The 144179-nt window shown below is 43.3% G+C and overlaps 1 protein-coding gene and 2 long non-coding RNA genes across 5 annotated transcripts in view; 1 reads left to right on the top strand and 2 right to left on the bottom strand.

Moving 5' to 3' along the window:
* The first annotated feature begins 55408 nt into the window (after positions 1-55408).
* On the top strand, positions 55409-95214 carry LOC136562137 (uncharacterized). 2 transcript variants are annotated; one of them, XR_010784472.1, is made up of 3 exons: positions 55409-55630; positions 92025-92411; positions 93887-95214. It is a non-coding gene; the product is annotated as an uncharacterized lncRNA (long non-coding RNA). The 2 variants fall into 2 exon arrangements; XR_010784471.1 differs by lacking the exon at positions 55409-55630 and having other exon boundaries at positions 91185-92411.
* Positions 95215-97464: 2250 nt separating this feature from the next.
* Positions 97465-123124, bottom strand: LOC136562138 (uncharacterized). The gene is made up of 2 exons (XR_010784473.1): positions 123072-123124; positions 97465-98103 (listed from the first exon to the last, which is right to left on the bottom strand). It is a non-coding gene; the product is annotated as an uncharacterized lncRNA (long non-coding RNA).
* An 11454-nt stretch (positions 123125-134578) lies between these two features.
* NR2F2 (nuclear receptor subfamily 2 group F member 2) overlaps positions 134579-144179 on the bottom strand; it is a 13670-nt gene continuing 4069 nt past the window's right edge. Inside the window, exons 1-3 of one of the 2 annotated variants that reach the window (XM_066558496.1) lie at positions 142101-143590; positions 139734-140261; positions 134579-136537 (exon numbers count right to left, since the gene is read on the bottom strand). In XM_066558496.1, coding sequence (XP_066414593.1) covers positions 136263-136537; positions 139734-140261; positions 142101-142530 — 1233 coding nt within the window. In that variant the 5' untranslated portion in view covers positions 142531-143590 and the 3' untranslated portion in view covers positions 134579-136262. Of the gene's footprint in view, positions 136538-139733; positions 140262-142100; positions 143591-144179 lie in introns of those variants that run through there. The other variant, XM_066558497.1, reaches the window with a different exon arrangement.

Below are 144179 nucleotides of genomic sequence, written 5' to 3'. Positions count from 1 at the left end.
AGAAGTCGAACTGAATTGGAACGAGGTCATGGGTGGTCATTTTCTTACTATATCAAACTCTCTGCCACTTGTTTGTAGATGCTTGTAACATTTTTATCCTCTGCAAATATATATTTCATTTCCACTTTTGCCAATTGGAAGTTTTTCCAGGATGTTCTTGTAATGCATTCCAGTGAGTAAAGAAAATTCATATACACTGGAGCACAAAGGAAACACTTCCAGCTTTGGGCTGACCAATACCCAAGAGTTAACACCAATTTGGGGCTTTTATTCAAGCAATGTTTTTCTGGGTGCAGTAGTTGATTTCCATATTACATTTTTTTGGAGCTTGGCTTTGGGTATTCAGTTTACAAGAGGCAGAGTTCTTGTGTGTGTGTTTTTTATAGTGTGAAATAAGGGGTGGCTTCACCCCTTTAGCCTTAGGTTCATCAAACTCTACCATCAGCAATTCTGCCCCTCCTGCCCTGCTGCTGCTCAGATTGTGCCCAAAGGGTGCAAACTATAACAATGCTCACTGTGAGGAGGATGGCTGAATGTGATCCCATGTATTTTCTACTCATGTTTTGGATTAAATTCACCACCTTGAAGAAAACTTTCTGTGAAATCCATGGAACTAATCTGTATAGGCATATGGAAGTGAAGGAAGGTTGCATATCTATTCATTAGTACCTTAAATCTTTAGCATGAGTTTCATTTAAAATATCCCCAAAACTATTCCAGCCCTCTCTTCTAATCTCTATCCTGTATCTTTCCTCCTGCTGAAACTGCCCCACCTCTCAGCAATAGCTCTAATTCAAAGAAAGCATCACGGTAGCTTTAATTTTTTAAAAATCAGCTGTGCTGTTGATTGCATTGTATCACATCCTGCAACAACTTTACAGCTGGACAATATTCAGTCCTAGCGTTTTTCAGTGAGAATTTAATGAAGCTCTATTCAGCCAACCAAGAGCTTGGTCTTCCTCATTCCACATCATCATGTGAACATAGAGGAAAGCATAGCTATGGCTCCAACAACTTCTACATTACATAACCAAAAAACCTCATTTGCTAAAGCACTTAGAGAGCATAAGGGTTTTCCTACATGCAGATGAGAGTTGCAACTGACTCTCAAATTTCCTAGCCAGTGAAGTTTTTATTTATATATATTGGGAGCAAAACACCTCTCCCAACAGGAAGCTCAAGGAAATGCTGAGTCTGGCAACTCTTGGACAGCATAAGCATTTGTTTTGTCACATATTAAAGGCCAACAGCATTTTTCAGAATATTGACCTTTTGTTTCCTAGACCAATATAATATTTCTTAGACCAATAGTTAATATTTAAGAGGAAGCTCGTGCCTCTGTATTTTTGACAAGCAGCTGAGGGAGCTGGGGAGGCTTAACCTGGAGAAAAGGAGGGTCAGGAGGAACCTTCTCACTCTCTACAACTCCCTGGAGGGAGTGTGGGGGTCAGGCTCTGCTCCCACGTAAAAAGCGACAGGATGAGAGGAAATGACCTCAAGTTGTACTGGGAGAGGTTTAGATTAGATATTAGGAAAAATATCTTCACCTAAAGGGTTGTCAAGCATGGGCACAGGCTGCCCTGGGCAGTGGTGGAGTCAGAATCCTTAGAGGTGTTTAACAGAAGCGTAGACATGGCACTTCAGGCCATGGTTTGGTGGTGGGCTTGGCAGTGCTGGTTAACAATTGGACTCAATAATCCTAGAGGTCTTTTCCAGCCTAAACAAATCTATGATTCTACAACTCTAAGTACAAATTAGCTGCGTACACCTTCAGTAGATATTTCCTCCAATATATCTCTTTAATGGGGTATTCACTCAAGGGTCTCAGTGAAATTCTTGTCATTGTTGAGCTCGTCTCTTAGATCCTTTCCTATTTGCTTTCTGCATTTTCACTTCTTCGTGAAGATGCTTAATGCAGTATAATTGAAACAATTTTATTGTCTCCAGCCATCCATTCTAGTGTTTCAGTGGCAGAAAATACTGGTCAATTTGACAAGTTAATATGACTTCAGTGGTCATTTGAACTCCTTTAAGCCACTGGGAGCTAAAATTACTTGTCAGATTCCTACACCTGCAGACTGAATGTAACTTGTCCATAAGAAAAGGAGGGGGAAATTATTTTCCGCCAAAAATCTTTCCTGAATGTAGTAATTGTAATTTTTACTAATTGATAGGGCATTGACTCTTCCTACATCAGTTCTGAACCACCTGAGAGTAATATTTGATACTCCCACCTAGAACTCCTGATGATATCTTCAAACTACCTCCTATTTTTCTCACTGGGCTGGGTCATTAAAGACAGAGACATTTCAACTCTTCCTTTGGTATAAGTAATTTTTGGTAAACTATTTTAGCTACTAATTGGATGCCTATTGTCTAACATCCAGTTCAAGTTTTACACTTAAGCTTACTGTTCTGACCATAAAACTCCACCCAGATATGTGCAGTTAATATTGGAGCAACTGCCAAAAGAAAGAAAACATTTCTTCCTCCCATCCTGCCTCTGTTAGCACACCTAATTTGTTTCACGCTCAGTAGCAGTAGGTACAATCAAACCAAAAGCTCAAGTTTGGAGTTTAGTTTGGGTTTTTTTAGTTTTGTTTCTTTGTATATCAACAACACCAGTGATATCTTTTCATGATCCTCAAACTACCACGCAAATGAATTATTGGGTAACTACAAGAATTACATGAAGGACTTGATCCCATATCCTTAGAATTCAGTGGCATTCCCAATAAAATCAGCTACCCCACACCATATTTTTACCTTAGCTCTATTATTTTTATGTTGTATGTCCCTCTATATAGATCAGACCATGCTCTCTCCTAACATCAATAATGGTTCCCACTGACTCACAGCCACAGCTACCAGAGCGGTACCACCGTGAGCTCCTGCCGAGAGATCACCCCGGAAAGCTTCTGACAAATCAATGGGAGCTTTATGGACTGGTTTTCTTTCTTTCAGGAATAAATGCAAACAGTGTCACTGCCTGGACACTTCTGCACCAAGACTAATTCATCAATGTGCTGAGAAATTCCATTCTGGTCCATCCTATTGCTGTCTTTCCCTTCAGCTTACTGCATTTCAGTTCCTTTTCTTTAAAAAACTGTTCAGTAGGAGAGCACAGGTACTGATAACCTAACACAGGTTTCTTTGTGTCATTCACACTACGCTGCAAGTCATTTTTCAAACCACATGAACTTGCTAATTTTAATGGGATCCACATAATAAAGCATCCCACTTTGGAAACTTCCCACCTTAGTGTCTTTAAATATAAACTTCAAGAACCCATTTAGTAACACTATAATCTTGTTATAGGGATAATACTCTTTTTTTTTTTTTTTAACAGTGATCAGCAGACTCCTAAATAACAGCAGCAATTTTTCCTTACAATGCCAACACAATTACTGCTCTGGAAAAAGGCTTGATGTCAGAAAAGGTAAGCTAGCTGCTCTTCCTAAAAAGCACACATCTAAATTCTTCTGCTGTCATGGTTTCCTACAGATTTCTGTCCTTTAGCCCTTGCTCCTCTATCTCCTCACCATACGCTCTGTTCAGGAAGCACGAGGAGACGCTGCAGCCCACCAGCTGTTCCCAAAGCCAGCGTGGAAGGGTTGAGTCCTGCCCACCTTCCCCACAGTGGGGGCACTCCTTTGGCTTTCTCTCCTCCCTCCACCAATTTTAACCAAACTTATAAGAACTTAATTATCGCTGACATTCCTGCCCTGCTGTCAAATTCAGTTGAGAAAAGCAACCACACTAGGAGGGGACTGACAGGTAAAGCAAATGATTATGTAAAACCTCATTTTTGTACATCCACAGCCTAAAGGATGCCCTAAAAATCTACAGAATGTCTGAAGCCCTGTGCTGGAAATACTGTGAGCTACATGATCTGAGTTAAAGCTTCATTTGTATATGGGTGTGTATTTAAAGATAATTAATATTAGCTGTGACTTTTGAGACTGGTATTAACACAGCCTCACTTTGTAGTGCCTACAGTTTTGTAAATGCAAATAATTTTTAGTTCAGTTTTGCATTTTTAATTATAAGCAGACAGAGTTTCTTTGGTATTTAACTGCCTAACCATGACTCAGGATAGGCACACACATCCATGGCAATTAATTGTGACTAGGATTTGCAGGTGTAATGAAATCAAAGTGCCTTTTTTTCTTCTTTAAATTAACCCTCAAGCGAGTCTTGAACAGAAGTACTTGAGATGCGTGGGCCCAGATTTATTTTTTAAAGCTTTGACCAAGAGATTTCTCTTGGTTGAACTAAGGTAGCGTATGTAATATTAATACAAGCTCACACTGCTGTGAACGCTTACTGTATAGTATTGGATGGGAAGAGATATACTGTGATATTAAAAAAAAACATTATTTCGAGGTAGGCATGCCAAAAGCAGTTCTGTGGAACAGAAGGTGGCCTAATTATTAAAAGAAATGGCTTCCATCTCTGTGATGGTCTGACTGTTTGTGGATAAAATCCTACAACTGTGAAAGGCCTCATGCACTGCAAAAAAAAAAAAAAAAAAAAAAGAGAGAGGGGGAAAAAAAATCAAAGTGTTCAGCAGCCATACATCAGAGAGACTATACAAGAAGGGTATCGTATTTTTAGAGACCCCAGAATTCCTGAGCAAAGTAGTAGTTAGTACCAGGTCTACATCAAAAGAAAACAACATTCTGTGTCATCACTGGCCTCCTCTGTGATGTTTTGCCCTCAGCTTCATAATACTCAAGAAGTCATGGTTGAAAAAGACAGACTGTCCCTTTAAAATTAGATCATCCTTTTTATTAATATGCAGAATGAGTTGTCAATTGACCAAGCAACAAATGTACATCCTCATATCCTCATTTTCACTTCTATCTATGAATATTTTAAAACCCTAATGTGTGCTTGGCCATTTGGGTTTTAAGCAAAGACTTATCACAGTGTAAAACCCCTCATTTTTATCCCTTAGCTGAGGGCTTCTTTTTCCTTTTCCAGGGTGTCATTAAAAATCTGATGCCAAGAGCTGGGACTTGGCAGGGTTTGCGATATAATTTGCAATCTGCAGTGTTTGCTGGCTAGCCCCCACCTGCCCCCCTCTTTTTTTTTCCCTTTTTTTTTCCCTTTTTTTTTTTTTAACCAGCCTGCCTGCTAGAGTCAATAGGGGGCATCCCTCATCTGTCTAAAAGAAAAATAGCAGCATACTAATTAGAATTCTATTTGCCAGAAGCCTCGGAGTTGCTGTGCTTATAGATTTCAAGCTTCTTTTGTTTGAATTAAATTGCCAACTTTTCCCCCCCCCCTCCCTCCCTTCCCTTCTTTGCACTAGGCATGAGAGAGCGGGTGCCTTATTTGATTGAAAGAGGGGTAGGGGGATGGGGAAAAGGAAAGCCTTAGCTATGGAAATGCTGAGGAAATGTCAGGGTTGTGTTTAAAAATGCCTGGTATGCTTTTCAATGCCTGACTCCTGTCTTTCTCGCAGGGTTGTGGAGGGAAGGAAAGGGGGCCTGGCATTAAGCACAGGCACTCTGCCCCTTCTCCCTGACACTGAAATTCTGGGGGAGAGCCTGACATGCTTTTCCCCAGCTCAAAGCCAGATGGTTCAAGCTTGGATAAAACCTTGGGATGAGATCACAAAGCTTGTTCATAACAGAACACACAACATCTCTGTTTTTCTGTTAATACCTCCTTTTGTACACGTTGTGTGGGGTGAGGGAGGGGCCAGGGCATATGTCATAAATCCAAAGGAAAATGTCATATTTAACATTAATTTGTTTTCATAACCCCGTGAAAGAATTCAAGCTCGCCCCATTAAAATGTCATAATTAACCGCCGAGAAGTTTTATTACAAATAATTTTTTAATTTCGTGAACAACGAACCGAAAGGCACAGCCCAAAGTTTTTCACTGCCCTTAAGCATCTGAACAGATAGATAAATTTTTTATTATTTTTAAATGCAAAGAAGAGTTTCACAGTGCTTTGCATTTATGCAACTTCCCAAGTTTAGGTGATTAAAGAATATGAAGGCTGAGCTGGGTTTGTATGGCCGGGAATTCTGCACAATACAGCCATTGACTCCAGCCATTGACAGTCAAGTCTCATGCACTGATTCACAAGCGGGGAGAAGCGAATCGTGGGGACAGAATAATGCACTCGATGATCTTCATATTCCTCATAACAACAGAATGCCCGCCAAGGAGTAAGAATTCCTTTCAAATGCATTAATCAGTCAAATTTCCTTGGCATTTTCATGGATTTGCTTTCTCCTTACGAATTCTTAACAGAGCTCACCTAGAGCTGTGATGGGCGCTCTCGGATGGCACTGCTGCTGATCCCTACCCAGACAATGTTATATTCCTTACTTCTGGCACAAATGCTGCATTAGTGCTTGCAATAAGGCATATTTAGAATTTTTTTACATATCAGCTTAAAGCTTCCTTTCATTGCTATTCATTCATCCCAATGTGATTTTGTTTCATAAACGTCCACAAATCAGCAATGTTATTTTAGACAGGAGTATAAACGTGGGAAAAGGAAATTAGGCTAATTCCAAGTTGGGGTTGTTTGTCTGACAGTACTTAAAATTAGCAATTTATAATGCAAACTTCTTCTCTTCCTTAAAAATTTGACCCCCAAATTTGGTTTAAAAATAATACTGAGATATGCCATCGTGTTTGACATGAATGCTGTTCTATTTCTTTTTCTTTTAAACTGGGAAATCTTTAAGAATGAATAATGCTGTAGTTTTTTAACTGAATTCAGGATCATGCCTGAAAATACTAGTTTTTCCTTTAAAAATAAGAATCATATATACTTTATCATAGTATATTTGATTTTGGCTTAATAGATGCTGAGATTATTTTTGCACATCCTTTCAAAATAAATTTCCTGAAAAAAACCCACAGAACTAAAGTACCAGCTAACTATTGCATTTTTATGTATTCATTAAAGATAAGATCTTAAAGGAAAGAGGGAAAATACGGACATTAGTAACTCTTACATATACTCCTCGGTGCTATTATATTTTAATTAGCACAGTTTGCAGGCTGTAACCTTTCCTAGGCCTACATGATGCATGAATATTTTATTTGCATTACTATAAAGTAAAAATAATTTGATTATCATTTGTACTATTTATGATTACATGTTTCTAGACACGCACATAGTCTCTATTCATAGAGGACTTTAACATTCTTAAATAGCATAGAGTGCTGACAAGCAAAGTATTGATGTTTACAGTATCATGCAAACCCCGAAGCCAACCATGCTCACATCCCTTTGAATTACTTTTCCAATCTGAAGCCTCTAAGAACCCAGTCCTCCTTTATCTCTTCTCGTTATAAAAAGTGGCAGGAGGCAGAGTGGCAGAATGACCCACAAGATGGCACCTGTCACCAGTGGGATTTCTTCTGCCTTCTGCAGGCCAAATTTTGTTTGAACTCACTACGGCCTCTGTCATATCCTCATTTTCCCTTCCACTCTTGCCTCTCCTCCTTAATCCCCTTCGTGCAGGCTCAGGCTCTGTTTACCCAGCTTCCGAAACCTTTTTTCTGCAAGAAGCCAAAGTAAAACTTTATTGAAAGAGGGGGCTCAGGATTAAGAGGCAAAGCCCGGCGAGGAGGAAGCCGACCGCAGCACCTGCCGCCTTCGCCTAAAGACAGTTCCTGCTATCCACCATTACCAGGCTCATTCTTGTAGATGTGCATCTGAAATACATGATTACTTTAGGTCTCAAAGGTGAGGGAGCTGATTAGCTCTCTAATGAAGCCTTTTGTTATTACTTACAGACAAAGTACATCACACAGATGGAACGTACCAGAGACCGCTTCCTTATGTCGGGCTGGACATGTTTTAACTGGTAAGATCATCCAGAGCAATGAGGTGAAGCGGTTTCTATAAATACAGAATCAGTGGAATTTTTTTAAAAAACAGATTAAAGGCAGTGACAGAAAACAACAAACAACCTCCATAAGACTGCTATGCCTAAAGCCCCAAAGATGAAACTGGTAATTCATCTGCTGCGTGAGTCATTCTGTACTTTGTCCAAAATTACATGGGGCAACGTTAACTATCTGCCTAATAATAGAGTTATAGTTGCCTATTAATAGAGCTATGGCCAGTCCATAAAGATGATGTTGTTGGACATCCCTCTCCTCTTTGACTACAGAAAGGGCCAAACCAAAATTCTGCTCGTACAGAAACACAACACACAGAGAAAACCCCTCAAGCTGCAGGTCATTGCATCACTTTATCTCACCAACTGCAAGACAAAATTGTTTTTCCACACAAAATTACACAGCACATCACAGGGACCTACACAGAGCCTGGAGCAGCAAGCAGCTCCTCCTTTGGGGAATGCCACACTGGCAATTGGTTTCTTCCTTTAATGACTTCATCACTTGTAAAGGGAAAATATCTTACAATCCCTCTTCATCATCCTCATTCCTCCTTTTATCAACTTCAAAAATTCACCTAATTACCCCAAAGCACAAACAGGGTCCGTGAGTAGCCATCAGCAAGGGCAGGAAGGGTTCACAGTTTTCCTTTTCCTAATGAAAGATGGCACAAGCCTTGAGCCTTACCTAGGGAAACATCTGAAGTCATTAAGAATTTCATAGCTTCATCAAACCTAGTGAAGAAAGTCTTGTCTACATTTAGACAAGACAAATATACCTATATACCAAATATATCTTTATACCAAGACAAAATGATTTAAAACAGTGCAGCTACATGTAGACACTAGTTAATCAGAGTGTTAAGAATAACTATTGCTATTATGGAACCCTTAAAATATTAACATTACCCCAATGATTAAAGGGTATCCTTTTGATAACTGTCTGCAATTAACACAAACAGCAAATTGCATTTCTGTAGCCCATAACTTGCTTTTGCTCCAAACAGCAGAAATAATTCTCACCTCTGAACACAAACAACCAGGCCATAAATACATGTTTTGCTGAAATTCATCAAAACCTGGGGTATCAAAACAGTTCCCAAAATGCTACCTTCATTTCAGTGCCTCCTCCATAAGAAACTGAGGGATAATCTCAAGGTGTTTGCAGAAAAACAAGGAAAAAAAAACCAAAACAAAACCCAAAAAAACCCCAAAATATCGATAGTCTCCATTTGAATTGGAGAATGCGGACTAATAAAACTAAAGTGGGCTTAGGAACCCTGCCAATTTACCTTGAGTTTTTGGGGAGGGGGGATTTGTTTTGACCTTTTTGATTTTTCATTTTGAAGTGACTTTTATTTCAAGCTTTTTCTGGTAAATTATGAAATCAAGCAAGTCCAACCCAGAATGAACCATTTTGATCAATCTGAAAGGCAGCTTTTTTTGAGACTTTTCTTCTGCCAAGAATTTGAAAATGTCACATTTCATTCCAGGATGAACAGAAGCCAGATTTCAAACTCTCCAAATCCTTTGCGAAACAAAATTTCTGTCTCTTTCACAGCTCCAAAATTAATTTTTTTCCCTCAAAGGCTGCAGGGTGGCTTAAGATAGTGGTCAGCAATTACAGATAACACGTGGGTGGATTTTAATAGCATTAGCATGGTGGGGGCAAGGGTGGGATCATGGAGTCAGAGCATTTTGAGGGGAGAGTGGAGACCAGCACTCCCAGCTCCTGGCTCCAGTGAATCCCAAGCTCAGGCGAGCTCCAGTGCCTCTCCTCAAAGCAAGATATAGACACTGGAGAGAACGCCAGCATTTCCTAGCTCCCACTGAGTTTCTATCAATATTCTTAAACTTTAAAAAAGAAAAATACAATCTGGTGTAACAGCCCTGGAAGACTGCTGACTACGGCTACAAGAAAGTCTCTACAACTGGAACCTACGGAGGGATATAAATCCAAGGGCTGACCTGTAGCTTTCCACCCAGCCAAGGAAGCTATTAAATTCTTGCTGATTTAAGTTACTCTCCAGTAATGCGCCATTTCTTGAGAAGGGAAAAAAAAACCAAACCTCCCAATGTCCCTTCAAAGGGTAATTACCTAAGGATTGTGATTTTTGCCTCAGAACTATTCAGGAAAACTTAGAAGTTGTGAGGCCAGGTCTGCAGTGGCATCAAGGCATCCCACTTGTTCTTGTGGCTCTGCACAGGAACATCTCACTACGCCAGAGACCTCTGGAATTGTTCTGGCATAGGCAACAGCACCACCCAGGTGAAAATATTCCCATAAAGGTTACAACCACCAAGTCAGGCATGTGAAAGCCATGGCTGCCATTTTTTTACTGGCTGCATCCCAGAGACATCCAAACACCATTCTTTTTCCCCAGTGGACCAACACCACCCCACCATGGGCCTCTCTCCTTCCCATCCACACCACGAGTTCTGGGAGCTGCAGAGGGCACAGAGCTCCCTGCTGGGCTTTGCACAAATTGCCTGTACTTTACAGTAAAACAAGATAAATTCTTTGCATGTCAAGGACAGATATCATTCATGCCTTTTTTATCACTGTTGTTTCACAGCTCTATTGCTTCTGCCACTTTTAACTTCCATCCTGCTCCCTGGGAGTCATATTTGAGGTCAACCAGTACACATTAGTCCTGCCCAGAGTAAAAATTTCCCCCTTACATTGAAAATGACAGGCCTGTAAAACAAAACATGAATAAAAAAAAGCCATTCATTATTTATAAAAAAAGCAGAATGGCAGGGTTGTCTTTTCTTGCATTACACAAATCCAGTATGAAAACTCTAACCTGTATATTATTATAAAAGCTCTGTCGTCTGTAATATCTCTTTGTTTTTGTAATTATTTTAGGCCTTCTACTCAGGAGGAATAAAAAGAGCTTATATTTTCCCAGCACTCTGATGAAATAACTTTGAAATCATGCCTTGTAGTTTCCTTCAGTATAATTAATCTCAAGATGTCACTCCCCCCACCCGCTATGATAGTCTCACTGGAGTGGGCTGTGGGGGGACAGTCAGGAAAAGGATATTTTGGTTTTTTGGTTTTCAGCCCAGTTAACCACTCTTTCTCCACAACTAGATCATTAAAAAAAAAATCAAACAAAACCTGCAAGAGATAATCCCCCACCAATAAATTTATCAAGAGTGAATTTTCTGCAGGCTTGCTAAACTGTCATATAGGGGAGGAGGTAGAGATCAAATATACTGTTGAGTAAGGAAACAGAGAGCACAAACTTTGTCCTCAGCTCGGGGACAATGATGCTCCAAGATTAACCCACCCTCTCAATTAACACCTCACATGAAAATCCCAGCAAGGTCATGGGATCTGTGCTGCAACTCGGTCAATCAGCATTGCCTGCCTCCATACAAACCAAGATCGAATGCAGAATTAACACTGGTCCCCCAAGCCCTCGCTCACAGACTCACGTCAGATTAAGCCCTTGCATGGAGGAGATATGAAAAGCATTTCTAATTAGGGTCTGAGGTTACTGGTTAAAATGCAGTCGAGCAGTCTACCAACCATTCTTCTCCCTCTTTTTTTTTTATAATTTTAATTAAACTCAGATACTATTTAATTCCTACCTGCATATATTTAGTACTACTTGAATGCAAACCTGATAAAGAATACTCCTGATCCCCACTTAGCTGCCACAAGCACTTATTAAAAGGAGGGTGACTGTCTTCAAGATCTTCCATGGGTCCCTTTGCAATAATTACTTTTTATATCAAATGAAAAGCATAATATTTTCCTGTAAATAGATTTTTTTCCTTGTGAAACCTTGACTTCCTTACTCTTGTGACAAAATTATAATTATAACCTCAGTGTAGTGGTTAGTTACTGTCATTCCAGTCCATGAGGAGACTTTTTTTCTCTATATATGCTGGGCTCTTTTTATTCCATTACTCATAGGATTCTTCAGAGGTACACTTGAGGACATTTTGCACCCCTTTACTGTCACAGAAGCACCGCTGTACAACCTGTCTTTTGAGGAATGGGAGAGAGGGGATTTAGCACCAGTTGGATCCTGTTAAATTATTTGTAATTCTAGGCCACTCCACAACATTTCTGCCATTGTGTGATTAGCAATCTAGATCTCTCCATAACAATTTTTAATATCTACCATGACCCTGGAAGCCTGAGTGCTACATCTACAGCATACTAAAGCCTTGTGACTCCAAATTATAGCCCTGAATAATTCAGGAATTGTAACGGTAGCTCAGTACTTATTAAAGCACTGGGAAAACTTTGGGATTCTCATATCTACAGGCTCTTCATTATTATTCTGATTATAAAGATGTTTTAATATATGCTGTTGCTATTCTTACACATTACCACAATACCATTTGTGAGGAATCCATAAGTGATTCAACTCCTGTATTAAGCAGCTACACCTCAGACTATCAAGGGATGCAGTAAAATGAAGTTTTGTTTCTTTTCTGGGAAGATGGGAATTATCTAATAATCTATACATTAAATTTTAAAATCCCAAATTATGCCTTAGACATCATAACAAAAATCTGACACCAAATTTATTTAAGCAAAACAAAATCATGTATATAGAGAACAACTTTGGTTTTTCCCTGATAGATTCAGTACAACAAACAGGGACAAAATTAAGTCTAAATAGTTTAATAACGTATTAAAGATATTCTGTCTTCTGTGCTAATCCCAAATAAGCAGCTCTAATAAGTCTTAGTGACAAGGAGGATCTAATGAAGAGTTGAATTTTTCATAGAGGTTTTATTAGGTTCATCAGCCTCCTCCAAAGTCCAGGCCTTCAGTCATGACAGCCCTGAAATCTGGAAGAGATTATCTTCAATTTACTGAGAACAAACATCTCATTTCCACAAGGAAAATTCCATTTGATGACAAAATTTGTCTGTGTCCTAAATTTTGAAACCCTGCCACTGGATGTCATACTTGAGTAGCTCTGGGTAAATGCAAAAATTATTGAGTTTTAATAGTATGAAAAAATCCATGAGGCATTTTCAGTGTGAGAGTAATATACAGTGCAGAAAGCATCCAAAATAGCATTTTGGCAAGCTTTATTAATTTTCTCAAGCTGTTGAAAAAACTTCATTACTTTCTGGACAGTCAGGCACCCAGACTTTTGTATTGACTGTCCTCATCTGACTGCCTCACACAGACTATGACTTGGCTAATGGTTTACCAGATGAGATATCCCACACTATTAAAAAGGAGCCCTCTAAATTAATTTATAACTCAAAGCATCCTCTTCCCAAAACCTTGTGAAATATCAGATGTGTTGAGGGAGAAAGTAGCTTTAGCCTGTCTCACTAAATAAAGCCAGTAAAGTGGGTCAAACCAAAAAATGAAATCCTAGTGTGATCACTGCTTATGTTGTGGGGTTTAAAACAGGTGATAAGGTTTTATTTACAACCATACTCATAATATCTGGCGTGAAGCAGATGATAAGGTTTTATTATTGCTGCTTACTTCTGAAAGCAATGACTTTCCACATGTGTAAAGCTGTACATTAGAGGAGCCTGAGGCTGGGTAGGAAATCTGACTTTCCAGGAGAAGGAGGGCAAAAAGTTCCACCATGTTAAAGCTGTGATGGGTGGGAGGTGCAAACTGGCTGCCTGAACCCCCCTTCATAGAAAAACAGACACTGGACTTTGCTGTGTGGGTGCCCCAGGGTTCTTGCACTTGCAGCACAGCAAGACAGAGGTCACATCCCATAAATTGTGCTCGGTCACCAGAATAGCAGAATTCTGACCTGAAATCCATGCTAGGATGGCAGCCATGAACACGCAGGCTGGAAAACAACTCTGGCATCTTTGGGGTTTCCTTCATTCCAGTTTATGAATAAGCAAATCAAAATGCCTGGTCTGTACAGCCATCAGCTGCCCCCAGGAAAGTGACACTGTTACTCTTCCCTACCACACCTTTGAACAAGCTTTTCACTTTTCAGCACTGATAGGAATTGTAGAGAACTCTCTTTTGTCCATCCAAAACAATTTCATACTTAGGAAACATCTTCCATTATCCTCCACAGATATAACCTGGTTTGGTGTTTGGGGGATTTTTCTTTTTTTTTACTTTTTTAAACTAAAGTTTAGTAACTTCATTACTTAATTATCTTTTAAGCTTCAGAAGGTGTGGAGGTGTTTTGGAATAAAAGTACATTAAAGGTTCCTCAAAAAATTACTAAAAAAAACCTAACTGGAAACTGTTTCTTTTGGTAGTGTTTAAATGCAACAGTTAAAAGAAACACTGAAAATTTTGCAAAAACACCTTTAAAAAGAGGAAAAACAAGTTCTGGTCTATTCTCACAGTGAAATTATCTCCAATAATTTTCTATTCCTGAAAGATACCACAAAATCCACTGAATGTTGCAAAGCAAGGCAGTAGGAGCAGACAGGACAAGCAGCATCCTAGAGAACTCCTCAAAATCCTTCAGGATTAAGGATACAGGCATCATAGTGGGATCTGTTTTAGCTCTAGAGCATTTAATTTTAGAGTAAGAATGTCCTGATCTGAAACAGATGGAAACAGTAGCTTACTACAGGAAAATGATGACACTATTTTCAAATAATGGCTACAAACTTAAACCTGCAAAACTCTGTTAAAGACAGGCAAGGAGTAAATGGGCAATTAATCATGACAGAAGCAAAAAAAAAAAAAACCCTCCTTACAAAAGATTTTGCAAACTTAAATGCACCATCCCTTTTAATAAGATCTGCTTTGTCACTATTATCTATCCTCAAATTACACCTGCCCCTTGCTCATACTAATTCAGTTTAGCATGCAAAAGCACTGCTTGCCCCTGTGGACATTAGAAGAGCTCCTGTTTAGGTTACCAGAAAAAAAACCTTGTAGCTAAAATAGAAAAAAAATTTAGAACACATTGTTCTTTTCTAAAGCTCATCTCTCCCATTCAGCTAACTAGTACTCTTTTCATTTAATCTACTCAGGTAAAAATAACCATTAAATATCACCTAAGTATCACTTAAATTCTATTTTGGGGATTTATGACTAGGATTAGCTTGGTGTCAGCTTTGTGTCACCTCTTAGTACAGGGTTGAATGACAGAAATTCATTTAACCACAGTTTGAATCCCATTTCTTCCCTGCCTCTTGATTCATGCACATTTTTCGACCTAACATATATTGATCTCAGAAACCCAAAGCCACTTTTTAACACTTTATTAAACACAATATATACAAAGTAACATATTGAAAGTATAATAATGAGGCCATTGGTAATACAATAATGATAGTCGAAGCTCTATCAAATATGTAATAAATATTTTAATTACATACCTCATGTATCTGCTTCCCACTGTGAAAAATAACCAGGCCTAGCAATTTTCATGGACGATGACAAGATTACTATTACTAATGGTCTGAGGTACAAGTGTTTATTTTTAACATTATTAACGGTACTAATTATGATGAATACGATTATTTAGAGTCATTATGTGGTAGAAGAGTTTGATGATTCACTCAGGTGCCTAGAATTTAACATTCTCCATCTACCATCTATGGAAATTAATGACATAGCTTAACTCTGTTGTTATCATACTCACTGCCAAGAAAATTGCTTTTAAAGAAGAAAAAAGCAGAAGATCACCCAAGTGTGCTGCCCATTTCTTTATTACCCTGCAAACATTCATGTTTGCAAATCAGTGAGAAAGCCTGATAATAAGATGCTTCACACTGGAAAAAATGAGACAGTGACTTTTACAGATGAAGGGACAGGTTCCACAAGGCTTCTATACAGAAGTATTATTTTCATTATTTGTAGGGCTTGGAATCACTGCCCTTGGGCTAGGTACCAGATACCCAAAAAAGCTTATATAGGCATGACAGACAAAGGAATATTTTGTAAAGCCCATTTCACAGATGGAAGCTTACACGACAAAAATCCGAGGCCTAAGACCATCTAGATTATATCACTCAGAGCATCTTCATGGCCTCTCACCTGTCAACAGGGCAGGCTTTCCCTCCTGCACAGTCTGTCCTCCCCAGCATCTTCACAGCTATTTCATACACGGTGACATGGCTGATGGATTTGGGCAGACAAGGTGCCACACGAGCTCAAGGACACGCTGCAGCTGTGCTTGCAGCCTCACAGGTAGGAAAAAACTCATTTGGTGAGCAACCTTGGGCTTGCTGTTGGCAGAGAGTGCTGACAGAGGCACAAAGGCTGTGGCAGAGACACAACACATGTTTCCTAAACCAGAGATGCAGGCTCGGCACGGGGCCACCACCATTTCCCTGTCACGGGAATCTGTGTCACCCACCCCGCACAGCACGGCCTCATGGGGCTCAACCAAACCCTGTCTCCATGAGGAAAACACAGAAGCCATTCCGCCATTGATTTTGATGCTTAACCCTTTGCAGACCTCAGCCCAACCTCTCCCTCAGATCCCAGGGACTGCTGAGGCTTCATCTGCCCAGTGACAATAAACAACTGGCACCTCTGCGGCGCGATTCCTCGCGGCATGCAGGAGAGAGAGGGCAGAACCATTAACTAGTTAAATCTGATAAATACAGACTCTCAGCAAAAGGAGGAAGAAAATGGACCATTCTCACTTTGTAATGCATTTCCATCGGTGACTGGCACACTATTAGGATCGGGATCAAAGGGGGTGGGATGCTGGTGTCTGTGGATTTGGGCCTTTCACACTGTCTGATTGATGGAACTGAAAGGCTTCTGCTTGTAAAGCAGTCACCCCAAACAGCTGTCTCCTGCTCCTGTCCTCCTCTCCATTGCAGCATATGCAGTTCAGATTTCATTTACCAGCCCCTTTGAATAGCAGAGCTCTCAAGGAAGTAAAGCCTTGCCTCAGAGAGGATGACTGGCAATTTGCATGCACAGTACTGCTGAAAGCATTGTGTGCCGCCAGTTGCCAAAGGACATGCAGCAATGTGTATCTCCTATCTTCCCTACTTTTCTGCTTTCTTAAATTATCAGTGTTTTACTTCCCTTTCATGTTCAAAGCATAGCAAATTTATTTGATATATTCTGAATGCTGGAGCATGCCAATGACATCAATCAAACTACAGAACACTGGGAAAGCTGCTATAGAGTAATCAGAATTGGCCATAAGCTATAAATATCTACTGTCTCATGATTCTCTTGGCTGCTATGCAAACTTTGATCATTAGCACTGATCAAAGATCATGAGGGATAAAATGGTATTATGATATAATGCCATGTATGCTACAGCTGATACTAAGGGCTATAGATGACCTATGCTTGACTATACTGTCTTTCTCTACACACCAGAAAGATTCATTAAAATGGCAGATCTCTTTTTTCAGTACCTTAGAGGATATGTAACAGAAAATCAGAGTGCAATCACAATTGGCATAACTATTCATCACCAGCTTGAGTGGTCTGTGTTTGTATTCCCTGCAACACAGCTCCTTACAACACTGCACAGGTGACTCTCAGACAATATCTAATTGTGCCTGAGAGGTCACCAAACACAGCTAATGACTTTTTATTGTTTTATTGCATTTAGATGGATTGGATGTTTCCTCTCTAATAGCAGGACATACACAGCATTTCAGAGGTAGATCTTGTGTGGTAAAGTTACACAAGTTTGGCTTCACATTTTAATCTAATCATTACTCATGTGAGAATGGCGTCTTGATAAAAACATAGATTTTATTCATTTGTAATACACCACCCAATGCCCAAATTAAGAAATATAATATGGGGTCTCCTCCCCTGCTTGCCAGCACTTTATTCTGTATTCTGAGTTAGGTATTTAAGTACCTTAACCAGAGCTCCAAAGCTTTCAGATAACCAAAACAGTATCTAAACTCACAGCTGTCAAATGAAATTATATAGAATTGCTTCACACGAAAGAAATGAAATTAATACAGCATTACTCATTAACTTATGAGTATTCTCACAGAGAAAAAAAAATCCACCCAGAAAGAACTGTAACTGTTTAAGGTTCTCTTAATTATCTACTTTTTCTATGAAAATTAGAACATCTTTCCTTGAAATTTAAGACTTAGCTTAGACAGTCAGGGACAAGAACGTCATATGACTCACATGGCCACATGCATTTCAGAGCTCTTATCAATAAAATCTACATAGTTAATTTGCACAGTTCAAATTAAAAGTGCTGGATACACATGCATAGGCCAAATTACACCTCAACAACAAAGTGCATCCATCATTCAAATGGAAGGCTACAGTTTTCTCAGATGTGTCATTATTCAGCATGCAGATCTCATTCTGCTTTGCTAATACCACAAGCTTTCTTGAGCCTGTAGCTCAAATGTTTCCAAAAAATAACAAAGATTAATACAATTTTCCCCACTTTACACAGGAGAAAAAAAAAAAAAAATAGGCACAGGAGAGAGAGGTGATCTGTCCAAAGTTTTACATTGAGGCTGAAAAACCACCACTAGCATGGATCCCACCTCTCCCGAGTCCAACTCAAGTAATTTAAACATAAGATCCTTCTTCAGCTGAATTGGAGAAGGGAAATCAACCAGTGGGTGAACACATTCTCATTAACTGGTTCTGTGCAAACCACGCTCTCCCAGCCCCCTCAGACTTGCTTGAATTAACAGAAAAAAAAATCATTCATACAAGTTCTTTTGGTGACATATGTAAAACAGCTGATTCATATACAGGCTTCACATGCCAGGTCAGAACAAATTGTCCTCAAAAGCAACACGGTTAAATTGAGTGGAACTAGCCTCCACCAAGTTCCAAGGTACATAATAGATATTATAAACTTGTCTTACTTGGCACCAATTTGACAACCTCCGTTTGAGAGAACAGAGAGTGAAAATGAGTTTTAAGCATTCAGCTACAAAGAAGTGCAACATTCATTATGTACAGTCCTTTAACAGATTGCCCAGATTGTGGACGCCTTCAGCAGACTTGAAATTTAATCTCCCTGGTGCAGTTTTAGTCACTACATGTACCACTAATATATAGCTGCTACTACAACATAGATTACTGTTTAATCCTGAGCTTTTCTTGCATTGTCCATGTTGCTTAGCACATAAAGGCCACTCTAGTCCTCAATGGATCTACAAGGTAAGAAGTCGAATTTCACTCCATATAACTGAACCTGAGAAAAAGAGCTGAGGACCAGTACTTATCCCAAAATTGCACAGCAGTGGGGTATCAGCCACTTTGAACCTGTCCAGGACATTCCTATGAGGTCTCAAAAGCATCCATCAGGTCTGCCTTGGTGAAAAATTCTGTGCTCCAAAAAAGTGATTGAGAATCACATGGCCCTCAAGCCATGCAAAAGTGAATTCAGCACTACAGCTGAATCCCCACAGATATAACACAAAATGGTTCAGTGTGCCATTTCTGATTTACATTTGTGTAAAAGAGGAAAAATCCCTGTCTCCTGGGGAAGCATCTTATTGTGCTTTTGATTCTTAAACAAGTTCTTTCTTTCCCCATTTTGGGACAAGGAGACTATTTCATGTTGTTTCTTCTCCCTCTGCTTATTACTGATTCTCTTATCTTGCCTAAAAACAAAATAAGAGAAAAGTCAGAAGTGCAATTTGACTTTTTCTTTAGGTCACTTTCAAGGTCACTCTGGCAGCAGTCTGATAAAATAAACAGCATAAACCAAGAGGAAACCTGAATTACAGAGTCTGTTCCAGTACCTACCAAAGTCAATGCATGTTTGCATTGGTTCAACTGGGCATTTGATCAGGCTCAGGAGGGAGTAGTTTGGCATTCAAAAAACCACTTTACCTTATTTTTCTCTAATTGCAAGTATCTCAATCTCTCTGGCATAGTCCAGTTTTGGGCTTGCACTACATGCAAAGCCCCACTGTGTTGTCAGAGACAATAATCATGGTGCTGCTGCAGTGCCTTGATTACACCCCTGTGCTTTTATCTAGTGCACTGTAGAGAAGACACCAGCATTTCCCACTGAGTTGTTGGTGTGACTTTCTTTTAAATACTTTCCCACCACCATCACTGTAAGCCTAATGCTGCATTCATAAAAACAAAAAAGATAGTCCTTCTGTTTGAATGGCAGATAATTCAAGTAATTTCTTTTATGTATTTCAAGTATACTTCACTTTGTAAAGTAAGTTTCAGTTTCACAACTCAGATGGTCCACAGAATGAATACATTCTTTTGAAATATACTTTTTATCCAGTCATGTACTGAGACCTTGTGTGTATTGTTACACACATACACCTGCATCTACCAAAACATAGAGAGCATTTCAAAGGCACTTGTGGGAGTTTGGAGCTGAATTCTGCCACCTTGCCCTTAGTCAGAGGAAGAGATTATTCACAAGGATTCTAAAATCCCAACTTCCTTAATAAAGTTGCCATCTAAATCTTTACTGGATGCACTAATGGAGAAGAGAACCAAGTGATAGCAGCTGTGATAAAAAGCTTCTTACATTTGAAGCCTGCAAAGAGGAAACCTGTGTCAACTTATTTTTCTAAGCAAAAGATCTATGGTAAACCTGGAAGTATGCTGTAAACCTAATTACATCAGGTTTTCTCCAGCAATCATTTTAAATTGCTTTGAAGAGAAACTCCCGTCAATGCAAACATCCAGGAGTCATCTTTTAAGTTTGAAAATTGTCTTTTCATCTGCCAAACAGGAAAAATGATTGATTGCATTTTCACAAATTTGAGCCCTCATTTTTAAGCCAGACACAGGACTTGTGAAAATGTTTCTGAGGTAAGGCACAGTTTCACTATTCTGTTTCTTTTCCAAATATATATCTGCAATGAATATTCTGACTGCTCCACTTGCCTCTTTTGTGGGACCCACTATGGCAGTCTTTTCCAAATGCTTCTCTTCTTCTTTTCCCCAAATTAGTTCTGTATAATCTTAGAATTTTACCTTGTGTAGAGCAAATATACTCATGTTTTACTAATATCTTTGCACTTCTCCATAGATTTTCATGAGGTTAACAGCCTTCTGTCTCTCCCTTTGCTAACTAGGGATTACAAACACTTCTCCAGTTATCCTCATCATTCTAAGTCCCCAAACATCCCAGAAATTATCAACACTCACCTTTTGATCACATTACATTATTCACATCTGCCTAAGTATTAAAACCACACTCATCACCATAAAATCATGGAATGGTTTGGGTTGGAAAGGAACTTAAGGTTCCTCTGATTTCACCTCTGCCATGGGCAAGGGGCACCTTCCACTATCTCAGCTTGCTCCAAGCCTCATCCAACCTGGCCTTGGACACTTCCAGGGATCCAGGGGTAGCCACAGCTCCTCTGGACACCCTCTGCCAGGGCCTCCCCACCCTCACAGGGAAGAATATCCTGATAATATCCAATCTAACCCAATCCTTTTTCAGTTTAAAGCCATTCCCCATTGTCCTGCCACTCCATGCTCTTGTCAAAAGTCCCTCCTCAGCTCTCCTGTAGCCCCTTTAAGCACTGAAAGCTGCTCTAATGATATGATAATCATGATATGTGGTTTTTCCAAACCAAAAGCAGCTTTCATAATAACTCTAGCCCTTGATAGGTATGTAGGTACATTAAAACTGCCTTTCTTCTCTCCTGTCCTAATAATTAGCCTTCACATGGACTGCTTGGAATGATCTCTTGCAATCACACTCACACTGCCCACCTGTACAGAGAGTTTCAAGCACTGAGACAGCATAATTTTCTGAAAATAAAATATAATGACCACGGCAGCAAAGAGGACATTTCATTCTTCTTCCTTGAAGAAGAAAAACCTTTGGCAGTAGAATTTTGAAAATCAACACTTCAGACAGCTTTTTCCCCCATTTTTTGACAGTTCGTGGCAAAGTTAAACAGCACTAATGCATTCCACTTATTTCAGATAGATCAAAGAAAGAAAATGTATCATCAAGTTTTCACACACTCTCCTCCTTTTCTAGAGGGCTTTTTAATAGAAATTATTGTCATTTAGCTCATAGATTACCTTGACTGAACTGGAGAGCAGCATTAGGTCATGCAACAGCGGTCATGCATGACCTTGGGGTTTCTGAGCATATTCCTCACCTTTGCAGCAAGCCTCACTTGAAGTTCCTTATCAGCACTCAAGCCACTGCTCTTCACTAAAATCTAAGAGTAATAACTCATGAGGGATAATGAAGACAGCTAAGCATCTGTTTGAATGCTTATTGAAAACTTGGTATTTACCTAGACTACAAAACACAGCAAAATGTGCTCCCACTTATCTTCTACCAGCCAATATTAGCAGTTATTGTCAGATTGAAATATTTTACAAGGCCTTGAAACATTCACTTCAGGGCAAGGGTGCTGGCCTGGTGCTGGCCAGCAAATATACTGAGAATAAGCCTTGGCAAACAGTTTTGACAGAGATATTTTGGGCTTCGAGTTTTGTTGATAATGCACAGACACAATCAGTACTACATGATATTTTTATTAAAACTAATTGTGCATATGTTAAAGGGATTAAAAACTGGGTGATGGCTCTCAACGTGTTGCTAATAGGGAATCAGTCAAAAACCAGCCATTTCTGTGAAGATGTGTCTTACACAGCTTGTCTTGATCTACTGCTGCAGGATGTACACATCAACAAACCAGAAGCAAATAGAACAGAGATATACTCACAAATTTTCAAAGTAGATAAGAATATGCTGGATCACCAGCTGTGACTAAAATGTGCTTGTAATGCTTGGATGTATAAACAGGGATGAAAAACAAAGGAGGGAGAAGAAGCAACATATGCAGCAGTGATATTCAGTCATTAACAAATTACTTGATAGAGAAAACTGAGATTGTTCCCCCCAAATTTTTTTAAGACATAGTCAAAGTTTGGAAAATCTGCTGTGTTGGAAGAGATCTAATATATCAATCTGAATAGGTTGTATACAAAACTTAAAGAGTTTGCCTGACTTTGAGGTAGAAACATCATACATCTGGTGATCAAGATGGTTTTCTGTTCTCTGAAGAGAGTCATGACACTTTCAGGTACATCACATCCTGCTGAATGAACATGTCTACGGCCTCCAGAGGACAGAGTGTGAGACAGAAGCTGTGACAGGAGAGAGGAGGAACCTTTTTCTCAATCTTCTCCCACAGCTCCACCACAGCAGGGGACAAACCTCATGTTCAGATTTAGTTGCAGGCCTCGACCAAATTTAATATATATGTTGGAGTAAAGAGTTCTGTCTGAAGAAGAAATGCTCTGGGTAAAATTCACTGCACTGAATTTAGCTTCCCAAAAGAGCCACTCATGTTTGCCTTGAGGATTGTTTTAGGGGAAGCTGTTGGTCATGCCAATAGAATTCCCTTCACACAAAAGGCCAGTTCTGTACTGGATACTAACAATCCATACAAAGTGATGTTATTACCAGAGTTACTATGTATATGTTGGCAATTACATATATTTTTCTTCTTACCACTGTATAAATTTCCTTTCCCTAATAAAGTGTGCAAGGTTTCCCAAAGAGTTTAATAACCCAGACTCACTGAAGTGTAGCTGTTAAAATAAGCTAAACTGGTTTAACTTCTGAGCTGTCAGACCTAATTTCAAATGACGAGATGTGACCACTGTTTTCATGTGAATTGCCAAAATTAGGTAATTTCCAAACATATGCAATAAATACAAAGAAGAATGTCAAAGTTCAGGGTTTTTTTTTGTTGTGAATTTGCTTTCTTAAATAAGTGGCCAAGAAAAAGCCATTAATTTATTTAAAATAATCTAAAATAGTTAAAACTGTTAACATACTAATAAGCCATGAAGAGTAGTGCTCCTGCAATTTAAAAAAGTTAATTTTCAAAAGGTATTTTAACTTTTTTTCAAGTTATCTGGTTCAATCTTTTTTTTTTCCTTCAGGCAGTAAAAGCAAATGCATATGGCATGAAAATCTGTTAAAACATAGTACTTTACACCTTTGTTTGTACCTGCTCCAAATATATTTGTCTATAAATTAACTGCACATGGTGGTTTTCACATTGGCTTATTTTATCCATGTGTTCAAGAAATTTAATACATCACTTGTGTTCCCTCAATTACAGCTCAAGTCATCAGACAAAAAGAGGAGGAGTATAAACATAGCTACGTATTTTTGCATTTTTATATGCAATTTATGCCCAAGACATCAACCATATGTAAAAAAGGTGAGAAAGTAACCCTGTATTTCTTTCTACTGCATCTCAAGAACTGAACTCTCTCCAAATACCAATGTCTGAAGCAAGTGGTGGATGCCTCATCCCTGGAAGTGTCGAAGAACAGGCTGGACAGGGCTTGGAGCAACCTGGTCTGGTCAAAGGTGTCTGTGCCCATGACAGGGCATGGGAGGGGATGATCTTTAAGGTCCTTTCCAACCCAAACCATTCTGATTCCATGATTTTACAGGCAGAAGAACATTTATTGGCAGTAGCCTGCAGAGCAGACCATCCAGTAGGACCCACACAGTAATCCCATCCCAACACCAACCACTCCTTCGTGCTCTCCAGCTGCAATCAGCACTCATGCCAGCAGCTAAACTCTAACTGGGAGTCTTTCTGAAGGAAATCCACGGATGCCAGGTATTTCCTACAAGCTCTAAAGACACCCAAAGGGTGCCTGCCTCCTGCTCCTGTGAGCCAGGGTCCCTGTTTCAGCAAGGCTGTATCACAGAACGCCCCAGGCTCTCCGCCAACTCCCTCAGCACACGCTTCCCTGCGAAGCGGGACGGATGTTGGGTGCATGTGGGCTGGGTCACCTCACCCCTCTCTTAATTTTAGCACATGTGAAATTTGCCATATGGGCAGCTCTGAAGAGTGAAGTCCTTCACTTTCTTGCAAGAGTAGTAGAGCACAATCTTTTCCATGACTGTTACCTTAATGCATCTCATCCCTTGAGATAACTTTTTAGGGAAGCTGAGCTGGATCACCAAGCCTAGTTCCCAGCCCCTGCAGACCACACATTCCTTTCCACAGGCTAATCAAGAACTGTCTGCCTTGAGGGTTCACTTTCTCTGTTCTCATTCTCAGGTTGCTTTCAGATTCACTCTTGGAACAGTTCAAAGATTTGTTCTTACTTCCACCCTTAATTTAGCACCGTGTTACTGCACCAATAGTATTCTTGGTGTTATGGGCAGGCAAGAGAATTAAGATTCTTCTTTCCATTCCCTCCTTGCAGTGGAAACCTCAACTTCCAGGTACAGCAAGTCCATCTTTCTTGGTAGTTAGGCTGTGACCAGAAATTTCATTTCATATCACCTTTGCTTTTAAATCAGCCTGCTCTGGATTCAGACAGAAAGTTGAGACTTGAACTCTGCAGTGCTTCACCTGATGCAATGGTACACTTATTTAAAGAGGTTACATATGGAAAAGGTTAATGCCACAATCCTGCAAAAACTTCCCTAAATGCCTGATTTCAGGCATATAAATAATTCCATTAAATTCAAATTACTCAAGCCCACTGAATTCAATGTGCCTATGCCCATGACTAAATTATAAGGCACAGGATTGTGGATGTAGAGATTGTTATCCATGACCCAATTTGGTGGGTCCTCACATAAATCAGATAAGCAAATCCCTTTTGCTCATGTTTGCACACTGCAAAATCCTTGCAATCCTGGATGTCCTAAAGAGATGAAAACAGGGAAAAGCAGCCAAGTATCAGAGGCACTATGGTCAATTTTCAACTGTGGCCTCAACTATCTTGTTTGGTCACATTTTAAGAAAAAAAATACAGTATAAGAAAAATTAAGCACAGTTTCTTAGCACTACTTATATTAAGAGATCCATGTTCCAAATTTTAACTAAGCACTGCCTAGAGGGTGGAAATACTGTCTTTAGGAGCTTTCTTTAATTTTCTTTTCAAAGCTTAATTACATTACAGGAAATATTTGGCTAAGGTGTGGCTATTCATCATAGTATCTCTATTACCACCATCATCAGAGAGGTTTCTGTCAATTTTTCATTTTAACCTGGCTTTTACTTTCATAATATAATTATATCCCCCGATTTCATTTATGTTATAAAGAGAAATTACATCTCTTAATTTTCTTTTAGTAAAAGAAAAGCTTTTTCTCGAAAAAAACCTATGTGGAAGCATGCAACATATTTAGAGCTTACGATCAGCAATTTCTCTAAAGAGGAAGATTTCAGGAAAAAAGTGACTCTAAAAGTAATTTCAGCAGCAAAGTAGATTAAATATCCACCATATTAGTCACAGAGTATTAGATGGAATTGGATTGACTGGGAAGAGGTCAAAGAGTTGCTGAAGGTTTTAGCCCACCAGAGGAGCAATAAAATTCAACCATACTTAAAATCATTAGCTTTAAACCCTTTGATATTAGATCCAAACCTCCAGCGCTCACAGAAGGAACCTCCAAGCACCATGACAGGCCAAAAGGAAACCCTCTAAGACATCTACATTTCACAGAAACCTTGCAGTGAAGCACAGCAGTGACAACAGAAAGAACCTGCACACACAGGAAAGACGGAGCCACAAATAGAGGAGAAAGGAAAATGCAGCCTTTAAGGAAAGTTAATTTATAAAATAGCAAGATATTCACTTTAACAAGTACTAGTGGGGCCCAGGGGACTTTTTTAGGGGGCAAAAAACCCCACCCACCAGTTCCTACATAGTTCCTCCACTTCAATTCCTTGCTCCCAGTACCAGGGCTTGTTTCTCCCTTCCTTTTCTCGTGATGACAAGGCACATTCCCCCTCACAAAGGACATGTTTGCCAAGCAAGTGGCACCAAAATGAGACAACCAGGGATCTGGATTGCATGACATGATAAAGGAAAGTGCCATGTGCTGACAGCAAGGCAAGGAGGAAATCTGAAAATGCAGAAGTCATCTAACACAGCAACAATCCCAAAGAAAGAGGAAAAGGCAGAGGAGTAATTAAAACCCCTGAAGACAGTGATGGGTCTCAAGTTTTTGAACTGACTTCCTATTTAATAGAAAGGATAGTTTCCACCCGAGAGAAGAGAGATAAAAGAGAGACTTTGCTGTAACTAATAACCAACTGACATATTTCTGTTGGTTTTGTGCATTTCTTCACTCATTTTGAAAATGACAAGTATAATTAAAGTTGTTAAATACATCGAGAGACTTGTCAGTCAACTAAAATATCAACTCTTATAAATTCTCCACAATAAGCACTGCACACAGCACAATGCAGAAGAAATTAATCTCTCACCAGAAAGATTTAGTCATTTGATGATCCTAAAAAAAAACCAAACCCACAGATTTTCTATTTCCTGGGGCAAAATGAACTTTTCTTCATGTGTTTGTGAATATAAAATGCATGTTTTTAATTTAACTTCTGCAGTATAGCAAAATGAAAATCTCATTAAGAATTTTGTGCCTATTCGGAAATATTTGGGGGTTTAACTTTAATTTAATCCTACAGGGGAGCACATTAGGGGTTTTTATTTTGCACAAGTATATTTTTTTCACAAAGGATAAAACAAAAAAGAGGATGTTCCAGAAACATGCCTTTTAGGGACAAGTTTCAGTGGAAAAAACCCATGGCCGTGCCCTGCCACAAGGCTCAAACTAAATTAAACACAACCCAGGCAATAATTAAGTTTTGTGTTAGTTGTGTATATGCAGGATGATTTTAACCACCATAAAACCCTCTTAGAGCTAGAGCTTTTCAAGCCTCTCAGAAAGAAGCCAAACCCTCAAAGTGTGACTTCAGCACTCAGCTAATCCACGTGTGCTAGCAGGTATGACATGATCCAAAAGGCTAAAAGCCAGTCAGGAAAGAAGAGCTCATGGAAACACGTGAACTACTCCAGAAAAATTGCTGAAGGAAATAAACCACCCTGGAAAACGTGCTTTTTCAGTGTTTGATAAGAAACAGTGCCTCAAAGAAGCCAGCATCAGTCTCCAGCACCTGATCCCATTCTGATGGAACTGTGGATTAAATTCATGTAAATTCACGAGCAGCCTGTGCCTGCACTGGAACCCTGCTGCAGCCTCACTGCTGAGCACAACAGGGACCCCAGAGATGTCCCAGCCTCTGCTCACCACGTCTGTGGCCGTGTCCCACTGCTCTGACCCTGGGGAAATGGGAGCTGGGCACAGCTCAGGGCTCATGGGGCTGCAGGGGGCACTGCAAGGCCAGCAGGTCCTTCCCTCCCTCCCCAGTGTCCCCATGGGACAAACCCTCAGAGAGGTGGGGGAAAACAGGTCCGCAGGACAAACTGAAACTCTTCAGGGAAGCAAAACCCACGGGGAACATTGGAACATTAAGTGTATTTAACATAATTCATGGAATTTAAAAACTCATCTGAGTTTACTGCACTAGCTGTAGTTGCTGTATAAATATAATCAGAGAGAAAAAAAAAAAGGCAAAAAAATCTGAACAAATAAAAAAAAAAATAAAATAGACAAAAAACCCCCAAACAAACACCACAGGAAGATTTCACTTGGCCACTAAGACACATGTTCAAAAGCAAAGTCTGTGTGACAGGAGAATAACTTCCATCTTGTCAAAACCTTCAATAAGTGATTCCCCTTCCAGGCTGAATTCCTTCTGGTACAATAACTATGAGCTTACTCTAGAGACTGGAATTGATGCTGTCTAAATTAGCACAACTGGTGCTATACCTGGGTTCTCATGCTATAAAGGACGCAGCCTTGATTATAAAATAAATTTTAATTCTTGCTTGAAAACAAACTCTTTATTTTTCCCCCCTCTCCTTTTTAAAGACTGGTTTATGCTCTGACATTTTAGCACCCTCACTGGTTATAGCAGAATTTTTGTTTTAGGGTTTCAAAGATGATCAGATGGGAGCCAGACCAGCTTCTCCTCTCCTGCCAGTGGAAGGTCAATCCTCAAAGCAGCCCAGGCTTTGTTGTTGTTTAAACCTTGACAACACTGCTGGCATTGTCAGAAAAAAGTGAAGGTTTATACACAGGGAATACCTGACCACTTGGGGCTGGACTGGGATCTCCTCTACAGAACAGATTATGATGAATAATTTGATATATTATTACAAATATGCTTTATAAAGCAGGACAGTTTCTTTTGCACTTCATAAAAGTAAACCTAGAGACATTATAAAATTTCTTTTCCCTGATGGAACTTACTGCTTTAAGCCATTTTGATGAGTAGGCATCAGTGTTGTAGTAGAGTAAAATGTGCCCTCACAAATATTATCTGAGAACACTCTTAAAATATCTCCAAGGATTTTTATATGCTAGGTAGAATACACTGTCATATCAAAGCAATTCCTGTGTTTCATAATTTAAATCAGAGCTGGAAGAATGAGGCTGGGGTGATCAATTTCTTTTCAAGGATAGTGACTGAAAGAATAGTTGACATTTTATAGGTTTTTTAGTGCCTAAAATAGTGTGTTTTCAATCTCTGAAGGCTTATTTTTCTTTCTAAAGATGGCGTGGGGCCTGGGGGACCCACTTAAAGTTTCTTGCCATACTTGGCCAAGAAACACAAAGTGTTGGTGAAGTATAAACACAGAGCCCTTTTTCTTTGACCCATTCTGCAGTGTGATGGGATAGTGTTGTTAGTTTATGTGAGAGAAAATAGCATAGGCTTTCTGAAAAAAAAAAAAAAAGTGGAATTGGATTAAGGCCTTTGTGCAAGCCTCAATGCTGAGGGGAATTAGCAATAGTTGTAGGCACTTAAAGGAGCTCTCATGCTGAAGCTTATCCCAGATTTTACACAATAAACATTTGAATATCAACAGTGTTTTGCAACTTGCAGCACTAATGTATAAACTTCTTCCTTTTGAAACTCCCAAATCCCTCCAAACGTTCGCAATACCCTCTACATAAACATGTAGGGCCTATAGTGGAAAACACCCAGTCAGGGATGTAAGTCTGATTTTTTTATTTCTTTCTTTTTCATCCCTGGAATCTAAAATGAGATCTAGTACCATTAGCTGGTTTAAGCACTTCAGAAGTTCTGTATTTTAACCAACTTTTTCCCCTCCAGCCTCACTTTCCATTTAAAAGACAAAGATGTCAATGAGACATGAGCTTGACTTGGGTATCCTAATATTACATATTTCATGCTACAATGAAAAGGCACTACAAAACCTTTGAAGTGATTCATTAAAATACTGATCTATCCCTCTTATCAGTATGTTCATAGCTTTTTTTTTTTAGCTCAGCTAACGAGCTTAAACCACGCTACAACATGAACATGTGGGACAAGAATTCAATTCCCTTCCTTTAAACTCATCTCCAGGTGAGCAGGACTCAGAACAAGGAGGAAAAGCTGGACTTGCTGCTGGAGCCCTCCTAACATCCATGGAGCTGCTGTCATTGGCTTAAAGTCAAGCTTGGCAGCTAATGACAGGCTGAGAGCTTATAACATTAGGTGTATAAATCCACACTGACTAGAGCTGAGGAAAAGGTCTGTCTTTTCAGATAGTGATCAGCCAGATTTGCAGTTGACATGGAATTCCTACTGGCTTTTTTAGATGCCACTTAATTTTGGTATCCTGTTTAAAGGATGACAGCTGATTCAGGAACAAATTACTTCCATGCTCTTGGTGTGAGCCCAAAGTAGATCATCTCAATACAGTGTTTAATTATAAAAGATTCCCCCCCACCACCCTTTTTAAGTCCTGTTAGGTAGGTATGCATGTAATCAATTTTACATCTTTGTAGCTGTAGCTGTCCACTAAAAGATGGAACAAAGAAATAAGCCCATGGTGAAATAGCAGGGTGGGAAAAACTTGGAGATCATTTTTTGTTACAGTGTTTGTTTTGTGCTTGAAAGGACTGCGATAAGAAACTCATTGCATTAAGAAAAAATGAAGACATTACTGCCCTGTCCAGCTCTGAAGCATGTTGAAGCAGTTTGCCTATTGAATTTGATACAATGATGTATAGATGAATAAAGTTATCTCTAGTATTGAATGGGACGGTGTCAGTGGGAGGGTAAAAAGGGAGGAACTTGGAATCTGAAAAGAATACTTTTCCCCCCCTCTTTTTAAGAACTTGAAGGTCAGGGTCCAGCTGCCGTAAAAGGCTAGAGGACAAACAAAATGCTGCACAGGCCCAAATAAAGACAACTATAGACACATAGCAGAGGTTTCCTGCTTCAAGTAGCTATTATATTAACCTACACTTTAGGCAAAGAGCATTTTAGGTTTCACACTGATGAAAACATAGGATGAGCAGAAGCATCAATAAAAGTTGCACCTTTAATGAAACAGATGAAACAGGCCAGCAAAGGTAGGAAACAATTTTTTAAAAGAGGAAATTATATTGGTTCTAGTTTTCTTGAAACTAATTATTTTGATTGAGATAAGGCAGTAAACTTGCTTTTCTCTTCTTTACATCCAGCCAGGAACAATTCTAACAGATCTGTTGCCTAGCTCCTTGCAAGGCCTATATCATAAACAGCAAGAAATACAGAGTCTTGAAATTTGAGGTAGTATATGAAAAATATATACTTGAACTCATTGTTCATTCATCCATGCTTATAAACTGTTAATATTCTGATAAGCTGGCTTTCACATTATGGTCTGGGAAATAAGGGTAAGAATCTTCAGTGAAGCAGTCAGAAGGGTTAATATCCCTGATGAGAGGGGAAAACTGCATTAAAACATCAAGTTGAGCTGCATTTTGTCATTCATGCTCAGTGCTGCTTTTGTTGTCTTGTAATTACTCTAAATTTAAATGTCTCCCCATAAGATGAAAGAATGGCTAGTATTTTTTTTTTTAAGAATAAAAACTTCTAGCCTGTGCTGTTCAGCAGGGGGGAGGAGGGGGCTGGATAGCTTTGACCGAGTTCGCTTGGCTTTTTTTAAAACAAAAAAGAAACAGCAGAGGTAGAATTGCCTCATGATGTCAGGTTTTTAATGTACATAGGAATAAATTTAATAGCTTCAGGTGACCATTAAAAAAACAAACCCAATTCACTGAATTACTTGGTTTTCAACATTGGTTGGTTTTAATTACTTGGGGGTTTTCGCTGCTTGTGTTTTATATCAGTGACATAGAATTCTATAAAAATGTTCAAATTAATTTAACTGATTGATTTAGCATATCCATTTTGCAATAAAGAGATGTACTGATGCCACATAATCATATAAGCTCTTTCCAACTTAACTTCTAGACCAGGTATTTAATCATGCAAGTTAACAGAAAGGCAAAAGCAGAAACCAAAAAAAAAAATCTTCCATTAAAAAAAAAAAATTTTCACCTTCTGACAAAAATGTTTTAAGAAATAAAAGCTGGAAATGAAGGTTGAAGTATAACATGAAAAGAAAAAAGGATGCAACAGTTAAGCCTTAAAACCACTGTTTCCAGGCTAATGTGTGTTGTAGATCATTAGCCGAATGCATTGTCTAATGGGCATAAATGAGAGCCTTCGTTTTGAAGTTCCTCTTTCATCTGCAGTCAAACTTTGAGTTTGATCCAATCTATAAAGATAAATCTAAGGATTAATCTGAAGGTTTAAATGGTTTAGCCAAAGGTTGGTCCAGCTTTATAATAATGACAGCTGATTTGTGTTACTTTCCACTGAGATTTCTTTTTTTTTGGATGACCCCCCTACATATTGCATCTTGCAATTAGGCTGTTGACAACTCTATTATGCTGACAGCAGAGGTAGAGCTACGTGGGGAATTCTACAGCATGTTGTGCTGTAAATGTTACTCACAGATGTCTTAAGAGACAGCAGCTTGTCCCATGTGTTCCTATCTCTGCTGCAGCACATCTCGAGTTGCAGTTGTTCCAGTCAGAATTGGTGGCATGCTGAGCCTAATGCAACTCTTACCAACAACTTTCTGAGATTAGGAGCCTGTCAGGATGATGTCAATGGAGGTTTAAGAAGTGCTTTCTGAAGTTGTTCTGAGTTAATAATTAATGGGTTGATTATTTTACTCCCTTTGATAGTTCTTTTATATTTGGATGCAGCTGGCTGGAAATAACCACAAAGGGAAACTGATTTTATTTGCCATTAATTTTGACTTTACTTAGCAAATTATCCCGTGTCCCACCATCACATCTTTGCTAATCTGGCTGTGCTGTAATGTGAAGATGAAATCTTTGATTAACAAAACAGATTAATCAGTTTCTAGAGTGTTTTGGGGTAAGATACATGCACATACATCTCCTCCCAAGTAGTTTTCCAGTACATGCTTAGAGATGTGTTAAGTGCTGAAAGCTGTCGAGCAATCAGAATGTTTTTGATGTAGGCTGCATCTTCCTCTTGTAGAAATAAGTGTTTTGCCAAGTAAAGCAGAAACGTTTTGTCTGCACAAGGTTAAGATTTGGCAGTGCAAACTGGAAAATACAAGTTTAGGGCTCAAGCCTTGTATTTTACACTCAAAAAATCAGTTTTACAAGGGAAATTAATCCAAGCTAATTTCCACTATTACTTTCTTGCTATGATAATGCCCACAGATGCTAAATGTTTCCTAGATATATGTCAAGACTATGCCCTACCTTAAATAATTGCTATTTTACATTGATTTATTTTCCAGTACTTGAAATATGTGCATATGTATCCTACCTACGCATTCCAACTCTGGCACAAGAGCAAATTCACACATATATGACCTTACTTTCCTTACAAGGAAAAATGCTGGAAGATTCAGCCCTTTATGAGATCTCTGCACTGCCACAAAAATATAGTTAATTTACTTTGCAAAATAGTTTTGTCAGACTGACCTAGTCTATTAAAATTACTCCATAAAAGAAATTAGGGAAACTGAACCAGAAGGAGAAAAAAAAAATGCCTCATTCTGGATATTCAGATATTTTGTCACTGTTTGAATATTTCCATCTACAAATTCTAAATCATAGATTAAACTTATATCCTTAAATTAAAAACGTCTTTACAACTTAGGTGAAGAAAAAAAAAATCTATGCAAGAGAGGCATTCAAATGCATTTGTGCTATTTTCATATGAGAAAACTAATAGTTAGGCATACTTTGCAATTTGTAATTACTCACAAATTAAGAATCAAAGCGAAATGTAGTAGTTAACTAAGAGATCTGTTTCTCTCCTGGGTGACCTAGCCAGTGTAAATGAAATCCTATTGAGACAGAACACTTTGCTAGTCACATAATGAACAAGCCAGTTTATTGTATTGATTTTTAGAGAACACACATCTCTAAGTGCCATGACTAGACCATACTACCAATTTTCTAGCTATTAGATATTTGCCATTCTGTGAAATAAGTTTGGAGTTCGCAACAAGCACACACTACAAACTTTTGCAGTAAGATCAAGAAATAAAAATAGAAACTGCTATCTATGAGAACACTGCAGCAGGATCCTGTAGATGCAATAAACCTACATTTTGCTCCCCAGTTTGTAACACAGTGTGTGGGTTCAGCTGTAGAAATGGGTATCACCTGTTAGCAACTCTAAGAAACTTCAATACCAGCAGAGATATGACTCCCCCCTACCACCAGTGCACATCTCAAACACGTTTGAGTGTTTGAACATATTTGTGAACTATGAAGGACACCCTTAAGAGTTAAGAGAAGCTTGACCATCATGTCACAGTTCTCACTGATCATCTGTAATTGAAAAGAGCTTTTACTCTCCCTGCCTTCCCAACCCCAGCTTAAAAATTGTTTTTAGAAGTTGACAGGCGTCAGCAGGGAAGCGGAAGGGACAGCGAGGTTTTAGATTTTTTTTTTTAATACATCTGTACCTGTTTAGGCAGATTAAGTCAGGAAAAGATGCTGTTTCAGTCACCCTGAGAATAAGATTATTATTTGAGCTGGATTTGATATTTATCAGTAATGTGCAAGTAGGACAAACCTGCTAAATCTTGGTGAGGGAACCATAAGAGCTTTTTTTTTAACTTAATAACAAATAAACACATACCTCTGCCTGTTTTTATATATATAGATGTGTATTTTTATCAATAAAACACAAATACATTGAACTGCATTCAAGCATAAGTCATTATCCTCTACATTCTCTCTTCCGTTTAAAAAAGGACAAAGATAACAGAGAATTGTAAGGATTTTTGTTAACGTGCACTCTATAAAACTATCTGATTGAAACAGTATATTCTCCTGAGAAACTTTAAATCTGGTCTTCTGAAAAGCACTCAAATTTTAAGATAACTACAGATAACTGATTTTGAAAGGCAGCATTATGAAAGCAGAGCTTATAATATTTCAGTGCCCGCCGCTGGACCTCACAGCAGCAATTTCTCCGTGACTTGTTACTACTTTAAAATTAAAGTTTGATATTAAGGGAACACTTTAGTGTTTAGTTTACCAGAATGTTACATTTTAGCTCAGTGTTGCATTTTTAAATGCAGAGAAAAATGACTGAAGAAATATTTCTGAACAAATAACTCCATCAGTTACAAATGCCTGCAGAAAAACCATGGAATGAGGGTGTCTATACCTGTGCTTCAGACTTCTCCAATCTAAATAACAAATATTTTGTGCAAATTTTAAGATAATCTATTTTTAAACTGCAAATAAACATTTCAGCTCACGAAGCACATAACTAAATATAGGACTTTTCTAGTGTTTTTTCTAGGAACATAAAATATCCCCAGGAGCAACATATTTTGAATTATTTAAATAAGTTAATACCTAAAAACAAATAGCCGTGTCCCAGGTACAAAATTCCGATCCTCAGCTCCACATAGAAAATATTTGGTTTCTAATATGAGCAAATATCTTGACAAGTAATTTTACATTAAAAAAAAAAAGGCAAAGGAATATTTCCTGCTGTGTTAGCTCTGTTTCACTGATGTGGCTAAATAGACTTTTAGCATTCACCACTTCTTAAAGGTACATATAACCAGGGTGATGACAAGATATCTGTGTCACGGCAAATTGGGAAATAATTATTCTGTTCTTTGATTTATTACATCAGTTGTAAAGTATCTAACTGGAACTGGGCACTGCAACCTCTGCACATGTGAATTCCTCTCCTGATGTTATTTGTCTCAGTCTATTCATTTTCAGTTTAATTACTCACGGGCACAAAGACGGACAAAATTTGGACCTCAACTCCCCACTTTACCCCTAAATCTTTATTAGCCTCTGTCTAAAAGGCTTTACCTGTGTAGCAAAGAAAGGAGCAAATTACACAGTTGCTCCAGTGTAATTGTTTTAGATGTTTGGAGCTGGAAATAAAAGCTGTGTTAATAAGTGCACAGCTGAAAGCTTCGCTTTCTATAGCGCCCAGACGCTTGTTTGCATTTGATGAAAATTATTAATACTAACACCAAAATGGTTTGGAAACCATTTATATGGAATACATACCTACCTCTTTGCTTAAAATCAGTGATCCATTAAGGCTTTTCTTGCTTTTTTCCAAGCTGTGAGCATACTGCGTATTTAAGTGTGTGTAAGAGGGAAGGTGGGGGGTAGGTTTAGCTGAATAAAAGATTGCTTGATATCTTGAAGTCCTTTGAAGAGTTTTATAGGCTTATAAAGCCCAGTGTGAATGAATGACATTTTTTCCCTCTTTACTTTTTACATATGGAAGTTTGTTAACCTGCGTTTCAATTAGGGAATAATTATTAATTATACTAATTACAGGTTTAAGGAAAACCACATACTTTGCAGAAAAAAAAAAAAAAGTTGAGCTTAGGGCTGAAATTGTAGCTGCAGACAGTGATGCTCCAAAAAAGGCTGAAGCAACACTTTCATGTGGAGGGTTTTACAAAAATGTATACATTTCTTTAACAAAACAATAAAGCACTAAAGCAACCTTTTATAAGAAAAATGCACTAGGAATATATATCCAATAAATTATTTCAGACAACCCTGGGCTTTTTTCACCAAGAGTGATAACCATTTACTTTGTTTTAAAACTAAAAGTCCACTGAATTCATTGCAATCCGTATACAAAAAAACCCAAAGCTGTCTTATTTGCTCATTTAACTATCTACACCAAAAAAAAAAAAAAAAACAAGTACAAATTGCAAGTTACCAAGTGCTAAAAATTATAACAATTTGTTCTGACAAAAGAAAGCACTGCGTACGTTATTTAAGCTCGCAATCATACCCTGAAAAGTCAGAAAACTTAGATCTAATGCTGCAATTTTGTCCTGCGCAACCCCCTTAATTATATTTCTCCTGACAATCTTTAAATTCCAAACAGAGGAATCCTTAAAATGAAGTCTTTCTATTTTTTAATATCCTTTTTTTTTTTAATATGCTCTGTCAATTATACTTCCAAATAAACTTTTCAGAATCTTCTTACCCTAGATATTGCTTCTCCCTGGGAAAAGACACCCTTGACGCTTTAAGAAATGTATGTGAATTTGAAGCTGGTTATTTACATTTTCTGTAAATATACAAAGTAACAAAACCTGTCACTTATTAGATATCTGTTAGATTTTAATCGAGTGTCATTTTTAACTAAGGATAGAAAGTAGCAAGACTAAAGATCATGATTTTAAAAGCTTAAACTGCCATTACTGCTCATTCACGTTTACATAGGTGACTGAATTTTCAGGTGATTTCAAAATATAAAATATTAAAGATATAAAAACACTGTTGCTATTAAAAAAAAATCTCCGCCCAATTTTTTCTGGTTTTCACACCAGTTTTCCATTGTCTCCTGCATTTAGTTAAGCAAGTGTTTTAAAGCACTGAAAACTGTTTCCATCACATTATTACACAGCAATTGAGACATATTTGCATAATGAAAAATAATTAGGTAGATAATATCAATAAGTATGATTAAAATCATCTATTTGGGGGGAGCTTAGTGGGAAGATGTAACGAATATTTATAAATTACCATTGTAAAATTAATAATGTTAAACATTTTTTAAAATAGCATGCAAAGCAGACAGCAATTGTTTTATTTTAAACCCCTTTTTATAATGTTGTTGCATTTTCCACAATTAACTGGAAACTTAATCCATCAAAAGTACATACAATTAAATCAACTATACAGAGATGAAATTACTTTTCATATTTCTCTTCCCATGCAGAGACAGAATTCCAAAATTAAAGTAAATTAACTAGATTATTGAAATCCACTTGCAATCCTGATTTTAGACTTAAACAATATTTTAACAAATACTTAGACAATTACTGTTTATATGGGAAACAGAAAACTGCCTGCAGTTTTAGATGAACCCAACTCCAGTAAATAACTGGAGCTGGAATCATACTTAATTACTGTAGTCAACAACATTCATTATTGAAGGCAGCATACAGCTTATATTAAAGTATCCCATTATATATTTACATATTTGTTATTTGCCCATTTTTCCTAATAAGATAAATTAGAAAAGATGAAAAATGTATAGGATCCTTAATATGCTAGTCCTAGAAAATGCAAGTATTAATCAGTTTGGCAAACTAAGATGCAAAAATCCTTTCCAACAAAACAAAAATATTCATTAGATCCCTGTCCTGCAATCTGACCAGAATCTTTCTAACAGTGCCCCTGAATTCAGCAGGGCTCAGACCAGGATCCCCAACAGGCTCACAGAATTTCTTTTTGATTTGAGCTACTCTCAAACTGAAGAACTACAGCAGCTTGACTTTCTGCCACAATTACTTGAATTTTCAGACAGCAGCTTCATTTTTTTTTTCCTTTTATAATCTATTGTAGGATTAATAATAATAATTGCTCTCACAGCCTGAGCATCACTGACATTAAACAGCATGAGAAGATGTGCCTGCTCCCAGGGTTAGAGTCCTACTTTTCATTGTACATTAAGGCTCTGTAGGGAGCAATCTCTGGGAGGCTGCCCTTACAGAAACACCCTTTTTGAGTAGTTTTGGGCACATTGTGGCTTCTTTCCTCCTTGTCCCTCTGCAGAAATACTGGTGCCCAGGGAGCTTTCCCCAAAAATACACAACATCAACCTGCACACAGAGGTTCCGGCTGGCTTTAGCCCAGGGTGCAACTCCCTCCTACTCGACAGCAGCACAGAAATAGTTGCAACCCAAAAAAAAAAACCCCCACAAAATGTGACAGGTCTGGACAAGCAGCTGGTGCACACATCACACCAGGGCTGTGACATGCAGTAGCTCTCAGGGCAGCAAGGCAGACTACAATAAAAGCAGACAGCTGAAAAACAGCCAGCAGCAACTTTGGGCATGGACCTGTCAAAGATTCGCTCGCTGAGGCTCCTTGGTGAGCACCAGAAATGTTGTGGCTTCTGTGTTGGGGGGTCTGCAAAACCTCCTGTGGGCATTAGGGAGTGCAGAGGACCCATAAGGTGTCCAGTGGTATAAAGCAGTCATGTTTCCTTACAAAATGTAACTTAAATGCCAGAGGAAAGAAGAAATGGCCCAAGTCTCCAGAAAACACTTCACACCTCTAATTTCCACTTCAGGCCCTTTAACAACTTTCAAACCCTTTTTGCATTAAGCCTGTTTTGTAGCAATTCCCAGAAAATTCAGGCTTTACTTGCAACACAGAAAACACTTCTACATCCTCTAGCTATAAAATTCCCCACATGCAGAGGGGATCACTCAGCCCTGGGCAAAAAGCTTGAATAGCCCTAAATTCTACCTGCCTGAGCAAGGATCTGCTTCCCACCTTTGCAAAGAGCACTGCAAAGGGACACAACAATTCAGAGACACTGCTCAGAGCACACCCAAAGCAAAGCAACTGTGGCCCTACAAGCTGCTCTCAGATTGGGGAGGTAGATTTTCCTTTCCAGCTGCCTTATATGAATAATGTAGATTTCACCACACAAGGGGAACTGACAGTGATCAATATATCCAAAAGATTGTATTAATAACACAACAATTCACAACCACCATGGGCTGGAGGACAAACAGAACAGAAGCAGGTCACACCAAGGCTTACTCAAGCCCTGCACTTCTCTGTGTTCAGGCATAACTCCTCTGAAATCAATGGGAATTTGCTTGAGTAAGGATGATAACCCTGGAGTTAAAATATCCATTGCTTCACTACAGACCATTTCAAGGACTAGGTCTGATTATTCTTCCTCAGCAATGGGGAAAGCTATGCTCTCACATTTCAAAATCAGGGGTGGGCTGAGAGGGCTGCCAAGTCTCCTCCAGCATCATGGCACCTCATTGTTAATAGTCTTCAGAAGCCCCTTATTTCCATTTACATGAGTTCATTAGGATTACACAGGTGACTGATGTTCTATGCTAAGCGTCTCCATGATTGCACAAAGTGCCATATTAACAAAAATCAAAATAAAAATGGTTTGTCAAACACCACACAAAATGCTGCCGAGCACTTCACGGGCAACTGTTTTAGCCTCCATATGCCTGCACACTATGAGTCAATCTTTAATTACATGATCATATAGAAAACTCCTGCCTCAGTGGCAGGGGCTCTGCAACATTACAAGCAACAAAACCCAAGGGAAGGAGCACACAGGGCTGCTGCTTCCCACTGCTTCCACACCACTAACACTGCACCAGCACCTCCCTGATCTCAATTCTTGTTATTCTTAAGTTTCCAGTAGAAGAGAGGGGTTGTTTCAAGACTTCAAAATGCAAAAGCAGCTAAAAATTTATCTTTATATCAGCAAAGCCCAGCTACCTTTGAATTTTGAGTCAGGCCCATCCTGAACATTTTCTAGCTGGATTACTGCTGTCCTCCTTTCCCCTTTTCTCCCAGCTATGTGAGGAACATGAAGTCTGACTCTATAAACAGCGCCCACTTGCAGTCTGTCCTACAAAGCCCCCAATTTTCTAAAATCCAGAGGCAAAATACTAGATGAAAACCATGGGATTGGGTACATGTCAAGGACGTTTCTCCTGTATTTCACAACCCTGACAACCAGCATGTGCCAAGACAGTCCCAGGCTGGAGCCAGGACCCCCAATCTCATGAACAGAGCAGACCCAGGGGGACCAAGAGGGTCACAGCAGGCAGAGGAGGCTCATCCCACCAGCAACCTGTCACTACAACTCCCCAAAAAACTTCATGTTAGGGCTACAGGCCCTTTCCCTTCCCTCCTGTGATTCTTCAGGCCTAAAGCCTGCTGCTGTTTTCCCAAGGCAATGACCAAAGCATCCCAGGTAACCAATTTTACCAGGAAAACAGAGCAGAGAAGTTAAAGCAGTCTATACATTGCATTCCATACACTTTATTATACATTGCATGCCATACACTTTATTTTTAACACTGTGTGTGTTCAATACACACAGAGCCAGGCAAAACACCAATTCAACAGATTAATCCCTGATCCCAACACATAAGCCTAAATGCATCTTTAGTCCTAGAAGCAGTCCTACCTACTTCAAAAAATTTTAAAAATTAGGTCAGATTAAGCTTTAAACTTTGCTTTTTTTTTTTTCCCTTCACATAATTTTCTGCTTCATTCCCGAGGTGGGGTCTTTGAGAATTTTGCACACTAGGCACTTGTGTGGCAGGCAGAGTGTCAGGGAGCCTCAGGTGGATTTCTGGACAAGGGAATAATATAATATGCTGGAGCCTGCTCGGTGCCCTCTCCATGCACAATAGCCCTGAGTGGCAGCGCGTGGTAAGCGGATGAAGCAGGAAGACGTGCATGATCTGATGAGCTTGGCTAAGCTGGGGGAGTCTCCTCTACTCTGCTAAATTAAAAACCTCCCTGCAATTTCAGTCCTAATCACCCCCTCTGATGCTGTAATTGATGATGGTCAGTTAACTCCTTCACTGCCGAGGCCGTTTATCAGAACCCAGAGAACCGTGCACCAGCCGGTGCTTCGTGACTTAGATCAGTTCAGTTTAATGGGAGTTTCTGGAAATGTTAGGGATTTGTAAGTGATATGAAGAATATGGGAAGTTGCAGCATAAATATTTCGTGGCAGGCCTTTGGATACTTCAGATCCATAATGCCCCACTCCCAAGTGGTACAAGCTGTCTTTAAGCCTGGTTTGTGGCACTGAGACATACATTGGCTTCTCTGCCACTCTCCTCCCTGTGGCTGGCACAGGCAAGGAGCCAGCAGCATTATTACACCCTTGCACCTCCCAGCTGGCAAAATGGCCCTTTGCAGCCTTTACCAGTTGGTGCAAGCTGCTCTAACTTGTGTTGAGAAACCAAACCAGAAAAGAAAGTCCTATTTGCATTTTCAGCCTGATTCCAGACACAGCCCCTGTATGCTCCACACACAGGCTTTACTGTTGGCTCCTACACAACGTGCTCCAAACTTAATAACAAAGGTGTGACTGGAGCTGTTAAAAGGATCCTGGAGATAAATAATATCTTTCCATTCCACCTCCTATTTATGAAAGTTTTTAGGGAATTGTCTGTACAGTGCATTGTTCTCTTGCAGAATTCTTTTAAGTCTGTTTCACGCCAAGAAGGGGGGAAAAAAATCTATAAGATGTGATATATGTTTATACACTGCTGAATAAGAGGCTTTGCAGCATTGGGAAATCTATAGCATGAATTATTCTAACTGATTTATAATAGACAGTGATGCCTTAAGGACTCTATTCTGACTATTGTGCTTTCATGACAGGGTTGATGTACTACCTGCACCGTGTTCTGTAACTAGAGCATCCAAAGCAGATACCCATATACCTGCTTTAGAATTACTGCCTATTACTGCACTTTAGAAAAGGGCAAGAAGCTTGCCCTTGTTATATTTTTAAGGTTATAATTTTTAAGGTTGTGTCTCAAAAGACTCAGATCTCAATACAACTGATATTTCATATAATTCCAGGATCAACATCCAGTCATCGACCCTAGATTTTTAAAACTCTCCTTCCGTATTAAAAAGGCAGAAATTGCTGGAGTCTGTTCTTTTATTTCTGTTGCTTTGCTTTCTTTTCTGCATGGGGAATAAGCTACAGAGTCTGGGTAGTGTGAACCTACTTAGTTTGCAAACCGCAGCACTGCAATTCTGTGATTAGGAAACCAACTGGCTCAGGAGTCACCTGGGTATCAGGAGTTGAGCCAGCTCCAAGAGGCCAAGGCAGAAACCCCTCTTTGTGGCCCAAGCAGCAGCAGTTCAAAGCTGCCCTCAGAAGATTTCAAGACTACTTTAGCCAGTGATTAACACCTGACAGGTGGCTGATGGGAAGAAAATGGCTTGAACTGATAGACCTTTCCACCCAAGGCATTTCTTGTTACCTGCCTGCAGAGGACAGATCAAAGCATTGATTCTAGACACTCATTCCTACTCAGATCACTGATCCATCTTGTGAAGAGTGCAACATTCTCGTAACACTTCATCAGTGACCAACATTAAAAAGAAAAAAATACAACTCCCCACTTTTCTGGATGCATGAGGACAGTCCTGGCTGGTTTCCAGTAGCCTTTGGTCAAGTCCAACACTAAAGGAACTGATGACATATCAAGAGACAAGAAAATAGTCTTATTAGAGTCCATTTTGAAGAAATAATATCTCAGGCCCCCAAAGTAACCATATCATCCCTGTCCCAATACCGCCTGCACTGTTTGACTAATGCAGCACAATCCCAAAGTTCATATTAAATGAGGACACGACAATTCAGTCTCTTAAGATCCAACTAAACAAGTGGCCCTGAAGTTCTTCCAGCACAACCAGGATCCACATGGCACTGAAAGGTGGAGTGTCTGCCAGGCAGTAAATGAATTTAATTAGGCACTGGAGTGCTGGTCTCATATGGCTGGAACTGTTGAGGGTAGGTGTGTGTGCACGTGCGCTCTTGACATATTAGCAGAACTCAGCCCAACTGCAAGAGAATCCACTGATTTCTCCTGCAGCAATTAAGCCAAGCAGACCACCCTGACCATGCCAATAGGACATCCACTGGACTGGACTTGTGGGGAAACCACTGTAAGGTTGAATGGGAACACACAGAAAGACACCTGCAGGAAAACCCCAGAGTTCCAATTTCTATAGGACCTGGATACATAAGTATACAACTCCTATACAACTTAAATGTTTTCTTCACTTAGAAGCCATTAAAGACAGTAGAGAATTGAGCCTGGTAATGAAAAAAATAAATTAAATAAAGAGCATTTAAAACCTCTGAAGATTAGGCTGTCCCTTCTACAGGGTAAATTTGATAGCTTTGCTCAGAGAAAAAGCATGAAAGGAAATACACCAAAGACATTTAGGAAACTATCCCATTTACTGGGTCAGATACCTAGGTGCAGCTGTGCTTCCATATCCAAATGACAGGCAAACTACTACAACTCCATGCAGTCTGAATGGTAATTTAGTCACTTCTTTACATATGTGCTTTTATATATATATTATATATATATATACACACATATATTACTGACAAGCTCTCCGGACCTATTCAGGCACTAATCCCAACACAGCCAACACCAGAACTGTTTCCTTCTGCAGCTTGGGGCAAGGGAGGCAGGGGCCACAAACCAAATTAATTGGCCAGTGGGGATTTCCCTTAGAGGAGCAAGCAGACTTAGGGAACACAGGGCTGACACCTTCCTCCATTTGCCTTTTGCAGCCTGTGACAGGAATGAGTCTTTAGGTGACAGGCAGGACACACAGGCCATATGGATACAACACTCTGTGTTACAGCTTCCAAGGGCCAGCACACGTCCTAAAAGGACAACAGGAAGCCACCATAACCTGGTGCAGCCCATCATCTAACACCTGAGATTTTCCCCCAAGAATGATTTTACAAGATGGAGAGACAGCCCCACATTATCTTTGACCTCATTCCCAGGCAGTACTTGGGGAGAACACCAAATGAGGGACTCCATCTATTCTGCTGGCCTTTGCTGGCCTTCTATTCCCACTTTCTTATTTTTAACAGTTTCATTGTAAATGAGTAAAGCATTAGAACATTAGCTTATATTGTACTGCAAAGCCTATTCCAGTAAACCTGTCAAAATTGGCATCATTAATAATAATACTTAGCACTTACATACTGCTTTACATTTTCAGAGCACCGTAGACATTAACTTAATTAACAAGTGACAGTTTCACAAGTAGAAGCTCTCCTTGCAGCAGCAGCCTGTGTGCCTGAATTTCTCACAAAATCTCAAACTCTGCATTAATCCACTTGTCTTTCATCTTTCTGAAAAGATTATCTTCCTTTTTATTCACCTACTTTAGATATACACACACGCTTTTAAAAACCAAGCTATTAAAAATATTCAGGTGGAAGAACACTGACTTAACACAAGCTAATTAGAAAATCCACATTACCCTACTTTTCAGCCTAAATTACTCAAAAATCAGAGCTCTATAAAGCACATGTCTGAACAGAATAGGGCTCTAAATTGGTGTAAAGTGTACTTAATATTGATTGCTCTGCAATTTCCAAAACTGTTCAGAAATAGAGAGAGACATCATTAGGTTTTATTTGAATTTTTCCTTCAGGTTTAAAAAGAAAGATGGCAAAAAATCAATACAGCTACAGAAGTAAAGTAAGTGAAACCCTGTCTCTGGCAATTTGCAGGGCAAATTCACTGGGGAGATCAGCCCTTCTTAGGGCCACATTTCTGAGGTCTGCAGAGCCATTACTGATTTCCAAAGCTGAAGTTCAGACATGATTGTGTCACATCTGCCTTGTTTTCTACTTGTAGCCCACCAAGGAAACCCAGCACCCAAAGGACACCGTTGTACCAGACTGAAATCCCTGCTTGGCCCACTAACGAGGGGAGGGCCTTACTCACTCTGCCCTTCATCACAAAGCTTCAGTTTACAAAGGCAAAGGGAGAACTTGATCACCTTCCACAAAAAAAACCTTTTCCTGAGGCCCTTATGAACATGATAGCCCACAAGCTGTGTGGGTGGCAGATGCACTCCCTGTCAGAGTGAGCCACACAGCTCAGTGTCACAGGGCCACCACAGACTCCACCACGGCCACGAGACCAGGCCAAGCAGAAAACACAACCCAAAGACTTGTGCAAGAGGACAAATAAATGTTCACCTTGAAAACACAGAGGTTGTTGCCTCTGCCCCACCAGGGCCACCAACAACCCCGTCTCCAACAGCTGGGTGCCAGCTTTAACCCCCCACCAGTGTTCACTAAAGCACTTTGCACAACCAAAAATGAGTATCTCGAGGGCAGGAGCACCCAGAGCTGCTGCTAGCTTTGGGAAAGCACTCAGCACCCCCAGCCTGCCCAGCCCAACAACAACCCCGGCACCTTCAGCCCCTCACACAACCAAGAGGTACAAAAAGTCTTTGTAGACTCTGGGTTACTCACATTTGGTGCATCTCTCCATGGAGGAACCCAGGCCTTGCAGGAAGGGCTGCTCTGAACTGCTCATAGTTCCCCCTTTTGGAGACTTCTGGGAGCAGTGAGCAGCCCCAACAAGCTCCTGCTGCAACCCCACAGATCTCCACACTCATGAGGGAGCACCACAATCCCTCCTCCAGCAGCCAAACCCTCCTGGCACTCATTTCATCTCCTTTATGGCTGGCCAGGGTGGGGTCACAGCTAAAAACCTGCAATCCCACCCACATGGCAGCTGAGGGAGCAGGAAGGGGTGTTCCCAATTGCTGTCGGCCCCACCACACTGCATCATCTTGATGTGGACACTCCCAGCTCCTGGAGTCAAGAGGTCTATGTGTTTATAGTCCAGTTCATGCCTTTGGTGGTTGCTTGAAAAAATACATTTCTCTCCAAAAACATGCAGGTGCTACCAGAGGGGGGGGGGAAAAAAATAAATAAAAGCCATTACAAGTGCCTTTCATTTTTTCCACACCCAAACCCCAGTGTGGGGTCATTTCCCCTTCCCACAACGTGCCCAGGCTGTGCCCCCATGTGATTGAAAAGCAACTTCTCCATACAGCACAACTGCTCTGTGGAATTAGCCATGACAGGGATGGTAATTTTTAGCATGATATTCACATTAGGAAGTGGTGTTTCTTTTCAGCCTCCTCTTGTGTAAAAGGTGGCACTGTCCTGCATCTGCTCCAAGGGTGACAGGCAGGAGCTCAATAGCACCAGGGAAATCGCTGTGAACTTTTACCAGTGCTACTTCCCAGACAAACTCTGAGCTGATGAAAATCAGCACTGTTCCACAAAAAGTGATGGAAACAGCAATACAAGGTGTCTCTTCAAACATATCTGTTGCTTAAAGAGTGTGTTATTATACTTAAATGTCTGCTAAATTAATTGTTCTAGATCCAAAGGCAGGTTATGCTGTTGTTTGGCTGCAGTATGTTTATGCACAAATTTGCACACAGAAAAGCAAACTTATTCCTCTGAGGCAAGGGATTCCAAACCAACCTGAACTACCACACCAGTGCACAGAGCTAGCAATAATTCAGAATTTCCCTTTCTCTTGTAGCTCAAACACTGGCGACACTCCTATCAGAGCATTAAATATCTGCTGTAAGCCTCTGTTTAGCAGGAAGATTACATCCCCCAGATTTCACAGTTCAAAAGTTTATACTGTCCTGAGCTATTTATAGACTGCTGACACTTCCTCTTCTTCAGTGCAGATATCCTGGGAAAAATAATAATAATAATAATAATAATAATAAGTTTGAGCTAGTTTGAAAAAGGTTTTCAAAGAGTTGTTTTCTGATTAACTCTCAGTTCTGCATGAGAAACTTGTCTTTGCTGGCTTGGGGTTTGTCATTAAGTATTCTTCTGACCTTTCATTAAATTTGACACTTTGAAAAGAAAGTTAAAATTTAGAAGTGGATAATCAATACTAAAAATCAACATATCCTTTGCTTTTAGTTAATCATTTACTCAGAAGGAACAGGAATAGCTTTTGGGAAAGAAAAAACAAATTAAGGAATCCACAGGTTAAAAATTATTTTTGCTATAACAGAGCCATCATTAATAGAATGACCACTTCATCCTGTACATCCATATCTTTAGTTTTCACTTCCCATTGTCCACCTTTTCTCTAGGTTTTATAGCACATAAATCCCTCAAACTCTCTCTTGATACAGGACTGCTTTCAAAACCAAAAATAGAAATTTTTATGTCATCTCCATATATCCAGTTCCAGAGAGATAAGACTCAGACCTTGGTCTAATCCCATTTACACAGATCAAAATCAGAATTCATTCCACTGGAGTGAGCAGTGTGGCACTGCTGAAAACCTGCCCTGCTTCTCACTTTTGGCAGTTTCGTGTGTGATGCTTTTAGCACATCTCTGAGCCAACTGATTTGAATGTGTTCTTTAATTAGAGCTCTGTTTTAAAAATCAGGTGGCACTCATGCTTGTGATGCTCTCTGCCCTGCCAGTGCTCTCAGGTCAATGTCCTTCACACCCAGCCTGGCCCTGCCCTGATCTGGGGCTGGCAGTATCACACTGATTTGCCTTTTCATTCCTCAGTGCAAATTATCAGGTTCCTATTTTATGGTTGTACTGAAAAGGGAAGAGGTAGAGAGAGGGAAAAGTTTTGTAACCAATCAAATCCTTCCAGGGATGGTGATCCCACCACCTCCCTGAGTAGCCTATTCCAGTGCTTAGCAACTCTTGCAGGGAATAAATTTTTCCTAATATCCAACCTAAACCTCCCCTGGTGCAACTTGAGACTATTTCCTCTTTTCCTGTCAGTTCTTACTTGGGAGATGAGACCAACTCCCACCTGGCTACACCTTCCTGTCAGGATTATTGTGTGATTTCTTCTGTGCAAACCTCAAAGCATTTCTCAATATCAATACTTTCTCTAGTTACATGTAACCATCTTTCAACTTCCAGAAATATATTCAGGAGTGATATTAAATATTTCATAAAACTGTAGCAAAGAGCTGCTTGTAGACTTTGGGTGACCTGCTGCTTATTCTGAGGTGAGAGGAAGTGCTTCAAGGGTGTATTAATTTCAAAATAATTTTAAAGAAGTCTTGTGTTTGTTGGATATCTGCTTTGCCCAGCTGAAAATCAAGGCCAGGATGACTCGGTCATTATACTATTACTTGAATTCACCATCCTCCCTGCATACACCACACACAGCATGATTCAAGGTTAAGCATAGAATATCAAAAGACTCAGAGCATGGACAATTTTAATGGTAAAGGAACCTTGACTTTTACTGATTATATTAGTTCAACTAAAATTGACCTTCAATATATGAAGATTTCATTTTCACAAATACATGGTATGACTGATGCCTTTTATTAGGCTTACAAAAAATTAATCAGAACTGAAGCTTTCAAGGCCACAATCTCTTTTTTCAGTTCAAATTACAGATAACGGAAGGAGAGACATAGTTAGGAGATCTTAAAAGCTAAACTGATCTTTTTTGTTTGTTTGTTTCACAATAAAAGGCAATAGCATTGCTATTTATCAGGTCCTGCAAGCTGGCATTGCTGCTAAATAACAACAGGCCACTTCCCAGCATTATCTCCAGAGTTGTTGCTTGTGCATATTTATCCAGTTAATGGGATGGATTTATTACAAGTGTTGGATAATTTGGACCCAGCCTACACTGATGTATTTTATGGCATGTGGTCAACCCAGCTATTATGGCCTGGGTCTGCAACTGCTCTGTAAACTGGAGCATGCAGTCATTAAAATGAATGAGCACAAGTGTTTGCTATGCTGGTTTTAATTATATGTTTATCTCTTTTCTCTTTTAAACTTCCATTTTATTTATACCACATGTGGTGACATATGGGCTGTAGATGTCATCTTAGGGGGTTTAGGAAAACCATAGGCAAGCAGCTTCCCTTATTTAGGAGGGTTTAACTCACCTCCTTAACAGCAATTATAGGGTTATATATCTTAATTTAGATACATATTCCTGATTTTTAGTGAAGTCCAGTATCCAGAGATTAAGGGAAAAGAGCAAATCTTCATCATGTGGAACATTGTTTTTAAGAGGGAATGTTTTAATGCTCATAGAATCATGGAATTCTTTGGGTTGGAAAAGACCTCTAAGATCATCAAGTTCAATCATCACAGGTCAAACACATGTTTATTATAGATGTTTATATTATGACTTGGACATTTGGTTAAGAAGTTTTCTTAGTAACCTCTACAGAAAGAAAATCCTGGAGAATGAAACTCATCAACTATTAGTATAACATATAATAGTTTTAAATTGTAGTTTAAAGCACAAATAAATGGTGCTTTCATGGCTCAGTATTGTTTTCTGGAAGTTAAGCCATGTGGATAAATATAATTTCCTTTTACATTCATGAAAATTAGTGTGAAAATGTAGTACAGGTGTTGGAGGACATCTCTGATGGCACAATTCCACCAAAGGAATGCACTGAAAACACACAGATTCCATGTTATGGTGCAAGCAATCCAGAGGAATGAACCTGCTCTGCAGGACATTGACATCCTGTTAGGTCTGTGATTTATATCATTAAAATCTTTTGACTTACTAGTTGGCTTACGGGTTTACTCTTCGTGTGATTTTATTGGTGGAAATGGGCCAGGAAAACCAAAAGGGGAATGGAAAGCTCACTTTCAGAGAGTTGTACAGCCTGGAAATTTGCTTCCTAGGAATGTTAATGTCAGCACACAGTCATCTTAGCTCTTATAAAAATCAGACCTTGTTTTAGACCTTATAGCTCCTTTGGACAATGAGGAGTCAAAGAGAGTAATGTCCAGATGTGAGAAAATTAGCAAACACATTACTTTCTTCATTGGGTGAGCTATCTATTCCCCACATTGGCTCAAGGCCTGTATCTTTCACATGACAGAATGTGAACAATTTATGCATTTAGCTAAATCTGCTTAACCTGGGTCAAACTACACCCATGTTGGAGCTCTGCCATCATAAGCGAAAAAGAATTATAGATCTGATGGTACATGTTCTGATGAAGGAGAAACAGTGACACTGGGCTGATCAACAGTTTAACTATGACACAAGAGGCTCCCTCTGAGGACAGGATCAGGTCTATTGAAATGATCAATTTAAGTTTTAAATTATACTTTTAATTATTTAAAATAGAACGTCAGCAGAGCTAGGGAAAAAAAAATCCCTTTGTGTCGAGCAGTAATTACATCTGACTTTTCCACCAAAATCTCTAAGTGCTGTAGAACTGCATTAAAATTGCTTAAATGTAGAAGGTTCTTTCTTTTTCATAGTTCAGATTGTGCACTGAACTAGATAGCTTTGTTAGCAGGGCACACGGCTCCTCGTTCCTGGAACCCTGCTTGAACTCTTTGCTTAAAAGAATACACTGGTTTTGCTCAGTCATTAGTAGGCACTTACTCATATCAAAATGCACTGCATTTAATTCAGGACAGTTGGCAGCCTCTGCATGAGTGAGACTCCAAAATGAGCCAGCATATGAAGGAGGGGAATGTCTTCAGCTTAGAGCTGGGGTTACCTCTAGGGCAAGGAGGGGATTTTCTCACTCCAGCTGTCTGCTTCGGGACTGGTATTCAGTGCCTGGTACTCCGAGACCTGCAATCTTGGTGAGGGAAGGGAGGGGGGGGAAATACAGAAAAAAGTAAATAGACACTCAAATGCCCACTAGGAGAAAAGAAAATTGTAAATAACACACACGTAAAAAAAAAATCAGAAATATACCTGCTCATGCATCAATCGCCTCCATTTCAGACGTGGTGCCAAACAGAGAGGATGAATGAGGGTTCAGCTCAGTTAGGGAGAGTGCAAATATCAACAGCACTAAAGCTACTTTTCAGGTTAGCATAATCTTCTGTCTGCAAACACTGTGTGGTTTATCTGATTTTTTTTTTTTTTGTTGGACAGCTGTGATCTTCTCCTTTCAAAACCTTGTCACTGCCGTTCAGCAGAAATGTAAGTGATATGATTAAGGAACATGGCATCTTGTATAATCGGTCGTAATCATTATCTAGGGGTTTCAGTAACATGACACATGCACAGCAACAGCAGCATCTGCTATGGACTGACAGATATCTCAAGCTCAGGATGATGGAAGCACACTGAGGGATTTGTAAACTTGTCTTGGCTAATGCCACTACCCTGATGTGAACCTGTTGTTGGCTATGCTGCTTAAAGGCCAAAGATTAAAAGTGTTTTATAAAGTTCATTCTGTGTCTCATGAATCTCCATCTCTGGCTGGTGTGGGATGTGTTACCTTGGCAGACCTTTCCCACTTTCACTGATAGGATGGCACTTTTGGAAGTAGCTGCAAAGAGCAGAACTCTATTTTTGTAGCGTTTCCTCACCATACACAGGGTTGGTCTTTTACAAACACTCAGCACTGGATTAACTGTGTTTCTAGAGTAGTCAACAAAGCTGAATTGTGTAGTATATGCTCTGTAGTTTATAAACATGAGGGGACAGATTCCCAACCGCAGGGACACGTGACTGTGACTCGCGTGAGTGCCACGGTGACTTTGTGCTGGCTGAGCAGCTCCACACGCTCCATCCAAGCTGAAGACCACAGACCATGGTCCTGGGGACAGCAGCCACTCTCTGGAGGCTTTCAGAGGGAGATCTGAAATCTGTTTCTTCCTGAGCCTGCAGAAACTAAAATCCAATCTCTCCCTTTCTGCATGTGTCCCCCAACCACTGCGCTGTGAAAGGTCTGGGAGAAGTGGAGATGAGAGCTGTTTTCCATGCCTCCTTGTTGTAAGAGTCACTGGAAGGCAAATGGCAGTGAGCCAGAAGGAGAACAAGCAAATGAGAATCCTGCCAGAAATGGGATACATGCTTTTTTTTTTTTCCCCTCATGTTTTTGGATTTGGCAAAATTTAGAACAGCTGTAGACTGCATTAATTTGCTCTGAGGTCTGAGTGATTGCCAAGGCCGTGGTTGGGGACATCACTTTTGCACACCAACTGTGGAAATTCATCATTTCTCCATGTCAACATCAGAGGATTAAGACTTGGGCACTGTTCCTTTATTGTGACTCCAACATTTTGGTCGCTTCTAGACAGGATCTTGTACTCAGCCTGCTCCATTCAACTTTTTGTGAACATTACTACAGCTGTACTCCTGGTAGTAACAAGCTACCAGCCTGAAGTCAGGTTTGTGCTGCAGTGAATCAAAACCCATTTTTATGCAAACACAGCAGTTTATGAAGATAAAGTCCATCTAGACAGGCTGCTGTAATAGTATCATTTATTTTCATGTGCCATACATCTCAGTTCCAGGGGTCTCAGTACGCAACATTCACAATTTATATATCCTGAGTAACATTTAGGATTATTCACAGTTATAAATAATGGGTGTATTGAAAAAAATGGACAATCTTTAAACAGGTTAAATGCTTGTCAGCATATTATACATGGTATATATTCATTTTACTCCTGAGCAGAACTGCAGATCATGTTCCATCAAACCACGTTAACTAAGAATAGCACAACTAATTTTTCCAAATGTATTTATCCCACTTTACTTAGCTCAGGTTTTATGGATAAGTATTTTTCATAAAGTTTTAGAACATTGTGATTCTGATTTTGTTACTCTCATCATGTAGGACTTTATTCCCCAGATTATCTCCTTAGGTCAGCTTTTTTGATTATGGGATGGGCTATGCTGATTTATAGCATTTGAGAATCTGGACCATTGAGTTCAAGAGGATAACTAATAGAGTCAGGAGCTCATCAAGTTCAGCGATGGCATCAGAATCTGATTCTTCTTGTGTTCAGGAACAAAGGATTGATAACTGATGAAAGGACAGGCAATTAGTTAACCACATTTATTAAGAAGACAAATACAGAATGCAAATGCATTTGCCTCTTTGAGGCTCCCTCTGCTATTGCCTCATGGAACAAAAAAAAATCATTTTCCTTTATTCTCAAATACAAACATATTGAATGATTATTGCCTAATTGCCAGATGACTCTTCCCTCTTGCTTTCTTGCAGGTCAAGGTTTGAAAGAAAAATATGTGTAGAGATAAAACAGGCACAGATCAGATGTAAAAATCCACCTGCTCCATTTATTAATGCAACTCTGCATGTGAAAATACAGAGTTAGGAATTAGGTAGCATATGAAAGTACAGCTATATAAATTGAAAAAGAATTTTGAATAGCAATGCATTTGGGAATACGAAACAGGGTGAGATTAAACATAATGTAATAAAAGGTAGAGAAAACAATTTGACACAACATGGCAGTGATCAGAATTTCAGCTCTTAAAAACTGCATTTTTACTGAAGACTTTGCCACAGGTGAAGTCAGGATGGCTGCTCCCACCTTGTGCACGGGCACAGGCAGGTGTTCCTGCCTCCTCTTTGCCTCTGAGACAAACACCTGCTAATATTAGCCACCTCCTCCCCGTCGCCACCAGAAGGAGCTTAGCAGATGATATTTTCATTGGATTGTACAATAATGTGAAGTCTTCTCTAATCTTATTTGGCACATTACCCATTGGATTTATGGAAATCCTCGGTGAGCTCTGACCCGGAGGTGTGGCGGCCGCATAAACTCTGCGCGTGAGCGGTGTTGCCGTGGTCACGAGGAGTGCCCTGGGCTTTACCTACTGCTGAAGTTTTTGGCCAGGCTGACAAGTAACCCTTAAATCCAAAGGGAATGGAGTATAAAAATCAGTCTTCCAAACACACAGTGCTTCGGCTGATTAGCATGGAGAAAAAGGAATTAATAATGAGGAGAAAAAAAAGATAGCCAGAAACTACAAACACCAGGGAGCCCATTTCAGCGTTGCTTGAAAATAAAGCAACAATAGCAAGACTAGTCGTCTCATTAAATAATAATTTGTTATTTCCCTTAATGCTGCACATGTTCTTTAATGGCTGTGACTTCTTAAGACAGTTTGACTATAATTCCCACATATTTATCAATAGGAAACTTGTATAACTTTTAATGAGTCCTTGAACTGACCACCTGTGAACAAGAGGTATCATAAACGTTGTCTCTTCAAATATGAAAAATAATTTGAGCATAAGTTTTCCTTGATGTGGCTGATCTAATGTGGGCTGTGAAATTACTGGCAGACAGCTCAAGCCAGTCTCCCTACAAAATTAAGACATGGCTACTTCTCTCCAATGGCAAGGAGTGGAAGTTGTTCTCATTTCACGCATTTGGAAAATTGCAGGTAATTCGAGAAGAAAAAAAATTAAACTGTTTATTAAAGAATGGTTTTTCCATTAGAAATGTGCATTGATACATTTCTTTGTGTTCAGAGTCCAGCCATCAGGAAAAATTTCCAGCTGTTGAAACTAGTCTGATGGTCTTTCATGTCTTCATGTTTTGTGACAAGAGATGAGTATGTGCTTTGAGCAGGATTCTGGACCCAGGGGAATTTCATTTTCATATGAAATTAAATTCATATAACTTCCTGCACAATTTCAGAAAAAAAATTATGCAAAGAATGTCATTTCATTTCAGCTGAACCAGCTTGTAAGTTTTACCAGCTCTATCTACAGTGCTCATGACTGGTTATAAAATGCAATCGTACTTCATTTTATTCTTATTTATGTATCATCTGTCAGATTTTCCTGTTTCACTTTGACTTCACCATTCTGATTAAATGTTAATATTTTGGTTTTAAATTACATATCCTCTGGCATATGATGCCACATGCAGAGGTTTTTATTCCTGTATCACTTTAATGAGATGATGCCATATCAATATATCTGCATGAAAATTTTCAATATTAGGAAAGGAAAATGTTACATTTTCAACCAGGAATTTTCAAATATATTCAATTTAAAGGATATAAGGTTCTAAATCACAAAATATTCAGATGATGCTTTCAATACAGAAAGTTTTGTTTCAGCATTTTTTGTAAGATAGTTATGTGGATGCCTTCAAAAGTAAATATTTGCAAGGCATCCATTTTTTTTAAGAGCTTTGAAATTCTGCATTTTTGTCCCAAATCAGGAAGAAAAAAAATGACATTTAAATTCCTGATTTAAACACAGTTTTTCAATTTTTAGTCCACAGGTGTGGGACCATCCTGCTGGAACAAAATGCATGTACTGGAACTCCAGTGCCATTTTTGGGAAGACTGTGGATACACTGAAGGCATTTCCCAGCATGATCTGCAAGGGAAAATGGTGAAGAAGCCAGAAAAACAGGGAAGCAAAACCACCTCCAATGCACCAAGTGTTTTTGCAGAAATAGCAGCATGGCCAAGGTACCTCCATCCCTTCACTCTGATGGCAATCATATCACAGGTAACAAGATGTTTTCCTGCTTTGGGCAGCACTGCAGAGATAACCTCTCCATGACAAACAGATTTTCAGCAATTTTTTCTTGTCTGCTGGCCTGAACCTGAATTTTCTTTGATGTTAAACATAAATATCTGAACATTGCTCCTATTTTCTCCTTGCATAAATAAAGTGTCTGGGGGCAGAGGGGAGAGGTACTTGCTGTTGCCTTTCTGTTGTGACAACGTCAAACAAAAGCCATGCCCAGTGTTTTACAGAGGGCCATCTTTGTCTTACAGAAAATGTAATTGCACCCTTTTAAAATATCATCCTGGTATTTTAACAGAGCGTTGGGTGGATGTGTGGAGTGATTTGCTGCACCAGTGACAGAGTCCTTTGGTTTTCCTGCAGTTCCAATGGTGCTGTGGAAAACTTGGGCTACATGGCTTTTCTTTTTGTGGAGCTGGTCTCAACATTGGTCTCAAAAGGAGCTTGGTGCCTCATTTTTCCATTTGCCATGTTAGAATGAATATACAGCAGTAGGAACTGCCTCACATTTCCCATTCTTCACGTTAAACATAATCTCCCAGCCTGAGTGCTGAATCACATCTCCCAACTATTTCCTGCTCCAACTGTGTCTTCACTTGTGTTGCTTTTATTTACCGTGTCAGCCCGCACCTTTCTTAACAGTGTTGCTTTTCTTCCCCTTCAAACAAATCTATCCCATTCTCTGTGGCAATTTTTGAGCTGTGTGCTCAAGTCAGGGGTTAGACAAACCTTATCAGTATGCGTGTGTGTGTATGTGTGTGCACTTGTGTATGTAATTCAGGTATTTTCTCCTACTGAACAGGACAGTTGCATTGGGAAGCTGGTAAAAGCTAGATAGAACAACAGCACAATGCATCAAAGGGGGGAGCTGAGATTCTTTTTTTTTCCATAATTTTAGCTGAATGCATCACAAAGTGGCAATTATATGGCACATTTTTCTTCTAAAAAATTGGCCTCGTTGTGCCTCTAGACAACAAAACAGCATGAAGAAACCATACAGGCACAGCTTGGTTCCAAATAACCATGTTTACCTAATATACACAAATATGCCAGGCCTAACTGTATAAATATTGCTGTTCTGACTTATTTCTGGAAGTTTCTAAAACACATAACGTGGTGAGTAGAAAAGAACATTCGCTATTTATTTTCAATGTAGGAAAAGGCACTAAGTCTCATGTATAAATATATTTGCAATGTGATAGGGAAAGATGACAGGAGTATCCATGGAGCATTTTATACCCACTCATATGGTGAAAAACACACAATGGAAAAATTGATTGGAAGTGTTTGAATTTATATAAGAGACATTCTGATTTTTCTAGAAAATGTTTTCTATGGTATTTAATTTGAATTGGTTCATGCCATGGTTTTTCTTTCTTTTATAAAATATTCAAGAGATTCTCAGGGTGACATGAAGCACTTTTAAGAGAACTACCAGTTATCTCCTCTTTTCTTATCTCTTGGGCAGCTTTTTCCAGCATTCAGAACTAGTGCTTGAGTTTTAAAGCTCCCTTCCACAATTACTGTCAGATGAGGTGTATTGACAGAGAGGTTTTGCTCTGGGGACCTAATGTAGTATTTGAATGCATCAGAAATTGCAAATGATGCAAAATTACTCAAAAAAATATTCCTAACAGAACTCAGAAAATTCCCAGCCTGGAAGCATGACTGGTTTTAACAAATGACAGATTCCAACTGTAACAAAAGATAATTTCTGTCTGATTCCAGGGGAGTGGATGACAGATGACTCTTAGCCCGTGGCACGTGCACCTGGCAGTGCTGTCACAGCGTGCCCGTGCCAAGGGCGCAGGGCTGAGGTGCCAAACCTGGCTGATAATGGGATTAAAGTCTGTAAGAGGCGCCCACTACCTGTTAGGTTTTGATTTGAATTGTCCTGTTGGAGTCTTCCAGGTGGATTTGTACAGAACAGAGCCGTGGCAGGCGTTCCTCACTCACTGAGAATTTTCCTCCTTTTCAGTTTCTGGGAAAAGCAGGTATTTACGGAATCTCAGCTGGTGCAGAGGTCAGGACTGAGATCTAGCAGATATGACTTCCACGTGATGCTGAGGCTGCCAAAAACTATTATTGTCACTGGTGTCCAGCTATGCCAGTCTTTGGGGTGACAATTGGGTGAATTACCAGGAGCTCCATCTCCACATCACCCGTCCCAGTGCTCATCACAGTGGTCTGTGATGGTGACTGCCCAGGGCATGAAATGGTGGAGTTGTGCTCCATGTCCCAGTATAAACTGGTTAAACTGGGGCATACCTCACCCTGTAAAACTGAACATCACTGTCATTAGAAGCAGTACAAAGCAAAAGAGGTGCAAGAAGAAAATGCTGGAGTGGACGAAAAAAGTATTTAGGAAAAATGCAAATGAGACCCCTGTTCATAGCTTAATTTGACTTTTTTTTTTCCAAAATATTTGTCACCCTCGTTCAAGTCCTGCAACTTATTACTGTAAAAATACCAAACAAAAAGGTCTCCTCCCCTTTTTGGCATTTGTTTTTTATAGAGCATCTGAAAAAACATGATTTGTGGTTTGGCTTTTTTGTTCTGTTTTTATTTGGTGGGTTTGGTGTTATTTATTTGAAAGGACAGAGGCTCCACTTTGTTACTTTCTTATTCACCTCTATTTGTCTACTCCACAAACTTCAATATATTCCCTCAGTTTGGAAGAAAATAGATTTTGACTAAACTATATCTTCCTCTTTCCTCTAGCCACTTTCCAAGAGCCAGAAAAAATTAAAAATTCTGAAGGAGCAAAAAGAAGTTTGAAAAAAAGAGTTTAAAATAAGGAAAAATAAATCACTAGCATGCTTTTGCGCTTTTTTCCCATGCAAATATAAAACTACAGAATATTTTTAAAAATCACACTTTGAGAATAGGATTTAAAATTTTCAATTTCAAGTGATGGTTTGTAGTTATATTCTACAGTTCTGTAGAAAATGAAGTCTTTTTTGACTGCCAGCCTATTCACTCATAAGTACATATCCTCTATTAAAAATAGTCCTCAAAAAATACTTTAAGAAAAAAAAAAGTGTCTAAAAAATCCAAATTATAATCAGTCTTAAATTATGTATGAGTTTGCTGAAGAGATTAATCTATTTTTTTTAATGTACAGAGATGACAAACAATAGAAGATTTTTGAAATAGAGCCCTTCCATGAAGGAACATGGAAAGACCTCATTGGATAACTATTCATTTAGGAGAAACAATGAATGTACCAAAAGAGATATTTCAGGGGACCAAATTAAAAAACATGATTTCTTAAAAAAATAATATCCTTCTCTGCTGACACCTTTTTGTTGTCAATCTTCTGCTGAGTCTCAAATTTTATGCTCCATTGAAACTAGTTCCATCATGGATGTGCTCCAGTGATAGCAAAATTTAAGAAGAAGAATTAATGAATTATTTTAGGTTTATTGTTGGGTATCATAGAGGTCTTTTCCAACCTTAATGATTCTAGGATTTCATTTTTGTTTGTTTGTTTTTCAATAATAAGAATAAACTTCTCCAGCTGGGATAATGGGTGGCTCTGCATTTGTCCCACTTCTTAGACCTATTCTTTTATTTCTTTTCTATAAATCATAAATCTATGATGACATGGGTCCAACTGCCTCAAAGCCACTACATAAACATTATATTTCCCCCAATTTGATTTAACTTCTATTACTTTTTCTCAGAGTTCTGCTCCTTATTCAAACTAAAACCAACCAAACATACCAAAACCATCTTTTCATTCCTTTCCCTTGTCCGGATGCCTTGCAAAGGAAAGAGAAACGACGGCTTTGATCTGGGGAGAGCGCGGATTTTCTTTCTTCCTTTAAGCAGGCAGAGGATATTCGTGCAAGGGAAGGATCAGGGTCAGGCCAGGCACAGCTTGTAAGTGAAGTTGTCTATCTCCAGGCCACACAACTCCGCTGCAAGTTTCCCTAATGCCTTGGCAGCACTCCATGGCCCAACCTGGAGACACTGAGCTCAGCAGAGGAAGCCAATTAGGTTATAACCTGCAGTTGGTTCAAGCCCAGGACGTGGCCATGAGCTCTGGCTGCCTTATCCACTAAGCTGCCCTGAATCGGCGTGAGGTTTAAAATTGGAACAGTTTGTTTTGGTGAAAAAAAAGAAAATAATCATAATTTCCATAGAAACCAGACAAGGATAAGATACTGTTAGAAAAATACAATTATAAAATCTATTTTGATTTATCATCTTTGCTGTTCTCCTTGCTGTAGATTCTCTGAGTATATGCTTCTAATTGCATCATTGCATTAGCAAATCTCCTGTTTTATTTAAAAGTCCATATTTAAATGAGAGCGGTATTCAGGGGAAAAGAAAAAACATTCTGGTGCATTTGCATTTGTGGAAAGGACCAAACCATGAATGAAGGCTACCACATTCAGAATTCCCTCTATATTCCCCTTTTATCTTAATACATTTGGCAGGGGAGCCGGGGGGGGAAATATACAAAAAATTAAGACACGAGCACGGAACCTCAACTTACACAAATTGGCATGACTCCATCCGACTCGGTGGAGCTTCTCTGATTTATATCAGCCAAAGATCTGGGCTAAAGGTTTCTGGGAATAATGGGAATGGGAGGATTTCAGCAGCTTCACTGACAGAGGAGAGAAGATGCTGCAGGGAGCTGCACATGCAGCGCATGGCCATGACTGCTTGCACACTAATTAAACCAGTTTTATATTTTGGTACTGGAAAGATGGTTAAAACCATCTGTTTCTTTTTAGAAATCAGTTTCTTTTCTACTAGCTAAGGAGAAAATGTGGACAAAATTAGATCTAGGTGATAAATAGTTGTTTGGGGTTTCTTTCTTCTGCATCTGAAGGTCAAGATGTAAATAGGATTTGCGTCAGTACTTAAAGGCAGATGTAAAGGTTTATTGCAGTGCAGCAAGCAACATGATCTTAGGTAAATCTCCAATGTTTTGTTTCAACCAAAGCAGTGATTTAATTTATTTAGTGTTCTATTTAAGCTTCCCCTTTTCTTCATGTTTTAACCCTTGCAATGTGGAAGCGTTTCATATAGTTTGAAACAAACGTTGAAAGAAACATTCCCAATTTTTTCACTTAAACTAATTGTGGAATATGACCCAGTCTGAGGCCTCTTACACATCAGGCAATCAACAGGCTGATGCCTCAGTGGAGTGTTCCAGCAAATTACCTGGCACAGCCATCGCAGGGTAGCTGTGCTGGAGCACATCACTGGAGCTGAATTAGAGGTTGTAAATTGCCTCCACAAATCCCTTCCCTCATAGTCACTTATTGTCCCACATAAGTAGCTATCATTTTAATTGACAGAGTCTTGTGTGAGGGATGCAAAATCATGAAAAATATGAAGTGCATCATACAGAGACAAAACACAGCTCCATTGAAATTATACCTTGTCAAGAGAGAAAATATTCTGGTTGGCTGAACATGAATCAAAGAATTTGGAGGACCAGAATGCTGGAATTACCTGGTCTCAAAAAGTAGGGATAGAAAAGGGCCTGGTTTGCTTATTTAGACTTATCTTCCTCTCGACTTATTTTTCTTTTCTGTTGGTCTCAAAGAAAGGGTGAAACTTTGAAAAGGAAAAGCACGGAAGAACTAAAATATAAATAATGACGACTTGTATTTGTGGAGTAGATAGTCCAGGAGACAGATAATGGCACAAAAGCAGTTCCCCTGGGAAAACAGCTTGAACCCAGCCAGAGTTGGGAGCAATGACCATCACAGGCTGCCCAAGGGCCCAGGGGTGGTGGGTCTGTGGGCCGTGTCCCTCCCCATATCAGGGTTTCAGTGGTTCACAGGATCCCCACTGGCCCTACAAACAAAGATGAATTTCACTCTCTGAACACATCTGTCATGTTAGGGCTCTGACACTTTGCATGATGGTGCTTAGCAGTCGTGGTACTGTACACACCAGGGATGTTGGTACTGCCTTTTCTCCTCTAAAACTGGTGCTTAATTAAAAAATAAGTACATGTGCATACCTGCAATCGCAGTTCTGTCATCTTATGCTGTAAACCCGCAAATGGAATATCTCATATCTTTCTTGTCTTTGTTTTCTGCTCCAGTCTTTGTATTGCCCTTTGAAACATGTGCATTAATAAAACAAAGATCAGGGCTATTTTCTCCCTTATTAAAAAATATTAAAGTTAAACATACATGACCAAAAGGCTGAAAATTGTACAATCAAAACACGCTATCCCTCCTGAGTTCTGTTTGATTTTATATCTTGATACCCTTTGCTGACAAGGGAGAAATATCTTACACCACAATGGAAGTCAACAAAGCTATTTCTCTCTTAAGGACTATGGGTAGAGGACACTATGTCTTGGTTTTTTACTGAAAAGAGAGATTTTTTTTTAAAGATTATGTCCTTTATTGATTGATTTATTTATTTAATCCATTCACCGATAGCACAGAAGCTTCTGCTTTAGCACTTTGCTTTTGCTGCTTGACTGAACTATAGAGCTTACTTTTTTTATGCAACCCTGAAATCAGCTGCAACACTGAAGTAAAGGCCATGACACTAGAGATTTTCAAGCTGATGGAGTAAAAGATATTGGGTTTGTGTGTATCAGTGCAATAGGTGTTGAAAATACAAAAAAAAAAAAGAGGGTCATTGATCAAAATAATAGATAGAAGCATTTTTTAATCTGCACAAGTCCATACATGTTTGTATCTCCAATTCTACACACACACAGACATGCAGAAGTGTGTCTCCAACTCCCAAAGTATTTGACTTTCTATATGTATTTCAGCTTTTAGCTTGATTTCATTGACAGTTCAGTCAGAATATCATTCTCCCTTCCCTTGTGAAAAACTACATGTTAAGACTTTTTTTTTTACTTTAACAGAGCTCTCATGTTGTTTTCTTTCTTTTCCTTGATATATGTTTTGTTTTGCTCTTGAGGCAGAGAAGCACAAGTTCTCAAATAGATTTTTGTTGCCAAAAATCAAGTGTGTTTAAAGTACAGCCAACTTGAGGAGGGTTTGCTTGAAGGGGAGAGGAGCTTTCTCCTGCTACCCCAACAGCCCTCGTGTTGTTGGCCAATGGAAAAGCCAATCTCAGGGTGAGGACCAAGGAGTGCAAACCTGAAGGACCTTGACATCTATGATTTAATCATTAGGATGAGATGCTCTGCTGAGGAACAGCCTCAGGAGGAGGTCAGGTTTCAAGGATAACACTTGCACCAACAGGATAGTGTAAAAGAGATTTCTTTTCTCACTACGGATATTTATTCAATATGTTGTGAGTGCCACCAGTATATTTTCTGCCCTTGCATTTAAAGCACCTTTGAGGAGAACATGTATCACTGTAAACAGTTCATGGATGAGCAGACTGAGGCACAGCAAAAGCTAATGATCTGACAGTTCAAAATTAATAACTAAATCAGCAAAACAAGTTGCAGAGGAGCACAAGCAACTGGCTGCAGTGGCTTGTTTATAATTCTAAATACATTAACATACCTCAGGCCTGACTCCCGTTCCTGAAGGCAAGGCTTTTTTGATGCAAAGCCTCCTAATATACCCAATTTTGCTCTGAATGCTCTGGGAAATAAGAGTTAACTTTAATGAAAGCCTGTTTGTGCTTTAAAATGTCATATATACAGCCTGATTAATGGAAAGGGGTTAGAAAGAAATATATTTTAATATGGAGAACGTAGTTACCAGTGCACTATCAGAGCACAACTGACATGGGACGTAGTCTAAACAAAAGTCAGCAGCCACTAATGAGGCTTGTTAGTGATGCTAATCTATGTAAATGTTATTAATTGAGAACATCTATCTTTTATCTCCAACATTTGGTAATCAGGCAATTAAAAAACAATGACATTCCCGGCGGTTGTTCTCCCAGTTAAAAAAAAGTGATCAAAGAGTCCTGAATAAGGAAAGGGAAAGTCCCTTATCAAGAGCTGGGCCTTGCCTTGGGCTACCAGGGCTCATTAAAGGCAGAAAAGCTCTGTTGATCACCAATTAACCTGATTTGTAGGAACTCTGATAAAGACCTCAAACAACATGAGTTTTCTTAACTATAATAAATGACACAGTTTATTGACAAAAATAAAAACGTTTGGTTTGAAAAAGAACATAAAGGAGCTATTCAAATTGGATAGCCCTACCACACACCAGGCCTGGAAGACGTGGGATGGGTTTAACTTCACCACATTGGTGGCATATTATCAATGCTAGATACAGTCAAACCTATTAACAGCCATATACACAACAACCAAATATATACATATTTGGTAGCTGTCACATAAATTTCTGTCATCTCTAGTCATAACAGACAGCAGATTGCATTAATTATGTATGTACTATGCTCATGAATGGAAATTCAGCGCTCTAGGGTGAACTCTGTACTCGAAACACGAAAATAAAAAAAAAAAAGATATTTTCTTGAGGCTTAATTGGTGGACATTTTGTGATTATACTTTTTTTTTTTTTAATCTTAGCAGTTGCTTTAAATTATCCCCAGTGTAAATTTCCATATGGCTTTTTAACCCATTCTTTCCTTTCTGGAGAATTTAATTCTTCCTCTCAGGTATTGTTCGTGGTGTCATGATGAGTAAGTATAACACCACAGTGTGACTGTCAACTATAAGTGTAATTATTGCCAGAGATTCATTAATTCACATGGTGATGGCCTGTCCCTGTTTGTGTCTCTGGAGAAAGGGAATAATAACTAAATGTAAAACTTGGGCCTTGAGTTGAGTGGAAAAGTAGCACAAATGTGGTACCAAACTCAAGCATTCTCTGTATTTAAAGGTTAATCAGTTTTGGTTTAGCACCACAGCTATTCCACCAAACCTCTGTGTTGTGAAATTATCTGTTACAAACAAATTGTCTGCATAGTGGGGATCTTGCCAGCATTAGCATGTCTTATCAAATTCAAATTATACCCTGGGCTTACATTGCTTTATATGCAACATTTTTTAAGTGTGCTTTAGGTCTTCAATGATAAAATGCATTTGAGACTGTGAGATTAAAGCTGCCTTATTAGGTCTATCGAGTAGCTGATGTCCATGATCTTTATGGGCTGGATGTGACTTTGATAAGAATCAGATTGGGTCATAAAGTGAAAAAATACCACTGTCACTTTTTCTGACATATCCATTTGACACATGCAGAACTGTATCTCAGGTTTATACATCAAAAATTCAGCTCACTTTTCTTCCTGATGATGGACACCTTCATCATTTCCACAAAGATATTTTCCACTATAAAATATCTTTTCCTCCTCACATCTGCCTTCTTCATTCTCTGTTTGTGTCTATTCAGAGCAGAACAGAAGCAGTAAAGAAAATCATATGGGGAGGTCCAACGCCTTTAAATGAGCAATTTTTAAGAAACCTCAGCTCTCATACACAAATTGATGATATGTCGCGTTCGGCAGAGAATGTTTTTGGTGTCAGAGGACATGTCTGAGAAGAAACAAAAAAGAGACATAGCAGTCAGGGTAGCATGAAGTGTCAACAACCCCTTTGAAGCCCAGACCCCTTTTCATTAAGATGATAAAATGAAAGATCAGCTGCTTAACGGTGGAGCATGTGAATATTTTGATCTGAGGTGACGTCTGTGGTTTTGCTTTTTTAACTAATGCATTAGTGCCTCTCTCCCTCAGAAAAGGTATCAGTTAGTGATATCATGGGTGAGCTTTTATCTTACCATATAGATCTGAGCGTGTTTTACAGCAAAGATAATTATCTCCAACCAGCGATTTTGGTTGGTCTTTGATTTAGCTGTTCAAGCAGATGCCACCATAGAGATTCTATTATGCACAAACAATTGTATTTCATTGGTAAGTGCCCCGCATGCCTACCTCATTATTAGAACCCAATTAATTTTTCTTTGTAATAAAATGGAAAGACTTAGAGCTAACAGGAAGGCTACTCTAAAGAAATTTGGACCAACCGCAAAGAGTACCTGGAAGGAGCAGAGAGAAAGAAGAGCGGTAATTACGTGACACATGCACACACACAAAAAAGAAAGAACATGAATTGAAGTTTCAGAAACAGGCCCAGGGAGCACAGATCGCAATCTGGCTAGATTGTGAAAGTACTACTAAGATGTTTTAATTATATGATTGATGTAAGCTTCAAAAGGAAACTCAGCATTCACAATGGCTGCAAGGTTAGGAGTGTTATCTAATGTATAAAGAAAACCACCACTGAAGGCAAACAGTGCACGTGAAACTGGAGACCTTTCCCTTTCAGAACCAATCAATAACGTCTTATTTTTAATCTATATTATGTTTAAGAAAATGTGATGACATCCTTGATTGAAGATCACACAAATAATTATGCTAATAATGACTGACTTTGTAGGATCTGCAAGGAGTGGATCTACGAGAAGTGTCGTTTGAATTCCTGTGACACTGTATGCGAGGGGACCCGGTTCAATTACCTGATAGAAGTACACAGACTTCTTGTTTGAGACAAACTGGGGAAAGCACTGCTTGGGGACACTGATTAACACCTTCCAATACAGTTCTGATTACTTTAATCCAGTCACTTAGCTTACCAGCAAATTATCTCTTTTCAAGATAGTGGAGTTTGCTGACATTGGGAATCTCATCTTGCAGGGATTTCTGATATTTCAAACATTCTTTTCCTCCAAATCAGAAAAAAAAATCCCTTCAAATTGTATTATTTTAGGAACCTTTTATTTTATTTTTTTTTCAATCTTCTGGTTAGAATTTCTTTTTTAATCACTTTTATCCTTACAATTCTTATTATTAATGGGAAATAAATAGAAAAAAAAACATTTAGAATCCACCAAAAGGAAATGTTTTTATAATTCCCAGTTAAAAATTCAATGAAGAAATCAAAACAAATCTTTTTTTTTTAATCAGCAAATCATTGTATTCTGAAAGGAGATTTCTTCATTTGAAAATTGTAACTGGAAGGCTATTTCTGAGCTCACTAAAACTTTGCAGAAGGTGACCAAATGCTCTGCATGTCTCTGGCTATCAGTGCCAGGCAATAAACTGCTTTTCTGCCTTTCTTTTGGTGCTGAGCTGTTTGTTCCAGGGGATCTGAGGAAATGTTACCTTTCCATACAAAATGCCTATTCCAATAGAGTTTATTCAAAGGAACTAATAAGTATTGCTTGCTGAGTACCAAAATGACAGGTGAGGTGGATGGACATAAGTCTTTATCCACAATGGGCAGAAGAATGAAATTAAAGCTATAAATTCTCTGTGGCAGAGCATATGTTTTTAATGCAAGCATCCACATAAACATCTTCTGAGATGGGTTTGGGTAGTCTAGACTACCCACTCTTGTCAGGGCTTGTTATTGAAGGGTAACTCATTTGCTTGGAGATAACCCAAATAAAATCATAACACAGTTGGCCCAATTCTATTTAAAAGTCCTTTTATGAGTCTTGATTGACCAGGCACGATGGTAATAGAGTGAGAGTTAATGCTACAAGCATTACACAGAAGAGGCAAAAATAAAAGCTCTACTGTGCAGACAGGAGGGGTGAAGGGTCCATTGAAAAGCAGAGAGATTAGCAACTCATCACATTATATGTGGGTTATCAGGAGACAGAGGTAATGAAAGTGAGACCTATATCCTTGATCAATAAGAGTTTGACTGCATTTTGAGTTCATTTTCCCCTGCCGAGAGTGAGACAGCAAGCTTACTATTGATCACAGTGTTAATCCATAACTAGTCTGGGCCCTAGCCTAGTGGAACAAGGAGGAAAAATAAGATAATAAGCAGGAACTCTTGATCTTTTATTATGGTGTGCTAGATAAAGAGAGTGCAAGGTTCAAGGTGAAATACTTTATGGTTAACCCCTTCTTTGCTGCTTAACTCCAAGTGCATGAATGAAAGTAAATTAGCCAGGTCTCATGTTTTGATACGTATTGACCTTGAATCCTGTTGACAAACCCTTTGCTATGAAACCCACACATGTGTGCAGGTTACCACTCCACACCTCTTCAAAGCCCAGGGGATGGAGCACTCAGGTGGCATCTGAGTGATATTGGGGTCATATCCTCAGCTGGTGAAAGCCTTTGTCATATCCCTGAAATAAGCAGGAGTGAGTTGCAGTAGCTGAGACGAGGAGATGCATCCCTAAACCTCACCTTAGCAGGGCTGTTTGAAAATTGAACTTGCTGGTCTTAACACAGGCAATAGTTTCCATTACTTTTATATTTATTCCAGCCTTTGTTAGAAGCACATCTAGATATTCCCTGGTCATTGCTTTTGCCTGTGAGTTGTCTTTTTCTTTCCTCTGATGTTTTCAACTGACAACATGTCATTTCAACTTTCTTTTTCCCTTGGCAACACCTGTCTGATGGCAGAGACTGCCACATTTTGAGGTGAGCAGCTGATGGGAAGTGTGGCAATTACTTTTTAATAAATCCTGTGAAAAGGAAGAAAATTACCATTGTTATGGCAAATAGATTTTTAAACTATTAATATTCCATACACCTCTGCTTCAGTAAAATTTTTAAATATCAGCATTCCCTTCAAGAATAAATGAGCTCTGCTTCATGATTAAAATTTCTATAAGGCATTCAAAATACAAGTTTTGAGTTCCTTCCACTTAGAGGTGAGGAGCACACCAGGAGCTTAGTCGCGTTGGAAATATCTCCTGTGGCTCCTGTATAGGTGCAATAGAAATATTTGTATTTCTATAAGCATTCAGCCTTTCTGCCTCGTGTGTGATCCCCTCACAGCTCACCAGATAACAGCTCAGTGCTGGCATTTCCAGCCTGAGTTAAGTGACTCATATTCCAGCAGAGCAGGGCCATTCCCTGTGCTGCTGGAAATGTCTTTGGGATATGCCTGAGAAAAGCCTTGCAAATGCAATTTGTGAGGATTTTTTTTTCATTCTCTTTAAAAATAAAATTAGCAGAACTCATCTCTATACCTTGATTTTTGGGGGGCAAAAGTTACAAGTTTGGTCTGCCTAGGTAAAAATTACTTCTCTTCTGCAGACTGCACCAATTCACATCTTCCCTGGTGAATGGGGAACACAAAGATGCCAGCACACACATGGCACTGAAGCAGGACTTACTCATCTCAGTGTGAGTCTCACTTTAGTGTTATAATTTGATCCTACAGCTCGGCCAAATCATAATTATGCTCTGCCTGCTAATGACACGTTGCTGCTTTGGCTGGGTAATGTACTTTCCAGCTCTCCCAGGCTACACCTAACTCATTCAGATAGCCCATACAACTAATTTACAACCTCTCTGGAGCTACCTCACAGTTAGCTCCTCTTAGTAGTTGTTAAATTATCCCTGTGTATCATTTACATGTTGCATGATTTGGTTGGGATAATTAATGCCTGCAAAGCACTCTGAGGTTTTGGGATGAAATGTACAGTAGAATTACAACAAATTGTTCTGGTGATGTGATGATAAATAAATACTGCAGCAAAAAAAAACCCTGACAACAGCTTTCATATGCTATTAAAAACACAAACCTGTAGCTAGAACGCTCTTTTCCAGCTGTGAGTGCCCTGTAGTCTCAGATACTCAAACAAAGAGAAGATTAATCTTCAAGTGGTAGATAGTCACTTATTCTTTAGTGTTCAGCATGTTTTACACAAGGGTGTGTAATTCAACTGTTCACTGTAACATAAATCAATTTATGGACAAAACAAGAGGAGGAAAAAATCCCATTGTTCTTTAGCTTAATAACACACACACAAAAAATAATACAAGGGAAAATGATTTATAGGACTCCAAAGAAATTGCAGGGGTGTTTTAAAAAAATATCAAATGGTTAAAATATTGCTGTAGGCAGCACCCACAGGTTAAGCTGAGTGATCCTTCCTGCATGGAAGAAGAGAAGCAAAGGCTCCTGCAGATCAAAAGCAAGCATCTCTTTGCAGTTTTAGGGGCTGTGTTTACTGGACTTTTCTCCTTTATTTTATAGGATTTCAGTAGTTCAATGAATGTTATTAGTTTTACATTCTGAAAACACAGCTTTGACTGCAGTGGCTCAAGTACTCGATGCCTTCAATTCAAGGTGTTGGTTTTCCCCGACAAGGAGGTTCCCCCAAACTCTCTCATCTCATTTTTGTCGTGCACTTGAAAGCACTCATTAAGTTTGCAATGAAAGGAGCTTGTTAGAGGAAATTGTAAAGTGGACTCTTGCACAGGAGCTGCTTTTATAAGGCCGTGATCTGCACTGGACACTGATGCCTCGAGTTTCTTACTCAGCTATTTATTTATAGATGCACGTGAACAAGGCATAGATTTGTGTGCTTTGAACCACATCCCCTAAACCTTTATGGCTTCTATTTTCTGACTACAGCCTCCATTTATGCACATGCCAATATTTAGTGCAATCCCTGCACAAATAAATGTTATTGTCTTCATCTAACCAAGGCAGCAACCTTAAAAATATCACTGATGACAGATGTGTGTACAGAGATTCAAACATACAGATAAAGATGTCTGTGTTCATCTTGTGTGCCAAGCCAATAATGAAATGCAATGTAGCATTTATAGTCAGATCAGAGCTTTGTGGTTTTACTCTCTTGAAAGTACCACAGTTCTCAGGCTGACATTTCTGCCCAAGCTACCCCTGGGGAGGACTGCAGAGCCCTGCTAAATATTTGCAAATGAGTCTACTCCTTGTGAAAGTCTAATATGGAAAGTTTTACCTTCAATAAATGTTCATTAAGGAAGGAAGACCACGGTCTGGAGCTGGAAGTCTGTTTTACTCTTTGTTAGGGAGATTTCAGCATGTTTCTAGAAGTGAGAATTTAGAGTCAGCCTCTGGACACAGGGCTATGATTCTGCATATTGAGTTATGCATTTTGTTCAAGGGGGAAGGATGTATAGCAAAGAAAGACATAGAAAACCATTTAAAAAAAATAATTCAAGTGAGATGGATTTTAATCAATTTAGGGTCTAATTTTCACATCTACAAAGTGTCCAGAGTGAAGACCTAAAGAGAGCCCCTCAAGTCTGCATCTGGTGCATTCCTACATTCCGTGCCCAGCTGTCAAATAATTTAGGGTAGGTCATTAACTGTCTCACAAAACACTTTTTAAAATCAGGATTTACCCCTACGACACTTTTTTGACCAATTTGTCAAGTTACAGCTGAATTTCCTTAGGCAAAGTGAGACTCTCTGTTCTACTGTGTTTGAGATGCTCCAAAAGGATCAAGGAGGATGTGGCAGAGGCTGCCAGGTAGGATGGAAAAATGCAGCCTTAGAGGACAGCAGCCAGATGCCAGCACAAATCACAGAGTATTCAAAGAGCAGAAGACAACAGCAATAAAAAAAAAAAAGGTAGAAAATGTCAATATTTTTTCTATAGTTTGGAGCTCTTGGGTGACCTGCGCAAAATGTGCTGCTGATAATTGTGTCCCCAGTCCATTTTGCAAAAGTCAATGCCTGGACATGCTGGGATATCTGGCATAAAAATTTATTCTTCTGTACACACAAATAAAGCGGCAGTGGGATATTTTCCTGTAATCACTCTGAGGAATACTGGCATGAGACGTTTCAGAGCGGGTTTCAGCTCCAGATTGTCGAAACTACAATAATTTCTGTAATTATTTTATATTAATTATAGGTCATCTACTAATATCTTTAATTAATTAATGTTCTAATGTGATTATGTAATTTATAGTTACTGTTGGAAAAGGTTAATTTGTCAAGAAAGACACAAGGTAAACAGAAATGTTATTAAAACCCTGTATAAACATTCAATATAAAACTTGAACTAAACTAAAAGCAGAAGTGTAAAGAAATAAATGCTTAAACCTCTACATATATACAGCCATCTATCCAGTGAAATTTCATAGAATGGTTGGATTTCTTACAGGGTTTTTTCTCTCCTTAGAAATGAAAAATCAATGCCTTTTTTTTTCCAATGGGAATTTTATTCTAAAAAAAGTAATTTTCTTGTATCTTTGAAGAAATCATTCCTTTCCCCAACATTTTAGCCTAAGGAATTTTTTAAAAATATGTTTAAGTTATAATTTCATTTACCTGGGAAACTTAGGACAAATGTAAATGAAAAGATAAGGATTTCTGTAATCAGTCACATTTTTGTAAACAAAGTTTAATTTTGAAGTCTTTGAAATTTAAGCACTTTTTTTCTCCATCATATAGATATTTTCAATGAGTTTGCAATTTACCTTATGATCAGCATTAAAAAATTATATTTACCATTTTCTTGGCTGAATTTCCCAATGCCACAGATCTTAGGAAACCAGAATTACCTTGGGTGGGATTCAGCGACCATTCACAGAGCTCCTTTCCATGCTCCAGGTGGGCTTTTTGCCCTGAAAGCCTTCAGATCCCCTTTTCCAAGGTATCCTAGAGCCACTGCCAGGTTTCTTACATCTCTACTTGCTGCTGGATCTCACAGACTATTTTATGCCTGAGTAACTTAGGTCAGCAGAGTATTTCTTTCTGAACTCACTGGAACTGCTCTTATTTGATTAAAACCTGGCAGCTGCTGAAGTTCTTGGGAGTTCTTTGAAGGACATTGCCTCTTCCTACAGGTTTGTGCAGAACCAAGGGTGGTTTGGGCTGGGATGGTGAAGGAAAAGAGGCAAACAAGTGACAAGAACCAGAGCCACGATGTTAAACAGGTGTAGTGGGATCAGAAGCCATCCCTAGTGTTCATTACTGGCATATGCTATAATACCATCAAATTATTTCAGCAACCTGATGTGAGAATGGGGTGTGGGGTGGAAATTTGCAGATGGTAACAAGGGCAAAAAATGCCGAATGAATTTTAAATCTGCACAGCGTAACATTTTAGCATCAAAGTGAGCATTTAGTACCAAATACCATTAATTAACATTTCCATGGGCTTTTTATTAAATGCTTGCTCAGCAAGTCAAGTGTCTTTCAAGCTCGGAACAGCTGTGAATGTATAAAAATATATTGACACAGATATATTCATGCATGCAAATAAATGTATTTCTTTCGTTTGTTGTGAATGATTGTTATTATATTATAGGGTTTTAACAAGTTAAAAACTGATTTGCATTATCAATCTGAGCAGCTGAAAGGGGGTTGTACGTGAATACCTGTCTACCTGTCTGTAATCACTCTGTAGCATCTGGTCCCAGCTCATTCCCTGTTTCCTGCTTGTTAGTAACTCACTCCAAGGCAGGGAGAATAGGCCTTTACCCAGATTTAACTTCCTGCATCTCTTTTAAGGCTACTCAGGTACTCATTTAACAGCAGCTTTCAACCCAGAAAAGTTGGTCAATGCCATAAAAAGGGCATAAATTAAGTTTAAAGTAGTGCATTGAGTGAACAGTCCTACAGTACGTGCAGTACTTACAGCTTAATCATCAGACCCAGTCAGCAGTCACCTGATAGCTTTTGTTTTTACCCTGTGATAGCAACTAAATTAATTTGTTTCCTAATAAAATATTTCAGGATGTTGAGAAAACACAGATAAGTAGACAGAATCCTTATTAGGATCATCAGTATTAACATAAAATCCTTTTGTGCTCATTAAGGAAAATACAGTCAATTTAATTAATGCACATTAATCCCCAGTTGACATTAAAATCAGCTAAAAAACAACACTGATATAGATTATTAAAATGAAAGTGTACAAGGTGGCCTCTATAGGACGAAAATAATTCCTGAAGACCCAGGGCTCCCTTATTTTTTTTTTTTCCATATGGAAAATGTAATCTGGTTGCCTGTCCATTACTCTAAGGAAAGTTTGCAGCCACCAGTGGTTTTCCTGTGGGACTCAGGGGCAGAGAAAGAAAAGTGCTGGAGACGAACATCTGTCCCACATCACTGGGGTGATGTGGAAGAACCCTCTGTCATCCTTACACTGGTCCTTGCTGGAAGTGCAGTAATGGGTTTGGCAGAGCCTGAGCTGGGTTATTTTCAGACTATTGCTAAGCCTGAGGAGCTGCTGCTCACCTTCTCTATCCCATGTGTGCTTTTTGCACTTTGCTGCCCTGGCCATGATCCGGCAGCGTGTTAAGACATGGCATGATCCCCCCGTGGGTGTGAGCTCATCCCTGCTCAGCAAAGCCCAAACATTTGCTTTGAGGCATGAGGTGCCTCAGCCAGGTCAGTGAGACCCCTCATGTGGCATCAGTTAAGCAGGTGCTTGAGAGCAGTATCCTAAAAAATACCTGAGTGACTCAGGTGTGTGTCAGACTGCTCTGACAAAGCATTGGAGGTGTTGAGGCGCCAAAATCTCCTGAGCCTCACATGTGTGTTCAGGCATTTGCTGTGCCTGGCTGTGTGAGTGCCCACGCAATTCCCTGGCTGGGAACAATGCAGGTATTTGAGCCCCACCTGATTAGGAGCTGTTTGCTGGCACAGTGGCAGTGCCTAGGGACCTCTCAACCCACAGGAAAGCTCTGCCAAGACCAGGCTGCCCTGGGTGAATTTTTGGGCTGTCCTCAGGGATTTGTCCCAACATGGAGTGGGAATCCAGGGACCATTCAACCTCCAGTCCCATTCCTGTATGAGCTGGAGTGATAACTGGGGAGTTGGAGGGCTGGGATCTGCAGCAGTGATTCTTTAGGTGCCTGAAAACACAGGGGATTCCAGCTTCCCCCAAGAAGCTGGAATTTCCTACTGTCTTCCCTGCTGCTGGCTCTGACCACTCAGACACCGAGCCATGCTCATGTTTGCATTGCCTCTGGCCCGTTTTTCTGCAAGAATGCAGCCATTTCAGGAGAAACTGATGGAAATGTGACCCATTTCTCTTCATTTCCCAGCAGAGATGAAGAAGGAGCTTATGTCCTCTCAGACAGAGGAGAGGACCTTGAGAGTAGATCACCATCTCTTTGGGGCTGGTCTAGCCCTTGGAGGACTGATGGAGGCCTCTTTCTTCACCCAGCTCATTTTCTCTTTTAAAGACCCGCTGGGCAAGAACAGCAACATCACTTGAGAAAGGCTCAGGGAAAAAGCAGAAAACGCCAAACTGTTCAGCCCTGCCAAGGGATTGAGAGCCCTAGACCTGCCCAAAGGCAAATTCCAGGCACTTGCCAGGCTTCAAGGAAAAAAGCTGCAGTGCCTACAAATTCTGGTTTTATTTTGACCAGCAGCTGCACAGGCATTTTGAGAAGCCACATTTTGGACATGGGTGTGTAAGTGCCTCTGTACACTAGTATAAGTTGCCTTTGAAAATTGGTTTTAGATGGCTCTGCAAATATTATCTTCCTAGTTTTTTTGTTGAATGGGGACTGAAATAATTTTCTGATAGAAGGTGGGTGTTGAGGAGAGATTGACCTTCAATACGTAGCTTAGATTTCAACTGAAGATGGCAGAAAAGTTTCCTGAAAGAAGAAATGTAGTAAGTTTTGGTTTAGAATTCTTGCATGTGTAGCAAAAAACCAAATCATTTTCATAGAATATAGGGTCAATAATATGTAGCTGTCATCCTGGACACCAATATTGCTAAAATACCATTCAAGTCACAGCAGGTCTTATTTAAGGGAGTGAGTATTGCGACTGATTGTTTGGTTACATTGCACTTTGTATTTCTTCATCAGTACCTGGTGGTTTTATTTTGTACAGCTTTTAAATCCAGTGAGACAATTTTTTTTTCCTTTTCCTCCAGGAGTTTTGTCTCTGTTAGAACCTCATGCCCTCCCTTCCCTATTGATTACACTCACAGACTCTTATCTTCAGCTTATAACTTATTTTATTAACTACTCTAGAAAGTGAAGATAAAACATGAAGGAGGAGAAAGGGAATTGTGTGGTTATCCCATGAACAGGGAGGTTTTATTTTTAGAGCATACCTAGGTGCTAACAAAATAGAAGAATTATTTTTCTTTTTAATGGCATGACATGTTCCAAACTATGATAAGGTTTTGGGCTAATTAAATAAGAAGTGAGGTCTGTTAATGTACAGTTTTTATGATAGATGTTAACATGTCGAGTCTTTCCTTCTTTTTGCTTCATATTTTAAAGTTTCCTTTTATGTGTGTGAAAAATGAGTAAAAGTGTCAAGCCTTATCACACCTGACCTTGCTTTTTGGCTAGCCTCTTTCCCTTATCTATCGAACACATTACTCTCCCCATCATAACGTGGTAGTGCAAACATCGCAGCTGCCCAGCAAACATGACCAAAGCTACCTTTAAACTACCTCTAGACTCTTTAAACTCAACTAAAAGGCTGATTAGGTTCCACCTCTTTGGTCATTATCTCATTCCGATAGCCACGCAATGAAAAAGCAATCTAGTAAAAAGCTCTCTCCTAGGAAAGCTAGTTAAAGTGTGTGCTTGCTCAGGACGGTGCACTTAAAGAAAACAATTTATTCGTTCGTCAAAACCAACTGTGTAAACTAGTTTAGCTGTTTGCCGAGGCTTGGAATGAACAAACGTTGTTGTTTTCCTCCCACAGCTCCTCGGGGAGGGGGACCGGGGGGGTTCGGGGCGGCTCCGGCCCCGGCGCTCCCGCGGCGCGGGGCGGGCAGGGCGCGGCTGCTGCGGGTCCTGCCCCGCATCCTGCCCGACACAGCCGCCGTCCCCTGCCAAAGGCGACAGCCCTGCCCTGCCCCGCAGCCCACGGAGGGTGCATCAGCCTTTTCCAGGGCACGGAGAACCGGCACCCCCGCGAGAAAAGCGCTGGGAACCCCCGGCCGCGCTGCATCTCCCTCTGGCTGATGCTCGCCCCGGGACTGCCTCGGAGGTGCATGACCCTCCCCGTGCTGTTTGATCCGTTCTCCCTCCCCACCTTCCCAGGAATTATCTTCTCCTTTTTCCCCCTAAACAAATTTAGAAGGAAGAGATTAGCCCGGGGAGGGAGAGGCTGGCTGCGAGCCCGCAGCCGGCGCTGGAAGGGAACCACAAGCCTTTCTCGGGCGGTGTTTGCTCGGGTTCCTTTAGCAAGCGCGGCACAATGGCAACTATTCAGGAATCAGTCAATATGACCTGGCACTAACAAGCCCTAAAAACATATATGCTTCATTCTCGCAGAGACTAGGAATCATGTTTTTAAGTGGGATTTAGTTTACTTTGTCAACAGAACAGGTAATGCGGAAAGTCTCCGCTGCGGAGCAAAAGCGCTCCCCGTGCCCTCCTCCAAAAGAGATATTTGGACCATAAAACCGCCTTTCCTGAAGAGGTCTCAGCACAGGGGGTCCTAAGGGACAGGGTTTTCCTAGAGCAAAATTCAGCTGGGCAGAAGAAGCGCTCTGGGAAATCCATCCGCGTCCCCCGGGGGGGAATCCTGAGGGGTGAGCGGGACGAGCTCACATCGGTACCGGGAAGGTGGGCAAGGAGAAGGGCCCCGGCCACAAAAGGGTTACGAACCCGGCGAGTGGAGCCATTTGTCACCGGCACCCACCAGAGGAAAAAAAAAAAAAAAAAAACACCAAAAAAAATTACTGATTAACGTGATCTGTCAATACGCCTCTGCCCCGCGGCACTGCGGGACTGGAGCCGATCCATTAGCTGGCACCTCCTTTGCCATTTCCCTCACCTTGCCGAGCCCCTGCATCCCTGGCCTGGCCCTGAGTCATGGGTAAACACCCCGAGCCGGGTGCCAGGCTGTGCCCGGGAGCTCCCGGCCCGCACCCTGCGCGGGGTCAGGCCGGGGCCGGGGCCTCCTGCGGGACCAGGGTGCAGCTCCAGAGAGTAAATGGGGAGATCCCACTTCTCCAAAGGGCACAGACAAGCCAGAGGGGGAAAAAAGGAGAGACAGCTGGGGGGCGAACATCTGCCCCGCAGCGCATCCCTGACCCGGCTGCAGGAAGGGGTTAAAAATAGAAATAATTATTCTTTCTTTAGGAAAAAAAAAACCACAAACCAACAAACATCAGTTAGAAAACGTTGTTTTCCGTAGTAAAATGTGGGTGCACGCAGGATAAACATGAAAAAAAAAAAAAAGTTTTAATGAAAGCTGCCCTGGATGCTGGCAGGGACGGCAGCCCGGACCCGCAGCTCGGCCGGGGATGCCCCGCTCCGGCCCCGGCAGGCACCAGCAGCACCGCTGCGGGGAGCAGCCGCCGGGATCCAGACCTCCCCGCGCAAATTAATTCATCACAGAGCTTGTTAAACAATTTGCAAGGCGGACATGATGTGGGCTTGGGGGGGTTGAGGGGTTTGGGGTTTTTTTTGGAGGGGGGGGGGATGATGGGTGTTTTGTTTTTATCTCCTCTCTGGAGCCAAACAGCAGCTGGCAGCCAAAAGACTTTCTGAACTGTTTCATTTGAGGAAAGTGAGGAGAAAACTGACGTCTGACTCTCTCCGCATTTTAAATATGCTTGAATATAATTGACCGACTGCCGCTATGGAGCGTTTGACGTGCGTGATGGTGCTGCGCCCGGGTGCTCCGAAAGTCCCAGGAAATGCTCATTTGCAGGAAGAACTTGTTAAAAATGAAGGGCTTGGATTAAATGTAGAGGCTAAAGGCGTTTGCGTGTGCCACCGCTCGCATCACGATTCTGCAAGCGCTTCTCCACCTCTCCCCGTACATCAAATTTTTAGTTCAGAAAAGCCTGGTAGCTGTGCGGTACTGGCTCAGAGAAACCCCTCACTGCATTGCACGAAAGCCTCCTCTGTGCTGTAGGACCTGCTGTGTTAAATTATGATCCAAAGGCTGTGGGGTGGGAACAATCAATCAGAATACCTGGGGTAGTGTGTAATGTGTGTGCTCTTGCCAGCGGGAGCAAGCGGCCCCTGAACACAGTCCCCCAGCAGGTTAAATAAATATGATACTATAGACAAACCGAGAGGATCACATGGCCGCATCAATCAGCTGTTGATAAAATACAATCTTCCTTTAATACACGCTGGGAAAGTTATTTAACACTTACAAAACCTGAATTCAGTGCTGTTTCTTTTAGTAAAAGGGGAGAAAAATATTCTTTGAAAGTGCAACTCTTCTTAAGAGGCACGGAGAGGTAACAGTTGCATTTTCCTGGGGGATATAATAGAAAGCTTTTAATGAAGCCACAGACACTGTACAAAGTACGTGAGCCACGATGCTGGAAAAATACAGAAGCTGTTAAAAGAATAAGTCAATGTAGAAGTGGCCAGAGTCGGTTCCTGGCTGCGCATTAGGGTTTATTTCCTTTTCATTCATGATTTCACAACCCGGGTGGCTAAAAGGCTCCCGAGAACTGTTTCTTCTTGGCATGCAATTAGGGACGAGCCGCTCCAAGGAGGAAGCGGCCGGGGGTCCTTCCCTCCCAGCTCGGCATCTCCCGCAGCTGCCGGACAGTGGGAGCGGCTGGAGAAGCGGCAGACACGCGGCTGCTTGGATTTTTTTAAGAGAGACTGTCAGATAAATACTAAAATATTTCAATTTCCTAAAAAAAAAAAAAAAAAAAAAAAGTCAGTAGTCCCGGGTATTTGTTGAAATAAAAGTTTTTGGTAGGGGCTGATCACAGGGGGTTTGGTTGGATTTTTATTTTTTTTAATATAGGAAGGGATGGAACTCTCGGGGTGCAATGTGTTTCCCCCCTCTCAGGTGGGAAGTTTTGCCTGCCGAGATAAAAAGAGCTGCCGCCCGAGTACGCTTTGGGATTATCGCCCATTTGTTAACTTCCCTCTTTCCACTCACTGAAGTGTCCCTTTGGAATTCCCTTCCCGCTGCCTTGTCCCGCTTCCCCAGCTGTACCCCGCTCCCCGACAGGCCCCGATGCTGCCGGGCTGCTGAGCCCCGCAGATTTTGGGGGGCTGGCGGCAGCAGCGCGGGTTTCAAGCCCCTCTCCTCCCACCTGCAGCTCCTCAAGGCACGGGAAACGTCAGCGCCGAGCCCCGGGGAGACACGGCATAAATCACCGGGCAGCCCAAACCTCCGTGGGGAAAAGCGGGAGGAAATTCTGACAAGGTTTCCCCTAACAAATGGAGATTAATGCCCGCTGTAAAAAGAAAGCGGCTGGAAATGATGTTTATACAAGAAAAATCCTGGAAACAGGGGAAAGACTGGAAAAACCCCAAAAGCCCGGCAGGCTGCCGGTCCGGGGCTGATGTCAGCCAAAAAAAATACGGGGCTGAGAAGCCAAGAAGGCGTTTGATTCCCGGTGCTCTCCTCCGCCTCTGGAGAGCCCCAGGGCCGCCGTGGGCATCGCGGGGATGCCCCGAACCTCGCGGGCTCCGCCGGGGCTCCTCGGAACGGGGGGAAATCAGCGGGAAATCCCAGCTCGGGACCGGACAGGACCCCCAGGGTGGGCTCGGTCACGGGGAAAGGCTGTGCCCGCTGCCGGGGTGGGTGGCAGGGTGCCCGCAGCCAGCCCCAAGGAGCCGCTCCGCGCCTCGGGTGCGTTTGGGAAGTTGCGCTAAAGAGCTCGGATGATTTTGGGAAGTTGCGCTAAAAAGCTCGGATGATTTTGGGAAGTTGAGCTAAAGAGCTCGGATGCTTTTGGGGAGTTGAGCTAAAGAGCTCGGATGCTTTTGGGGAGTTGAGCTAAAGAGCTCTTTACCTGCGCCTGCCACCCTTAAGCACTCTCCAGGGGCTTGTTGGGCAAATGTAATGGCAAGGCCAGGGGGTCTTGTTTGGCTAGACGTGGGGACATTTGTCATGGCTGACCTGTGAACTTCAGCTTCTGAGCCCAGGACTGTAAGGAGAGGCTCGGGCTAATGTAATAAAGCGAGAGAGACAAGAGGAAAGGCCTATCTTGCCCCAGGGCCACCACATGTTCACTCCGTTTTACTGTCAGTGCTACATGGGAGCTGTGGCTTCATTTCATATTCTATTAATATTTACAGCGGCGATTGAATTTCCCATTACAAAGTTCACCATGCACGCACTGCTAATATGAAATATTAATAGTATTGTGCACATTATGAAAAGTATTACATATATATATATATATATATATATATATATATACACACGGGGCAATTTGCACGGGTAACTTCATTTGCTGTGTCCACCTGGCGCAGAGGGGACCCTCAGCCCCCATCCCCGCGGGGCTGCCCCGGGAGCGGCCCCGGAGCCCGGGTGGCACCGCAGGAAGCAGCGTGGCCCTCTCAGGGCCACCTCCACCCACCGGCTGAGTCATTCTCTCGTGAAGGGTCACGTTTTCCATCTGCTTTGGGGCATCCCGAGGACAGGAGATGCCCAAAGCAGCTTTCCCCCAACGAGGGATGGGGCCGAGGAGAATCAGGTGGATCCGATGGTGACAGAGGGGTTTAAATTTTTTGACTGCTTCTCCCAGCTCGACTTTTCGAGACGGTTTGAAGTCCAAGCAAACCCTGAGTGTCTCAAAGATGAGTAATCAGGCATCACCTTACTTTGCAGACCGCAGCTGAGTCACTTTTCAGTTGCTGCTCAGAGCGGACAGAGAAATCCTATCTCCTGTGAAAGGAAAATTGGCCGCCGGAGTCCCAAAAGTGCCCCGAGGATCAACTGAAATGAAAGTAAACCGATAATTTCCAGATCGCGTGGAAAACAGAGGGGTATCGAATTTAAGCACTGCAAGCTCAGCCCGGCAGGACGAGCCTGTCCTGGAGCACTTTATCTCCCTGCCCAGGTCATTCTGCTCCTTTTTATTACTTTTATTTATCATTCTGAGCACAAGCAGCCCTTCCTTTCCCTGCATCGCAAACCTGAACGTTCGTAACAAAATACAAATTTGCCATTTGTGTGTGAGGATGGTGCCGGGAGAGAAAAGTCTGGGGGCTTTGGGGAGCTCCGTGTGCAGCATCCACAGGTGTTTAATAGACTAGGGAGAAAGTTGCCATAACTGGGTATTGAGATTTTTTTTCCCCGAGATAACTCTTCAATTACTCTGATGCCTGTCTAGAACTGAGATTCGATTAAAGAAAGAGAAAGAAAAAAAAAAAAAACAAAGAAAACCCCAAAAAAACAAAAACCAACCTTGTTTTCCGTCAGGTGGGGATCTGTATTGATTTACCCGGGTATTTGCTCTCTGCTGATTGCAGTGAGAAAAAACCAGCTCTAGAGTCACTTACTTCACCTTGAATCCTCGGTGAAGGTTGTGTTTGAACTGGGAGTGTTCCCACCTCCCTGCTCCCCCACATTTAATGTTTCCCCATAGCTCTGGGCCCTGGCTAAGGGGTGCCCAGCGGTTTTCTCCGGCTGATTTTGACCGTGGGATGTAATCAGATGCAGAAGGAGGTCCCTGGGCAGCTGTGGGTGCTGCAGATGTAGGGGCAGAGAGCTGTTAGCCAGCAGATCGTGGTGGCTCCTCTGTTTTCCCAAAGCTTCTCCCACGCACGAGGAGTAGATGCTATTTATGACTCCTAATAGATGTGGATTAAGGTAATTTAGGAATCCTTAGGTTCGTCTCTCAGCTCGGGGAGATGACAGGCTCTGGGAGGTATGGATGGGTGACATTTCCACCATGAGATCCGTCCTTCCCCCTCCCTGCTGCCCCCCTTCGCGTCCCCCCCTTCCAGCCCTAAATGTGTCATGCTTTGTCACATCCTCTGCGTGTGTGTTTTTAGAGAACATTTGAATAAAAGGCTCGATGCCAGGTATTGGTGACACAGTGGGTGGAATTTGCAGCCTTTCCACAAAGAGTTGGAAGCCTCCATTTGCATAAGGTCAGGGTACAGCTTCTCACAGAACTTTAGCAGCATCTCTGTCTCTTAGCAACACTCTTGCACTCTTGGTCCCTGCATTAAATTGACTGGTCCTTTCCTTTTCTTCCTTTCATAGGGAGGCTTACAATAAAATGTCACCCTTCCAACCTGTGCCTGTCACCCAGTAGGTCATCTGTTTCTCTTACACCTCCTCCCCCCCACCACCACTTCATCTCCAATTAGGGGATGAGATTATTCATTTGGTGGATTCCCAAAACTGCTTCATTTTTTATTTTGTTAATTAATATTAATAACATTTCTCCCTTTGTATTAATAAAAAGGAGCCCTCATAAACAGTGAGGAGATAAGGAGCAAATTGCAGGCACCTGCAAAACAATGGGATTGGAGTGGGGTAATAAGGCGAGTGGAGATAGAGAGAGCAAGGTTTAGGTCATCCTCTCCACCCATTTAGTTGATGCAGGGTTGAACTCAGCATGGAAGCCTTCAATGTGCTCAGAATATTAGAGTCACCCCTCTTGGCTCCGGCATGGGAATTGGTGACAGAATACAGATGCTGATAGGTGGTGTTAATGGAGGGTCAGGCTTGGACAATAGTATCCATCACTTGCCTCATGGCTCTGCTGTCAGATGGAGTCATTTCTGACTGCTCTATCACCAAGATTTGGGAGAGATTCAATTATTACCTTAGGCTTGGCAGCGCTAGATACAAATCTATGCCCAAAGGACTGGAAAAATCACCCTCGTCTTCTTCTCTCCCAAAGAGGTTTTTCCCCCTTCCGAAATTTTTTTTTAAAGGGGGGGGGGGGGGAAGAGAAAAAAATTTTAAAAAGGAATATTAATGTCCATGCCATTTGATCTGTCCCTCTGCTACGAATTCCTGGGGGAAAAAAAAAAATCAGCCAAAGCTTTGCTCGGCCTGAGAGTCACCCACCAGCTCCATCGCGCTGTCAAACTTTTGTAGGGAGTGTTCTGGCAGAACCTGTAAACTTTGGAGTCTGTACCCAGAGTTCGTGCTTTTTCCCCCGAGATTCCGGGCTCTGCATCCCTGGCAGGGAACTGAATCCCGTCTCTGGGTGCCGGGGGATGAGCAGGACACACTGCAGAGCCCCTCTGCCCCCAGGGAGGGTGGGGACATGAGTTATCAAGAGCCCTCGTTAACTTTAAGAACGGGGCTAAAGGACAAGCTTTAAGCACGAAAAAAGCTCTCCATTTTCCCCTTTCTACTTTTTAAAGGTATTTAAGTGGTGATAGCCGTTTTAAATTCAGTTCGGATTTTATTCCCTGGCTCCCTGTGGCGACCTGATCCACTTCTGAGGAGGAATGGCTTGTTTTCTCTTACACGTTATCCACCTCTTGAGTGGCGCAAATGCTAAGGTGAAACCTGGTGCTTTTCAGCGGTATTTCTTCAAAACTCTTATTCAAATGCCCCCCTCCCTCCTCGCTGTTCCTCCCGAAGCTTTCAGACACTGTAATTCCTGCAAGATAAATTCTCAGGTAATGGGTTCTGAGAAAAAGCAACAGAGGTTAGGAGTCAACTGCCTCCTCTTTAATAATTCACATGTCATATTTCTTCCACTTTGTCAAGTTGGCTAAAGAAGATGGGCAGGGCTGAGACAGGCAGACACTTGAGTTTATTATCCGAGGGCTGGGGGGACCCAGGGAAAGGCGCTGCCCCCTCAGCCTCTGGCAATTCCCGCTGCCCGGCTGCAGGGCTGTGTCTGCTCGCCCATGTCACAGGAACTCTTGGTTTCCAGCAGCCGCACTCCTGCCTTCCTTTGCTCTTCCTTGGATCCCCCATCCTCCTCTCCTATTTGCCTTTGCAGCTGTTATTCTTCCCTTCGATTCTTTTACTACCATAATTATTTTTTTTTAAGTGTAAAGTAGGTAAATCAAAAACAAACCTCAGCAAGAGCCCGTACTTTATTTTATTTAATTTTTATTTTAACCACTATGCTGTGATTTGTCTCCCTGAGTGCTAATACACTCTTGGGTGGGTTATTTCTCTACTCAGCTTTGTAAAACTTTTGGGACTCGCTGGCTCAAATTCGAACAGTTTTGGATAACCAAAGGAAGGCTGAGATTTAGCAGTGAGGTGAGGAAGTTTGGTTTGGGCTGTCTTCCCCCAGTGCTACAAAACGCCAAATGTAGGCAAAAACCTGTCACTGAAGGGAAAGAAACAAATAGTTCACTCTAAGGAAATTGGTCACCATTCCTTAAATGATAAAGGTCTCCAAAAAGAGTTCAAAATGTATAGGTTATAATCCGAGGAATCCCCACTAATTTGTCTTTGCAGACGGCTTTGAGAAAAACTTCCAAGATTTTCTAAATTTGCGCTTTCCTGCCTCATCCTTGACACATCCTTCCACCACATTCCCCAGCCCTTTCTCCGAGTGTGAGTGCCGATAATGTCATGTACCTGTGAAGGTGTCAGCTGCATTTTGAAATAAAGCAGAAGAAAAGGAGGAGAAAAGCAGTTCCCTGAGCCACACTGCCTGCCCTGGAAAGCGCACATCCAGGTGAAAACACGAGTGACAGCGGAGCAGAAAATGTCTTTATTCTTCTGGGAGCTGCCTCCTTTCCCCTTTTACTATATTATTATTTTCTTCATGCAATCGTTTAAAGTAAAAATAGGTTTTTTTCAACAGTCTTTCATTGAAGCAGCAACACATTTTAACTGATCTTTTGCAGTGTGGTCTCTTATGTGTGGCCATAAGTCTTATCCAGAAACAGTAAATCTGTCTTATCTGTCAGATTTTGGTAACTTTATACATGAAAGGGAAGAGCAAGCAACTTTGGAGGATTTAGAAAAAGGACTTATCAGTGTAAGCAAGGATAACAGCAAACCCTGAGGCCCATGGGAAGTTTGCCCTTGTGATACTGGCCAGGGTTTGTTACATTTTTGGTTAGAGGCTCCTGACTTTCACCCTTTCTGCAAGCATCATTTCCAGAAACCGGCAGCTCTGCTTCGCGGTGAAGATTGCTCTGGGATTTCGTTGGGGTTTGTTTTTCCTTTCGAGAAAACCCTTTGTGTTACTGGGGCTTCAACACTTCGAAAATAAATATAAACCCGAAACGAGACCCATGAGCCAAAGGGAAATAGCGAGCTGACAGTCACCCGGCCGGCTGAACGGGAGCACCCTTCGGGAAGGGATGCGCAGGAGCTCCGCGCTGTGATTCTGGGATTCCTGCCTCCAGCCCTCCCGACGGCGCCCTGTGCGCCTCGTGTCTTGCACAGGGGTGGCAGGCTGGCACAGAGGTCACCCTTGGGCTCTTGAAGCACACGAATGTCCCCAGACTGTGTGCGATTGTCGCGTTTCTCCCTCCCTGCCCCGAGGAGGGTGAGGAGCTCCCCGCGCAGCGCTCACCTGCCATGAGGCACCGCATTACCCCGGCTGAAACTCTTCAATTCACAGTCTGACACCTCAAAACTTTTTTTAATTATTATTATTGCTTTTCCAGACACCAGCACTTTTTTTTTCCTTTTTTTTTCCCCCTTTTTTTTCCTTTCAATTCCCAGGATGGGAGTTGATTTTCCCGGTGCCAAGCCGCTCCCAGAGACACCCGGCAGGGCTCGAAGGGAGAGACGGAGCCATCCTCCATTGGCAACCAGCGATGAAACGCGCTTGAAAAGCTGCCAGGGAGAATTAGGATGGTAGCCCTATCCTGCAAAATCAGATGGTTTGCAGTGTCCCTGAGCAGCTGTTAAGCTCGTTGAGGTTTTTTTTATTAGTATTAGTAGTATTATTTCCCGGCATATTTTTTTAACACCTGCGAAGTTTGTCTATGAGGATGCCACTAAAGACAGAAGTACTGAGTGCTTGACAGACTCCATAAAGTCCTTGGCATCCTTCTGGGTACGTGACAGGTCCGAGGAGCGGGATGCGAGAGCCGGGGGGTGAGCGCGGCCCGGCGGAGCGCCGCTCCCTGCCCGCTCCGCCTGGCACCGCGGGGCGATGCCACCGCCCTGCAGCCCGGCAGAGACGCCCTGCTGGCCCAAAATAGGAGAGGGACCGAGGGATGGGGTGGGGAAGCCACCTGCAGCCCATCCCTCCCGCCCCCATCGCACACAGCGCGTCCTGAGTGGTGCAAAAGGGACAGGAGTTCTCGAGACGCGCAGAAAGCACGGATTTAATAGGGAAAAAAAGGAGGTTTGGTGATGTCTGCTCCTTGCTCCCCGATGAGGAGGTGCCGCTGGTAGCGGGGCTCTGTCGGGAGCCCCCTCCCCGCTCTGGGGAGCTCTGCCCGGCGGAGGATGCGCTGCGCTCCCGCTGGCAGCATCAGCATCCCCCGGGATCAGCTGATCTGCTCACACCCTACATGCGTGTCCTTGCTCACAGCCCGGCATCAGTGTCCCTGCTCACAGCCCCGACATCAGTGTCCCTGCTCACACCCTGCATCAGTGTCCCTGCTCACAGCCCCGACATCAGTGTCCCTGCTCACACCCTGCATCAGTGTCCCTGCTCACAGCCCCGACATCAGTGTCCCTGCTCACACCATACATGCATGTCCCTGCTCACAGCCCGGCATCAGTGTCCCTGCTCACACCATACATGCGTGTCCCTGCTCACACCTCCCGTCTGAACCTATCTTCCCCCTGCCTGCCAAACATCTGCAGCATCCCCCCCTCCTGCCCCTTGATTCCACTCTCTGTTTCTTCTTATTGAGTTCTCTGAGTCTCTCTGCAACTTGTCAGAACCTGTAATAAAATGCCCTTTTCGTCGGGAGTTAAAGTCCAGAGGGCATCAGATCCATTTCCAGCTGACAGCGGAGGAGCCGGGCAGGACAGCGGCGGGAGGATCGCTTCTGTGTGCCCCCAGGACTTTAACTATTTCACAGAGAGGCACCCCCAGGGCAGCCGGTCCCCACCCTGCCCTCCCGGGTGGAACATTGCAGCCTGGCGTGGTCACCCAGCACCGCACTGGGATCAGAGCTGGGGCTCCTGGGCAACCCCTGCCCTGGGGGAGCCTGCAGGTCCCTGCCAGGGGGGCACCAAACACCAGAACATCCTCATGGCCCAGCCCAGAAATGTGAATTATTCTTATTCTCACTGTCATTGTCATTCTTTTTAATTCTTACTCTTATTTGAATTCTTTATTTTTACTGCTGATGTCTCCAGAGTACCATTATATGATACAGATAGATATACACTATTCTATATTATATATATATATATATACTACTATATATTATATAGAAGGCAACATCAGACACATGCAATGAATATTTGTTCCTTTTATGTCCACATGCCTGTGCATTGAGAATAATACACGACCATAAATATGAATATAAATGCTGTGTATTTATGCTTACATACATATGCACATTAATAAGCATGCACTGTACACATGTGTTTGCACAGAGAGATGTATCTACATAGAGACATAAACCCACGTTTTCCTTGTGTTGTACTGCACAAAAAAATGTCCATCCTGCCCGGTCTGCCCCCTCCTCTGCTCACAGAGTTGTGTGTAGGACCAGAAAAGCATGTCAGAATATAAGGTGTGAGAGGCCAATAAGCCCTTAAGTGGTTACACGTGATTTATTTTCCTTTCAAGCCCAAGCAAACAAATCACAAAGAGGAGGTTGGTTAAAAAATACTCCCAGCAAGGTGCTCTGTAACCCCAGCACAGCCCAGCGTGTCCTGGCACGGGGTCAGGCTGTGGGGCTGCTGCTGGGGCTGTGCCTCTGATCAAGTATTTATGGCCACTGCATCTTTGCATAACATTTACTTTGCTTTCTTTAATGGCTTTCTCCACTCCTTTCCCTGCTCCTCGCTGCAAAGAGCCTCAGTCAGCCCCAGTGATGATATCAAGAAAGGTTTTTCTTTTTTTTTTTATGGTCCAGCCAAAGCGAGGTCATTCTAATAATACCCAAGGTCACTGGTGGGAGCCACCAAGTCTCCCAGTCATTTTTCATTTGCTTGCAACAGTTAATGACAGTCACAGGGATGGAGCTGGGAGCTGATGGCCATGTGATGTCACCAGCACATGCTAGGGGATTATAAGGGCAGGTACAGGGCAGGGTTGTGGATTAAAAATGATGGAAAAAAAAAATCACTATTAACTGCTTCACTCCAGCAGCTTGGTGGAAAAAAAAAAATAAAAACACTACAGACAAAGGAGGGGGATTTCTTCCTCCCACCCCCCTCCAAATCAGTCCTCTAAAATGCCAGCTCAACTGCTCCATTTTTTCCTGATTTAGTGACTCAGCTGGAAAAGATCTGTGCAGTGTGTGAGGGGAGGCGCTTCTCGCTGTACCAGCTGCTGGGCAAGAGGTTGCAAAAGCAACCTTGCAATTTCCTGGGGGTGTTCCTCTCCCTCCCACCCAAATCAGGGGCCTCATCCCTCTCCTCCTTCTGCCAAGGGCAAAGCCTGTGGTGGCACCAGCAGGAGTCAGACCTAGACAAGTTTTTGGACCTCTGGAGGTGTCTTGGGGGAGTGTTTTGGTTATTTTAACTCGTGTTTTTTTATTCTAGCTGTCCACTTGGGGGAAAAAAAAGATCAGAAAGGAAGCAGATCCCCTGGTTAGATCCCCCTGGTGGGGCTGCAGTGCTCTGTGGCTGGGGGAGCCCTGGGGAGGTGGGTATTGATTTAACCATGTGCACCAACTGTGAGGTTCATGCTGCAAAGTACCCCTCACACAGCCGTGGTCATCCTGAGAGCTGTCCTCGCCCCCAGGGAGTCACCCCAGGGCTCCCAGTCCTCATGTGTGGCCCAAGGTTCAAACCCATGGGCTGAAACATTACACCCTGGAAAGCCAGGAGAGTGCACCAGCCTGCAGGGACCAGGGAAAGAAGCTCCACAAATCAGCTAGATAACAAATTTCCAAATAATTTAATAAATATAATCATATTCTGCTTCAAAAGGTGCAGAAGTAAGAATTTTTTAACCAGTAGGATAGCTAATAGTTTGGACAAACTGCTCTTTCTCAGTGGGAAACAAACCAAAAGAAAGATAAATTGCATATTAATCTTCACTCAGCCTCTCATCATTGAACTATTTTGTCTTAGTTATCTCATCTTATTGTATTTATTTATGAAACATGACCTTCTCATAGCCTTTGTTTCAGCATCTTTATTCTTTTATGACATATTAACTTATAGTGACCATCAGTTTAATGGTTTATTATTGTCAACACATATATTTTTTAAAAAAATTCCATGGAGAAAGTTGGATATCAGTTGAAATCTTCATCCAGCGATTTTTATTACATTTAATTCAACGTACGAGAGAAAAAATTGGCAAACCACAAGAAAACAATTACAACAGAAAACAAGTAATTGGTTTATATGACCATCTGATTTCTAAACCTGTTTCACAACCTGCAACCATTTATAAAACTCTCTCTGCTGAGGTCAGTGGGCTTTGGACAGACTCCTGTTTAAAGCAGGATGGATCAATGGAGTGAAGAGATGAGTTCAAACTGATGTCATTGTCCAAAACACACCGAGATGCATAAACCCCACACTTTGTGTTTTCTGTGTTTGTTATCTCCTCTTAATGCTCATCCCTGCAAATAAGTTTTCCTTCAGATCCTGTGTCTCCTTTGGATGAGAGGGCAGAAACAGATGCAGCTGGAGGCTGAATCTTGGAGCCAAACTCAGCAGTGGTGGCTGCAGTGAACTCCTCTGAAGGATGCTGAGCTGCAGCACTACGGTACCAACTCTGGGGTGTTTTGTTAAGGATCCTCAGATGTTACCTGGTGCTTACTGTCAGAATCCAAGGCTGCTGCATTTATTTCTTTTCCCTGGGAGGACACAAACCCATGCGCTGCTCCTCAGATGAGAAGAACGTGGCAGATTCTTCCTCTCCGCCTGTTTTCCACAGAAATGCCTCACGTCCCGTTTGTCGTGGTTAATAGGATTAGAGCATCAGCCTTTCTGGAGGAGATTGAAATGCAAGGGAACAGTGGTACTGAGGTGTCTTTCTTCCCCTCCTGTGATGGGCAGAAGGACACACCTCCAAGCAGAGGGGATTTGTCTGGTGGGAGCAGGCAGATTATCTGTATCTAGTGAAACAAGGTGTGCATGGCAACCTTTGCCAAGGCTCAGAGCCAGAACCTACTCACTATAAAATAATTGTGTCACTACCTAACCAAGGCACTCTTCATGTTTCATTTATCTTTTGACTGTAATTGAATGGTTGAAAAGCAAAAAAAAAAAAAAAAAGTAGACAAATTCCAGCTGTATTGAGATCTGTTTCTTTCTCTGCTACCATGGCCCATCATTAGATAGTTTCACTCTCTGTACAGAAGGTCAGAGAGTATAAATATAAATTGCATTTTGCATTACTTCTAGATGAGTGAAGCTGTCAAAGCAATAATATAAGCTTTCAGTCCCACATTCTACCACTTCTTTCCCATTTTTTGGCCAGGAGGTCATGTGCAAATTGAACGTGACAGCCCAGACGACATGTCCAACAGACTTATATTGTTAGACATTTCTGCCATGGCACTCACCACAAATTAAACCCACGTCGGACTTGGAGCTCTTCAAGAGCTGCTAACAGTAGCTCAGGCTTCTTGCAAAAAAGTTTATGTCCACGTCAAGCCTGTACAGGAATAACAGCAACTGTTTTGGAGGATCTTGTCAAAAAAATGGAAAACACAAGGGAAAAAAAAATCTGACAGGTAAACCTGAAAGAGCTGAGCACAGTAATGCAGACTTTAAGTTGTTTGAAAGGTGGGTAAATCTATGCAGTATATGTGTACTCTTCACTTCTGTCAAAACTCTCTCCTCCAATCTATCATTAATAGGTAATATTTGGTATTTAGTGGATATTTTTGCTGTCGGCATTCAAAAGAGGGGGAGCAAACTCCTAATTTTCCACCTCTTTTTATGCAAGCAAAGTTAACTTTGTGTCTGTTGATAAAACACTGTGTACAGCAGTTAAGACATTGTTGATGATTTGGAAATTACTGTATATTTATAGCATTGAAATCTGCATGGGCAGCTTCCACTAGCAGCTATTTGAATGTTGTAGTCTAAATTAATTTGTGAAAATAGATGCCACTGAATATTGTCATTTATATTAACTCGGAGCACAGTTTTCTACAGAGCACCAGAAGGATTAAAATTGAGGTTGCTGTCTTCAGCTGGAGTCAAATCAGGTGTCAAAGTAGCTTTAGAAAGTTCTTTGTGCTGTGTACAAAGATAATGCTGAATGACAGTGAAACAAGATCGCTCTGGGGACAGAAAACCAGATTTCCAGCCCTTCACCTTTAGGTGTCTCAAAATGCAGCACAGGCTCTGAACAACTGAAAATTCTTAGCATCTGGCAGTGTCATGCTAAAGAGCTGGTGGTCTTGGGCCAAATCTTGGCAGAAAGGAGTTCACGTTATAAATTACATTATCTGGCAAATCTTTGCAGCAGTCTGAGCAGAGGGGCCAAGAGCTCACTTGGCACAGAACCTCCTGCTTCCCTTCATGGCAGAAATGTTCTCCCTAGATAAGGGCTGAGTATGGATCAAGAAAAGTCCCTGCCATTCTTGCTTTACCAGCTTCCCATGAATGAACAAAGAACTTCATTTTCAAGGACTACCAAGGCTTTCTCTCTCCATTTTTTATTTTTTTTTAAGAAGGACTAAACTTAGAGTGAAGAGTTTGAGCCCCATCTGGTACAAATCAGTAGGGGCTTTGCAGGCTTCAGTAGAGCTACACTGATTTACACCAGATGATGCTATTAGAGGACTGAACTATCCAACAATAATTATAAAAAAATGCCTTTGATTATGCATGTGCAACAACTATTTATGTTTACATTGCAGAGATTTGCATGTAGCACAGTGGGGAGTATTTTATCTCTTGAAAACATTGCACCAGCATAAATAATCCACTGACATTCAAATGAGCAAAGAAATACCCGTGTTTTACCACAAGATGGACCATAAAGGATGTTCTTCATGTGTCTTTTTCAAGCAGATTGGTCAATAATCCTCAACTGCGAAGTTTATTCTAAAGGAAGAAAGACGGGACAAAAAGAAAAAGGTAAAAGTTATGTTCTGTTCCAGGTGGTTACATTACAGATTGCTCTGAACTGTGGGTTTCAGTGCAACCAGGTGATCCTGCACTTGGGAAAGAGGATGGGGGAACCAGGTGAAAGAAGGACATCAAAAATGCCCCACAAAAGTCAGCACCATACCTCATTGGCAGCATTCAGAGGAGATTTTCAAAGAATGTCAACCAGTTCAAATCCAGAGTGAATTGGACACAAACCTATCAAAGGCAGAGATGGAGATAATCATGTGAAAACTGGGAGATTCTGCGGAAGCACCAGCCTGGAGCAGCACAACAGAAATTACCATTGGGGTAATTACACTGACATTTCAGCTTTCAAAACAGAAAATGCTTAAAATATGCAGTAATATGTTGTATCTTTGACTCACAAGAGGAAAGGGAGATGAAAGCACAGGTAATATTCCTTTGATGTTTGAACTACATACTCAGGTCTCCTGCCTTGACGTCTGGGGTTTTTTTATTTGCTAATTGTGCTTTGGTAATGCTTCGAAGGCATTAAACTTCTCAAATTAAGGCATGTTGCCCTACTCCAGATATAGCTTTCCTCTTGAGAGCAAAGGAGAAGAGCATTGCTGGCATTTTAAGTTCAAATGCCCAGCAGAGAAATGGAAGATGCACAGACATCATTTCCATGACCCTTTTTCACCTTTGCATCTTCCTGATGAGGAATGCCAGGAGATTCTCCCTTTATACCCAGCAGAAGGAGATTTTGTCCCACATGGGAGACTGCAGAGCACTGAACTCCCCTGGGTGGTTTGGCAAAGACTCCACTCTGTTGTCCTAAAAACACATTGCCTCAGTTTCCCTGTCAAAGGGATGTGATGATGTGATAATGATGATCTGCCTCTTGGGAGCACTGTGAACAGTAATTTCTGGTTTTATTAGCTCTTCCAAGATGAAATATGTCACATAAATGGTCAGAGTTATTAAACTGAGCTTAATTGGCAAGGGCTTGAGAAGAATTTCTGTCATAAAAAGGTGTCTTTGAACACATGAAGGAGTTGGTGGACCTGATCCTGGCCCAAGGCTTCCCTTTTGTGTGGCAGAGCAGCACAAGCTGAGGGTGGCAGAAGGGAAACCATCCCACCCATCCCACTGGGTCCTTAAATGAGAGCCTAAGAGGAGAAGACAAGGTGTATGCTCAGGATCAGTGTGAGACAGAAATCCCAATTAATTTCTGAAGTAAACAGGATGAAAATGAGCTTCCCAAGAATCCTGGCTGCTCAAAACAATGTTAGAGCTGAAAAACCAGACCCAGGTTCTAGCAGAGGAAATGTGACAAGGGGAACACAGGCTTAGTTGGGAGCTTTGGAGCACCAGTCAGATGGGATAAATCTACTTTTGTATCTTTGTGGATTTGGTTTTCTCCAAAAGCAGAGCTCTATTTTGATCGCTGGTTTGAGGGAAAACTAAGCTACTGTCATTAAAACCCAAACTGCAATCCTAGCAAATTAGCCAAACCTCCAGGCACTCTGCTCACCAGAATTTCCTTACCAGAGGAATCTGTCACTTTGTCACTACAAAATCAGGCCAAATTTTCAAAGATGTCTCTGCAATGAGACTCATAGGTCTGGTACTGAGCCATCAGGAGATTTGCATGCACAGTTTGGGTTTCCAACATGACAATAAGAAGTTTAACTCCAAACACAACTGTGTTGCACAAGCGCATTAAAAAAAGAAAACAAAGTGAGAAAAAGCCTCTTTTCATTTTCTGGGACAAGCATGAGTAAACTAAAGTGACAACTGTGCTTTTGCTTTGCATTCAGGCTTCCTTTGATTTTTCGTGAGAGCTTGGACACCCAGAAGCTGCCTTCATAGGAGCTAATCAGGAAAATAAAAGAAGTTTTAAAAACTTCTCCTGTGTTGAAAGCAATGGATGTTGAGCACTGAAGGTTATGAATACTGTTCTCCTGAAATTTTTTGTGTTGATTACAAAACTGCCTCTGGATCTTTAGGGGGGATATAATGATGTTCAAGATATTAGGGGGGGCACAGTGATGAATGGTGATGGTTTTAAACCGAAATAGGTTAGATTTAGATTAGCTACTAGAAAGAAATTCTCCAATGTGAGGGTGGTGAGGCCCTGGCACGGAGAAGCTGTGGCTGCCCCATCCCTGGAAGTGTCCAAGGCCAGGTTGGATGGGGCTTGGGCACCTTGGGCTGGTGAAATGTGTCCCTGCCCGTGGCAAGGGGGGTGCAAAGAGATGATCTTCATGGTCCCTCCCACCCCAAACCACTCTGGGATCCTGTGGCTCCGTGATTCCATGAGCATGAATCTGTTCTGAGGGTCTGAGTGCAGTTCCCTCTGCCAGCAGGGACAGCAGGGGTGGAGCTGGGTCACTGCTCACTCCCTGCTCCAGTGGAGGAGGCTGAGACCCTGCAGGGCACCAATATCATGTGTGGGTCTGAGCAGAGCTGGGCAGTTCTGATGTGGCTACAGACATCTCTGCCTTAGTGGCACCAGCTCCTGCAGTCTGCCAGATACATCAAGTGTGCTCCTAAATCTGGTGTTTATTTTTCACTCCATTTTGCCCTCCATCAGGATTTAACCAGCTGGGCACGCAGTGCTTCTCTTTCCAATTTTATCACTAACAGGTTTTGCTATGGCTCAGTTTCCTCTGCATTTTATGCATTTTTAAATTGGTAGCTGCTTTAATGATATTTGCAGCTACTATGTCCCTCCCCTGAGCCACATCCACTGCACTTACAGCATCCTATCAAATATCTGTGCCAGGCCTACAGTGTCACAGGGTTTCATCTTTTCACCCTGTCCAAAAGAGGAGTTTGGGGTGGGCCATCACAGGGGCTGCTGTCACACACTTCAGGTCACTCGTTTGCTTCCCAAATTAGTGCAGTTCCAAAGCAGGGTGTGCAATCATGCAGTGACTGCTGTCCCAGTGCAAAGTGACACAGCTGGACAGTCCAGTGTGGTCTGAGATCAGTTTTTGAAGCTGGGCTCTGCTTCCTACAAGTGCATTTTGTGTGCACACTTATCTGTGTGTTTAAAGGTATTTCATTATTTGTTTATGTATGAATTCATTGCATAAATGTTCATGTTACGTGATAAAATAAATTTAAAACATTTACAAAGGTATCAATCCAGAATCTTTTTTATTCTTTTTTTTCCTCCTCTTCTTTACTGAATGACTAATAAATCAATGTTTAGGGAACCTGTTTATCATGCAGAGAAAACTTGCATTCAAACCTTCTATTTATTTTTCTGTTTCACTCTGTAGATATCTTCACCGTGGGTCAATTTGTTTTTCTTCTGGGAGGATTTCTACCTCAAAGGTTTTGGCCAGAATGTCATACCTAGATTAGAGAAATCTTACAATTTAACAGAAATAGATGTCATTTTTTAAAGCATCTTTACTTCCCAGCAGAAGAAATACATGCATATATGGGATTCAAGCTAAAACTCTTGGAGTCTCCTTTGCCAGAAGAGTTTGTCAGGGCTGAGGGTTGGACAAGTCAACCACAACCTCTTCCCTCTCCCAGGAACAACATCTGTGAGGAGGCAATGCCTGGGGTGACAGGAGAGACAGCCCTCCCCAGCCAGGGAGAGCTGACCCTTAAACCAATTCACAGTCCCCACTTGCATCCCATGTCATCTCCTCTAATACAAAATTTTATACTGTCCTTATTACAAGGCTTGATTTTTGGCAGGATTTTCAAATTGTTTGTTTGTTTGTTGGGTTTGGTCTAGTCTGTTTTTTTATAGAAGAGCTGCAATCCTTGGCATTATTTTCTGCAGCTCTAAGTAAAAAAACACACATCACTTTCTTAGCCCAAAGCATTCACTTTGCAGATGCCCCTTACCAGATTTGCTGTAATAAACAAATTTAATGAAATAATTTGTGTTGTTCTTGGGAAGGCTGAGGGTTAGTGAAACATTTAATGAATAAAATAATCCTTGATGTACAGGTGGGCACGATCAGGAACAGCCAATACTTTCTCTTATCCATACCCATTGCAGAAGCAACTCAAAAACACCAGCCCAAATTTCAGTTTGTGGGCAGAAGAAGTGCTGAGGAGATGGGGTTGAAGACTGAGCACTGCAAGGATCTGTTCCTTTGCAGACATTGTGCCAGCCAAGCTCTCACTCCCCTGCTCTGTCACCCATCTCGAGCTGCTGCTCTGGTGACAAAGCCTGGCACAGCACAGCCAGCCAGAACCAAACGTGGCCATCCTGAACGTTCCCACCATGGTTCACATCCTCCAAGGTGCTGAGGTGTCCCCTCCCAGCCCTGCTGTGGCTCTGCAGCCCCTGGCTGAGTGACAGGGCTGTGCCCAGGGCCAGGCTCACCTGGCTCTGCAGGGGACACCAGGTGGTGCAAAGGCACTGTGCTGGATCCGGTGCCATCTGCCCTTCTGGCCATGAGCACGGCGCCTCTTGGATGTGCCAGGGAGTCCTGGCTGCCAGAGCAATCCCTCGGTGCTGCTGACAGCTTGTAGGAGGGACAGGACTGTGTCCAGATGGCCCCAGATTTTGAGGAGCTACACTGAGAGATGGAAGCTGAACTCACCCCTCCCGTGTCAGTGGTGGGGGCTGAGAGTGCTTTCTTCTCCCATATTCCCCATTTCCTGCTCCTGTCATCTGCCATCCCTGACAGCAGCAGCACTGACAGTGCCACCCCATCACCAGGCAGGCTGGCAGCCATCCCCACCTCCCCCAACCTGCAGTGCCTTCCCCCACCTCCCTCCTGAGGGCCAGCCTGGTCTGCTGGGTGCCCCTTTCTGTGTCTCCTTCCTCCCCACAGCCTCCTGTCTGTCTGCCCATCCCAAAACCCAAGTGACAAATCCCTTTTCCCACCATGCTGTGCCTATCCCCCAGAGACACTCTTTACACTGCTTTTTTTCCACCCTTCAGCAAGATCATACTTCTTACCCTCCCTTCCCAGATGCCCATCTTCTTTCACATATTTCATTCTTTCTTACTATATCTCAGGGTTTTTTTCACCAGCTTGGATCCTCTGTTTACCCACTTGTACAACTGCTTCTTTTTCTCCATTCCCCCAATCCTCCCTTCATGGCATTCCTGCATCAGAGTGGATTGTCCTTCTTTCCTATCACCTAAGAAATTATACTGAGGTGACAGCTTTTAAAAACATTGCCAAGACCATAATGGATATTATGTCAAATGTAGCAGAAAATCTGTCTCTTAAGTTGTCCCTTAATTTGAAATGGACACTGGGAGTTTCTCTTCATCTGAAATTTAGCCTGGAAACAGTTTTGGATCCAAGGAGCAGTTGCAATGACGTTCATGGATAACAAGGCACATATGTAACAAGGCACATATTCCACTCAAAATAACCCCACAAAAGCAAACAAAATCCTCACCCAATTTACTCAGATTTGCTTTTATTTGGGATAGATTTGCTGGTAGGACCAAGGAGGTTGCATCCCTCTTTCTTCACTAGCAAACAAGCCATGGATTCCCAAGTGGAGAAATGCACCCCATCTCTTAATGGTGCAATTCAAGCCCATTTGTGAAGAAAACCTTCTCTTTCCTGCAAAAACAGCCCTTCTGTCTCAGTAATCTCTTGCTCTGGAAAGTTCTCTTTGTTTCTTCACGACTTTTCTTTTGTCTGCCTCTTTCTTATCACCTCCCTCCTCTTCTCACCAGTCACTTTGTCAGCAGTGACCACTGACAGCAGCATCTTGAAATGTAAGGCAAAGTTCTGAGTAGGCCTGGTGGGTTCTTTCCTAATTTATATTCCTGTTATTTTACCTGGTAGAACCTTGCAGCAGCTGATGATCAGTGTGCCTTGATGCTCAAATTCCTTGAACAGTGTTGGCTGGGCCACACAACTTTGCCTGGTTTATTATTGGGAAGCTCATGAGAGCCCCTGTGATTGATACCCTGTGTCCATCACCGTTCTTGACCAGAAACATTGCTGCTGAGCTGGGTGGAAAGGAGAAATGACGCTGAAGCCACAGCCACAGCCCTTCTGTGAGGGCTGGTTTTGCAGCAAAATCTACTCTGAAAAAGATAGAAAGGGATCATGGAAAATTTCTAAGTGCTATAGAGGAAAGAGCTACCCTCCTTTTGCCAGGTTTGATTTCCAGAGAGGCACATACCTCCAGTTTTCTGGGTACACACATGTATGCACACACACCCACCTGTGCCCATGAGGAAAAATGTTCAGATTTCAAAGATTTAAAAACCAGACACAGTGATTTATTACCAGGCTTTAAAGGTCCAAAGCAGTACAAAAATCTGAGAATCAATCAAATGACTGCTGAAGAAAACTTAAAAATGCTGGAGATAAGGGGCACCAAAGGACATGTTAACACTTTAATATTTAAACCAACTCTTCTTGTTGTATACAGTGCTCAATGCAAAGGAAAAAATTTAACAAGTGGAAACTGAGACTGCCAGGCAGAACAAAAATAAAATGTTGCTTGTGGCACATTGCTTGGTGTGTGTGTGAGCATCACACCAGGCCAGTGACCCTGAGAGAGGCTGGTTCTGCTCATTCACATTCCTCTGAGCAGCTGCTCTCAGCCTCTGGCTGGGGAAGACCTCGTGGTCCATGGGGCAAGCTCCAAGTGACTGGGGGAGGCAGCACCAACTGGCAGCTCTGCAGTCAGCAGCCAGAGTGGCAGGGGCTGGAAAAGTGAAATGGATTGAAAAATCCTGCTGTATGGGAAGAAATTCATTTAACTCTTTAGTTCTGCTTCCATTGCTAGGCCAGGATAAAGCTATGGGACAAGCTGAAATTGCACCCACAGAGAGAATTCTTCCAAAGGTGTAAAAACACCCAGAGTGCAGCCTGAGTTTTATAGATGAGACATTCAGCTGGCAAATCTACCTTTTATCACATTAAATTTAATGCAATCAATTTGCCACAGTTAATAACTTGTGTCCTAGGCTTTGTGGGGCCCTCAGAGGAAGATCAGTTTGTGGGTCAGGAGCGGCTGCTTCAAACCCCTCCTCACTGGGGACCTTGGGAGGATGAAGCCTTTTGTGTGTTCTTGGATGTCCATGCATGGAGCAAAGAGAAACCAGCTCTGCAAAGGCACCTCCAAAGGAGGATTCCTTCTGCTCCACCCTCCTGGTCAGAAATGGGCTTTTCAAGTGAACAGAACTGCTTTTGTTGCTGCAGGCTGGTTAGCTTGACAGTCCCTGGTGAAACCAATGTGGACCAGGGATACCCAGGTGGGGTCTGCAAGAGACATCATTGTAACAGAATAGATGGGAAAGGGATTCATCTCTCCCTTTCCTTCAATTTCCACTTCTTTCTCTTTGGATGCATCTATTAAAAGTGAAAGATGTCTGATGAGTGTAAGTAGGTGCTTGTCTGACATAAACTATCACAGAATTTTTGAGAAATTTATGATAATCTCCAGGACCTGGCCATCAAGCTCTTTGTGAAGCATTCAAGGCAATACCTCACACAAATCTTCTCTCTAATTTAATCCAGACTAGCTGAGACTGGGCTACATTCAGAGCAGTGGAAATCTGGTTGAAAAGCCACCATCAAAGTCAAGCAACAAGGGGAGCAAATTACCAAATCAACAAACCTGGGGCAGGTGTCCCCTGGAGAAAGGCTGGTGAGCTTCCCTTTAAAGGCTTATTTTGTGCAGGGGAAGGCTCTCACCTCCCAGAGTAGCAGTTCTGTCACAGATTAATAGTCTCTTTCCATAGCAACACCTGACCCTCTTCTCCCCTTGCCTTGATTATACATACATATATACATATATATACATACACATATATTCCCTGTCTGGGGAAAGAATGGACAGCTGACAATTTTCTGTGGCATCAGCACAATGTAATGAAAGGGAGGCTTAAAAAAAAAAAAAAAGAGAGAGAGAGCTGGAATGCAACTTCTAAAAAAAGAAATATGGGGAGTCACAGGATCTGCAAGCGTGTCAACAGCACAACAAGGTGTTATCTGGAGCTTCAGACAGGATCCTGAAGCTTCCTGAAGAGCCTCTACTGCATCAAGTATTGAATAAACGTGGGTGACAGCACTTTGGAAACTGGCCACTGCTGGGGCAGCTGCAAGGAGGTCCAGGAAAAGGCAGATGCCTACTTGGCCCCTCTCAGGCAATGCTGTAAAACTTGGTCTGCAAGTGCCTGGCTGAAATCCCAGCTGGGCTTGCATCATCTCTGGCCACAGCCTTTCAGATGAAAAGCACACACTCGGGGTTAGAGGCAGAGACTTCTTTCAAGGCTTCCTTCAGCCCGGGGTGTGCAGGATGGCTCGGGCAGGGCTTGGCCTCCTGTCACCTCTTGCAAGGAGGAAAATACAAATAAAAGCAAAATCCCTGCACCTAGAACAACACAGGACATGGGAATGAAGTGAGTAGGAGCTGGAGGGGAAATTCTTTCCAGAAAAGGCTCCATTAGTAATTGTATTTACAGAAAAATTAATTTTGCATAAAGAAGGGTTCTGTTTGCAAAAGCTGAATTTGTGCATGAAACCAACATATCTCCAATGGGGAAAATGTCCCCAGGTCCAGGGATGTGCTGTAACACCTTTTAGAGGCCACACAAAGCTGCTAACAACAATCTCATGGTGGTTTTATCAATCCCTTGATAAAGCAGCTGGCACAGGGAGTGTCCACCAGCACTGAGCTATGGACCAGTGCAGGTGATGGGTGACACTGAGATGTTCTCAGGCTGACAAAGAACATGTCCCTCGTGCCTCTTGACCACATTTAGAGGGCATGGAAACATTTGGAGTAGGTGAATCCTACAGGAAAAGGTTGGGGTAAAAGCAGATCCCCTGATCACATTGACAGAGAAACAAAATGCTCTTGTAGAGCTACTGAATAAAAAATAAAACTTGCACAGGAAGAGGAGATCATGTTTAAGAAATCCAGTATGGAATGGATCCACATCCCAGGGAGAAGGGAACCTGCAGGTAAATTGGAGGCTGGCAGTGACCCAAAACTGCTAAAGAGCACAATGCAAAGCATCGAGTGCCTGCTACTGATACTCCAGTGATCTGATGTGAAGAAAAGATATTGCCCAGGGGAGATAAAAAAAAATCATTCCTAGAGGCCAATAGATTAGGCAGTGTTTGTTCCAGCTGTGAGGAGCAGGAGGCAGCCTATCAACAGACCAAAATATCTTTGCATCTCTCATTAGAGCTGATGAATTTTCCCTTTTTTTCCCCTCTGATGAAACAGATGTCCAATTCATCACATCTGAAACATTTTGTTTCATCCCCGAAGATCTGGGCTCCTCACCCTGGGGCACTCCCCTGCTGGGGCTGTCCCTGTGAGCTCGGGGGCCTTGGGGCTGTGGGTCAGGAGGGATTCCTGGGTTCAAGGCCCTGCAGCAAAGCCAACAGGGGTGTTCCAGGGGAGGCTGAAACAAAGGGGGGTTGAAATTCCCAATTTGTTAACCTTATGGACCCTCTGAGGCTGCTCACAGCCACAGGAGTTAAAAAGGATGGGGAGAGGTGAGGGGAAAAAAAAAAAAAGACAGTGCATTCCTTGCTTGATGTTATTATCCCAGGGCCGTGGTGGGCTGGGGACCACTGGGACAGAACAAAGAGTCACTGCAGACATCAGAGTGCTCAGATGGAGGGTCCCACCTGCTGAAGGAAGCACAGATCTTTGACTTTTTAATCCCAGGCTCAGTCAGAAGGTTATTAGACCCATGACCACTGGGCCTAAACCAACAGCAGGCCCCTGACTGATAATTTCTACAGATTATATTGATAAAATAGAGGATTTCTTTGAAGCCAATGCGTGTTTCTGCTCTTGCCATAGACAAACCATCCTGGAAAACCACATGTGATGCATTGCCTGTGCATTCCTCTGGCATTCATGTGCATCTCCAATGAAATAAAGTCCATTAAAGTCAAAGCCAAGCTATGTTCAGCTGTGCTGGAGAAATAAAAATACACTCATGTAATGTGCAAAAAATCCTTCTGAATTAGCTAAAACTAAAGAAGCTCACAGATAAAGGCACCTTCTATAAATATGATTGAAGGACTTAAAACCTAGAAAGAAATTGTTAGCAGCAAAATCTGATGGAGTAAAACTCTCACCAAAGCATCCACATTCTGTGTAAGCTCTCAGCCTTGCAGCTGAATTAAGGGTTATCTTCCACAAAGATATCCAAACCCGATGTTCAAGACTGAAGGGAAAAATAAACTCACAGGCTCCTTCAAAATAACAGTTTGAAATATATTGTTCACCTTTAAAATCCTGTTAATTATGACACTTTTAAGCCTGGGAACCCGGGAGAACAAATTATAGTCCTGATGTTGAGCTGCAATTCCAATTCAGCATCTCCTCACTGAGAGTCTCCCCACAGACACACCTACTCAGTCTCTGCTGGCCAGATATTTTTATTTTTTTTTTCTTTGTAGAAAGGTGGGAATCAGTAAATGTAGGCGTAAGTTATGATAATCACCTTAAAAGGCTGAGTTGTTTTTTAATTTCTCTAAGGTTTTCTCTTTTTTATATGATCTATTGTGCTGAGAACAGGAAAGGTTTGCCCACCTGGGTGTCTGTAAACTTTCCTGGGGACTGTGTCAAGCTGATTTTTACATATTCCCTCTTGGAGAAGACTCCTCTGCAGGGAACAGCAAGTTCAGATTTACAGTAGGGAATACAAGAACTAAATTAGAGTTCTCGCGAGTGTAAAATAAGGATAAATCACAATAATCGTCCTCAGCTCAGCCAAGCGAACAAAGTTTCCATCAGGAGGCAACTTTAATTTGGTTTATCAGTTCCCACCACACCCATTGGGCAGAGTTATCCCAGCGCCCGAGGGGATGGATGGATGGAGGGATGGAGGGAGGGATCGCTGCCCTCCGCCTCCTTCCCCGCCGGACCTGCGGGCTCAGAGGGATCGGGGCGGTCCCGGGGCTGGGAGGGCGCGGATGTGCCGCGGGTGCGGGACCCCCAGCACGGCCTGAGAGTGCAATTAGCATTATCTTGATGAATTTCTAGGCAGCGAGTCCTTGCTGTGCCTTTCAGAAGTCGCAGGGCACTCTGTCCCCATCTGTTCCTTTATGATTATTACTTTTTTCTTTTTTTTTTAATAGTAATCGTCGACCTGATATAGATGACTGAGGGAAAGGGGGGTGATGTGGCTCCTACAGCGTCAATCAAAACTCTTTCTCCAACCCTCCCCACACGAGCACTTTCTATCTCCCAGCTGTACTGGCAAGATGTTCTTAGCCAAATACATGATTCTATTAATGAGCACTTATATTTGCTAAGGAATGCAAATTCTTTCTCTCCGTGTATTATTAGCTGTATCAGAATGTTTGTCCTTTCAGTGCTCTTTGAAGTTGAAGGAGGAAAGGCTGCTGTGTGGCACTGAGAAGGGAAAAAATATGAGAGAGAGGAAAAAACACTTCTAACTCCTCGGGGTTTTTATTTGTTCTCTTGCCAAAACCGCCAAAGGTAGCAAAAGTTACAGAAATTATTTAAAATCTGTGCTCTTTTCCCTCCAAATTAGATAGAATTTTTCCCAACTGATCATTCCCTTTTCATAATAATGGGATCTAATGAACAGCCTGGTTTGTATTTGTTCTATAAAATAATCTCTCAGATGCTCCAGAGAATCTATTACGCGTGGGATGGAAATAAATCCAATTGCCTCCCCGAACAGGAGAACGGCTCTTTTCGGCGCTTTGGGCTATAAACGAGCACCCTCTGCACCCTCTCCCCCTGCTCTGCCCGTTTGCGGCTGATGGAGCGACCCGACCCGCCCGGGCACCGCGGGGCTGAGCCCGGTGCCCGCTCCAGGCTCCAGCCGGGAATTCCCGCGGGATGCGCAGGGTTCAGAGCCCGGTGCCCGCTCCAGCCGGGAATTCCTGCAGGGTGTGCAGGGCTCAGAACGGTGCCCGCTCCAGCCGGGAATTCCCGCGGGATGCGCAGGGCTCAGAACGGTGCCCGCTCCAGCCAGGAATTCCCGCGGGATGCGCAGGGCTGAGCCCGGTGCCCGCTCCAGGCTCCAGCCGGGAATTCCCGCGGGATGCGCAGGGCTCAGAACGGTGCCCGCTCCAGCCAGGAATTCCCGCGGGATGCGCAGGGCTGAGCCCGGTGCCCGCTCCAGGCTCCAGCCGGGAATTCCCGCGGGATGCGCAGGGCTGAGCTCGGTACCCGCTCCAGGCTCCAGCCGGGAATTCCCGCGGGATGCGCAGGGCTGAGCTCGGTACCCGCTCCAGGCTCCAGCCGGGAATTCCCGCGGGATGCGCAGTTTGCGCGGCCGAAGCGCCTCTGGCTGCGGGCTGGCAGCGGAGCGCGGCTGCCGGGGATCAGCAGAGCTCCTCACCCACCCGGGGTCCTCACCCACCCGGGGCCCTCACCCCCGAGTGGGGGCTCTCCGCAGTGAAGTTTTTATTCCAGATAAGCCGGGGGGAGTTGTGGGGGGGGGGGGATGAAAGGGGGCCCCCGCGTCAGCTCAACTTTTGTCATGTATCACTTTTCCTCTTGAAAGGTGTTATAACAGCAATTCAATTACAATAAATAGTGTACATCATCCTCGCAGCTGGAAAATTCTGTAACTAACTGTGACCAAACGTTGTAAAGGAATATAGCTTAACCAGTATTACTTTTTTTTTTCTTTTTTCTTTTTTTTTTTTTTTTTTTTTTTTTTTGTTGCTGACCACAGGTTAATTAATTTCAAGGAGCTTAGTATATCTAAACAGAAACACACTGTGATGCTGGCAAGAAATCATAAAATATAAAACGTGGAATTAGGAAGATCATGCGAAATCTCCACAGCAGCTTTTGGTGCCTGGGAATAATTCTGGCGCTGCCCCCCCCCCCCCCGCTCCGTTCCCGGTGCCCCAAACCCAGCGGAGGCACCGAGCCCTCTGCGAGCAGCTCGGGGCACAGGCTGGCACCCCTCAGTGGGGCACAATGGGACACCTGCCCGTGGCCGGGGCTGTGTGTGCCACCCGCTGGCACCTTCAGCGCGTCCGTGAGGAACACGCGCGGGGCATTGTGTACATCACAGGCCGTACCTATAGATTCTGGTTAAACACCCGCTGCCAGCCCGGGATTAACCCCGTGCAGCAGGCAATGAGCGTTTCACCTCAGGGCTGCGAGGTGCTCACAGGAATTCGGGTGTGAGAGAAGCCCCAAATCCCTCCCCGTGTGAAAAACCCCGGGGAAAATCCCGGTGAGCCGAGCGCAGCTCCCCTTTCCACTCTCGGCACCACCCGCTGCCATCTCCCGCCGCAACTGGGGAGATTTCAGGAGGATTTCATTGACTCGGGGGTGTAGGAAAAGGTGTTGAGTGCCGTGGGAGGTGTTCGCAACCCGACACGTGGAATTTGAGTGGTTTCCACCTCCAGCGGGCTGACCCCGAGCGGGGGACACGCGTGGGGGTGGGAAACAAGGGATACCCCCGGAGAGGAGCCGGGATGGGGCCCGGGAAGTCACATCCAGCACCCAGATCCAGCTGGGAATGCTCGCACCGGGCTGTCCTGCGTGGCCGTGGGGCAGCGGGAGGGGAGGCTGGGTGGTGGAGGCGGGGCGGGGATGAAGATGGGATGGGGCATCCCGGTTTGGGGAATTCAGACTAACACACATCCCGCTCCCCCCCGGAATTACAGAGACAGGATGAGGGGCAGGTGGATTTCCCTGAGGAAAGGAGACAGGATCGGGCCCGTCCGCCGGCTCCTGCCCCGATTTAGGGACGCTTTCACCAAATCATCAGGAGGGCTCCCACTAATTTCCACGTTTCTTAGCGAGCTGTTGGCCACGCTTCAAAACAAAAAGAAAAGCAGGGAAAAAAAATAAAAAAAAAAAAGAAAAAGAAAAAATAGCCCCCTAAAATCCACTCTCGGTTTGTGAAAACTTTATTGGGGGAAAAATAAAAGTCCATCCACGGATCGTCCTGTTTTCCTTTAAAAAGGGAGAAAAAACAAATCGCCACTTCCAAATTGCAATCGGCAGCCCAGAACAAAGGTCCGAACCCCCGCGTTTTGCAGTTGTCAGGACAATCTTGTCCATCTCTAGGGTGAAAGGAATACAAATTCCCCCCCTCCTCTCCCTCAGCCCGCAGGAGGGGGCATCACCACTTCAATCCTGCGCCCACCGCCCTCCCCGCAAGCCGGCTCGTTAATATTTCAGTTTCGCTCCTCTTCCCAAGTAAAAGTTTGAGAGTTTAACTCCTGCCCCACGTCCTTGCCCAGAATGGCAACGATTTCCTCCTGCCAAGTTCGTTTGCTGCTTTTCCTCCCCTCCCTCCCCTCTGACCAGGTACGAACTCCCCGCAGCGGGACGGGACCTTGCCAGAGATTAAAAAATATCCAGGCGATGCGAGCACAAACGTGCTGGTTTACAGGGCAGCTCCATGGCAGAGTTAGGACTTTCGTAATTTTTTTTCGGCTTTTTTTTTTTCCTCCTAGAATACAGTTTGTTCAGCTGAAAGCGGGGAATTCGGCAGAAGCTGGAATTTATGTTGTACATGTGGAAAAATTCTCGGATTTTTTTTTCCCCAAGTTGGGAAATGGTTCTTTAAAAATCGGCTTATTTCTGTTTCTCCACACTCCCCGTAGAATGCTTTTAATCTTGCGTCTTTCTAATTCTTTTTCTCCGATTTTCTGTCTTTATTTCCCCATTTCTAAAGTTGCACCCGAAAGTCTGGATTGCAAACATGTCACCATCCAGGTACAGACACAGGGGCACAAAAACCCGAATCCTCCTAATTCTGATTTTTCTTTTCAGGGAGAAAAAACAAAAGCTTCCCCCCAAAAGATATTTCTAATAATCCTTTGAAACAACCCATTTCTGTATGTTCAAATGATTTTATTTTTAATTCTTTAGCCTTGTTTATTATCTTCAAAAAATTGCTTCCAGTACCGCTTAGGTTTATTTTTGTGACATAACTCTGAAATATTCCCAGCAGAGCAAAATACACCCCAAACGCATCCCTCAAAAGTTTTTTTGTTTTATTTTTCTTCACACCCTCAAGTTCGTTGTTAATTTTTCCCCTTGAAGTTCTCGTCCTTCATTTAGAAAAAGTGGGGTCCACGAAAAATGAGGGGGTTATTTGTTAATTAACTGGCTGCTTCAGATGGCAAGGGGAAAAAAAAAAAAGGAGAAAAAAAAGGGAATGTTTCGTTCATTATTGAGATGTCATTTGCCAGAGTTACCACTGTCACATTTGGGGAGGAGCGGGGGAACGGGAAACTTTGGCGGTTTCAAATACAGACTTTCTTATCATAACTTTAACCATGTAAATAGCATCATTTTAAGCATTTTGCAGAGGTTATTTTCTGCCTCCCAGCGTGGCAAGGGTGGTTATGTTTTATTTCTGAAGAGATTGTGAAACTTCAGTTACTCAGTGGAGTCCGAATCCTTTTTCATCCTTTCCAAGGAGAAAAATATTTATCTTTCTTGTTAGTATTTCTTTTTCTTCATAAAGAAAAAAAATTATATACATATATATAAATATATATGTTAATGCTCAATTACCAAAAGCACATTTTCGCTGCTCCCCTGTCCTCTCTTTACCTGAAGAAGCACACACGGCACCACAGAAATTGATTTTAAAATATCAACCCCACAAAAATCCATGCAGGATGTGCAGAATCGGGCACTTTTTTACTAATTCTTAGGACTTGTCTTGCAGAGCACCCAGGAGTAAAACGCAGAGGGGGGAACTTTGGGGCGGTTCGAGGTGCCAAGGACTCGCCTCGGAGCTAATTAGGAAAGAGCATCCCGGCAAGGTCCGGTTTCCAAACCCAGCTCGTTTCCTTTGGAAAGTTACCCGCGTCATTTCTTTTAGAAACCACAATAATTAGACCTGAGCTAACTACTCTTCCTCCTGGTCAACAAATCAATAGCAATTAATTTGAAATAGCTGAGATGATAAAACACTTCCTATTGCACCTGACCTTGCCAAAAGAGCTATAAATAGAATATACTGAATATGTGTTTTAAGTCAATTCCCATTGCTTCAATCCTTCTTTTGCTGTTCTTCGGCTCTTAGTACGCTTCCAAAATTTCTATTTCCTTCCGTTTTTGTGACTTATTTTTCAGACTTTAAACATATTTTATTAGAACGATTTAATGTTTTTAACAAAACAATAACGGTAGGAGATGTTTGTAGCAAAAACCATGTAGTTCCATTAAGTTCGAGTAAAAGATATATCTCGTGGAAGAATATAGGGTGAATGATACAGTATCAGACACGAATATACATGTAGCCAGTATTTTATCACTTGTGCGCACTGTTTCAGAGGACCTGGATTGATCTAAACTTGAAATTGTAGAGAAGAAGAAGGTGATGGGGTGGGAGGACTGCAAAGGGAAGAGATCAGAAACGTTTAGGTGTGGAATATTAATTATGAAACACACAACTCTCTTCACTTTTCTTTGCTCACTAAGAAAGCCTCGTCTTCCCCCGCTCCCCCTCTTGCTCCTTCTCCCTCTCTTTTATTGGAAAGAGGATCCTAAATTCCTTTTGACTGATAGGAAGTTACAAGACAAGATGCTATTTTCCCTTTCTTTTCTGACAACTCTGTCATCCCCGGGATCATAGTCATGTCAGAGTGTCTGTCTGGGAGAAGAAGAAGAAGAAGGAAAAAAAAAAATCCGTGGAGCCTGTGGCCATCTTTGCATCAAAATTTTCCAGACCTCTATTTTTGATTGTGATCCCGCTGATCTGAGTTTGAAATGCGAACACAGCAAAGCCCCTAAGCCTTCAATCGTGTGAAATTTTCAAAAGATCTCTAGAAGCAATCTCAGGCTGTCTGACCCCTGACAGGCGGAGATCTCTTTATACCTCTCTCTGCCAGCACTTCATTTGTTGGAATATCTTTCAGATTTGCACCTCCAGATGACAACCTGAGTGTTTATTATGTGTATGAATCTGAAATCTTCACTGCAGTACAAAGGAGACGTCTTAAACATCATGTTTAATTTCAGATCATAATTACCTGCTCCTCTTTTGCTTCTAATTATCTATTCCTCCTTCCTCTCTGTGGCATGTTGATATTTTGTTGATTCTCCCTTTTAATCAGCCTTTCTTGCTTACTTTTTTTTTTTTTTTTCTGTTTTTCGTATTACTTGAGTCCACGGGGGAATTAAACATGTCACAGTGGACACACATCATGCCTATGTGGAGAGATAAAATTCTGGCCATGAGTGCTTGCTCCCTATGGCTCCCTGTATATATGGATGTGCTCTGGAGAAATAATAACTATTCCTGCCATTATAATCCAGGTTGTTAGTATGCTTCATCTCCCATTAATCTTTATACATCAGTTTAAATTGGCAGCAGTGTTTATGTTTTGTCCCGTGACGTAGCAGCAATGTCATTTGATAGCAACCAAAGCAGCCGGAGCCCTTTAGCGTCCCTCCTTTCAGGAAAGCAGAAAGGGGGGGGGCGGAGGAGGAATGAGGAAAATACAAATAATATATTAAACAAAACACCCCCAAACATCTCTAACTTCCCCCCTTTTCTTTAAGGGGACGTTTATAGTCCTTCCTATCCTCCTGTTCACCTGTTTAAAGAAACCCTGTGTTGTCCAGAGGCTCTTTGGAGAGGGAGATGGAGCTGGTGATGCCGATCCCGGTTATTTTTATCGCATTTTACATTGCTGGCGTTAATATCTCAGGTGGAACGGCCGTCCATTGAAAGCATGATAGGTGCCATCCCAAGTGCCCAGCTCGTTGTCACAGGCTTGGTAAGGCAGAACCCCGCCTTGCTGTGCAGCTAAAAAAGGGGGGAATAAATGATTCCTGTGGCATGGCAAAAGCCCGCAGAGGTGGGAGGCTGGTGCGGGATCCCCGGCGTCCACCTCCTCCCCGGCGACCTCCCATCTCTTCCAAGGTGCTTAGGAGTTGAAGATATTTTTTTTTCCCCTATGGGGATTTCACATCATTTGTCCCTACCCCGATGCTGTAGACCTGTGGTGTTGCTCTGCTGAACTTATGAAAATATCTCCTCCTTGGTTTAGTTTGCCCCGAAAACGCTTTGCCTATGTGTTCAGCTGTTTCTGTGTTTATCCATTTTTCCCATAAAACTTGTATTAAAACAAAATGTTACTTTTCTTTCTCTCAGGAGCTGTGTATAGAGACCCTCCCTTTTTGAAATAGACCGCAGGGACTGTCATTAGATCAGATGGCAAGCCTTTATAGAAAGTGTTTTGCATAATTACATACCAAAGCCAGAATAGTCACCCTCACATTTTATGGGTCACAAACCATCAACAATTGGCACATTATTGTCCAAGAAACCCAGTCCATTCACTGATAGAGAAAACTAGACTGCCTAATCTAGAACTGAAGAAGATTGAAATTTCTTCTAACAAGAACCCAGAGAAGATTATTTTCAAACTGACAACGTGTTTACATATAGTTATAAAGTTCAGAGGACCGGTGGGGAGAGAGAAAGGGTATAAACCACTAAACATGATTAAGAATCGCACAGTGGCCTAATATAGATGGTTCATCAAAAAGGAACAGACTGAAAGCTCCCCCCCAACCCCGCCCGCCCCCCCCGCCAGCCCCTCTCCTTTTCAGATCTGTTCCCTTTTCTACCGTTGTGATTCAGTAATTAAGATATTCTTATTTGGACAGACAGCTCCTCTGGTAACTGAATAATATTAGTTCCCTTTGATGTCAAACTTTTGACAGTTATCACACTAGCATTGGGCAATTTAGCACAAATGCCCTCTTTTTTTTTTTTTTTTTTTTTTTAAAGGGGAAAAAAAAGTCTTTGAAGAAAAGTAATAAGTGTGATCGCTATCAGCAAATGATGTAAATCTCAGTGGACAGGCATCCCTGGGTATAAATTACATTTTGTTGTATATAATGAAGCGAGTTTTGTTTTTACCTCATTCCCTTATCAATGTCCAAAATTAAGGCAATAATCCCACTTCCTTCACACCGATTCACCACAGTCCCTCTCCCCCTTGATTATTTTCTTTTTCTTTCACAGGAAAATTGGACGGTTTTCCAAGCCCTCCCTCCCTCCCTCCCTCCCTCCCTGCCTGCCTACACCCCCCTGCCCCGCTTCCCACCCACCCGGAGCAGCGCGGAGCCACCGGCGCTGCCGTGCGGGGGAGCGGCGGCAGCTGCGGGCGGAGCGGGGCTGCGGCCCCGGCCCCGGCCCCGGCTTCACCTGAGCCCCTCCAGCCTCGCCCTGAAGCCCCTCCTTTTGCCACGGCCAAAAAAAAAAAAAAAACAACAAAAAACCCCAGCAACTCAAACCCCACAGCCCTTCGCTTGTGATGGACGGCATTGGCAGGGTGTAGTAGTAGTAGTAGTAATAATAATAAAATAATAATAAAATAAAATAATAATAATAATAATAATAATAATAATAATAATAATAATAATAATAATAATAATAATAATAATAATAAAGTGCATCCCCGAGCTGGATTTTGCGAGGGGTGTGGAGCCCGGCTGGCTGAGAATAGAACCGGTTCCTGCGAGGAGTGGTGACACGGGGGCGGGGTGGATTGCAAACATTGCAAGATCCAGTTCGGGACTTTGGGAGAAGGGGATCTCCTAGGGGCAGTTCGCCTCTCCCCAGCATCCCCCGTCCCCGAGCTGGAGCTTCTCGCTGCAGCTTTAGGGATGAGGCCCCCACTCGCCCCCGCGCCGGGCAAGAAACCTCCCCGGTACTGGGTGGAGATGGGGTGCAGAGATGGATTTATTCTGCTTTTTCCATCATAACTTTGGTGGAGGGGGGCGGGGATGGGGGGGGGGGGGGGAATGAATCCAGCTCTCGCCAGGTTTGCCTTATCGCGAGATCTGGGCCAATTAAAATAATATTAAATGGAATTTTTACAAAATATAATAAACCCACTCTTCGGTTCTTAGTGGAGGTGCACGGAGGGAGGTGGGGGGGGAGAAGAGGGTGCAGCTCCCTGGCTGCAGCGTCCTCGCTAATCCCGCCGTCAGCCGGGACAGCTGGGTGGAAGTGGCGTGTCCCCGTGTGCCGCCAAGCCCCATCCTCCCCGTCCTCCCCATCCTCCCCGTCCCTCCGCAGGCACGGGCAGCGCCCCGAGCCGCCCCGCGGGGGCCGAGCAGCGCCCCCCGGTCCCTCCCCAGCACTCAGCCCCGGCCCGGGGGTGCCGCCCGTGGGCTCCTCCCGGCGCGGCACAGGCGGCCCCGGCCAGCCCTCCCTTCCCTCCCCGCCTAATTAGCAGCCGTGGGGAGCGCCCTGATTAATTTAAATGCTTTTTGTAACACTGTAAGGGTGAGAGCCGTGTCTGCGGCCGCAGACGGGTTATATTATTTTCGGGCTCGGGTTTCGCTGGCCCGGGAAGGGGGGAAGCGCGGCGGGATCGCTGAGGATGAGTTTGTACTTCCCGGGCGATAACGTCGCCCCCAGCATCGTCGCTCGCCCCCAGGGAAGCGGCCAGGCTTTTCTGGACGCTTCGCTCCAAAAGGGTATCCTCGTGTTGTGTAACATTTTCCGAGGATTTTCATTACACGTTCAGCCAAAGGTAACACAATCAGAGAGGGGAAAGTTTCTTTCCGTGGCCTTTTTCCCGATGCCGGCACCCCGGGGCTGGTCGGGCCGGGGACTCGCTCGCCCGAGGCGAGGCCAGCTCGGGGCCGGTGGCCCGAGGGCCGTGACAGAAACTGGGCCCAGCTCGCCCCACAAACTCCTACCGTAAAAATAAATCTTCGCCTGCCGCTGCCTCCGCATCCTCCGTACAAATAAACCTCGGGGAAACCTCCCTGCAGCTGCTGGGAAGTCCACGCAGGGTGTGGGGCGAGGGAAGCGCCTCTCCGCAGGGCCGCGGGGCAGGCGACACTGGGCTGGGCTGTGGGACAGGCAGGGGACACTGAGCCCCGCACGGGCCGGGGTCGGCACCCACGGACCCCCCCTGGCAAGCGCGGAACCGTTCCCGCCGGACCCCGCGCTCCCCGCAGCCACCAGCGGCTGCTGCTTCACGGTGGGGGCACGGGGACTCGCTGGGGCAATCTGCACTTGCAACAGGTATAGAAGGCATTTTCCTTCCTCCCGAGCTCTTCTCTAAACAGAGAGGCTTTTTTTTTTTTTTTTTTTTTTTTTCCGAGAGAGAGGGGTCCCTGCGGAGGATCTGTTGTTTTTCTTAGGGAAATTAAAAAAAAAAATAAAAAGGAAGAAAAATGTATCTGCGTCTCCATGTTTTTCAAGGATAAAGACTTGAGAAGTGCAATGTAAGAGACAGCTTCGGCTTCGGAGAGAGTGTAGTCAGACAAGGAACTTCAAATAAAGTCCTTGAGCGGTGAAAGAGAAAGTGCGGAAACTTTCCCAAAGGTCACCTTTAAAGCAGCAGAGAAACTTCTCTCGCAAGTTCTCTGCTCTGACATTTCTCGGGGGGGGGGGGGGGGGGGCTAGGGCGCCGAGACATTTGCCTAAAATCGATAACACTTTATAGAAAGAAGCTCGGGTAACACCTCAGACACCCCCCAGCCCCAATTCCCAGCCCGTGGCCCGCGTTTGTGGCCGCTGGTCCCGCGCTCCGCACGCAGCCGCGCTCCGGCGTCCGCGGAGCTCCGCGCTCGGGCGCGCACCTCTGCCCCTCGCCACCTCTGGGGGAAATAAACCCCAGGACTATAGAAAAAAAATAAAAAATCAAGGACGGTTAGCAGTGCTGAGAAAGGAAGAGCAGCGCTTTGATTTATATTGTGTTCGGGAAAGAAAAAAGGGGAGAAATAAGGCAATTAAAAAATCCATTCCGGCCCTGAATCCCGAGCAGAGTTCTCGTCGTTTGTTTGTCTGTTTACAGCTTATTTAAAAACCATTTTACGAACTAAAAAAAGAAGAAGTTCATAAACCCCCGGGCGATATTTGTGTTTCCCAAGAGCAGAGGCGAAGCCTCCGCACCCCGTCCTGGGGCTGCAGCCCCGAGCGAGGTTTGGGAAGGGCGCAAGGAGACCCTGCGGGAGCGAACCCTCCGCACATAAACCCAGTCATTGATTCATTCCTGATCATTCCTTCGAAAGGAGCGACAATTCCTTCCTTTTTCAATACTTTTCGGGTTACACGCGAGGCCGGGAAGGGACGGGAGGCACGGGCGATATCCCCATCACGCTTGCACTTGTTTCGCCCACGAAAATTATCTTTTTTCCCCAGAAAAGAATCGACTTTTTCCTCTCCTGTTATTCCTCCCGGTTTTCTTTTTTTTCATTTATTTTCCTTTTTTATTTTTTTTCCACCCTGTGCCTACAAGCTTGCAGGTAGTAAACGAATCAGGTAAAGGAGAGGAAAAGGCCCATATTTATTTTGAAAACCTTCCTGGTGGAGGTTGTGGGTTCGCTACAAGGATCAGTTTGACCTTAAATACCAGTAACGCGGCGAGACTTTTGCTCGAAAGGCCTCTAAAAACGACAAGGGAAAAAAAAAAAAAAAAAAGAAAAAAAAAAAAGAAAAAAAAAAAGGAGAAAATAGCTGATGCCTCCCTTTCCCAGCTGGATGTTGGGGATCGTTTAAATACCCCTTTTTCCCTTCGAGGGTCCATAATAAAAGCGGTGACAATGACACTGGTTTCCGCACAAGGAGGAATGTTTCGCTGCTTTAACATTGTTATTTTTGGCGGCGGGTGAGGCTCGGGGAAGGAGGCAGCACCCAACGCCGCTGCGCTCCCGCAGCTCCTACTGCGACACTGTATTAACTCCTAGTTAAGCCAGCAAATAATATTGTTCATTCATCTTTTTCAAAGTTGATTTATAGCAATCGACAGGTTAAAGCGTCATCTGACTTCATTACTTTTAAAAGCTGTCTATTTCAGAACTGTCACTTTTCATCACTTAAACCGAATAAACGGTTGAAGAAATGAATTGGGAGAGACTTGGAGATCGTGTTTATAATTCTTTGTCTCGACGTTAACATTCCTAATGACCTGACCTGCATGGGGAACCTGCGTGCCTAACGCCGAGATTAAAAACAATAACAAAAAGAAAATCAACATCAACCCACCAGCCTCCAAAAGTTACAGGGAAGGCGAAAAGTGGGGGCAGAGGAAGAGCAGGACCGAGATGCTGCACTGGCACGGAGGAAGCATCATGTATGATCACACATGTGCCCACGCACGGAGATGTGGAAGTTAGCACTGGGTTAGCCGTAAATAATTCTCTTGTGCCCGTTTCTTCCTCACACTCCTGTTGCGGCTGTTTAATATATGGGGGGGAGTGTGAGGGGGGAATAATAATAGTAATCATCATTATATTCTAGAAACCATTAAAGGAAAGGTACCTCGGATCCTTTTAGCTCACGGAGTAATTTTCATACACTATTAAGACATTTCTTTAAAAGCGATCATCTCTGAGAAGGTTGCAGGTATTGTAGGGAAAGGATAGACCCATAAAGGATTTTTTTTTCCCACGTTTTTTAGAGACCTTAAAAGAGTAAACAAAAAAATCTAAATCAGAGAAATGCACTCCTCAATGACAGCACGCGTCAGAGCTCTCAGGAGTTTCCCTGGCCGCATAAGAACTGGCGGCTCCGTGTTTGCTCCCCATGCTGGGAATTCACCTTTGTGGGAGTTCTTCTCCCTGCGCGGCCAGGTTCCCGCAGCGTGTTTGGCTCTATAAAACTATTGCCAATAACCTGCGTTTATTAATAAATCCGCGCCAGAGATGCTTCCAGAGGGCAGAGCTGTGGGAGAGGGGGAATTATTTTAAACAAAGCAGACAGGTTGCTCCCTACCTTTGCTCTCTCTTAACGCCGGGCGCCTGAGCGCTAAAATAACACTGACCACCCTAAAAAACGGAGCAGAGGTGCCGGCAGAGCCTGACCCCGCTCCGCGGCCGCACAGGAGGCGGGATGCCCGCAGGGGCGTGCGGAGAGCGCGGGTGCGGAAGGTGCGTGCTCCAGAGGGGAATCGGGGGGGGTCAGACCGCGGCCAGCCGCCATTGGCGGGTTGTATTTTAATAAAAAAACACGTATGATGGGTTAGGAGGGTGTTTTGTGTGGTGGGGTGACCCCGCTGCGCGCCCGCTGCGCGCCCGCGTCCCCCCGCGCCGCCTCCCGCCGCGCTCCCCAGCGCCACCTCGCTGCGCTGGGCGCTACTGCAGCCGCGCAGGGAACGCGCACCTGCGGGGGCGCGGAGCGAGGGGACAGAACCTGGGGACAGCGCCAGGGGACAGAAACCATGGGACAGAGCCAGGGGACAGCACCTGGGGACAGAGCCAGGGGACAGCACCTGGGGACAGCACCTGGGGACAGAGCCAGGGGACAGCACCTGGGGACAGCACCTGGGGACAGAGCCAGGGGACAGAGCCAGGGGACAGCACCTGGAGACAGCACCTGGGGACAGCACCTGGGGACAGAGCCAGGGGACAGAGCCAGGGGACAGCACCTGGAGACAGCAATAGGGGACAGCACCTGGGGACAGCACCTGGGGACAGCGCCTGGGGACAGAGCCAGGGGACAGCACCCAGGGGACAGCACCCAGGGGACAGCGCCTGGGGACAGAGCCAGGGGACAGCACCAGGGGACAGCAATAAGGGACAGACCCAGGGGACAGAGCCAGGGGACAGCAATAGGGGACAGAGCCAGGGGACAGCACCCAAGGGACAGCACCAGGGGACAGCAATAGGGGACAGCACCCAGGGGACAGCACCCAGGGGACAGCACCAGGGCACAGCTCCCGCGGAGCTCCCGCAGCCAGGTCTCGAAAAGAACAGAAGGGGTTTTCTCGCTTTCTCTGCAATTTTTTTTCCCCCTGCACGGTGATGCCTGACCTGGCAGGGGAGATGGAGCTCGGGAGTGTCCCGGAGCACAAGCTGCCGCGATAGGATTGGACATTCGGGTAAAATGAGCAGAATTGAAGGAGTTCTCTCTGCCCGCTATGGCCCGGGTGCTCAGGCAGCAATTTCTGCGCCAAAAACCCAAAAACCCCCCAAAACCCCCACATCAACTACTATCAACTACTTTCTTTAAATCAAAATGATACTCAGAAGGCAGAGTCATTTCCTTATGGAGCACGTACCACTGCTATTTCTCAAGACAATTTAACATTTTTTAATCTGTTTGTTTTCCCCAGGAAAAAAAAATAAATTAAATGGTAAAATCCCCCAAACACCAGCATTAGCGCTGATATAGCTCGAAATTCCCACGTCGCTTAAGGGAATAATCATAATAATAATGGAATAGGAAGCAGTGAATAATGCAATGTAAAGATGATGAAAATGTAAAGTCTCGAAATAGTTTTAGCACTTGGAGGACTCATTTGGGAAATTATTAAAAAGAAAAAGAAAAGAAAAAAAAAAAAAAAAAAAAAAAGAGGAAGGCCCCTGCAGGCTCACAATAGGGACAGTGTCACACGCGCATTTCAAAGCACCCCGCGGATCTCTCCGCGGGCCGGCTCGCAGGCAGGTGCTGCGCGGGGAGGCGGAATTGGGGGGATCCCTTTTCGGTCCTTCTGAGCAGGGATCAGCGGCAGAGGCAGGGAGGAAAGGAAAGTCCCCATCTCCCGAGCTTTTGGTGGTTTTGGGTGACAACGGAGGGCAGACATCCCCCGGGTCCTCTTCGCCCTCCCGTTCGCGGAGAACTCCTGCCCACCAGCACGCATGGCAGTTGTTTAGCATGAAACGTGCTATTAAGTATTGATCAAGAGCATCCACATGTTATTCCGAGAATGTAAAGAGCTATTAAGAGCCATTTGACTTTACCAGAAAGTAGCGAATATTAGTTAATGAGTAATGGAGAAAATAGAGAGGTGCGGGGCGGCGGGCCCCCGGCCGGCCCCAGCACAATTGGATTCTTTCAAAGAAAGCAGAAAAGAAGAGGAAAAATCGCTCTATTTTTTAATTCCAGCGAGAATTTCAACCGGGAACAATATAACCCAACAGCTGCGACAGGTGGAAGAGAGATAATTGAGCAAAGGCTGCTTTTGACAATTAATATTGCGGGGAGATAATGTCCCCGGTCGGGGTTTGTTAAGAGCCTGGGGATGCGAACAGGCAGTGCGGGGGATGCAGCAACACCCAGAAATTATGAAAACCACTCAGAATTGTGGAAAAGGAAAAAAAAAAAACCCAACAAAACAGGAGGGTGAGAAGATTGGGAAGAAATTCCCCCTGTCCACTGCGGACAGTAGATCCCTCAGGCGGAGAAGTTTCCCGTCCTAACACCACCTTTTTTTTGTTTGTTTGTTTGGTTGGTTGGTTTTTTTCGCTTGTTGGTTTTTGTTTTGTTTTGTGTTTTGTTTTTTGGGGTGGTTTGGTTTTTTTTTGTTTAGAAAAGAGTGTTCCAGGTAGACAACTTAATGCCCGGAGTCTTTTTTAAAAAATGCTTTTATTGCTATTGCACTTCCTACCACAAGATGCAGAGCAAGTCAGCGGAGTTTGTATTACAACTATGTCATAATGTTTCACTGATGCAAAACATGTAGCCAGAGGGGGTTGCTAATGATTCCTGGATTAGAGAGAGGGAGAGCGAGAAGTGAGAAAAAGAAAACCTGGTTTCTTTTTTTCTTTTTTTTTCTTTTTTTTTTTTCTTTTTTTTTCCTCTTCTTAAACTACGTAAAACCTGCCCATTAATAACCAGCCCTTGCCACATCTCAGTATCTCGCACAGACACGCGGACCTGCCATGAGCCTTTTAAACACCGCAAACGTTTTGCATATTCCACCTATTAATTATGTTCGCAGCCTATTAATTTCAGGAGGTTCTTTTCAAGAGAAGACAACTTCCAACTTTGTATCCGTGTGGGGGGCGGGATGCTCCAAGGGCTGGGGATTTCCGCTCGGGGTGAAGAGCGCTTCAAAGTTACCCTACCACTGCCCCCCAAAAGCTCTCCCCTCCGCCCAGGGTGTGCAAAACCTCTGTCCCGGCTGCTCCGGGTGCGGACCGGCTCCTCTCAGGCCGTGCAGGGCCCCGGGGAGATGAGGAGAGGGGTGGGAAGGGGAGATGCGGGGATTAAGGAGCGCCCTGCCGAGATGCCACCCGGCCGGCGCTGCGGGGCTTTCCTCGCCCTCCTCCCGTGCTGGGCTCCAGGCCCGGTGGCAAAGGCTCTCCGGGGCAGGGTGGGAGGTTTGGGGGGAGGGTGTGAGCAGAGCAGAGCCCCCCTGCACGGTGAGCAGGGACAGGCGGGGTTCGGCCGCCCGGAGCAGGGGCTGTGGAGCCGCCGGGCTCGGGGTGCCCGTTCCCGGCCTCGTGGTCCCTGTGCCCCGCAGCCTCTCCAGCAAGGCTGCAGCTGGAAAAGATTTCCCCCATTTGACAAGATAGTTTTCTTTTTAATTTCTCTCCTTCCTTTTTTTTTCCCCTTTTATTTTTTTTTTTCATTTTTCTCCTGAACCTCTGAAACCCGTGCAGGGATCGAAGGGCGTCCCGGGGAGCGGGGCAGTGCCCAGACAGCCCGGGACCCTGGTGGGGGGACCGCTGCCACCTCCCCTGCCCCGGCCACCGCGGGCTGGAGCCATCTCCACCCTTCCCGCAGGCTCGGGGGCGATGCTGGCCGCCGTCCTACCCCTCCTCCCCCAGGGGCAGCCCCTCCGGTGCGTCCCTCTCCCCGCAGTGACTCCTTGCCCGCTCCCATCCCTGTCCCCTCGGCCCAGCTTGGCATCACCCCTGCAGCGAGGCCGGACCAGGGACCTGCGAGGCCAGGTGGGACCAAAGAGCCCGAGACCTGTAGCATCCTCGGGAAAAGGCAGAGGCGAGGCAAGGGCTAGGGTCATGGTTACAGCCCCTGAGATCTGCCGGGCAGGCGTGAGCTTTGCCCCTAAACCCCGCCTAAGCAGGACCCGCGGGCAGCTGCCAGCCCTGGAGGCCGACCCCGACCCCAGGGCTGCCACCAGCCCCGGGCACCCCGCCGGGACGGGCAGCGGCAGGAGCTGTCCGGCCCTTTTATCCCCGGGTTTCGCTCAGAAGAGATGAAAAATAAAAAGTTTCAAATGTGACCTACTTCCATCTCCCCCTCCCCCTTCCTTCAGATATTCACGTCATCTATTAAGGGAGGGTGGGGGGGAGAAGGGAGAAGCTAAATTTACGAGGTCTGGTGGGTTCTGGAGTCTGGGTGCTGGGAAACAGGTGTTGGCAGTTCGCTAGAGTGTCAGTCAACTTTTGGAGATGAAGTCATTAGGGAGGTAGTCTCCTCGGAACAATCTGGTGGTTTCAGTCGGAGTTAATTTATACCGAAAAAAAAAAAAAGAGAGAGAGAGAGAGATGGGAAAAAAAAAAAAAAAAAAAAGGAAAGAAAGGAAAAAATAAAAGAGCCTGTAGAAATACCGAAGGGGACAAACATAACGAGAACAGATTCACACTCCCACAGATTATGCCACTTGGAAGTCACATCCTGAGAAAAATAGCCGGCTCTCGCACAGCGGCGGCGCGGGGCGGGCGGGGGCTGCGCCGGGGCTGGGAGGGCACAGCCGGGGGGAGAACAGGTCCTGTCCACTCCCCGGGCCGCCCCGCACCTCCACCGCCTCCGCTGCGGCTCCCAAGGCGACAACTGTCCGGGAGGGGACAGGCCAGGGCCACCTTCTGCCCGTGTCCCCCCCACCCCGCCGGCAGCGGGGCTGGGAATCGCCGGTGACCCTGAACTGTTGGCGGCTGTCTGTGGAGAGGCCGGCGATCCGCGGGCCGAGACAAAAGGTTTCATGTGCACAAACACGATCTCCTCGAGGCCTGAGCACGGCGCTGCTCGGAGCCGGGGCCGGCGGCCGCTCCGTGAGCCGGGGGGCGGCGGGGGGCGGCGGGCAGGGGGGGCTCGGCTGGGAGAGCCCGGCAAAGGCGTGGTGCGAGCTCTGCCTGCCAGGCACCATGGCATATCATGTGCTTCAAAAGATGGGGGGGGGGAGGAAAGGAATGATGCTCAGATCCCATCGCCCACCCCCCTTTGCAGTTGGGTGACAAATCACCTCCGTTGTATCAACCACTTGTTTCTTTTAGTATCGCGGGGAAAGATTTCATTAATGCTCCTCCAGCTCCCCTTTTTCCCCCCCCCCGTCCCCTCCCTCCAAATCTATTTTCTTGCTCAGAGTGTGTCTTCTAATCATAATTAAAATCGTCTCATATACATCGGCGTCTCTCGTGTGCATATTGAATTGCAGGTGACTGGGCGGAATGTTATTTCACTCGTGTCTCTCATTTTTACATTTACACTCACACCAAAACCACAACAACAACAACAACAACAACAACCACACCAAAAGGGGAGGGGGGGAAGGAAAAAAGCAAAAAGCCCCCCAGCTCCCCGGCCGCAGACAAGGTGGGTCGTGAACAGCGATAGAAAGGCGATAGTCACGATCGATGCTTTGCCAGGCAGCCGGCGCGCACCACATCCAACCCCACGGCCAGCCCGCTACTTCACTTAATATAATTAAGATTAAAACTGAAGTGCTGGCAGAGGGAGCGGGTGTCGCTGGGTCGCAAGGACAGCAGCGGGATCTGCTGCCCCGGCTCAGGCACGCAGGGGTCACTTCTGTTTAGCCATTTCCACCTTCTTTCCTATATCCTGCTCTTTAGGTGCATAGGGCTGCGCATATGCGCGGCGGTGCGCGGAGGTTCCGCTCTGGCACAGGGCAGAAAGCTCACCCAGATGACCTTTTTCCTTTTTTTCCCCCCTTAAAAGCAGAGAAAGATGATCTCTGGGCCGTTATTTACAGCCACGTAATTAAGTCAATATGATGGTTTCGAACCAGAATCCCAGTCCCACTCGCGGTGGAGCGAGAGGGGCTGAAGCCAAGTTTATTGTCTGTCACTTCAAGGGATGGGGGGTTAATTTAAGCGCTATTGGTATTATTTCCCTGCGTCCGAGGCCACAAGCAAAGCACAAACCGAAGTGCCGGGTGTTTATTCCAGGCGATGTGACAGTCTGGATGCAAGGCGAGGAGGGAGTGTGGGAGAGTTCAGGCGAGGGCTGAACCAGCCCCGCAAGCAGGGCTGAAACCCGTGTCTTCTTTTTCTTCCAGGCTTACATGAGGCTTTATCATTCGTTTCTTTTTCTTTACTGATTTTTTTTTTTTTCATCCTTTTTTTTCCTTTTTTTTTTTTTTAACCAAACGGATACGCTTTGCTCATTTAATTTCCCGACACCGCATTCAGCCTCTGCACCTTAAAGTCCTTTGAGCGATAGGTCCACGTTTATACCTCCTCTGGAGCAAGTACAAAATATACTTCAGCTCGAGGGCTGGAGAAAATCCTTCTCCGCAAGCAGAAGCTCTGCTGAGCAGCCTGGTGCTGCTGATTATATAGTGCAACTTGAAATGATCTCAGCCGGTGGAATATTAATCAAATCAATCAGGGTTGACAAATGAGAAATATTTGAGGGAAGGTGGTAATTTACAACTTTGTTATTAGTTAAGAATCTCCCGCCTTGTAAGAGTAATTAATAACTCCTGGATGGGAACAATTTGGAGACGGCAAGAAGACAGCGTCTTGAAATAAAACAGGATAAAGAGAGGGGTTGAGAAGTGAACTGCGCCTCCGTGGAAGAGAAATTGCAAATGATTTTTTAAAAGATGTCTACGGGGGCATTATATATATAATCTGAACATTATGTATACACAAGTATAAATATGGAATAATCAGGCGAGCGAGCGAGGGAGACTGGACAGGAGATAAATACTGAAAAAATAAATCAAAACATTGATTCTCGTGGTCACGTCTCCCGTCCAAAGATTAGATGAAACGCTGGGTTTCAAAGTACTTCAAAGAAATGATCCCCAAAATGCAAAAGTGCAAGGCAGAAACCAAAGGAGTGAGTCCGGAGTGATTTGAGAAATGTATTTTCGCCCTCTCTCTCGTTCACCCACACTCCCCCTCTTCCATGCCTGATAAATGTGAAGACCCCTTTTCTCCCCAACTCCCGCTCAGATGGGAAAACTCAATTGTCTGCAATGTTTATAGTGTTAACCCTACTTATCTACAGAACCCTCCCCTCCCCACCCCTCCCTTTTCACTTTCCATAGACACACATTGATTATTAGACTGTATGGACCCCCCTCCTTTTCCACAACCCCACCCTCAACAACTGACCAAAATAATGACTTGTTGGAAAACTATAAATCATTTTCGTGTTTCAATCCCTGAAGACTCTATTTAAGTAAATAGGCTTACTGTGAAACAATGCATAGATCCAAGTCCTTCTCCGGATTGCTTCCAAATGCTGCCATCTCCAAAACTTTTATTTACAAGAGAAGAAGAGGAAGAAGAAGGAGGGGAAGGTTAAAAAAAAAAAAAGAAAAAAAAAAAAACCAACCCAAACTTTGGCAAACTTTATCTCTTCTTTATTATAAGCTTCAGCCTCGCCTTGGTAAGCCCCAGCCTGTTCTACAAAAGGTGGCTAGAGATTGAGATTTATTGGTTTCCAAATGAAAAGATTCATTCGATATAAGAGGTTAACTCAAAGTTCCTTAAACCGTGACTAGCATTGGCAAGGAGCTTTGCCTAGTCAGCACAAAGGCAGTTCAAAGAAACCTTTAAAAATACACACAGATATACATACACACAAACACACTCTCACACTTTAGCCTCAACTGCAATTTTCTTTTCATTTTTGTTTCTTTCTGCCATTACAAAGCCCTGAGCCCCTTTGTAGGTAGCTGGAGGTTTTTTTTTTGTTTTTTTTTCTCCAAGCTGAACTTTGCCATTTTGGTGTTGACCAACCCCCTTTTCTTTTGCAACCAGTGAATGAAAAGACTCGATGAAGAAAAAAAAAAAAAAAAAGAAAAAAAAAAAAAAAAGAAAAGATTAAGAAGTAAACGGGGTGAACAACAAAAAAAAATCCTTCTAATTTATAGCGAGCAGAACAACGTTTAAAAAATAATACAACCCCAAAGAAAACCCCAAATCCGTACAAAGAGGGGGGGTCAGGCAAGGTGACACGGGAGAGAAAAGCAGCCCCGCGCTGCCGGGGGTGCTCGGAGCGGGCTCTGCGGGTTTGGGGTGCTGCCACCACACATGTCCGTCTGTCCGGCTGTGTGTCCGTGTGCGCGCCCCGAGCCGCACACAGCGGCTGCGGGGCTGGAGGGCTCCGTCCTGTGTGTGGAGCCTGAGCTATGGAGATGGTAATGAGGGAAAATTAACCCGGCCGTTTGTTACATTGCAGAGAGATCAATGCCTGACCCGGGGCTGAAGGATAGCTTACTGCTGCAGGAAAGATATGAGATAATCGCTCTGCAACACGCTGGTGGCGGGGACAAACAGGCACCCATTTGAATATCAGTAATAATAATAATAATAATAATAATAATAATAATAATAATAATAATAATAATAATAATAATAATAATATCAACAACATTAAGGTCTCGCCAGAGCGTGCAGGGAGCTGGAGAGGGAAGGTGCTGGGAGCAGCGCTGGCGGTGCCGGGGCTGTCCCGGGGGACGCTGCGGACCCCGGCCCCGCCGCTCCCCGGCCCCGCCGCATCCCCGCAGCGCATCCGAACGGGAGCACGGACGGAACCTCGGCTTGCGGGGATATTAGAGCGGGGACAAGCTGACCTTTTGGGGATTTAATGGGTTTTTTTCAGTGAGACCTCGAAATAAAACATGAGAAGATGAAGGGGTTGGACAAATTCAGCTGGAGGAGAGAGACTGAGCTGCTGTCTAAAAAGCAGCCAGCGGAGGCTAATGAGACCTTTGGGGTAGGAAAAGTGTACTTTTTTTTTTTTTCCCTTTAGTAAGACATCAGTAAACCCACAAAATTGAAAATAGTGACAGTGCAAAATGAATCATCCTCCTATAAAGGGACTAGGAAACACAAAACACGAACGGGGAGGGGGTGTCTATCAGGCGTGGAACATAATAATTTTTTTTTTTTTTTAAAGGCAGCTGAGGAAGGTGGCAGGGTTCTTCCCATGTTTCAGAAGACAATATGGGCAGTGTGATGTGCTCTGACCTGCCTCCTATTGTACAAGTTCGCCATTGGCTTCAGCGAGGGAAAGATCGGGTTTTATCTGAATAAAGTCCAGCAAACTTTGCTGGATGGCAGCCCTTCCTCTCACTGCTCCTTTGAGCCTCATGCAGTGTCAATGCAAAAACTAGTCTGGGTGTCAATGTCTCATTTAAGGCTTTATCCTCAAGATATTTTGCATATGCTTCTGTCAGAGTTTATTATTATTAATGTTGTTGTTATTATTATTTACTTTAGTGAGGTTAAAAAAAAATTAGCTTCTTTTTAAGGGTAAGTGAAACTGTCTGCCGAGAGGATGAAATTTGAGGTCACTGTACAGCTAATTTCCAGGGGTCGTTCACTAATAACGACGCAGGAGTTAAGGCAGAAACTTGTTGGCTGAGATTAGATTCTGCAGGAAGGAAAACCTGCGAGTGGAATCCATTACATCTGCAGCGGGGGACGACTTTCGTGTCCAGAAAAATAAACCTTGCAAAGAATAGGGACGGACAATGATCTCCAAGGAAGAAACGAGAGGCGCTGGGATGGTTTGGGATCATTTGGGATGATTTGGGATGCCCGGGGCTGAGCTTCAGCCGCTGCGGCCCCAAAGACAGAGCCCTGCAGCGGGTGGGGAACAGCCCCGCTCCCACCGCCAAGCTCAGGCTGCAGAAATGTGGAAATGTGGTCTGAAAAAGGCTCTGGGGCAAGGGAAAAAAAAATATTGGAGAAGGATGGAAAATCGCACTTAAGATGACAAAACAGTTTGTGATCAAGGGAAGAGAGCGGCTGGTGGAGCCGCTTTCAAAATTAGGATTATCTTTAAACCTGGGAATTAAGAGTGGCTGAATGTGGCTTCGCCTGCGGGGAGGGAGTTTGTGGGTAGAGAAGAATAAAGTTTTAACCCTAGTACCTGGCCAATAGAAATAATCACGGGAATGGTTAAAAAGACGCTGGGAAGTATCAAACGGAAAAACAAACAAATAAACAAACAAACAAAACCAAATCGCGAAACTTCCCGGAAAGCTTGAAAGGGCACGAAAAGAGGGGATTGGGCGGGGGAGGGGGGGGTGGAAAAAAGGGAGAGAAAAATGATTCTGTGATGCCTGGATATTCCGACAGGAATGAATGAAAAATGAGAAATCGGAGAAGCGATTCTGTGCAGCTTTATGGCAGGGACTTAAAAATTACATCTGGAGCAGAGCTGTCCTTGGCAAGTCGTTCTTGCTCTTTGATATCATATATATATATTATATATATATATATATATATGTATACATTTATGTACGTATTAGCAACAAGTATTCAAGGATCTAAAGTAATTGATTCTGAAGTTTCTTGGAATTTGTCCAAAGAGCAATATAGTTTTAATTGTACATTGCTTAAAACTCCATTTCTCGAACAGTGTGAAACAAGTCATAAAAGTCATAAAGCGTATCACTGTTTTTTCCCCGCACATAAATACTCGTCCAGCACCCTCAATTCTCTCCTGATACTCCTAAGAGGTGCGAAAATAATTTCGAAGACGTGTATCTACACCATTACAGAAACCTGGAAACTGGTAATCCATTTCAACTGATTTAGAAGGCGCTTCTGATTTTAAGTTTTAGTGGGAAAGAAAAAAAAAATAAGATTAAGACACCTTCCCAACTATTTCTACTTACCCACGAGCAAGAAAGGTTTTGAAATCTAATTTTAAACCTGAGCACTAATGTTTCAGTTGGGCTAATGAGGTAGAACTGGGTTACTGTGCAAAGTATTGGGGTGGAGATAAAAAGGCCTGTAAAGTTTATATACATTTCTGTTTTGCTCATCCCGCCCTTGGAAACACAGCCAGCAGCATCCCCAGCTAATCAGCCAGAACCAACCTCAGCGAGCGAACTTTTGTTTTTCAATTAACGACACTATATTTTCAGCATTAGAGGCCATGGCTATAAATATCTGACTATTTCTCTTAAAGGAAAAAAAAAAAAAAATTACGACAGAAGACTGACTGCCCCCTCCCCCCATCCCCCCCCCCTTTCCCTGCACACCCACACTTTTCGTGTCTAAAATTAGCAGGAAAACTATGCACTGGAGAAAAAGTGCGATGTAGCTAAAGGCAGGGAGGCTTCATTAGTTCCTGCAAAGGCTTGGGTTGGAGCTGGGGCCGGAGCGCCAGCCATCAAAGGAAGCCAACTGCATCTTTGCAGATCATTTTGGCGCTTCAGAGAGCGATTCAGGCTGGAAATCTGTAAAATCCACGCAAACCTTTCTCCTCTCGCTACTAGGCACCCTTTGACACAGTTGTATTGAAGTTGGGGCTGGAAGGTCCTTGGAGGTCTCCGAGTGTGACAGTACTTAGAATAGCGGGTAGATGGCACAATTTTCTAACATTTAGAGAGAAGAACCCACGCTGGGAGCAATAAGTCCATTTAAAAGCCCTTTATTTAAAAGGAACAAAGATAACTGACAAACAAAGTACAGAGACATCTCAATGAAATTTCTAGAGAAGAATAAAAAACTCTCTGCAAAGGAAAACACAAGTTCTCGGGTTTATTTATTGTTGTTTTAAGTACAATACCGAAATTAAATTAAAATGTAGATGTATCTAACAAGCTCCCAGAACTGAGGCTGTTTAAATCAGGGGATCCAGGATAGTAAGATACGAGCAGCTATTTGAAAGGAAGGAAATTCAGAAAATAGGGGTAATGTTTCAGAGTGAATACAGCTCTCACATGCCCGTTGTTTAAAGGGCTCCATCACATCAGCACATGCAATTTTTTTTTTTTCAAGGCGAATCGGAGAAAGATGTGGTCAAGGGTGTGTGTGCGTTGGGGGGGGGAGGGGGGAATAAAACCAGGGAAGAAGGGGGAGGGGGGAGAAATCCGAGGTTAGGAGCTACTTTCTAGGAAAGGGAAATAATCTTAAGGGCGCTACGTGGCTGCATTTCAATAATTTTTTTTTTTTTTTGACAGTGCTTGAATCCAACAATGAATGGCGCTTCTTTCTGAGTTCATTCCTTTTATACGTATGCAGGGTATTGGGTAGGGTTCAAAGCAAAGGCTAAGAAAAAGGAGAGAGAAATTTCAGCAGAGGTAGGCAGCATCTCTGCGAGGTGCTGTGGCTCCTGAGAGCCGCTCGCAAGCATTTATGAAGCGACACGCAGATAATTCAGGGACAATTTCCCCCCTTTTATTATTCATCTTGGACTTCGAAACTCGACGGGTTTTGATACCTAACACACGTATGTTAGATATTTTGGGGCTGAAAGAAAAAAAAATTACGTGAAGGTAGGGGGGAGAAGGGAGAGGGTGATGCCGAGAAATTAGGCATTGATCCGGGTTTGATCGAGTCTGGGAGCTTCCACCAGCAATAAGCAAGCAAACAGTCCCAAAACAGAGACAAACACACGCTCTCAGCTCCACTGATTATGTTAAAAAGGAGGGAAATAAAAGGAGGACGGGTGAAAAAAGGGAAAAAAAAAAGAAAAAGCAAAGAGAGAAAAAAAAAAGGCAATAAGCTGTATGTTCCCTCGAATCTGTGGTGCTGTAAAGAAATCAGTTTCCGTATAAATGATTGTATTTGGGTGGGTGCTTTTCCGACTTATTTGTTGAGTAAATCTCTCTCACCGCGCTGAAGGCGAATCCCTGTTGATAAATCCATCATTACCGTTTGGATACAGGGAGACAGCAGCGCCACTAAATTTATCTTACATTTGTAGCGCTTTAATAGACATTTATTAAATGCTTTCAGAGAGAGACATGGGGCGCCTGATTACATCCTAGTTATAGACAGAACATAAAGACACACGTTAACAGCAATTTACAAGAAGGAGGGGGAAAAAAAAAGAATAAAGAAAAGAAAACAAAAGAAAAGGCAAAGTTTGGGAGTGAAGCTGCTGGGAAGCAGGCAGCGTGCTCCTCTCCGTATGGCCGCTAAATACCAGCTTTTTTCTCCTGCATTTCTGGGAATATTAATCGTGGCCTAGAGATGCGTGTGCATGTCTCCATACAGAGTACGAGCCACGCACTCGCACACGCAGATGCGCGCGTATGGATCAAACAAGGCGACGCAGATTTCTGTTCCATTCCCCAACACACAAGAATACAGGAGAGCATTTGCAATAGATTCATCACCCTCTTCCACACTCGCCCTCCACCCCCTTACCCCTCTTACACCCCCTCCCAGCACACACCCCCCTCCCCGCCAGCTTTTAACTCTAATTTCAATCTTCTTCAACTGGAGAATCTCCAGGGACCTGGGCAAACTTGTGTAAAATAGTTAAACCAAGCGTGTTTCAAAGAGGATTGCTGAGTTCCTCTTCCTGCCTTAATAAACCGAAAGGCCCAGTTCAAAGAAAACACGCTGGAATCAAAATTCAAAATATCTCACGACTCGCACGGATGGAGCAGGCTGCGAGCGATGGATACGGCTTCGTGCGTTGGTGGTCATGTAGTGACAAACATTTCACCCTCTTTTTTTTTTTGTGTGTGTGTATATGGAAACCCTTCCTTTGGGCTTTTTCTCCCTTTCTTAAATATACATGTATATTTAAAACCTTCCTATTTGCTTTCAAACCCCTTTCTTCCAGCGTCTCTCAGGTACACGTTTAAAGCCACCTCTCGCTTTTATGAAGTGAACCCGCTCCTGCAGAGATCTGATCAAATTCGGGTTCACGCCGCTCACTGCCCTCCGCTCCACAGCGCGCCCGCACCGCGGAGCCTCTGCCTCAGGACCAAGGATTTAGACGCAAATACATGTATTTATTTTGTTTTCGGGAGTCTCGCAAGGCTCGCCCCCGCGTTACCTTCCCACCACCCGAGTCACTCCAAGGGCAGCATCGCCCGGATAGCACATGTAGCTCGGAGCTTCTCCTCCTCTAACACCGCGTGGGTCGCCTTTCACCGGGGACAGGGACACACGCACACACACACAGACACATCCGCACAAGCACAGAGCTGATCCCTGCACCTCCAGGAAAATAAATAAATAAATAACCACCGCGTGAAACCTTCCCTCCACCTCTGCCCTTCTGTGAGAACACTTCTTCTATCTAAAAGTTTCCGAAAGAAAATAAATACAAGTGACACAGTGGTGGGGGAAAGCTCATTAGTTCGTTGTCCAAGTCTAATAAAAGAACAGAAGTGCAAATTATAGAGTTCAGCTTCAACACACGCTCTGTCAACTAAAATCAACCGAGTGCAACCTTGATTCAAATAGCTGCGAAGTTGGTCCGCAATTCAAAACCACCTTCCCCCTCCTCCCTTCCCCTTCCCACCTCCACCCTCCGCCCTGCCGCAGGGACATTTGGTTGGAAAAATATTGTTCCAAGGAAGGTAATGATAAAGCTTAACATTAGGAAGAGGAGTGCGCAAACTCATTTCCCCATCGGTAATCCCAATAAAAGGAGCGTGGTGCTTCGCTGGGAAGGGCTGGGACGGGGGCTGCGTGTGTGTGTGGATCAGGGAGGGGGGAGGAGGGACAGGACTCCTGAAATAACATCTTCTTTCCAGCAAGGTAGAAGAAGAAACGGCCCCTTTGTTTTGATAATTAGCTAAGCCCAAACTAGGAAAGCAGATGTGTTTGCTTAGCTAATCATAAGACAAGTTTCTTTCAAAGAACTTCATTGAGCGATGGCAATTCCGAAGGAAGGAGAAGGATTTCATTTTCCTCTCTCCCTTGCCTCCCACCCCCCTCTATTTTTATTATTATGTTGGGTTTTGTTTTTTTTTTTTTTTCTCCCCTATACTTCTAATATGATAGAAACGCTTCCGATTACCTAGATGGGAAGAAAGCAAACCCTCTTCATCATAGCACCGGGCTCGCCCCCGGAGCAGCGCAGCCACCTCGGGCTCTCCCTGCTGCACGTTACCAGCCAGATCTGTTGACATTTTACGTGGGGGGGGATGGGTAGAGAGAGGGGAGGAAAAAAAGAGAAGTGGGAAAAATAAAGTTTTAATGACATGTATGACATATTAAATTAGGCAGTTTTACAATTGGGTTTGAATGCGATGCTAACTGATTACAACTGTGTTATCAAAAGGGTGATAAGATTTATAACTTCGCGAGCACAAGCCTCTCCTCTTAATGACAATAGATGTTCAATAGCTGAAATCTGGTTTCTATTTCCCAAGAAGAGACGCTGTGTGTCTCCGTTGCCCCTTTATTACCGCAGGATTCAAGATCCTCTCTAAAACAGCTCGGCACTTGGAAATCCACAGGCCAGGAATACCTTTATGGTCCCTATTAACTACTGTGTTATTTACACTTTCGCTGGTGCTTCTCACTCAATACCCGTATCACATACGAGGGGATAAGACAGCCTCTCTCCTTGCCTTTCGCTGGCTGTTTTGGGTTTATATTTTGCATTTCTTTGCTTTACAAAAAGGGGGGGGGGGAGAAAAAGGGGAGAAGGGGGAAATGACAAAAAACAACCCCACAGCTCTGTCCCTTACACCCTTCTCCTCCCCAGCTCCCTAAACCAACACATTAAGCAAACTTTAAAAACTGGGTTCCTATTACAAAGCAGCGCCCAGGACTAACTGCTTTAAAATTACTGCATAATTAGATTTAGTTGAATTTCACCATTAATTAGGCAGCCGCACTGCGGGGAGCCTTTGAAATCTGAGAAAATGGGAAAAATCATCTGAAGCACGTTTTTTAAACCCAACTTCAATAAATCCTGACAAGGCCTGCATTTCTCCGTGTATCTCTTTCCATTCTACAAAGCAAAGCGAAGCGAGCGCGATCCCCAGGACCCACTAAAGTTTTAATTAAAAAAAAAAAAAAAAAAAAAAAGAAGAAAAAGAAAAAAAAAAAAGAAGAGGAGAAGGAAATAAAAATAAAACCCATCTCCATTCCCACATCCCGCTCGTTATCAGCGGCGGTTACCGAGCGCCTCGAAACATCCTTGCCTTTTCCTCGCTATCCCTCTTTCTCTCTCCCCCTTTCCTTTTCTTTTTTATTATTTTTTCCCTCTCCCCCCTTCCCTTTTCGGGCCCATCCCGAGGATGCCGCTCTCCCTGCGGGCGCAGACCCCGCTATCCCGCCCGGGGTCGGTGTGACCCCGCTGCTCCGCGCCGCGCTCGCACGGGGGAGATGCTTCCACAGGTCATTGACATGCGGATGGGATACGGGCTCCGGGGGAAGCGCCGCCCGCGGCCGCGGCCCCGGCTGATCCCGGCTGATCCCGGCGCTGTCGGGCGAGCCGCGGGCGCTGCGCGGGGCGCGGAGCGGGGCCGCGGGGCCCCCCAGGCTGCGCGGGGCGAGCGGCCCGGCCGGGGCCGCCATGTTGGCTGAGCTCCGCCGCCCACCGCGGACTTTCCCACGCGTCGCCCCCGCGGCCGCGCAGCCCCCCGCTCCTCCTCCGAACCTCCAAAAAAACCTCCAAAAAAACCCAAAAAAAAAAAAAAAAAAAACCAAAACCAAAAACCAAAAAAAAAAAAAAAAAAACCAAAAACCACCTCCCACCGGGCCGGCCCCGCGCGCACGGAGATACGCGCGCGGACGCGCTCGCACGCGCGGTTGCCACACGCGCTCACGCACACACGGACAGACACACGGACAGACACACGGACACGCTCACACGCGCGGGCTGGCACCGCCCGCCCGGCGCCTCCTCCGGCCCCAGCCCCCGCTTTTGTCTGAACTTGGGGAGCCGCCTCCTCCCGCGCCCCCTCCGCGCCCCGCGGGGCCGCCGCCCCCCCGGCGGGGCCGGGGGAGGTTTGGGAGAGCGGCGGCGGGGAGGGGAGAGCGGAGCAGAGGAGGAGGAGGAAGGGGAAGGGGGGGTGAAGAAGACCTTTCCCGAGCTGTGGGTTGCACCGCGGGCGGCTCCGCAGCTCTCGCTGTCGTTCCGGGTCGCCTTTGGGTCTTTCCCCGCCAGTGCCGGTGTCAGGAATGGGGCGGGGAGGGGGGGGGGAAGGAATAGAGCGAGCTAAGATCACATTAAAGCAGAAAATATAATAAAAGGGAGGGTTGGGAAGTGGGGGAACCGCAAGGAAAAAAAATAAATTAGACACTTAGAGGGAAAGAGTCGCCATGTTTAACAGCTTTTTTTTTTTTTTTTTAGCTTTTCTTAAAAAAAAAAAAAAAAAGGATCTCCTCAATTCAACATAGAACAAGCTTCTCCATCCCAACCCTCCTCTTTTGTCCAATTCAATCTTTGGATAGATCTTTTGTTCTAACTCAGCATGAAAAGAAAAACTTTCTTTAAATGCTATAAACTTAAAACTAACTGAAGTCCCTAAACAAATCCTCCTCTGAGCATTCCAAACATATATACACGGGGCTTGTGTGTGTGCGTGCGTGTGTGTGTGTGTGTGTGTTTTTATTTAACCCTGGTGCATTTTCTGTTTACTATTATTCTCTGTGAACCAAAGCTCGCTGCAAGAAACTTATAAATACAGAGATAGCTTACAGGCTTTAAAACATAAAAAGCAGAGAATGTTTTGGATTTGAAAATCATAAATTATAATTTAATGCCAATAACAATTTACAACAAATGGTTGTTTACAATAAACTAACACAAAACAAACAAGTCAAGATCCTGTGTTCTTAGTAAGCATAAAAACTTCACACACACACACTCACATGGATAGCACTTGCAATAGAAAAAGCTAAATCTAGAGGTCAGCAATTCCCCTGCAATAATAGTATATTTATATATTTATATATATTTATATATTTATAGAAAAGGAGCCATGATTCAGATGTAAAACTCTGCTCAAATTCACAGTCATACGCCCCTCAGCCCCCAGTACAGATGTGTCTAACTGGAACACACTAAAGATCAGGGTTTAATCGACTTTACAGAATGATCTCTCTCCCTCCCTCTCTCTCTTTTTGTGAAACCACAACATGGTGTAGTTACGTGTGGTAAAAAGGGAGAGGGGGAAGCCTCAGACAAGAACAAAATTGCAAGCTTTCACATACAAAGCATCTGCTATAGACCAAGGGGAGGGCGGGCGGGGGGAGAGAGAAAGAAAAGAGGAAAAAAAAAATAAATGACACGCACACACACGAAATAAAATATCAACCCCTTGCAAAAAACCACATCATCTTGCCTTCATTCAGGTTTGGGTTGGGTTATTTGGTGGGGTTTGCATTTTTTTGCCTGCTGGGGATAGCAGTCCATTGCCCAGTGGTGTGTCCGGGGCTGTGCCACCCGCCCAGGCGGGTCCCTGGGAGCTGCGCCTGTGCCAGGGCTGCAGGAGAGGGCCCTGTGCCTCCACACACAGGGCACATCCAGGGACGCCCACGCCTGCCTGTGTGCCAGCATACACACAGACATATAGCCCATATGGAAAAGAGAGAGAGATGACCTGTGGTCATGCTTTCACAGTCTAAGGTTAAAAAATAAAAAATAAAATAATAATAATAATAATAACCAAAAAAAAAAAAAAAAAAAGAAATCCACTTGAGAGTATATATACATTAAAAACCGACTCCTCAGTGCTAGAAGCTAAAGCCACTCCATTTGAAGACCTCTCAATGACAACGATAGATGGCAACTACGGAGTATTATAAAAAATCACACATACTTAAAGAAAACTCATTGCAAACAACTGACCTATATTTACAATACTGCTATTACCTTGCTTGAATGATCTTGTGCGCGTATGTCAGACATTTACAAAAGATTTTTCGCCCCATTCTGATCATAAAATAGATACTGATCTCCAGATTTCTAATACTTTTTCACAACAATACCTTTCCTACGCAGGCACTTAAGTGTGACAAAAATAAGGGCCTTTTTTTTTTTTTTTTCCAGAAAATCCATTTTTAATTAACAGGAGGATTAGATGAATGGGGGTTGATGGTTTACCATTTCAGCATAGTACTTCCTAAAACCAGAGATAAACCACGAACTTAAGTCCTCCACCCCCATCCCGGAATTAAACAGGTAAATACACTACAATACATCTGCTACAAACTTACTGTGACAAGTAAACAAATCAATCGCCTATGGACTTAAATGACTGCAAACTATAGAGAAGTAATGTGGTTTCTGAAAGACATTTATGACAGCCAAACAAGTTTCAGATATCAAATAATATTTTAATTTCTGAATACTTTCAATTTTCCTTGGAATATAACACACAAAGACTCGACCAAACAGTTCAGTTATTATAACTTTTACAGTATACAGAAATGTTGCACTTAAAAAAAAAAAAAAACCTTCAGTTTTTTTAAACACAAAACTGTAAACTCTAAGATACTGAATCAATCACGTTATCTATAAGTGCCAACAGTGTTATTTTGTCATGCTGATTTCAATGGTATTTTTTAAAAAGGGAAAATATCAACAATTATTATAATACAAAGGGCTTGCAAATATACAAACAGATAGAGGAGTTTAATAACAATTCATGATGAACTATGTGGAACCCAATTCAAATTACAAAAGTTCACTTTGCTTGTTTGCTTGTTTTTTTTTTTTTCCTTTTAAATCAAAACCGTAGTGTGTCTTGGACACAAAATCCTTCTACCTATAATAAATCCCCACAGTTCATTTTCTGTCCGAAATATCAAAAAAACCTAGATTTGGGGGGAGTTATATGACACGTGTGGTTCATTCGGGTCTATATAATTATAGCTCTCTCAGCTTCAAGCTAGATTTTGGGTCACCACCTTAAGTGCGCTTCCACCATTGTGTTGTTGAGGGTTTTTTTTTTTTTTCTCTTTTCCTTTCTTCCTATGATACTTTCGTGGACTCAGTTTTAATTCTTTCAGAACATATATTTTAAGGATACACAGTTTATTTTTTTTTTTTAAAGAAGCCAAGGTTATATCAAAAATTATTATAGAACCACAGAATAAACTGGTTTGAAACCAGAAAAATACAAAAAAGAACAGCTATAGGTACATAGACACATAGGACAATTAATAATTTGGAAAAAAAAGACTTACTTTCTTCCGTTCTGCTAATTTTCTCCAAATTTCCTTTAAATGCACTTTAAGCGAGATTTTTTAAAAAGTTTACCCCAAAAAAAAAGAAAAAAAAAGAAGAAAAAAGAAAAAAAGAAAAAGCCCACCATCATTTCTTTTCTTCTTCTTTCTTTTTTTCTTTCCCTCTTTTTTATTTTTTACAAAAAAAATGATAAGTAGCAAGTTTTTTTCTGAACGACACGGGAGTTTTTAATGCATTCTGTAAAAGTTCATTTGACAGTCTCTTTTTTTAATTCACAGTCCATTAATTTTTTCCTGTCTTCTCTTAGCAAACTTGTAACATCCTTTTACATCCTTTCTTAGCAGAAGGAAATTTAAGAAACAACCAGAACCCAAATGTCATTTGCTTTCCTTTCACTCACATCTCCCTTCTCAATTTTGAATTTTTATTTCTTTTTTTTAAAATTTTTGTCTCGGTGTTGGTTTTTTGTTTTTTTTTTTCCTTTTATTTTCTCTCTCTCTCTCTCTCTCTCTCTCTTGGATGTTTTATTGAATGGACATGTAAGGCCAGTTAAAACTGCTGCCAGACAGTAACATATCCCTGATTAGGGTTTCTATGGGGGTTTTACCTACCAAACGGACGAAAAACAATTGCTCTATGACAGAAGAGGAGACAGTGCGAAGGGAGGGGAGACGTAGTAATAGCTTCCCGAATCGTGTTGGCTGGTTGGGATACTGGCTCCTAACATACTCTTCCAAAGCACACTGTGACTTCTCCTGTAAACTTTCAACATGGGCTACATCAGAGAGACCACAGGCATCTAGAAGAAAGTGTATTAAAAAAAAAAAAAAAAAAAAAAAAGAAAGAAAAGATAAAAAAAAAAAAGAAAAGAAAGCAATCATCAGATTAAAAAGGTTTTGGTGGTTTGTGCTTTTTTTTTTTTAATTTTTAATTTGATTTTTTTTTTCCAAATGTCTAGGTTTAAGAGTGGATCGTGCGCCATCACCTCGCCCTGCAGAGTTTAAGTGGGTTTCACCAAAAGGGGCAATCTCTCTGTGCATGTGTGTGTGTGTGTCTGCATTTCTCTCTCTTCTAGAGGATCTCCTTTAGGACTGAGCACAGCTCCCAGGGTCGAGATTTCTAATGGCACGACAGACCTGAGGGGTGGCAAAGAGGTGCTGGCCAAGCCTAATTTCATATCTCTGTGGTTTTTGGGGGAAAGGCTGGGGGGGCGGGGAAGGCTTGAGTCAAAGAGGGGGAAAGGGAGCCACTATTTCTCCACACCCCCCCTTCTTGGAAAATAATTGGGGGGAGCCTAACCCTGTGATGAGAAGGACTACTACTCACAGTGATAGAAATCATAATAATAATAAAAAACTGGCCCAGCCAAAGATAATGGCGCCCCGGATCCAGCAACAGATTCTCCCCCAAAGAAGACAACGCGTTTTTCTTCAGTCTTTGAAACTGATTTAAGTGGCCCTTTAAAACTGATCTTGTCAGTTTAGCCTATTCAGAGGCAGCCATGCAAACTGTGATCTCTCTGTTCATTTGAGCTGTTTCTTTTCCCCCCTCTTTTCTTTTCTCTTTCTTTCTTCCCCCCCCTCCACTCCCCCCTCTTTTTTTTTTTCCTCTTCTTCTTCTTTTTAAACCTAAAGGCCCTTACAAGAAGAAAACTCCCTGATAGGGTCTGGACATTTTTTTTCTTTTTTTTTTTTCTTTTTTTTTTTTTTTTTTTTTTTCCCTGATACGCTAAAATACAATAAGTTCCCTTTAAATCAGAGACGTCTGTGCTGAAAGAGCACAGGTTGTGACCTGACCTCCCTGTGGCTTTCCTAGGCACAGGGCTAACACATGCATATTCTGCGAGTCATTAGAACCCAGATTTTTTCCCCCCTCCCTCTTAAAAGAGGCTGCAGCAAACATTATATGCATCTATGTGCGTCTGCTTTACATCAGGGAGGGTTATTGGGGTGCTGCAGAAGCTGCAAGCATCACCCTATATTTTTTTGCATGCGGCTGTCTTCCCCAGAATCAGATAACAAGAAACGTTTATCTAGTTGGGAGGCAATTTACACGCCAGGCCTCCCATTTTGAAAATAGTCATAAATTAAACAGTTACGACAGGATCGGACGATTGTTTTCTCAGAAGGCTAAAAAAAAAAAAAGAAAAAAAAAGTAAAAAAAAAAAGTGATTTGGGAGAAAAGGCAGGATTGGAAATAAACTCCTTGGTGTGGGTGTGAGCTGGGCAGGGGCTGGGGAGGGATGTGAGCGTGTGTGGGATCCTCGCTGAGCGGCTGAGCGAGGGAGAGGAAAATGCATCCTAGAAAAACGATAGAAAAATAAAATAAGCACCCCACGGACACCCCTTCCCACTCGGGATCCCTGTCTCCCTGTGGCTAGATGTGCCCTGCTCATTGATCACCTCAGGATTTAACACCAGTAATTGGGGGGGGAGGAAAAAAAAAAGGAGAAGTTTTTTATGTGTAAAGCAATAATATATAAAAGGAAGTTTAGGTCACGACCCAGAACCTGGACAAAGTCCAGAAAATGACTTCGTTCCCCAGACCCCCTTTAACACAACAAGGAACGGATTGTGAGCCCTTCTTTTCCCACATAAACTACATTTTTTTCCTGTTTCCTGATATCAGGCTTTAAAAAACTCTGATGAGTAATTATTTTGCAGGTCCTGCTTCCATTCATATGTTTATCGCGTGGCCACTTTCCCAAGCGTCCGAATGAGTTACAGGCGAAATATATGTATTTTTAAATTTAATCCCCAAACTTCCAGGGCTCCAGCACACTGGGTTGCCGGTGCAGCCTCAAAGTTAGTGATCTGAGATAACGTATTGCACAAATTAGCGAGCAGATTTTTTTTTTTTTTTCCCCTCAGAAGAAAAAAAAAAAAATTTAGCCTCCAGAGTTAATATCAGGATTATTACTCACCCAGGTTAAACTCTAGTGCAAGCTAATTAGATTTCACAACGCACTCAATTATTGCTTTATAACTCATGCACTATTTCTAGGCAGCAAAAGTTGACACATATTTCCCCCCCCCTCCCCTCTTTGATTATCTAAGAAACACCTCGAGGTCTTTTCCTCGGGAGAGTCATGCTTGTGCCACCCCGGAATTACACTGCGGAGCGGCAGCTTCAGCCTCCTCTTACTTTTCCATACTATCCCTGTCTACTTATGGTAATGATCTTTTCGCACCCGCTACTCGCTTTGGACTATGCAGTTCCTGCTGGGTACAAATGCAAACTTTTCCCCTTAGCTTAAATGACACAGAACTGCTCACTGCCACATTCTGTTTAAATCAGAGACAGCTCTTTGCAAAGTTGATTTATTTTATTTTATGAGATGGCAGGGAACATATTTTAAACTCAGATTTGCGCATTTAACTTTTTTTTTTTAATTCAATTTTTAATCCTGCAGGGCTTTTTTCCCTTCCTGGCTGCCCATAAAATGATCCTCTTTTTAAAGTGGTTTCACTGATAGGACGACTTGTATTTAACAACATCAAACAGATTTTGCTGCTGTTCGGATGCGTGTCATTAAATGCAACAACCCAGAGCTATACTGTTAAATAAAATATTATTTTCAATGGGAAGAGCGCAGTCTCTCGTGGCGAATGGGTGCCTCTTCCCGGGCCCCTTCTTTCCCAGTCCCCAGCATTATTCAGCTAGGCTTGGGGTGTATTTTGTCTGTCTGCTTTTTTCTTTAAAAAAAAAATTAAAATAAATGGGGTGTGTGTATTTTATTTTAATTTTATTTTTTTCTCTGATTTGCACTCCCTAGAAGATGGGATGCTCGGATCTGAGGCCCTGCAGGGCAGAGCACAGGGCACCGCTTCCTAAAAGGAAAAGAGACCGCGCTGGTTCTCGGGGGGCAGGGAGCGGCATGGGGTGCAGGCAATAACACTTTGCAAGAGCAAACACTTCTCAAGGGGGGCCCGGGGAAGGAGGAGAGAAAAAAGGAAAAAAAAAAAAAAAAAAAGGAGCAAAGAAATGCCGCCTACCTGAGGTGAAGAGGACTATGGCCTTTAAACAGCTATATTCTGCAGAGTCGACATGCAATGCTTTCAGTTTTTCTACTTGCTCTTGGAAGATTCGTATGTGGTCCATAAAGGCGACCACTCGGTCAGCAGACATTGGCGAAGCGTGGAGGCCAGCAGCTGCCAGGAGCGGAGCTACGTGGAGGGGCATGGAGCACTGGGCAGCGTTGAGGACAAATAACTCGCTCCAGGTCAGCCTCAGGAGGGCCACCTGGTCTGTGATCTGGAGGTCTGGGAAGAAGGGGATATTCCTGGCCCACTCCACTGCGCTGAAGAGCATCCTAGCTGCCAGTTCACAAATGTTCTCGATGCCCATGATGTTGTTGGGTTGCATGCACTGACTGCCAAAGCGGGAGGTGGGGTAGGGCTCTGCTCTCAGAAGAAGGGAGATATATCCGGATAGGTAGGAATGGCAGTTGAGAGGGTCCCCATTTGTCAAGGCGAACTGACCATGAGTTGGCTGTGTGGGTGGCATTCTGCCCCTCTGGACCGCTGCAGTAAATAAAGAAGAAACTACAGCTATTAATATCTGAATTGCGACCATCGGTTCCAATACAGCCTGCTTTGTGTGCTTGTGCGTGCCTGTGTGACCCCGCACCCGGCCAGCTTCGGGGCTAAACGTGCATTTTCCCAGCCAGAGTTCAGCCCCAGCCCCGCTCTAAGGCTCCGCAGTTCTCGGGTCAAGTCAAGCAACAACAAAAGCTGAGGGACGCTGTGGGCTCGGCCAGGGCTGCTGTGGGAGCCCAGCTCCTCACTTCCCAAAACACACCACAGTCCGGTTATCCCCCCCTCCCCTGCACCGCCACCCCCTCCTTCAAGAGATGCAGGATACGTCTTTGTGTGTTTTTTCTCCGTTACACCTAAACCAGCTCGTTGATTTGAGGCTGGGGGAGCGGGATGGGGAAGGAGGAGGGGAGAAGGAAGAAACACTTCAGTTCGTAATCCCCGGCTCTGGTCCCACACGCGTTTCTCGCCCACTGAATACATTGTTGCTGCTGGTATTATACATCCCCCCCTCTCGTAAAAAATACCAAAGGAGGCGAAATCACCCCACGACATCCCCGGCAGGTCCCCTGGTGAGGCTGAGGGCATTATCCAAAGGCACCTTCCCCCGCTGCCCATGGAAAGTGGGCCTTTCATTTTGTTAATAAATTTACACGGTGACAGCGAGAGAAAAAGGAGAGAGAAAAAGGGCTCAGAGGCAGAGAGACGACAAGAAGGGAGAACGCCTAAAAATGTGCTTGATTTATATTTGTTATCGCCTGTATTCCAAGGTTAGTTACTCTTGCAGAAACACAAAGAGAGGAGCCCGGCGAGTCCCAAGCCCCCTCACCCTTAACCTACATAGCAGCGTCCAGACACACAGCACGCACTGGAAAACTGCAGGCTCACATTTCCCGTCTAATTTTATATCACAAAGACTCCACTTGCAGAGATCCGAGCACCCCACACTTACTTCTGGACTGCTCCTTACACCCCCCACCCCATCCCTTCTACCCCCTCCTGCCTCTCCCGGAGGAACAAGAAAATAAGAGGAAGAAGAGAAAAGTGAGGTAATAACAACCAGGAAAGGCAGGCACACGGCAGTGTGTGTATACACACACACTCGTGGAGATATGTGTGTGTGTGTGTATATATATTTTTAAAGGAGGAAAAATCCGGCTGGGAATCCACAGTGGAGTGCTGTAGAGCCTCGGTAGGGTGAGTCCCATTGTAATAGTAATTTGAACCGCCTGTGTAAAATTGCAATCTAAGGCAGGGTGCTGGAGGATATATATATGTGTGTGTGTGTATGTGTGTGTGTGTGTGTGTGTGCATCTCGGGAGGCTCCGTGTGTGTGTGTACACACACACACAGATACACACACACACACACACACACACACACAGGGCTGCTCGGGGGACGGGGGCTAAGGCTGAGCATGCAGGAGGAAACACGAAGGAAAAGTAACCACACGTCAGAATCATCATCTCGCTCCTAAGCAGCGTGAAACTAAAAATCCACTTTCAATAAACCTCCATCAGCAAAATCAAAACAAACACAAATCAATTACGAGTGCAGGAGAAAGCATGCGAGAGCCCCTGCCTCCCTGCCCACCCTCCCCAACACCGCTTTCTTTCATTACGAGAAAGTTTCTGGCTGGTTTATTCGAGGGGGGTGGGTGGGGGGGAGGAAAGGTTCTGGTTGGGTTTGGGGTTTGGAGAGGAAAGTTAAAAAATGCTAAAGAGCAATTATATATATTATTTAAAAATAATAAAAATAGGAAAACCAAACAAACCCCAAAACGCAGCGAGTGAAAAAAAAATTGCAAAACAAATGAAATCCCAATACCTTCCCGTCTCATGCCAACTTTGAGGCATTTTTTGAGGCGGCAGTACTGACACTGATTGCGGTGGTGCTGGTCAATGGGACAGTTCCTGTTGGCACGACAAGTGTAGCTGAGATTCCTCCTTACACTCCGCTTGAAGAAACTCTTGCAACCCTCGCAGGTAAACTGGCCATAATGTTTGCCACTAGACTTGTCCCCACAAACCACACATTCAATGTGCTGCTGCTGCTGCTGCTTGTCTCCTTGGTTCTGCTGGCTCGGCGGGTTGGTCTGGGCTGGCGTACTGGGAGGGCCCCCGGGCCCCGGGGTCTGTGGGGTGTGCGGGGCCCCGGCCGGGGGTCCCTGCACCGGCGGGGCTTGCGAAGGCTGCGTTCCCTGAGCTCCGGGCACATCGTCCTGGGGGTCTCGCCACGCACCGACTACCATTGCCATATCTATTGGACACCGTTGCCAAACTTCCTGTTCCCCCTTTATTTTCAAAGTTTGTTTGCTTTGCTTTTCAGATCAGCTTTGCAGCAGTCTTTTTATTTTTTTGTCCTCCCCTCTCTCTCTCTCTCTCTCTTTCCCTCTCTCTCTTTTGTTGTTTTGCCTTTTTTTTTTTTTTTTTTTTTCAGGAGGGTCGGGGTGGGGGGGATCTCCCGGTACCGGCGAAGGTGCAGAAGCACGGGGCGATGGAGGTGTGTGTGCGGGGGGGCGAGGTGCGAGTCGATTGTCTGGGCTCCAGGAGAGCAAAGTAAAGGGGTGGTGGGGGTGGGGGAGAGAGGGGGAGAGAGAGAGAGAGAGAGAGGAGAAAAAAAAAAATCTCTTCAAAGATCTCCCTCTCTCTCTCTTAGAGCTGATCTGCAGCAGAGTAGTTGAAGGAGGAGAGGCGGGTGTCTGGGGGCCAGGTCCAGGGAAGCTCGCAGTCAGCCATTCAGGAAAGCCATCAAAATAAGAATGAATAAAAGGTTAAAGATTACACACACAGCGGAAAAAAACACGCACAGCGGAGGAGACTCTTCTCGGCGCGGAGAGCGGTCGGTCTCGCCGTAGTTTTTGGAAGTCCAGCTTGCAGCAGCAACATCAACTGCGATCGCTTTGTTTTTGTGGGCTTTTTTTTTTCCTCCTCCTCCTCTTTCCTCCTCTCTCTCTGCTCTGTCTCTCCTCCCTCCTTCGCTCGCTTTAATTCTTCCTCTCCGCCGCTCCGCCCGGCCGCTGCGCTCTTGCTCTCTCTCGCTCCCTCTTTTGGGCTCGGGGGTGTGGGGGGGCTGTTGGCTTTTTTTTTTTCCTCCTCCTCGCTCTCTCTCTTTTTTTTTTTTTTTGTTTTATAAAAAAATTCTTATGATCGTTACGATTATTATGAATTATTATTATGATTGTTTATTTGTTCCTCCTCCTCCTCCTCTCCGGCGCCGCCGCTCTGCTCCGCTCTGCCCCGTTCCGCCGGTTCGCCGCTCCCGCCGCGCCGCGTCCCCGCCGCCGCTCCCGCTCCCGCCGCCGCTCGGGTGCCGCTGCCGCCGCTCCCGCCGCCGCCGCTCCCGCCGCCGCTGCCGCCGCCGCCGCGCTGCCTTATGCTGCTTCTGCCGCCTCGCAAGTGGGCTCTCGCCTCCGCGCCGCCGGTGCTCACGGCGCGGGCAGGGGGAGGGGGGCCGCGGGGCGGGGGGGAGGGAAGGAGTCAACTCGCCAGCGCAGCAGCGCCCAGCCAGCCAGGATGATAAAAGAGGGGAGCGGGAGGAGGAGGAGGAGGAGGAGGAGGAGGAGGAGGAGGAGAGGAGGAGGAGGAGGAGGAGGAGGAGGGAGAGGGAGGGAGAGAGAGAGAGAGAGAGAGAGAGAGGGAAGGATCATAACCCAGCGCGCAGCATCGCTCCTCAGCCGGGGAGGGAGGGAGGAGGGGAAAAAAATCACCACGGGGAGAGCGCGCCAGCGCTCCCCCCCCCCCCCCCCCCCGCCCCAAAATAAAAAGAAGCAGGGGCTCCCCCCCGCTCCCCTCCCCTGGCGGCGGCGGGGAGGGGCGGCGCGGGGCGGGGCGGGCGGGCGGGCGGTGCGGGCGGCGTGTGGGCCGAGGAGCGGCGAGCGCGCTCCCCGCCGGCCGCTCGCCCCGC

The sequence above is a fragment of the Molothrus aeneus genome, chromosome 13 (assembly GCF_037042795.1).
Source record: "Molothrus aeneus isolate 106 chromosome 13, BPBGC_Maene_1.0, whole genome shotgun sequence".
In the NCBI taxonomy this organism is placed as follows: Eukaryota; Metazoa; Chordata; class Aves; order Passeriformes; family Icteridae; genus Molothrus; species Molothrus aeneus.
The sequence above is the reverse complement of the archived record's forward strand: the minus strand, read 5'-3'. Positions and strand labels throughout refer to the sequence as shown.